The sequence below is a fragment of the Schistocerca gregaria genome, chromosome 8, assembly GCF_023897955.1.
Source record: "Schistocerca gregaria isolate iqSchGreg1 chromosome 8, iqSchGreg1.2, whole genome shotgun sequence".
NCBI lineage: Eukaryota > Metazoa > Arthropoda > Insecta > Orthoptera > Acrididae > Schistocerca > Schistocerca gregaria.
The window spans coordinates 308,348,462-308,492,640 of record NC_064927.1 but is presented as its reverse complement, the minus strand read 5'-3'; the positions used below and the strand labels follow the sequence as shown (position 1 = coordinate 308,492,640).

The following is a 144,179-nucleotide window of genomic DNA, read 5'->3' as shown; positions in this document are numbered from 1 at the left end:
CAGTCTTTAACACTGGTAGCATGCCGCGACACCGTGAACGTGAACCGTATGTGCAGTTGACGGACTTTGAGCGAGGGCGTATAGTGGGCATGCGGGAGGCCAGGTGGACGTACCGCCGAATTGCTCAACACGTGGGGCGTGAGGTCCCCACAGTACATCGATGTTGTCGCCAGTGGTCGGCGGAAGGTGCACGTGCCCATCGACCTGGGACCGGACCGCAGCGACGCACGGATGCACGCCAAGACCGTAGGATCCTACGCAGTGCCGTAGGGGACCGCACCGCCACTTCCCAGCAAATTAGGAACACTGTTGCTCCTGGGGTATCGGCGAGGACCATTCGCAACCGTCTCCAAGAAGCTGGGCTACGGTCCCGCACACCGTTAGGCCGTCTTCCGCTCACGCCACAACATCGTGCAGCCCGCCTCCAGTGGTGTCGCGACAGGCGTGAATGGAGGGACGAATGGAGACGTGTCGTCTTCAGCGATGAGAGTCGCTTCTGCCTTGGTGCCAATGATGGTCGTATGCGTGTTTGGCGCCGTGCAGGTGAGCGCCACAATCAGGACTGCATACGACCGAGGCACACAGGGCCAACACCCGGCATCATGGTGTGGGGAGCGATCTCCTACACTGGCCGTACACCTCTGGTGATCATCGAGGGGACACTGAATAGTGCACAGTACATCCAAACCATCATCGAACCCATCGTTCTACCATTCCTAGACCGGCAAGGGAACTTGCTGTTCCAACAGGACATTGCACGTCCGCATGTATCCCGTGCCACCCAACGTGCTCTAGAAGGTGTAAGTCAACTACCCTGGCCAGCAAGATCTCCGGATCTGTCCCCCATTCAGCATGTTTCGGACTGGATGAACCGTCGTCTCACGTGGTCTGCACGTCCAGCACGAACGCTGGTCCAACTGAGGCGCCAGGTGGAAATGGCATGGCAAGCCGTTCCACAGGACTACATCCAGCATCTCTACGATCGTCTTCATCGGAGAATAGTAGCCTGCATTGCTGCGAAAGGTGGATATACACTGTACTAGTGCCGACATTGTACATGCTCTGTTGCCTGTGTCTATGTGCTTGTGGTTCTGTCAGTGTGATCATGTGATGTATCTGACCCGAGGAATGTGTCAATAAAGTTTCCCCTTCCTGGGACAATGAATTCACGTTGTTCTTATTTCAATTTCCAGGAGTGTATTTTTGCCCATTAGCTTGTTATGTATTGTCATCCCCATATACTGTGGAGTTCGTGCATATAATTTCAAATGGTGTGTGGGTCACATAAAATTATTTTTATTTTTTGTGTTGTATGGGTGGTTAAAATGATTTTCCTCAAATAATTTTTGTCTGCTGTGTACAAAGATTATAATTTCATAAATGTATATGGAGGGAACTGTTAGAATAGAATATTTTTATTAGCCTTTCAGTATTTTTCATGCAGTTGGATTCATCAAAGTTTACAGAGGGTTTTAGTTTCAGTACGATATTCAAATAGTTACAGAAAGGGGAAAATAGGAACTAAGGACCTTTTCTTCCGCATTATGTAAAACAATTTTTTATACAATAATTAAACACACACATAAGAAAAGAATCAAAGTAAATAACTAGCTTATATAATATCAAAAATTTTCTCGATATCTTAGGTAAAACACTTATTTTGATGATTCCCCTGGGGGGTTACCCCAAAGCAATATTCCATATTGCAGTTGGTAATGAAGAAAACCGTAGTATGAGTGGAGTAGCAATTGCTTGCTCACACTGTTTCTTAATTTATACAATAAGAAAAGTACTCGTGCTAGTTTACTACATAGATAATTGGTGTGTCCTTCCCATGAGAGTTTTTGGTCTATGATTAGTCCAAGTAATTTCACTGTTTTGCTTTCATTTTTTGTTACTTTGAGATTAAATATTATTTCTTCTGTTTTTGTTTGATTTATGCACAGCTGGTTAGCCTGACACCAGTAATTAGCCATTTGCGTCACTTCTCTATTTTTGTCCAGTACACTCTGTAAGTTCTCTCCTGTACTTATTAATGTCATATCATCAGCATATAGTATGTTCTTACACAGTATGTAATTTGAGAAGTCATTAACATAGACAGTGAATAGAAAAGGTCCAAGAACAGAGCCTTGGGGTATTCCTCTTTCTGTAGGGAGTATTTCTGACCTCTGCTTATTTGCATATACAATTTGTAACCTATTGCTTAGATAAGATTTGAATAGACGGAGTGTATCATCTTCAGTGCCATAGTATTTTAACTTTTTGATGAGTACATCATGTGACACCGAGTCAGATGCTTTACTCAGGTCAATAAGTGTTCCAGACATTGATACCCTTTTTTCATACCCTTCATAAACATGGCTCACCAAAGCTTCTACTGCTTTTACAGTTGATAGGTGTGACCGGAAGCCAAACTGTTGTTCATTTAAAATTTTGTTGGTTTCAAAATACCTGTATAACTGCTTATGCACACAATTTCCTACTAACTTGGGTATGATTGGTACTATTGAAATGGGTCTGTAGTTATTTGGGCAGTTTCTTTCAACTTTTTTGTACACAAGCAATGTAACTGTGAGCTTTAGACAGTCAGGGAATATTCCTTCATCAAGTACTCTGTTTGATAGTGAGAGAAGTGGCATTTTAATTTCTTTTGCTATACATTTTATGATGAGATTACTGTGTCCATAATAGTCTTCTGTTTTGGAATTACTTAATTTGTTTATTGACTTATGAATATCATTTAATGTGATTCGGGTCCAAGTGAACTTCTCACTTCTTGTCTGTTTTGCACAAGTGAGCAATGCTTCTGCACCAGGCAGAAGTGATGGGTGGGGTGGTGACGCTATTTACAAAATATTCATTGAGAATATTGCATTCAGTAGGGGTACTCCTTTCTTGATTGGTATTATTAATTTCCCTTTTAATGACAGTCCAGGCAGCTTTACATTTATTTTTAGAATTTAAAATATATTCATCATTTGCAGAGCACTTAGCATTTTTTATTTCTAATCTGTAAAGGTTTCTCATTTTAGTGTAATTTTCCTTGTCCATATCACTGTTATGAGATTTGTCTTTCATAATCATCTGTAGTATTCTGAGTTTGTTAAGTTGTGGGGTGTACCACTTGTTAGCATTTTGTTGCTTATGAGTTTATACTACTCTGGTATATTACTCTGGTACCTTTTGGTTACCAAGGGGCATGTCATTTCAACTATATGCTTAATCTCTCTCAGGAAAATGGAAAACCAATTATTAATCATTTTCTTGTTATCCATTACATGAGTCCAATCCATTTCTTTTAACTGTTTTATCATTTTGTTTACATTGGATTCACCTAGAATTCTATATGTCACTTCTCTCTCTGTAGAACTGAAGGCTGACTTTTCTATTTGAAGCCATAACCCTGCGTGATCTGATATTCTTAATTCTATTACATCACATCGTATGGAGTTTCTTTGTACATTGCTAATTATGTTATCAAGGTACGCGTTCAGTCTTGTGGGTTTTTCATTGAGACAGTAATAGTTTTATGACTTCAGAGTGTTAGTCATATGAATTACATTTTTTCTCTTTGCCCTTATATCTATGTTAATATCACCTACAATTACAATTCTATGCTGTTTATATTTTGACAACAGCAATATTAAAGTACTAATTTTTTCTGTAAATACTATCTCATCAGAGCCTGGGATTCGATAGATTGAGACAATTATAGTTTTCTGTTCATGCATTACCACACCAGCTACTTCTATTGTAGCTTCAAGGCATATTCTACTAAGGTCTATAGCTGAGTAATACAATTCTAGGTTACTTTTGACATATATTGAGACCCCACCATTTGTAATACTTTTCCTGCAGTAGCTTGTAACTAACGAATATCCAAGAGGAACACACAAGTCTATTTCAGTGTCTTTCATCCAGTGTTCATTGATGGATGTGTGTGTGTGTGTGTGTGTGTGTGTGTGTGTGTGTGTGTGTGTGTGTGTGCGCGCGCGAGTATATACTTATCCTTTTTTCCCCCTAAGGTAAGTCTTTCCGCTCCCGGGATTGGAATGACTCCTTACCCTCTCCCTTAAAACCCACATCCTTTCGTCTTTCTCTCTCCTTCCTGAAGAAGCAACCATCGGTTGCAAAAGCTAGTAATTCTGTGTGTGTGTTTGTGTGTTTTGTTCATTGTGCCTGTCTGCTGGCGCTTTCCCGCTTAAGGTGTATAGAGTCATGCTCTGTGGGACTGAAGACAAGGCTGCTGCATGCTCGTATTTCATTTACAACTTTGTTTGTCTCCTAACACCAAAATGTTTTCCCATGGTAATTTAGATGCTCACCATGTTCAGTGTGCAAATTTCTTTCAAGTCTGCTAATATCCACTACATTGCATTTATCATAAATGGAACTTAGTGGTTTGATTTTAATATTTGTTTTACAAATCTCTTTGTTAACATATGAATAATAGATCAGGTCATGTCTATGAGGTATCGTCAGAAAAACAGTGTTTTCCATCGTTCTTACATCTAAAAAAATTTTCAAACCTGTTATACACTTTATGGCTTCATTATGTGCTACACCATTTCCAGCAGTCACACAAACAATAAAGTCACTGTCCCTTGTTGTATTCTTGTGTTCTGAGATGTCTTCAACAATATTTTCTGTCCTCACACCAGGTTTTACGATGCCAGTTGCACAGAAATCCATATTCACATCTTGTAGAATATTTGCTATCTTTCTTCTGTGGTTGTCTGCTAGAAAAAGCACATTGTGTTTCTTTGTTCGCTGTTTCTGGCTGTTGGTGATGTTTTTGCAGCTTCTTACAATGTTTTTATCTTCACATTGGGTGGCTTGTTCACTTTCAATATTTATGGAGTTGCTGCTGCTTTCTGATAACACACTGTACTTGTTTGTGTACATGAGATTAGGTTTATTCCATGTATTTCGTTGTGAGCAAGGCACTTTTTTAGTCACTTTGTTTGATATTACATGAGAAATTGGTTTCTAATTGTTTACACACTTTAGGCCACTGTCTTCACTTTGAAGGGCATTTGAGTTGGGCCTATTTACGCAGTTTTGACCATTACTTTCACTGGAATGTGTGGTTAAGTTGTTTATGCTCTTTTGGCGTTTATTGCTCACAACCAATGTTTTTAACTCACTGTTTTTCTTCTCACGTTTAGTGATATCTCGTCTCAGTACATCAGCAGCTAGCTGAAGACTTTTTATTCGTTTATTTAACTTTTCAATTTTGCCTTTACCGTTATTACAAACACTATTTTTTACAACATAGCTGTAGCTTTTGTCCCATTAATATTACTCACTTCTGCACTTGACGCGCTTTCCCTTAAATGTTGTACAGCTTCCCAGTCCATTGTAGTTTCTACCTCTTTCGTCAGGTGAACATGTAAGGCAGACTCGCATGCTTCACAAGAAAACTTAATTCGACCTTTCGAATTTCTCCCAAGACATATTTCACTGTTGTTTACACCAACACAATCACTGTGAAACTGTTTTCTACACCATAATCCACAGACCACGAATATTTCCATGTTTTTTTATTAATTTATAGCACTTAAGACACGATGTACTCTTGTCACTGGCCGCCATGATGGTTCCGAAATAATGGGTGACAAGATTCTGTTTGTTTCATTCATTTCATTTTATTATCTTCCTGTAAATCATTTACATGATGTAGGAATTGTCACAACAAAGTTATCGTACTAGTACAAGTACTACAGACATAATAATGGAATATCACTTTCAAGGCATTTTTTTTAAAGTACAAATTTAGACATATAAATTAAAATTTTTGGCAATAAGTTTACACTCAATCAAAATACTCATCTACGTCATAGAAAGGTGTGTCTGTGTATGTGCGGATGGATATGTGTGTGTGTGTGTGTGTGTGTGTGTGTGTGTGTGTGTGTGTGTGTGTGTACACCTGTCCTTTTTTCCCCCTAAGGTAAGTCTTTCCGCTCCCGGGATTGGAATGACTCCTTACCCTCTCCCTTAAAACCCACATCCTTCCGTCTTTCCCTCTCCTTCCCTCTTTCCTGAAGAAGCAACCATTGGTTGCGAAAGCTAGAAATTCTGTGTGTGTGTTTGTGTGTTTTATTTATTGTGCCTGTCTACTGGCACTTTCCCGCTTGGTAAGTCTTGGAACCCGTATGTGTTTGTTTTGACAAGTTCCTTAGGAAAACACATTTCAAAATTCAACATAAACAGCGAAGAAAAAAATTATATGCTGTGTTTGTGCTAGTTTGTAACAGTACTTCTGTTCATGATTGGTTAGTCAGTGTATTTATGAAGTGACTGCAACTATTTGTGGAGAAGGTTTTTTTGTACATTTGGTATGAACTATTTTTGGCCACAGAGGCTATGGGAAATTTAAGGATGAGTGCATTGTGATCAGATATTCCTAGGTCAACATTTATTACATCTATATCTATGGCATCTATATTTGTGAAGATATTATCTATGAGACTTTTTGAAGAGTTCGTTATTCTTGTAGGGTTAGTTATATGTGGATACAAATTGAAGCTTTGTAAAACATTCAGGAACTGATCTTTGGATGCACCTTCAGTCAATAAGTTGGCATTAAAATCTCCACGTATAATTATTGTTGATTTGTTATGATGTAATATTTTGAGCAATGCCTCTAACTTATTTCTAAAAATATCAGGATCACCACATGGTGATTTGTACACTGACATTATTATTAATTTACTCTTTTGCATATTCAACTGTATCGCTGCAGCCTCAAAATGCTTTTTCTTCACTGAAGGATTCAGTTACAGTCATATTTTTAACCTTTACTGCAGGTTTTACATAAATGCAAACACCACCATGTCTTGTTTCCTTCCTGCAATAATGACTTACAAATTTGTATGGGGAAATGCAAATATTTTGTAGTTTATAACTCATGCACCAATGTTCTTGAATGCAAATACAATCTATACTAGCTTCACTGGCTGCAATCTCAAGTTCTAATATTTTATTTTTAATGCATTGTATGTTAAGGCTCATTATTTTTAAATTATTTAAATTAGATTGAGAGGAGTTTGTACTTATGTTTCCCAATGTTACCGACTGTTCCTTGCTGAGGCTGGGTACCAAAAATCCTTAAGAATTACACATTTCCTGCTCCTTGTATTTCTTACCCCTGGACGTGCCACTATACTTGTTGTATCTGTAGTTGTAGCTGCTGTTTCAGTGGATGCTGGAGGTGTTTCTGAAGCTCATGAGTCAGTGGATGTTGGAGATGCTGCCAGTTTTGATGCTGAGTCCGTTTTTGTAACTGATGTTCCAATTGATACTGGAACTTTTGCTGAAACTGTATTTTCGTTTAAATCTTCAACTACAGTTGGCACTGACGTTACTGTGGATGTTGAAGCTGCGTATGAAGCTGATAAATGATGCTTCGATGGTGTTGATTTTTCTTCTGTTGATGATATCTGAGTGGCATATTGTACCACTGGTCTTGCCTCTGTTCTTCTGATTGATGGACTAGTCACAGATTCTGTACTTGATTTTGAACCTGCTGGGCAGGTGGTACATCTGCTGCTGGTGATAATGGTTCAGCTGTTTTTGATGATTTCGACACTACTGACAATTTGGCTGATGTGACTGCTGTACTGGACTACACTTCAGATTTTTTTACTTCTTCTAACGTCAATCTTCTGTTGCTACCAATGATTGTGGAACATTAGCTCTTCTTATTTCCACTAATGTTGATACTTTAATAAGGCCGTTTTCAGGCAGTGTAATAGTATTTCGTTCTACTTTAGAGTCTTTAATAGCATTCGATATTTCAGGACTCATGGCTTCTTTCCCTTTCATTTTTCTGTGAAGTCCATGTTCTGTAAAATGCTCTCTGGAACCACTATTTATCCTAACATATGTAGCATTAGGATAACCTCGACATATCTTAGCGAAAAGTCTGTTGGCGGTAATAATCTCAGTATTCACGCAAGAGTTTTCCATGAGATCATACCTATGAGGGATACTGACAACGAAAAATTTCACTTCAGGCGTTTTACAAATTACTTGCTTTAAAACTGTTGTAGCACGTCTAGTTTCATTGTAGTATACATCATTGGCGCCTCCAATTATCACACATGTGCTGCCATTCGTCATAGATTGATTACAGCTATTTAAAACTTCACATAGTGGCGCTCCTGGTTTGATTACGCCAGTTACCTTGAATCCTGTTTTCTTAGAACTCATAATTTCGGCTACACCTCTTCCATGTCTGTCTGCTAGAATAAGGATTTCATGTCTATTTTCCAACGTGTGTTTTTTGTTTTGTTTACAAATAGTAGGCCGATTTGTTTTGCTTCGTGAGTGCAATTTAGCATTGATCACTGTACTGTCCGTGTGGATGATGGTACTATTTGATTGTTCTTTTTCCTCCGTTATTTTCAAGCACACTAAACCTATTACTTAGTTTTAAAGTAAGTTCCGTTGTTTTTGTTTTTGGTCATATGCTGCTTATTTGACTGGTATTTGAGAACTCTTGTAGGCTAGATTTTGAGGAATTTCTCACACTTATTACCAAGTTTTCAAGCATTTTTGCGTATTTTATAATATAATCAAGTTCTTTCCTAAGTTCGTTCTCTACATTCACTTGCAAACCTGCCCTGTGCATTTCACTGGCATTGTTCCGCCCGTTGCATTCCATACCGCAGTCACACTTATTTAGAACTTCCGATTGTGAGAATCAATGGGTATGGCACCACTTATGATTGAATGTGCAAATTCTTAATCCATTTAACACAATTTTATGGCATATGGTACATTTCACGGACGAAATACGATCACAAATTACTGAGCGATTTGAAACTACGTGTATACTGGCTGCCATCTTTAAATAATGATGTTGTGCATTACACATCTACACATGTATCTTATAATTTTCTTTTTCAGTTTCAGTATTCGAGATACACTACTTGAATTTCCCCAGAAAATGATACCATACCTAATGACAGATTCAAAATAACTATGATATGCTATTTTTCGTGTACTCATGTAAGTAGAGTTTGATAGTATTTGCACTGTAAATGCAAAGCTGCTTAGTTTATCTGATAGGAACTCAATATGTGTATTCCAGTTTAAATTGTTGTCCACATTTAGTCCTAGGAATTTGACTGTGTTAACTTCTTCCATAGGATGATTGTGATGATGTATTTTAAGATCCACATATTTCAAATGTTTGGTTTTGAAATGTACCCTATTGGTTTTTGTAATGTTCAGTTTCAAGCCATTTAACTGGAACCAGTTTTCTAGAGTACCCATTGTGCTCACAATGGAGCTCTGAATTGTTTCTGCATCATCTTCAATTAAAACAGAAGTGTCACCTGCAAACAGAACTGACGAGAGGGTATCATCAGATCTTCAAATAGCCCATAGGCATCTGCCCTGCATTTAGTTCCAAAGAAAGGCTGAGCCTGATGCCCATGTGCCAATTGTCATGCACTGAATGCCCGAATCAAACCTGAGAGACTACAACTACGCACTTCATGGGGTGATAATATTCAGTGTGTTCGACTGCATGAAGATCTAAATCCAGATTCCTGTGGCAGCAGAGGATATACCGAAGACTGCAAGCATCATGCTATTAGGGTTATTTGAGAAAAAATTCATGACATTTTGACTATGCAATGCTGTGTAGACGTAGCAGCAATGTGTCAACCATTATGCATAGGCTGCCGTTTCGCTTTGTGTTCTTAGACAATGTGGTTGTGGTTCTGTCATCCAAGAACCAACACTGCCAACATCTCTGGGAGGCTTTCCGTCATTTAGAATGTTGCAGTGCGATTTTGAAAATGGTCAAATGCATGTTTGGACAGCCAGGAGTTTAATTTCTAGGAACTGGAAATTCTCTGCAGGCTCATTGGCACTGAATGGGATCATCAAAGCCATTTTGCAATTGCCTAGACTGATTACAATTAAAGAACTTGTGGGTACTTATATATGCTTACCCACCATAGCAATTTAAAAATCATTCATATTCTACACTTACACAATAAATTACATGTAATTTCAATGCAAAATACTGATCTTTTGAATTCAGCAATCTGTGGAAAATGATTGACTTCAAATTAAATATTTATTTAAAACATGAACTGCACTTCCCATTACAACCTTTATATTCATCTAAATTACTCTGTAGTGGTGTTACTACTCAGTTTAGTACTGTCTTGAAAAATATGTCATATGCAGCTGGTTGCAAAGAATTTCTCTGTTCTTGTTAACATCTTCTTTACTTATGTAGTGGATATATTGAGGCTGCCTTCCACTCTGTTGATAGTTTTTCTGTTTTCCAAAGTTTCTCAAAGATCAATTTTAGCTCATTTTTTATTTTGGTGGAGACCATTTCAAAAGTTCTGCTGTAATCATCTTCTCCACTAGCTTTATAAGGTTTTAATAACTTCTTCCAATTCCTTTGATAGATGGAAGTAAATTTCCTTCTGGATTTTCATAGGTGTTTCGAATATTTGAGTGTATGGATTAGCTCTGGACAATTAAGAAGCTGCTCAAAATATCTTTCAAGAATTCTGAAATTTTTAGCATTACGTAAGTCATGTAGGTGAGCCTCGTCCAATGCTCCACTGTTGTTAGATTTACATCTGCACTAAATCCACCTAACTCTTTAAATCTTACTTTCTTCTCCAAACATCTACTGGAAAAGTGCCTCTTTAGCACATTATCTGCAGAAAACACTTTCATATTATATTTCCTTGTACACTTGTTCCCTTTACCACCGTATAGCCTATAGCCTGTTTCTTAAAAAGGTAGTGATGAAAACTAAATCAAATGTATTATTTTTATGTATATAAGCTTAACTGTTATTTTTAAATTTTATAATTAATAGTTTAACATTGTGAGGAATAAAATATAATAATAAAGAAAATATTATTATTGGTGGGACTCAAATTCAAGTCCTCAAATTACCACTCCACACTTTTGACCACTTGATCACAGTGGAGTCATGGCAACAGACCTTTAAAAAACCCTCATACTCTATGCTTGTACAGTATGTTATATGCAATTCCTAAGAAAGATACTGACCTGGTGCTGTGAGCAATGTAGCATTTGTAGTGCCTGAAGGGATGATGTGATGTCAGAGCATGTGCAGTAGCTCCTCTGAGTTGATCATAGCGCAGCTGGCTATCATTTCGGCATTTGACACTGGTTTTCAGTTCTCACAGAAAGGGCACTAAAAACATGTTTTTGTTTATTTTATTTACATTGAGCAAGCAAACAAAGAGAAATGGTAATTTTAGTGCAATTTCCACCTTACATTCAAAGCGAAATGACGTCATTGTAGTGTGATATTTACAGAATGCTGTAGCACATTATAACTGGCTGCCACTGCTCGGGGGACAACAGAATTGCTGGTCATAGTGTCTGGGAGAGTGATGTTGTGGATATCACAAGAGCAGAAGCAGAGCATAGTGTATAGGCTCCAGGTCCTGATGAAGTGCCTTTTGAAGTACTAAAGTTGCCCAAGGATGAACAGTCTCTTTCCTTGTCAGTTGGTTTGTTCAACATACCTGTTGAGACAAAGTCATACCATTGAACTAGATGATAGCATGAGTGTACCACTTCCCAAAAAGTCCAATGGAAAGTGCTGCACTGTCTATAGCACAAATAGCTTAATGAGTCATGTACTCTTAAATACTGCATTAGAGAATATAACATACATCTGGAGACTCTCAGCTTGAATTCCAAATTGGTTTTGGGACTTGTGAGGCATTACTCAGTCTTAAGATACTGATTCAGCAGTGTCATGTTTGCATTGAAGCTTATGCTTGGTTCATCAATTATGAAAAAACCTTTTGACACTGTTCACATGACAAACTGATGCTTATCTTAGGTGAACTGGGGCTGTATGATTGAAAATCTCTAGAACAATCAAAGTGCTGGCTTGCATATTGCAGGTCAGCTATCAGAGGAAATATTCATTGTAAAGGAGTTCATAAGGGCTGCATACTCTCCCCATTAATTTTCACTATCTGTTCTGGAAAGATTTTCTTAGATGCTATTGATTGAAAACAACAAAGAATGATGGTTAATAGCGTTATCTTCAATAACATCAGATATGCCGATGACACTGTTTTATTTGCAATGAGACTGGAAGATCTGCAAGAACTACTAAACACTGTTACTGAAGAAGCAACACCGAAGGCCTACATTTAAGTGTCAAGCAGACAAAATGGATGGTTGCCAGCAGGAACCAAGATGAGATTCAGGACTCTGTGCACTCAGTAATGGTAAGATCAGAAAGGTTTCATCGTGTAATTATTTGGCTTGTCAAATCAACAGTAACTGGGGCTTCTTTCTAATAAATTTCCTGCAGAATAGAACAGGCCAGGACTTCTTTCCAGAAAACAAAGGAAGTTGCAACTACCTGAAATTTAAATTTTACGCTTAACACGCAGCTACTTCAATGCTATGTATTCAGTATCACTATGGAGTTGAGCAGTATTAGTTAAAACAAATTGGAGGCATTTGAAATGTGGGTTTATGAAGGACATTAAGGATACCATGGGCAGAAAAAGTGATAAATGTGGGAATATTGTGGCATATGATCAAAGATTCAGAAATTCTCAGTACCATCAAGAGAAGAAAACTTGAATGTTTTGCCCATGAAATGCATGATGACAAAATCATTTGTTGCAAGTATTACTTTAAAGGAAGATTGATGTTGTCTAGGATGTAGAGAATTATCCTACCTAAGAACTTAATTCAGTTGTTTATCTTGCACACAGAAACATTGTTCAGAAAAAACATGGACAAGCAGCAGATCATGCTACTTGTTGCCAATTTTGTTGGAAGACCAGACACTTAAAGAAGAAGATCAATAATTATGTGAAATACCAAAAATCAAATTTATGTTGCCACAGAAGTCATTGAAGTGAGAATCTGCAACTTGGGCCTTGCCCCATTAACCGAGTTAGCAGTGTAGTAATATAGATGAGGCGTCTGTGCAACAAATTATGATTGATTTAATAACTGGATAAGATATTACAATGTGAAAATGAATGAAGGTTATCTTAGATGAGATAGAGATTAGCTTGGGAGCAGGAACACAACTGTTGGATGCCAGAGACTTGAAAAAAGGTCACTTGGAATGATGAATACACACATTGGTACATGACCATACCTATGTACAAGTGCATTGAAACCCGGATGAGGCAATGTGTGCCTCTTGCTGATGGGCTAGATTTCAGGCAGATAGTGAATATAATGCTCATGTTGCAGAAGATGATTATTTACACAGGATGAAATGGGATGCCTGATATGTTTACCATCATTCATTTGAATGATACAGGAATATATTGTCTAGTCACATACATTTGTTTGTGCTCCTGCAACAGAGTACCACAAAGGTAATCAGTACCTCCAGCACAGATCAATGTACCACATCATCACTGTGGAATTGTCTTGTAATGATTTGAGTGAGAAAGTGCTTCTGACTCCCACCCCATTTCTACCCTCACCTTCTCGTCAGACCACAGGATATTTGTGATGCTATGGAGAAGAAACATGCATCCAACCAATCTCTGTATTTTTGTGAGTGAATGTTGAGAGGTAATGTATCAGAGTGGCTTTCTGTGTCTTGTGGAGCCCGTGCAATGTGCTGCTTTTGTCACAGTTTTGAATGGGAGTGCTGTACCCTACTAAGCAGCTATTTTTAATTAAGTTCGTTTCGAGTATAAATTCAGTTATGGACAATGGCTTAATTTTTGGATGCGGTGATTCTAACCAACTTTATTCTTACTCTGAAACACAGATGAAGAATTTGGTCAGATAGCAAAAACCCTATCTTCCCATCAAAATTATTTTGGAAGAATCCTGTTTTGCAGAGTATAAGTTTCTGGACATAAAGATAGAATGCTTTGACATGAATGTTACTACATACCTTATGTCAGAGTCAACCAGTGTACACTGCTCTAGGTGGAGTGAAAAATTCACTAATGTTCTCTCAGAGTGATGGAATTTGTTATCTTTGAGGGATGTTACTGAAGGCATTCATTTTTTATTTTTGCTTTAAAACCAATTTGGATTTATTACCAAGTCTCAGACATTGCTTAGGAGACCCATATTCCATTGTAACATAATTATTTTACCAATACCAGAAAAGGAAAGTTGCTACCCACTATATAGCGTAGATGCTGAGTCGCGATAGGCACAATAAAAAGATTCACGCAATGAAAGCTTTCCGCCATTAAGGCTTTTGTCAGCAGTAGACACACACACACACACACACACACACACACACACACACACACACACACACATAAACACAACTTCCACATTCATCTGCAGTCTCAAAGAGCTGAGACCACACTGTGAACAGCAGCACTAGTGCATGATGGTAGTGGCGACTGGGGGGGGGGGGGGGGGGGGGGGGGAGGGGGGGTAAGAAGGAGGCTAGGACGGGGAGGGATGGTATGGTGGGAGTGGCAGATAGCCAAGTGTTGCAGTTTAGACGGAGGGCAGGAGAGAAGGTGAGGCGGGGGGAGGGGATAAGTAGTGGAAAGGAGAGAAATAGAGAAATTAAAAGACTGTGTGTGGCAGTGAAATGATGGCTATGTAGTGCTGGAACGGGACCAGGGAGGGGCTGTATGGCTGAGGACAGTGACTAATGAAGGTTGAGGCCAGGAGGATTACGGGAACGTAGGATGTATTGCAGGGAAAGTTCCCACCTGCGCAATTCATAAAAGCTGGTGTTGATGTGAAGGATCCATATGGCACAGGCTGTGAAGCAGTCATTAAGATGAGGGAGCATGTTCAGCAACAGGGTGGTCCACTTGTTTCTTGGCCACAGCTTGTCGCTGGCCGTTCATGCAGACAGACAGCTTGTTGGTTGTGATGCCTACATTGAATGCAGCTCAGAGGTTGCAGGTTAGCTTGTAAATCACATGACTGGTTTCACAGGTAGCCCTGCCTTTGATGGGATAGGTGATGTTAGTGACCGGACTGGAGTAGGGGGTGGTAGGAAGATGTATGGGAGTGGTCTTGCATCTAGGTCTATTACAGGGGTATGAGCAATGAGGTAAGGGATTGGGAGCAGGGTTTTTGTAAGGATGGACAAGTATATTGTGTAGGTTTGGTGGACGGTGGAATACCATGGTAGGAGGGATGGGAAGGATAGTGGGCAGGACATTTCTCATTTCAGGGCACGACGAAAGGTAATCGAAACCCTGGCGAAGAATGTAATTCAGTTGCTCCAGTCCCGGATGGTACTGAGTTATGAGGGGAATACTCCTTTGTGGCTGGACTGTGGGACTTTGGGAGGTGGTGGGAGACTGGGAAGATAAGGCATGGGAGATTTGTTTTTGTACAAGGATGGGAGGATAATTACGGTCGATGAAGGCTTCAGTGAGACCCTCGGTATATTTTGAGTGGACCACCCTTACACAATGGCATGAAATGTAAGAGCACACAGAAACTGAAAGTAAGTGATAGGAATTTGGCTCTTCTGACATTTGATAAAATGTGCTGTCACAGCATTTGAGGTGCAATCATCACTTATATTTAATGTAAACTGCGACACTAGGACTGCCATTGTAACTATAGATCATCTGAATGGCAATGTGTGAGCAGAATCACTTTGATATTTGTTTTGTATATGTCATTTTATAATGTAAAGATTTATTATGTTGTTGTTGTGGTCTTCAGTCCTGAGACTGGTTTGATGCAGCTCTCCATGCTACTCTGTCCTGTGCAAGCTTCTTCATCTCCCAGTACCTACTGCAACCTACATCCTTCTGAATTTGCTTAGTGTATTCATCTCTTGGTCTCCCTCTACAATTTTTACCCTCCACACTGCCCTCCAATACTAAATTGGTGATCCCTTGATGCCTCAACACATGTCCTACCAACCGATCCCTTCTTCTAGTCAAGTTGCGCCACAAACTTCTCTTCTCCCCAATCCTATTCAATACTTCCTCATTAGTTATGTGATCTACCCATCTAATCTTCAGCATTCTCCTGTAGCACCACATTTCAAAAGCTTCTATTCTCTTCTTGTCCAAACTACTTATAATCCATGTTTCACTTCCATACATGGCTGCACTCCATACAAATACTTTCAGAAATGACTTTCTGACACTTAAATCTATACTCGATGTTAACAAATTTTTCTTCTTCAGAAACGCTTTCCTTGCCATTGCCAGTCTACATTTTATATCCTCTGTGCTTTGACCATCATCAGTTATTTTGCTCCCCAAATAGCAAAACCCCTTTACTACTGTGTCTCATTTGCTAATCTAATTCCCTCAGCATCACCCTACTTAATTCGACTACATTCCATTATCCTCATTTTGCTTTTGTTGATGTTCATCTTATATCCTCCTTTCAAGACACTGTCCAGTCCGTTCAGCTGCTCTTCCAAGTCCTTTGCTGTCTCTGACAGAATTACAATGTCATCGGCGAACCTCAAAGTTTTTATTTCTTGTCCATGGATTTTAATACCTACTCCGAATTTTTCACTGCTTACTCAGTATACAGATTGAATAACATCAGGGAGAGGCTACAACCCTGTCTCACTCCCTTCCCAACCACTGCTTCCCTTTCGTGTCCCTCAACTCTTATAACTGCCATCTGGTTTCTGTACTAATTGTAAATAGCCTTTCGCTCCCTGTGTTTTACCCCTGCCAACTTCAGAATTTGAAAGAGCGTATTCCAGTCAACATTGTCAAAAGCTTTCTCCAAGTCTACAAATGCTAGAAATGTAGGTTTGCCTTTTCTTAATTTAGCTTCTAAGATAAGTCGTAGGGTCAGTATTGCCTCATGTGTTCCAACATTTCGACAGAATCCAAACTCATCTTTCCCGAGGTCGGCTTCTACTAGTTTTTCCATTCTTCTGTAAAGAATCCGCATTAGTATTTGGCAGCTGTGACTTATTAAACTGATAGTTCGATAATTTTCACATTTGTCAACACCTGCTTTCTTTGGGATTGGAATTATTATATAAGCCACATTTCTATGAATAATTTATGTTACACATGTGATTTGTATTTGCTTCTTCTATGTGATCAGGCCCAGTGGACTGCATGCTTTTACAACTTTCCTCCTCCACAATATTCTGTCCATTGCTGCTTTCCACCATCTGTCCACATGCTTTGTTGAAATATTCATGGAGGCCATCCCTCCAACACTCATTGAATCTCCCTGGTGGTCTCTGTCGTGTAGGTGTGAAATCCAGGAGCTTCCGAGGCTATCTATGATCTTTGCTAAAATATTGAAATGTTTTGTCACCTGAATGATAGTAACAGATGCTACTTCTGTCCTACTCGATAGCTGAGAGACTGCACAGGTAAATACTTTGTGAAACAACTGTGTTCTCTTATTTTAAAATATGTATGCACAAACAGAACATGTAATCACATTTAATTATTTATTTCTCTTGAATATTGTTTTTACTTGTTTTGTATTTGTATACTAAAAATACAATTAGTTTACTTAGCTTAAGCTTGAAATACCAAGATTTTCACCTTCTGACCAAAATTAGTTAAGAACAGATAATACAAGTGGTGCAATATTTACTATGATGCAAGACTATTCACCTTTGAATTCTGTGAAAAGTTGATGAACTTGCAACCTTGTCTTACAGTCAAGTTTCACAGAAACTGTTTATGCCATTGGTACACTGATTATGTAATGTTATAATGCACACACAACAGAAAATTAATATTGTCTGTTCACAGCCACACTGTAGAATTGTTCACTCCATTACTCAAACAGGCTTTAGAAGTCTCATCCAGTCTCGGGCTGTACAAGTCTTTCAGGGGTGTGTGAAACGTAACAGCTAGCAGATTCCCACCCACTTTAAATTAAAAGTATGCATTGAGTCTTGTTATGATAATTCCAAACTGACAAGTATAATCCATAGAGCGTGTGAAATATTGTATCTGTGATATACACTATATGTATATTTCATGAATTTACAGTCACGAAGGCTATTTCAAGTTTACGTTGATCTGCTACCCGGTGGCACTGTAGTTTGCAATTGACACTGTCAAAATCAAATGTATTTTATTAATTTGCTGTGTTAAAAAGAGAAATGAATGACATTATTGTGAAATATATATGTATATAGGCCCTGCAAGGTCACTAATTTGCACCACTTTTTGAGAAATTTCAAAGTGGCCACCTTGCCAATGAGTTTAGTAAAATTAAGAGAACATTCGTCTTTGGAGGTGGCAGTGGAAGACTTTCTCTTTTATTTGGCGTGGAGGTATAATGGCAGTACATTGATATAATAGCTTTTCTTTGTTCCATTGTAACAACCTCAAGATGTGAATAAAACATTTTGGAAACTATAAAACTAATATTTGTAGCACAAGTTAATGGTACATAAGTAATTTCCTGGCCAGTGGCTGTACCACCAGAAAATGTCAGTTATCTTTTATACAGTAGCAGAAGCATATCAACTGTACAGCTCCAATGGTTCAAAAAGTGGGGAGGAATTTTTCAGTGATCCACTGCCCATGGGCTCAACTGTTGCAGGGCTGGGGGGAGTGGAACATCCAAACACCCCCCCCCCCCCCCCCCCCCCCGAGACTTCGATTTCTGATCTTATTTTATCTTTCATGAGCGCAGAGGATTGTACTTTCCTTCGGCCCGTAGCCTGTGGCTGCAGGTTCTTGTCTTGAGAGGAGGTACCTTGACAGGTGTGCTTATCTCTGCAGCATGTCTGGCTGCACTGATGATGTGTGAACATCCAGTGCTATAGGTCTAAGGGATGAGGGAGCTGATGTTCCCACTCCCAACTGCAGGGCATGCATTGGAATACAACCAGGGCCAGGAGGTATCATGCACGACACAGTCATTGTGTGAGGTGTGGACAGTGATACGACAGGCGCAAAATTGAAGACCATATTAGTCGGATGAAGTCTTTCAAACTTTTTCTTTGCATCTTGGTAAGACAGGCGGCCAAGCTTTTTATATTCTTCAATTTTCTTCTCTGTATTGAACACTCAGCATTGCAGTGAATGAGGAGGGTGTGGTTCTAGACAACTGACACATTGAGGGGGTTGGTCACAAGGGCTGTCCTCATGGGACGTCCATCCACATGCCCTACAGACACCCTCATTAGAACAGTGGTAGGGCATGTGCCTAGACCTTTGACACTTAAAGCATCTCATCAGAGGAGGGAAGTAAGGCCTGACAGCACACCTATAAACCATGATCTTAATCTTCTCAAGAAAAATTTTGCCCAATGTCCATTCAGTTGTCCTTGGGTCCTTTCTGGATGTGGCTAACAAAATTGACTTTGTGCTGCACCACATTAGTATGCAGCTCTTCATTTGTTTGTAGTGTTAGGTCCAGATGGAAGCTAACACTTTGAATTCTATTTGAGCTTGTAATGAGGAGAAATGATGACTGGTACATCTCCTAACTTGACGCAGGCCTGAGGTGCCCATGGTTAGTTGTTGTCTGATGTTTTGATCAGTAAAGATCCATTTCTCGATTGCCACAACCTCCCTAAACTGATTTTTAATATTCTCAAGGAAAAACATTGGCTTTGTTGTAGTGAAAGAGCTGCCATCAGTGCAGGAAGAAACCAAGAACTCAGCAAACTGTCCACTTCCATTTCTTTATCCCTGGCTCTGGCCTTGAGGCATTGCCAATGACAGAAATGGCATAGAATTGTAAACTTCTGTGTTAAAATCACCGTCCCTGGCTGATGAAACAGCTGTTTTGGCATAGACACCATTAAGTTTGATCCATTTCATTGCAGATCATCCTCCCCGATGCCACTCACTCTAATCAAAGACTCTCCCTGCTGGTGCCACCCCACCAAGGCAAAGGCCACCTGGCAAAGTAGCCATTGTTGGAGTCTCAGTACCTCAAAGTGGACAGGTTCCAACTCCTTGGGTGATATGGGAAGGTTACAGCTCAGACATCAGCAATGCGATCCCTGCATTGTCAGGGGGCTACCACCAAGAGGATACATGACAACTCCACCATGACGGACTGGCTACCACACTGGATTTCAGGTGCAGAGGTGGATCCACTTGATTGGTAAGTGCAAAAGATAACACTGCATGGTGGAAAGTTGATGCACCACAGTAAGGCATTCTTCCGCTAGTGCTGCACTTCAGTAAGATTTGGAAAGTGGAGGTCAAACCCAAAAAGAGAATAAGGATTTAAAAAGCCAAAAAAGATGAAAGAAAAAACACTAAAAAATTGGAAAGAGTGAAAACCTTCAAAAGTCTGAAGAAAGCCACAAGACCAAGGTAAAAAAACTTGACCCAATAAAAAGACTCCTATTAGTTACCTCCTACAACAGGCAAGGAAGGGTGTGGAGTGTGCGTCTTTACTAGCCCACAAAACCATTGAGGGGGGGGGGGGGCAGATTGCTGTCTCCATTTTAATCATTGGAATACAATTACACAGCCTTTTAACAGATGTCTGTGTATCAGCTTTACTTTCAAGTGCTTTCAGAAAATGCCTCCTATGCTCTTTGTAGTGATAAATACATTAGTACAAATAGGTAGTATTCTATCACTGTTATCCTTATTTTACCATAGCCACTAATTATGATGGTAAACAAATAAATGGTTAAGGGGGACACGATAGTAAAACCCCCTAAGATTGCAGAGCATTGGTTCTCTTTCACAGCCTATCCAAACTGCTGGATCTGGTTTCCTTTAAATTTCTTAATTCCATTTGCATCACAAGAGTCACACAATTTTGATGTGGCAAATGGCCCAGAGGTTTTCCTCTGATAACTGCTTCACCAAAACAGCAATCTGCCCCATCAGCATGTAGCAGATCTTGAGATTGAGGATTTTTGTAGAGATTTGTACCATCTGAGTGTTCTCATTGGTACACAATGACCCAAAGTAGTAAATTGTGGTGCTTTCTGCAGCATGCCTATAGATTAAGTGCCACTTTACACATTCTTTTTAGCACAGAACAAGAATCCACATAGTTGTACAAATGGCTTAAGCAAGCTACCCACAACCTACTGCAGAATTTTTCACTGATTTGAATGCAAGTGTATACCCATGCATGAAAGAATTTCCAATGACACATGAATGCTGATGACAAAACCGAAAGCACTCTCTCACAGGTGATGAGTCTGCAGCTGTGCAGTTGACAGTCCCTGCAGTCCACCGACTATGTGATTTCACGAAGAATGAAGTTAAAATATAGCAGCTTGGTGCAAAGAACATAAGAGTGCTTTAATTGAACAATATAATCTGAAGCCATCTCTTATTGACAACAGAAGTAAGGATTGTCACAATAAAAACAAAGGTGATACAGCTTTAAACATAATATACTATACATTAAGAATGCTGGCTGCAGACAACAGTGGAGGAAAATTAAAATAAAATAATAACTGCATTCACAGTAGTGCCAAAAATTACAAGTCATTGAGATCCCAGAGAAGTGATGCTGACTGTGAGGCTGTTTATGTACCAGAAGTATAGTTTTTTCACTGACTTCGATTCAGTGGTGGCATGGAATCAGAGTAGCCAATACCTTCTCTGAAGAAATAATTATTATTCTCACCACAGCATCCAGTTACTTTAGTTTATGTTGCTGGCTCCAGTTGGAATCAATAGTTATGTGCAGCAACCACAGAAATTAGGACTCCATAATTACGTGCAGTGACTGCAGAGAAAGCAGGAACTGCTGGTTCCCTTTTAGCACTTGACATGATGAAAGCTTGCTCTTTGTGCATAAAGTAGGGTCTACTAACTGCACTTTGTGCCATGTCTAAACACACGTGACTTTTCTCCTTTATTTTAGTGCATGTTTTGTTGCACTCTTTAAGAAATGAGTAAATGTGCACTAAGGTTATAGAGGCCTACTGGTGTCACTGAGTAGCCTCTACTTGCATTGCCCATAATCCCCAATATCATTTCAGCAGCTGAAGACTGGGTTGTTCGCCCTTTTAAACCAATCAGGATGCACATGTAGTTTCAGAAATACTGCCGACACAGAGAGGGTTATCATCCTTCAGATTTGAGGTGACAGCACTGGTAGTATCGTAGAATTCCCCTACCATGCGATGCTAGCTCATCAAACTGCGTATGTCTCACTCTTTATATCTCGCTTTCACTCACACACATGCATGCATGCATACACTCATTGTCTGAGATAGTCTGCTGTTAGCTTACGTTACACCAGGTGGATTAACAATTGCTTTCGCTAGCGCCAATGCAATTGTTAGCTGGTGGTGTGTGATTTTCTGCATACTAAACCAGATTTGTATGTTATTATTAGAGTTTTCAAAAATGGTTCAAATTGCTCTGAGAACTATGGGACTTAATATCTGACGTCATCAGTCCCCTAGAACTTAGAACTACTTAACCTAACTAACCTAAGGACATCACACACATCCATGCCCGAGGCAGGATTCGAACCTGTGGCCGTAGAGGTCGCATGGTTCCAGACTGAAGTGCCTAGAACCACTCAGCCACTATTAGTATTTTAATGTTTCAGATTACATTGGTAAAGTTAACTGTCTTTTGCAGTATCTTGGCTCTGTATGCTTTTCTGACATCCTAGGCAATGTGATGAGTAAGGCAACTTGGCCATGTGGTAGTTTAGGAATAGCGTGTATGTGTGTGTGTGTTTTTGGTCCCCAGCAGCTAATTAACCTGAAACTTGGGTAACTTTAAAAGATTTTACAAGTCTGTGACTCCCTTTGACATTCTAAGATGTTGGGATATTCTATTTGGTGGAACGTCTATTAAGGTAAGCTTCGTCAAATGTTGCAAAAGGGGGATTTTCACATTGTGTTGTGAGAGTGTGTTGAAGATATGTCCATGACACAACTGTGCAACATCCGCAGCAAGCTTGTTGTCTGCGCTAAGGATTTGTATTTGAAGTACAATTTTTGCAGGGCGACTAATACACAGCTCTAGCTCGTCTAATGTTGTCACTAAGAGACAGGCTTGCTGTAGGAATGGAAGTCTAGGCGTGGTGTCTCCAGCACTTTGGTAGTACAGGATGTTTAAAAAAACAACTGTGTCTTCTACGTGAATGAAGACTGACACTTTGTGTAAATTTTAACAAGGCGTTTACATTATGCCAGTTGTAAGTTGCCAGTTTATGTAACTGCTGGCAGGGGGTGTCCCTGCTGCAGCTAGTTTGCTGGCTTGTTCATTACCCACCATGCTTTGAACCGATATGAGGCAGCTCATCGACAAAAGCGTTTTGCATTCTCCATTTGAACAGGTGGGATTCAGTTACAACTGTGAGATACAATTTTCGACGAGAGGATGGCAATGTACCTCCTTGAACTCAAAGCGTTAGATGATACCATCAGAAGTTTCAGGTTATTCCTGTATGCTCGGTCAAGACATAGAGTGCGTTCAACACATTTTGCATATAGTCCAAGAAATCTACTCGTCATGCCAGCCGAGGGTTAGTTATTCTTCCTGTGTCTGACGTGTTTTGCGATGATGTTTATGTTCCAAACCATAGAGGACTAATTTGCTACAAATATGTAAATAAACAATATTTATTCTGGGTGTGGAGGTGCAAGATGACAATTTGTTTTAAGTTCCTGGCTTATTAAAACTGTGTGCCAGATCAGGACTTGAATCTAAGATGTTTAATTTTTTATCCCAAAACTCAGTCGTGACGAGGTCGGCAGCAGAGTGAAGTGGGCAGGGGACACAACCCAAGACCTGTCTGCAATGTCCCCCCCCCCCCCCCCCGGTCCCCCCCCCCCCCTCATCCATCGCCACGATGGGTATATATTACACCTTAAACAGTGCCATATATCTAGAGATCTGTGACTATTTCCATGCAGAGAATCTGCGTGCAGTATTCTAACAAGATGGAGCAACCGCTCACACATCCAACCAAAGCACAGTTCACTTCACCAAAGTATACCGTGCGACCAGCAGAGGCCTCTGGCTCCCAAGGTTCCTGGACTTAACATCGTGTGATTATTAAAAAGCAAAGTGTGTGCTGACAATCCTCGCACAATAGACGATCTTGAATGGAACATCACTAGAGAAATTAGCGACATAAAGCCTGCATAATTACAACATGTTGCTGGTAACATCATTATATGAAGTCAGCGATGCCTGGATGCCCATGGGCACTACTTCCAGCATATCTTATAACAGCTATTACACGAGAGCAGATTTTTGCATTAAGCTTTGTTACGTTACGCCAAGCTGTTTTGGAAGCCTGCAGCATAGTAGCATTTGGCGGCGGCCGACTTGTGGCCTGCCTTATGCGTCATAGCCACACCTGTCGCTAAAGCGGACCGTGAGATTGCTAACTGTGGCGCGTACTAAAATCACTTATTCACCCCACTTAAGAAACTAAATAACTATGTTAAATATTATCTGCTTTCAAAATTTGAAACCGCTACCTATAATAGTTTCGGAGATAATGAAAATTACTTAAAAAGTCTAAAAACCGACACTTAGGGAATTTAATTCAGTAAGGGACTATAATAATTTATCTTTTGGTATTATTTGAAAACATAAACAGTACTCTCAGTATGCAGAATTAATTAATTGAGATATTCACATTAAAACTCTAATTTTCATTTTAATAATATAAAATTATTATTTCTGTTTTATGTCATTGTGGGAATAAATGAGAGTGAGTGAGAGTGTGTATGTGGGACATACGTTAAATTTCAAGATTAATTTTATGTAATGCATTACGCAATGATAGCATGGGTAAGATGTTTGTACCCACATTGCTGAAGATGTATATCCAAGCGTACTTGTTTTTGTAAGAAGGTAGCCAGAATAGTTATTGGTAGAGTAATGTTTTCCTAAAGTTGGTTCAAGATTAGTTTTCGTTTGGTTTGGTTTGGTGGAACATTTTATGAATATTTGCAGCATAAAATGACGTAAATGCATCTGTGAATATTGATTGGAGTAAAACAGTTTATGCACGAATATGATCTTGAAAGATTGATCTGATTGGCTGTTCATTTGATCAACCAATCAGAGTGAAGTCTTCCCCGCACTCTATCAAGTACTACACTCCTGGAAATTGAAATAAGAACACCGTGAATTCATTGTCCCAGGAAGGGGAAACTTTATTGACACATTCCTGGGGTCAGATACATCACATGATCACACTGACAGAACCACAGGCACATAGACACAGGTAAACAGAGCATGCACAATGTCGGCACTAGTACAGTGTATATCCACCTTCCGCAGCAATGCAGGCTGCTATTCTCCCATGGAGACGATCGTAGAGATGCTGGATGTAGTCCTGTGGAACGGCTTGCCATGCCATTTCCACCTGGCGCCTCAGTTGGACCAGCGTTCGTGCTGGACGTGCAGACCGCGTGAGACGACGCTTCATCCAGTCCCAAACATGCTCAATGGGGGACAAATCCGGAGATCTTGCTGGCCAGGGTAGTTGACTTACACCTTCTAGAGCACGTTGGGTGGCACGGGATACATGCGGACGTGCATTGTCCTGTTGGAACAGCAAGGTCCCTTGCCGGTCTAGGAATGGTAGAACGATGGGTTAGATGACAGTTTGGATGTACCGTGCACTATTCAGTGTCCCCTCGACGATCACCAGAGGTGTACGGCCAGTGTAGGAGATCGTTCCCCACACCATGATGCCGGGTGTTGGCCCTGTGTGCCTCGGTCGTATGCAGTCCTGATTGTGGCGCTCACCTGCACGGCGCCAAACACGCATACGACCATCATTGGCACCAAGGCAGAAGCGACTCTCATCGCTGAAGACGACACGTCTCCATTCGTCCCTCCTTTCACGCCTGTCGCGACACCACGGGAGGCGGGCTGCACGATGTTGGGGCGTGAGCGGAAGACGGCCTAACGGTGTGCGAGACCGTAGCCCAGCTTCATGGAGACGGTTGCGAATGGTCCTCGCCGATAGCCCAGGAGCAACAGTGTCCCTAATTTGCTGGGAAGTGGCGGTGCGGTCCCCTACGGCACTGCGTAAGATCCTACGGTCTTGGCGTGCATCCGTGCGCCGCTGCGGTCCGGTCCCAGGTCGACGGCCACGTGCACCTTCCGCCGACCACTAGCGACAACATCGATGTACTGTGGAGACCTCACGCCCCACGTGTTGAGCAATTCGGAGGTACGTCCACCCGGCCTCCCGCATGCTCACTATACGCCCTCGCTCAAAGTCCGTCAACTGCACATACGGTTCACGTCCACGCTGTCGCGGCATGCTGCCAGTGTTAAAGACTGCGATGGAGCTCCGTATGCCACGGCAAACTGGCTGACACTGACGGCGGCGGTGCACAAATGCTGCGCAGCTAGCGCCATTCGACGGCCAACACCGCGGTTCCTGGCGTGTCAGCTCGTGCCGTGCGTGTGATCATTGCTTGTACAGCCCTCTCGCAGTGTCCGGAGCAAGTATGGTGGGTCTGACACACCGGTGTCAATGTGTTCTTTTTTCCATTTCCAGGAGTGTATATACGCAGTAAGCAGCGGCATTGAGAGAGTTGTGGACTAACTGGCAAACGAGAAGTTCATGTTAGACGTATCCGAAAAAATTATTTGTAAAATGAAGAAGTGACTGTTATTTCGTGTTCGGGTTATATCACCGTGAAAGCAGATGCATTTACGGACAGTTCTGTAAAGTGTGGAAGATTTTGGATTATTTGTTGTAGAGAAAACAGCGTGTGAAATTATCGGCCTTTGTGAAGAATTCTGCGTGGCGTGTTCAGTATGCATTTACAGAACAGTTTTTGGCGAGATCTTCCTTTGAAGAATCCACTGAAAAGGACCGAGTTTGAAACCCATTTCTTAGCAGATTATTGACTGTATTAATCTCGTAATATTTCGGGTTGGACTTAGTACATTTCTGGCTGTCTTGCGTAGGATATAAGCTGTATGAACTAGTAGTAGAGGTGCTGTCGACGTAAATGTGGGCTTGTTGACGCCATAACTAAAAGACAATAAAAAACATTAGTATCGGGAAGCGGACATTTTCAATAAAGGAAGGAAGCATCCACTTTCGCCCGTTATTACTAGAGATTTACAGGTCTATTTTGTTACCTGAGTTACACGGACTATTCAGTCGTAAGTATGGACAATGGTTTTCTTCAAGGCTGCTTTTAACATGTCTACATAGTAACTACGAATGCAGAGCAACGGATGGTGAACGAACGCTGTACGGAGGTAGGTGTACATTAATTTGCAGCTTGCTTCGCTCAGTGCTAGCGAACTTTCAAATGTTCAAATGTGTGTGTAATCTTATGGGGCTTAACTACTAAGGTCATCAGTCCCTAAGCTTACACACTACTTAACCTAAATTATCCTAAGGACAAACACACACACCCATGCCCGAGGGAAGACTCGAACCTCCGTCGGGACCAGCCGCACAGTCCATGACTGCAGCGCGTGAGACAGTTCGGGCCGCGCGGCTTCTTCTTCTTCTTCTTCTTCTTCGTCTTTTTTTTCCACCGTTACGCCGCAGGTCGGTGTATCAGGCGGTTCCTGGCGTTGGGAAAGGGGGGGGGGGAATAGATGAGGTCTGCGACATCAGGCCAGAGAAACACATAAACAAAAATTTAAACCCAGTCCACTGTGCAATTCCCCTTGCACACATTCAAGTCGCTGGCCTGGACATGTTGGTACACCGCACCTTACAGTACATCTGAGCTACTCGAGCACGACTCACGACCTGTCCTCACAGCTTTATTTCCGCCAATACCTCATCCCCTACCTTCCATACTTCACCGAAGTAATCCCACGAAACTTGCGGAACTATTTATTCTGGAAGAAATCTCAAAAGACAGTGGCTAAGACATGTCTCTGCAGTATTCTTTCTTCGAGGAGTGCTAGTCTCTCAAGTGTCATAGGAGAATTTCTGTGAAATTTGGAAGGTAGGAAACGAGATACAGACGGAAGTAAGCTCTGAGAAAGCGTCCTGAGTTGCGCTCGAGTAACTTAGTCGGTAGAGCACGGTTTCAAAAAAGGCTAAGATTCAGGGCTCGAGTTCCGGTCTGGCACACAGTTTTAACCTGCCAGGAACCTTCATGTAATTGCACACTCTGCTGCAGAGTGAAAATTCAGTCTGGAAATTTCTTTACGTATTTAGAGTTTAGTGAGGAGGCTACATTTCATTTATCATTAAATGGAAAACGGAAACGGTATAACGTAAGAATACAGGGAACATAACAGCCACGTACCATAGTCGAGCACGAGAGGACACTGAAACTTCCTGTGTTTTGTGCTGTTTGCGGGGCAAACGTTTACGAGGCATTCTTTTTTGCGGAAAAGACAGTTACAACTCGCTTTCCTGCATATGTTGGTGATCTGGCTTTTTCCAGAATTGCGAGAACACACTGAAAATTCAATTTTTCAACAGGAGGGAGCACTGGCTGCTACATGTTTGAGCATTTCCGAACAAAGAACTTCCCCAGTGTTGGATTGGCCATGAGGGCATATAAATCTCGAGTTTCACCATTGGGCACCAAGCTCCAGGATATCACAGTATCTGGAAGTTTTGGTTTGTGGAGCATTGTGAGTGATTTCATATACGTGCGTCCACTTTCAACAACTTTGGGTGAACTGCAATGCCGCACAGGAACATCAGTGAATACAGTGGCTCCAGGCATACTCACAGAAGTATGGGATAAGTCTGACGAGAGGGCGATTAACTAAAACTTTGGTCCTAAAAGAGTGACTGTGAAACGTACGTCTAGTGATACTGACATGCGTGTAAAAGACGTACCCTTATAAAATCGGATGGTTGTCTTGAAAATAAAAACTTTGTAGTCCTTTATATGTGGAAAATTCATCCCAAATTCCTGTCTTCATTCATATAGAAAATGTGGTGTTGAGAACTTCGATTAATCTTCTCGAGAAAGCATTCATATTTAGCGTCTTGAGACAGGGCTCGTGCCATTTGGCGCTATTTGCCAATGTCCAAGTTACGTGTTGTTTAAAAAATGGTAGAGCTTTAGGATAGGAAAGTCAGAATTTAATCTTCCGTCGACGGCTAAATCATTAGAGACAGGGCTCAGGCTTGGACTGGACAAGAGTGATGAAAGAAATAGGCAGCAGTGCCCTTTAAAGACGGACCATCCCGACATTAGGCTTAAGCAATTTAGAGAAATCACTGAAAATCTAAATCTAGATATCCATATGGAAATTTGAAAAGCTCCTCCCAGATGCGAGTGCACTGTTTTAACCAATGGGCTACTTCAATCGGGTACTCAAAGGAATGGCTGATTTAAATAATTAGAGCATTTGATAGTTACTTGTGATAGCATGGGGACCAGCTAATTCGTTTTTGCAAAGATGCTACTTGAAATACCGAACTACACTACTTGTCATTAAAATTCGATCCCTGCAAAACCCTACATTTCAGCAAGATAATGCACGACCGCGTGTTTCATGTCTTGTTGGGGCCTTTCTGAATACAGAAAATGTTCGACTGCTGCCCTGGCCAGCACATTCTCCAGATCTCTCACCAGTTGAAAACGTCTGGTCAGTGGTGGCCGAGCAACTGGCTCGTCACAATACGCCAGTCACTACTCTTGATGAACTGTGGTATCGTGTTGAAGCTACATGGGCAGCTGTACCTATACACGCCATCCAAGCTCTCTTTGACTCAATGCCCAGGCGTATCAAGGCCGTTGTTACGGCCAGAGGTGGTTGTTCTGGGTACTGATTTCTCAGGATCTATGCACCCAAATTGCGTGAAAATGTAATCACATGCCAGTTCTAGTATAATATATTTGTCTTCTTGGTGTAGCAATTTTAATGGCCAGTAGTGTAGATACTGTGTCAGTGCTGCTATTGTTAGTGAACTCGTTTTTCGAAGTCTTTACTACCTCACACCGTGACTTACTGGGAACCAGATCCGGAGTATGTTGTAAGAGATAATATAATGGCTAACAACATTGTTTTAATTTTCCTTCCCAGTGGAAAGTAAATCAGTCGAATCCCCGCCGCGGTTAATTTAGTCTGAACAAACCTAACTGTCTAATATACCATGAGACGAAAAATTCATCTAAAAAATATGACTTATGTTGCATTTACTATTATTGAATTTACGAAACTAAATTCGTAATTTGCGAAACAGAAACCGGCTAAATGTGCTGCCTGAATAAAACTTTATAAATAAGTCATGAATTATTTATATCTAATTTCCTTCAGAGAGAACATAAATTAAGAGCTCTTTAAATAATTGTGACGTCTTTGTTTTATCTAGCTACACGAAAAAATACATGGATAAAGTAATATATGCTATTAACTATTACGTTGCCTAAAGAAAAACATGGATCGTAATTAATTTTACTTCAGATGTATGTTACAAATGTTAAATGCTTATGCGCAACGTTTTATAAATTATTAACGCAACAGTTTTCAGTATAGTGTAGTGGCTGCAAAAAACATCTGTGCACATCCATGAGCATGAATTACAACAAAAATGAAAATAAAATCCTTGTTTCTCAATATTTCTCCTTTCTCAGTGAAAGTCCGTTCAGTTTAATGGTTCTTCTTCACCGACTGTTTGGTATACGAAGTTGAATAGGGTGTAGGCAGCTTTCAAGACCTGCAAGAGATGAGAAAGCACATATATAATTTATTATTGTTGTGACAGATGCATCGTCAGGGCATAAATTCCTAAAATAAACTGAAGAGAAAACGTTAGGACCACAGCCCATTGCGAATTGATGCTGCCTGGTGGCGTTCCAAGTACGTCACGTAGTGAGGAAAGTGTACAGCGTGTTAACAGTGCCATATTTATACAGGAGATAGTATTGTTCAAAACCGGAAGAAAAGTAAATGATATGTCGGGAAACCAGTAAGTACAGGATATTTTGTACTACTTTTGACCAATAACACCCTGTACGAAAATGTGACACTTTTTTAAACACCGACAAGTGGAGGAGAGACCAGTGGGGAATCAGTGTTGCGATGATACGGGTCTCTAATGGGGAAAACCACTGATTCTGACAAAGCGCACATTGTTAAGGCCTAGCGCCTGGGAACAAGCATGTGGGAAATGGCGAAGCTGTTGTGCTTACGCTCGTGAGCATCCATGGAAAGCGGTTGAAAGACAGTGAAACTACGAGCAGGTGGCAAGGTGTTGTACATCCATGCCTCAAAACAGAATGGGGTGGTTGGAGGCTTGTCCCCTCGGTAAAGCAGGATAGCCCACGATCCGGCTCATATACGATAGCAAAGTTACAATGGTGGTGCAGGCAAAAGCGTTACGGAGCACACCGTTCAGCGACCGCTATTGAAAAAGGCACTCCGGAGCACACGACAAACATGTGTTCCCATGTTGATCTAACTACGAGGGCAATCCCAAAAGTAAGGTCTCCTATTTTTTAATAAGTACGTAGACCTGTTTATTTCTACAATGGTTTACGTCAGTTACAGCTTGAACATTTAGCTATTTTTCGACATAATCAGCTGAATCGCTTTCCGGCCAAATGTTCTTTTAACCTAGGGAACAGGTGATAATCACTGGGCGCCAAGTCAGGACTATAGGGTGTGTGGGTGATATGTTCCACTGAAACTGTTGCAGGAGAGCAACGGTTTGCCAAGCGATGTGTGAGCGAGCATTGTCATGGAGAATGTGTACGTCCTTGCTCAGCATTCCTCTTCTCTGGTTCTGAATTGCCCGTTTGAGTTATTTTTTCAGAGTCTCACAGTACCTGTCAGCGTTAATTGTGGTCCGAGCGATTTAGCTCCGACTACGAGGTGAAAGAAGAGGTTCATAACTTTATGAACAGCATGGCGGCGAGTTGGTATGGCGTGGGCATACAAAAACTGCCATAGCGTCTGCAAAATGCATCGACAGAAATGGTGATTATGGCGAAAAGTAGCTAAATGTTCAAGCTGTAAACTGATGTAAACCATTGAAGAAATAAACAGGTCTATGTACTTATAAAAAAATAGGCGACCTTACTGTGGTGCACATAGTTCCGCGTAGTCAGCTCGTACACAACTTTCCCATTAGAGCGCGCCCCGCTAAGCACAACAGCGCAGGCGCAGCGCTCGTCCGTCTCCGCTCTACGAGATGGCGCTGCCATAAAGACGGACAAAATTCTGCTTCTGCCGATCCGCGTATTAATATGTAACGCAGCCAATGACATTGCTGCTAACGTAGAACCTTTTCTCCTCGCGGATCACACTCGCGCAGTGATACCTGAACGCGCGAGGTATTATAAGGAGTGTACAGACCTCCGATTAGTCAGTCTGCATTAGTCTATAGTCAAATTTCAGTCTGCACCTAATAAGATTATCATATTCCTGTACATAGCCACAAAGAGAAATGTATAGACACTTTGTCAAGCATCAGAGATATGTGAGAATAAGATTAACGTACCAAGACCAAAGGAACTTCAGATTGTCAATCGTAAACAGCATCCAGAATCAAGTTACGTAATGTCTATGATTTTTATTATTTTAATAAATGTGTGTGAAAATTAATCAAGTTCTGTTTAAAGTTGGTCACCGTCAATCTGCTACTCTAAGCGTGCAAGTGGCATTTCTATCGTCTGACCTAACACCACAATAAAACCACGAGACAAATTACTGACACTCGCATACATCGTTAGAGCGACAAGTCAAATAATCTGATGGTGTGTGTACCGAAGGTCTTACAGAACGCAAACCACACTTACTTTTGGGATTACCCTCGTACATCGTTAATTAGGATTGGAGAGAGCACTTTATTATAGAGATGAGGCCAGTTGGATTGCAGAGCGCACTTGATTATCGAATGAGGCCGTGGATCGATGGAAATGTGTCACCTGGTTGGTGAATCACGTTCTTTGTTGCAGCAGGTCGAAGGCATTACCCTGATTCGCCTTCATCCAGGCGAACAGATTCTCGAAACGTGCAGTTCGCCACGGACGCTGGCCGAAGTGTCTGTTTTATGCTACATCTACATCTTTATATACACCGCTAGCCACTAAGCGGTGTGTGGTGGAGGGCACAATTAGCACCAAAGACATATTTCAGCCCCCTCTGTTCCACCCTCGAATCGTACGAGGGAAAAACGACTGTCTGAACGCCTCAGTACGAGCTCTAGTTTCCCTTATCTTTGAATTGTGATCATTGCGCGATTTGAAAGTTGGTGGTAATAATATATGCTCTACATCCTCCGCGAAGATCGGATTTCGGAATTTAGTGAGCAGCCCCTTCCGTTTAGCGCGTCGTCTATCTGCAAGTGTATCCTACTTCAAACTTTCTATGAGATTTGTAACGGTCTCGCGATGGCTAAGTGTACCAGTCACGAATCTTGCTGCTCTTCTTTGGACCTTCTCAGTCTCTTGAATCAGACCCGACTGGTAAGGGTCCCATACAAACGAACAAGACTGGACAAACTATTGTAGGCAATTTCCTTTGTTGAAGGACTGCATCGCTTCAGGATTCTACCAATAAACCGCAATCTAGAGTTCCCCTTGCCCGTTTCTTGTGTAATCTGATCATTCCATTTGAGATCATTTCGAATAGTCACACCCAGATGTTACAGCGGTAAAGACGCCCCCAAAGACGGGGCATTTATTTTGTACTCGCACATCAACAGGGATTTTCGCCTTGTTATACGCAGTAGGTTACACTTATTAATATGTTATGGGGTGCATTCACCGGGGATGATGGCAGCTACAGACTACGTGAACATAAATGAGAGCATCTGATTTCATTCACGCTTGTTATCTTTCCCGACGACTGTGGTATCTTCCAACTGCATAACCGTCGGTGTTACAAGGCCAGAATCATATTATCGTCATTTGAGGGGCGTTATAGTCAACTTACGTTGACGCTTCACCATCAAATTGATCTGATTGAACCCAGAGCAAGACATTTGAGGTGTGATCTGGTGCCAGCACCGCAGCCACAAACCACCGGCCCGTAATTTACGGGAAAGGCGTGGTCTGTGCGTAGATACCGTGTACCACATACTTCCAGAAACTTAGCAAAGGTTTGTCCAATCCATGGCACGCAGAATCGCTGCTGTATTGCGTTCGAAAGGTGGATCAACACGCTATTAAGCAGGCGGTCGTAATTTTTTGTTTTATCAGTGTAAGTTTGATTCAAAACTGCGTATGAATGCAGACAGATTTACGCTGCGAATATCGGGCTGTTTTCTTTCTGGGACCTCAAATGCGTATCACGCAGACATCCAAAATTAATATAGCACATCGTAGAGCAATGTAGTCTTTTTCAATATACAGGGTGCACCCAAAGTCCGTTAGATCTGAAAATCCACAGATTCACGGATAGAGAGGTAAAACTCTACATACATGCCTCAAATGACGTGGTGTTCACCATTTAGTGCACTTTTATTGGTTCCAACACAACCCCGTGTCATGTGAAGCATTTGTGTCAATTTTTACGTGTCTACCGACATTATTCCGCGAAGTATTGGATTTTCACGGAGTTTTGGGTCACGCTATAGATGCTAGGCTGCAATACATTTGAAGGGAAAAGCAGGGTGTTGGAGCACCGGGTAGAAGTATTATCAATCTAATATCCCACGTGTGGCAGGATAAACTAATGACCCAGGCGGTTGAGATCTACACCAAGTTATTTGAACGCTATTTCGCCGTTCATGTTTCCCGTGTTTTTCCTAAACCGCTTGAGGTGATACCCGGGGTGATTACTTCTATCTCGCTGCAGTCAGTTTCCTCTCCCAAATTTGTTCAGTGGAGTCAGGGCTATATAGAAGAAACGGTATACTTTTTTCAGTCTTATTTCTCACGTCGTAATGGCATCTGCATTTCATTCACGAAAATGTCGAACACAGACATTACGGGTATGAGCATTTCACCAAGGGCGTCGACTTAATCAAGACGTTCGTGCCATATCACCAAATTTTTGTGTTGAGTTCTTAATGTCTCTAGTTATATCCACTGTAATCGACGCTGAGTGTTGCGAATAGTGTTTATGTTAAATAACCTAAAATCTCATCTCCGTAATGCTCTCGCGACAGCTAAACGATCCTGCGACAAAATGCGCCGCTCTTCACGGGACCGTCTATATCTCGTCTACTAATTTCTTTCAATTAATCCAGGCTGGCAATGATAACAAACCAGTTCTTTCGTGAACGAATTACATTACTCTATAATTCTCCCAATGAATCTAAGCCTGGCATCTGCTTTTTCTACAGTTAGTTTTATGTGGCAATTATACTTTATGTTACTTCTAGTTACTCCTAGGCATTTTACTATAGTTAATGTTTCCAATGAATTGTCGCCAATAGTGTAATATTGCAGCAGTGAACCTCTTAGCCTATTTAATACATCACATCTATGTACAATCTTAGACATAAAAACTGACCGCCCCTGACAACTCTAAGTGCGGCCATCTGCACAATCTGGCAACACTGTAAGATGCGGAAGTGTTAGTAGGAAGTGTTGTCTACTTCCGAGCTGATATGGATGGAGTGAGCCCGTGGTCTTTCGGTAATCGTCGTGCATTCTAAACTTAGAGTTGCATGTTCGCGTCCAACTGTATTTTGTTTTCCCACATTTCGGTCTAAAGTTATGAGTCTGATTGAACATCGAAGACAATTCGCTTAACATTCTACACACCCGCAATAACAAGTATTCCAGAAACAATTCCGCAGTACAGCTCGTGGCTGCGTCGCGATCATAACAGCTTACGCTCGAGCGTTTCCTCGCGCTGCAGCGGCTATCGGCCACCGACCAGACGCCACCTGCCGCCTGAAATCCGGCGCTGCCCATGTGGAGGCGGCGCCACGCTGTCAGTGTATGTATCAATGCCATTTTCAAATTTGAAGTTCTAGTTGTCATCCTGCAGTCAAGCATTGGATTTTGCATATTTGAAAATCATGCACTACAGTTAAGCATTGTAAAATTGAGTCGCAAAATTGAGTGGAAAACGGTGTAACATCTGCAACACAACGATTACTTTTGGTATAACAGATGGGTGAATGTAGAGGAGGCAGCTAGAAAGATTTGAACCGTGTGTGGAGCGGGTGCTTTTGGGAAAAATACGCCAGAAGAAGATATTCTTGTTTCAACAAAGATCATTCTGGCATGAATGATTCTCCACATTAAGGAAGTCTCGACTACTGATATATGTGACTGATTACCATTTTATCATCATGCGACATTTGCGTTCAACAGGCAAAGTACAGAAGTCTGGTGTAGGAGTACTGCATGCTCTAATTCTAAACAACGAAAATCAATGGAGTGGCTATTATTGAACGTCATCAGGTCGCTCATTGAGCATTCCTTTGCAGTACTGTTACTGGTGACGTGTTACGATCCCTTTATCGTTAACTTCCTATGAAGAAATGAAAGGTTGAGCCCCACCAAAAGACGTAGACTAGAGCAAAGAGTAGTGTGAACATAATATTTAACATCTGATAGCTCCAGAAGTGTGTTTTGGGCTACGAATTCTGCCCCAATGTGTGTGTGCAACACAGCTTGATTTGATGTCAACAACTGGGGCACCTTTCGGTCGCAGTATAAGAAAGTCGAGCAACAAAACTACATCACCTGTGCTACTGCATGATAACTCACTCTGTTGACTTGAGAAACAAAACTATCCAGGAGATTGATAGTAGAGTCGTCTCTCAGACACTTGTATTGTTAGGGAAGTCCTCTCTCAAGCACTTGTCCCTCTCGTCATATATTCGTAAAATATTACCTTTCCCGTTCTTGATTGATCAACCGTCAACGCAATTCATTTCTAGACGAAAATACTCTTAAAACTACTATGGTTTAATGACATCGTTAAAACATGTAGGTTTATACGGGCGTAGAATTTGTAAACAACTGTAGCATTGTCAGATTGTTTTCGGTATCGTGAAAGAAAATTCAGGTGCTGATTATTTTGTCTTTGATGAATTCTGTTGCGTTTAGTAAACTAATGGAAAATGCAAATAAAATATTCACTTTACTAATACAAATTAAATTCCGCTTACTACAGAAACATAACGACGGCAGTCTGTCTTAATAAAGCATTAAGTTCAAAAATGGTTCAAAAGGCTCTGAGCGCCACGGGACTTAACTTCTGAGGTCATCAGTCCCCTAGAACTTAGAACCAGTTAAACCTAACTAACATAAGGACATCACACACATACATGCCCGAGGCAGTATTCGAACCTGCAACCGTAGTCGACGCGCGGTTCCAGACTGTAGCGATGCATTTAAGTGTCTGTAAGACGTATGATCCTATTTTAACACGAATTAGTAGGATATTACCGACTTCTGTATTTACTTCATTTCCTATATCATTCGCAAGTATTATGAAAATGAGGCATTTCAACGATAAAAATATGTGTACAACAAAAAATATCTCGTCAGAAAATAAAAGTGGCATTATGAAATTGGCAGTACCGTAAGGTATACGCTCTGACAGTAAGGATTACTGAAAGTACCAAGACGAATTTTGATCGAGCTCTGTTTTACGATTCCCTTATTGCGTTTGTATCTACCTGCTTGTAGCTCTACTACAAAAGAATTATCTGGCTTTCAGCGAGTCTAGAAAGGCAAACGACAGCAGCTTGCACCTGGTAGCCAAGCATGTTACCTGAGGAATGGTATTTTCCTAAAGTGAGAAGACATCCTTTTGTGGTTGAATTGTTGGCAAATATCAGTCAGACGTGTGCCGTTGATCTAAGGGTTTCGGTGTGTTGAATTTGTACCAATGGTTTTTCTACAGGTTTTTTCTGTCCCAAATAGAGAGTTGAAGTCTCCCATTAGTATTTTCACGTCATCTTGGTGAATTTTTCTCATAGGATTTTCGAGTGTGTTCCTGAATTTTTCGACATTTTTTGTGTTTTTCTTATTTTCGATGTTGGTTAGGCCATGTGCATTGATGAGTGTATATTTTTTACTGGGGCTCTGAATGAGCATAGTCATAAGTCGATTGTTGATGGGTGCGATTTCTTTGACAGAGCTGATGATAGATCTGTGTTCGAGAAATGCCATGCCCAAGATTGGTACCCCTTTCGCTACCTTTTGTTGTATTTTGCTCTTGAAAATGCAATGGTTTCCGTAATGCAAGGTTTCACTGTCAGTTAATCGTGGTTCGTGAAGAGCAAGGATGAGAATTTTTTGTTGGTCGATTACCTTGTGAAATTATTTAGAATTCGTGCTTAGATCAATGTATCGATGTTAAGTTTTCTAATGCATGTTTTCTGCTTGTAGGGAAATTTACCAGAGATCTTCGATATTCTCTGACGTGTTAGCCTGGACTCCCCAGAATCCGAAAATCCAACTTCCGCCTGTCGACAGCCGGGTTGTGTACCACCTGGGGTAAAGTTGACTTTGCTTGCACAGTTCATGTTTGCTTGTGTTTCATTGGTTTGGCCTGGGTGATTCCATGACCGGGCAGGACCAGTGGGTATTGAAGCCTTTGGAAATAAATATCTTCAGCCGAGCTCATTGAGCTAACAGACGGTGACCAGAATAGCAGTGATTTTCACTCAGACGTGTCTGGATTTTGAGTTCAAGGGATTGAGTAGCCGTTCAGGATTGTGTTAGTATTTGGTTCATCTCAAGTATTTGATTTCCTCGGTACCACCCATATAGGGGAGGGTTTCATAGGATACCTATACTTAATTTCGTTGTGATCGTTTTCAATGACAGTACGGGAGGAGCAAACCCATCTGACTTGAAACATACTTTTCCAGCGGGATTTGAATCTTTGGCTACAGTTGCAGTAGCACGTCCAGTGAGATATCAAGAATGTGAGCAATCACTCATTGCTATTGTATAGGCTAGGCAGAAAGAAGCAGGTTTCCATCAAAGTAAACGACGAGAGACAATGTCGCTGTCACTTATTAAACAGGAATTGTTCATAAAATTACAACTATATCTAGTGAAATGAGTAGGTTGATGCAGCTCCAGTCTGGGAATATCACTGAGTTGCCAAACATTTTCCGAATATTTTGTGTGTCTGTTCTTTCGTACATTTCCGAAAGAACAGACACTACGAATCGATATAGACAGCCTTGTTAATCAATTAAAGATTGAAGGACAGATGTTCAGGCTGTCATGCGCATTAAAATAGAACAACGGCGTCAGATGAAAGCCTGTGCCTGACCAGGTTCGAACCCGGATTCGTAGTGTCTTTTCTTTCGGACATTCCCGAAAGAACAGACACCACACATATATCCATATGCAGGGGGTTAAGTTATATGGAATTTTTTCTGCAATTTGTCTATACCACCACCTCCTACAATATTTACTATTCCTCCTCAGACATCCTGTATAATTATTTGGGTATCGACGAGTCATCGAAAGTTTTCAGTGCTAGACGCACATCGTCCGAACCCTAGCGGGAATACAGTGTGGCCGCGAGCGAGTGGAATAATGGCTACGGGGGGGAGGGGGGTGGGGGGAGGCGGAGGGTACCGCGCCTGTGGTATGCGGCAAAGATGGGAATTCGCGTCTGACGAGGAGCGTGTGTAAATAGGTGCTGAAGAGAGGTTGGCTGCTGTGTCCCGACAGTGTCCACCGTCGGAGGTTCGAGTCCTCCCTCCGGCATGGGTGTGTGTGTTGTCAATGCGTAAGTCAAAGTTGGATTAAGCAGTGTGTAAGCTTAGGGATCGATGACCTAAGCAGCATGGTCTCATAAGTTCTTACAACGAATTTACAAAATTTTAAATCCAAAATACTGCATCTCGGTTCTTACAATAGTGCAATAGGTGCGCACTGGCTAGCTGTAATTGAAGAGAGACTCCAACTCGGATTGTGGTTAAGGTCATAAGAACTTAAATTGTGAATATATTTCTGAATGAATGTTTGTTATGTATTTTCACCCTTTTCACTGTTATAAGTTATGTTCTACAAGGAACGCACGCCATTGGAGGCGGTAATCTGTAATTTGTTTTACCTTAATTACTACTTCAATTTTGTTCCACAACTTAAAGGCATATATGAGTGCAAACATGGAATACATGGGAATAATGCAGCTGCTCAGTGACATATATGGAGGAGGCACTGAGGCCAGGCCTCGGATCTTCGATCCCTGCCCTCTTTGCCTCCGCCTACCTGGTGCTGAAAGTCTTCTCAAACATTAAAAGAAAATAATAGTGGAGTGATCAGCATTTCTGTCTAGCAAGCAGGAAGTCCAGGTTCGAAGCCCAGTCGGTCACAAATAATCATCTGCCGTCTTAGCTGTATTTCAACGCGCTGTGACAGTGTGGACGCCGGTCCTTCGATATTTAAGATGCAATGGTTATTTGAGGCAATAGAGGGGATTTGCGAACATTTGTCTTGCCATCAGTGTAACGGGACTTCAGCGGCATCCAACCGTTAGTGATTGCTTTGTGCCGGCGCTAACCCATGTCATATATATATGCGAATCAGATTGTAGTTTATATTTAGTCAAATAACGAATGGTCAGTATACAAGTATGCCGGCCGGGGTGGCCGAGCGGTTCTAGGCTCTATAGTCTGGAACCGCGCGACCGCTACGGTCTCAGGTTCGAATCCTGTTTCGGGCATTGATGTGTCTGATGTCATTAGGTTAGTTAGATTTAAGTAGTTCTAAGTTCTAGTGGACTGATGACCTCAGAAGTTAAGTCCCATAGTGCTCAGACCCATTTGAACCATTTATGAAGTATACAAGTATTTACGAACAGGAGAAGCAGAATTGCAGCGAACTGATCCCGTAACCAAGTGCAACATAGAGTAACTGTGTAACGAGTCATTCCAGCTGCATAGCTGAGGGTAATATTTGTTAAGCAATTCATTGCAGAATTTATATAATACCTGCACGATTATCTCTGTAGTCATACTGTATCATTAGCAGCCTACGAATGGAATACTAAGTTTGTTAAATCGGATTACTCAAGCTGAGGCCAAATAAAGAGAAGCGACGACGCCACAACACTATCTTTACTTAAGTAAGTAGTCAGCGCTAAATTATGCGTGCCACTATTAACGTTACTGTAAGCAGTTTGACAGATTAACATCACCACAATTACTGACAACCTGAGCCATATCATCACGCAGTTGTAACTCGCAGTGATTACAAGTTGCTGATGTTTGTCAAAATAGCGGAAAGCTCCTCTGAAGTTCCATTTGCGTTACGCCTAGGATGGAGAGAATCCTAAATAACAGTAATAGGTCTCAAGTTCTTGCAGTTTGATATTAATGCAGTTCCCGATAGTTTCACACTAACGGGTTCTTTTGGCTATCGGAATACTCATAAGGGAATTATAAAAGTGTAATTGCTAGAACGCTCAACTACCTTAATAACCCCTCATTCTGGATTGAATACGACTCGGAAAGCGACAATAATATGACGTTTCCAGCCATCTCCTGACGTCTTACTGAATGAAGTCTGAAGTGCACGCACAGTTGTGTTGCCTGCCCCATGGATTCTGTGCAGTGTTGTGGCATCTGGCAGTCATTGCTGAATACAGACATTTGCAAATATCCCCACTGCATTAGGGGAAATCGTCTTGGTTGCATTTTTTACATACCATAACTAGCACAACAACATAAGGCTTGTTCTGCATGGAAGGAGACAGACTGTTGGACAAAAGAATGGACAGCTCCCTGCTTTTTGCGTTTCCGACAGCGCCTACGATAAGAATCTGGTGTCTTATTATGCTTCACAACCTTAAACTGTTTATTTTTTTACTTCATACTAAAAAAAGTTATGATATGAGAAGAGGAAATGACTGATATGCTTCTCAGGAACTTTAGTTTTTCGTGTTTATTTTCTCACTTCATACTAATATAAGGGCGTTAATCTGAGAAGAGGAAATGAAATATACGCTTCCAAGACATAATATTTCCTTGTGTGCTGCAACTGCATACGTGAAAGCCCTGCAGTTAATTTTTGTATGTTGGAGAAATATTATTATCACCTCACATTCCTTTGTGAGAAGTTTCCTATTTTCTTGGGATTCACATAGAATGGACATTTCATCACTGGTTAATATTCTGATGACTAATGACATGATATCTGTTTCAATTACTCCATGGCACCTGTGAGTAGAGTCTCACGTTGGTTACTATAAAAACACGCAGGCAGTGATACCGCTCACTGCAGTCAGAGCCAAGGTGATTTCTTTCTGCTTATGGCGAAGCATCTGCTGCAGTGTCCACGCTCAGCCAACATAAACAAATCGCGGCGGCATTGGGCACTGCTAATCGCTGCACTAATAGCGAGCCTCGACGACAAGAGCGCACTGTCCTCTGATAAAGATACTATGGAGTTAATACAGGGTGTTTCAAAAATGACCGGTATATTGGAAACGGCAATACAAACTAAACGAGCAGCGATAGAAATACACCGTTTGTTGCAATATGCTTGGGACAACAGTACATTTTCAGGCAGACAAACTTTCGAAATTACAGTAGTTACAATTGTCAACAACAGATGGCGCTGCGGTCTGGGAAACTCTATAGTACGATATTTTCCACATATCCACCATGCGTAGCAATAATATGGCGTAGACTCTGAATGAAATTACCCGAAACCTTTGACAACGTGTCTGGCGGAATGGCTTCACATGCAGTAGAGATGTACTGCTTCAGCTGTTCAATTGTTTCTGGATTCTGGCGGTACACCTGGTCTTTCAAGTGTCCCCACAGAAAGAAGTCACAGGGGTTCATGTCTGGCGAATAGGGAGGCCAATCCACGCCGCCTCCTGTATGTTTCGGATAGCCCAAAGCAATCACACCATCATCGAAATATTCATTCAGGAAATTAAAGACATCGGCCGTGCGATGTGGCCGGGCACCATCTTGCATAAACCACGAGGTGTTTGCAGTGTCGTCTAAGGCAGTTTGTACCGCCACAAATTCACGAAGAATGTCCAGATAGCGTGATGCAGTAATCGTTTCGGATCTGAAAAATGGGCCAATGATTCCTTTGGAAGAAATGGCGGCCCAGACCAGTACTTTTTGAGGATGAAGGGACGATGGGACTGCAACATGGGGCTTTTCGGTTCCCCATATGCACCAGTTCTGTTTATTGACGAAGCCGTCCAGGTAAAAATAAGCTTCGTCAGTAAACCAAATGCTGCCCACATGCATATCGCCGTCATCAATCCTGTGCACTATATCGTTAGCGAATGTCTCTCGTGCAGCAATGGTAGCGGTGCTGAGGGGTTGCCGCGTTTGAATTTTGTATGGATAGAGGTGTAAACTCTGGCGCATGAGACGATACGTGGACGTTGGCGTCATTTGGACCGCAGCTGCAACACGGCGAACGGAAACCCGAGGCTGCTGTTGGATCACCTGCTGCACTAGCTGCGCGTTGCCCTCTGTGGTTGCCATACGCGGTCGCCCTACCTTTCCAGCACGTTCATCCGTCACATTCCCAGTCTGTTGAAATTTTTCAAACAGACCCTTTATTGTATCGCTTTTCGGTCCTTTGGTTACATTAAACCTCCGTTGAAAATTTCGTCTTGTTGCAACAACACTGTGTTCAAGGCGGTGGAATTCCAACACCAGAAAAATCCTCTGTTCTAAGGAATAAACCATGTTGTCCACAGCACACTTGCACGTTGTGAACAGCACACGCTTACAGCAGAAAGACGACGTACAGAATGGCGCACCCACAGACTGCGTTATCTTCTATATCTTTCACATCACTTGCAGCGCCATCTGTTGTTGAAAATTGTAACTACTGTAATTTCGAAAGTTTGTCCGCCTGAAAATCTACTGTAGTCCCAAGCATATTGCAACAAACGGTGTATTTCTATCGCTGCTCGTTTAGCTTTTATTGCCGTTTCAAATAAACCGGTATTTTTTGAAACACCCTGTACATCTTACTTAACGTAATATGCAGGTCGTGGGTTGGGTAAAAATTCAGTTTGTAATTTCCCATCGCATTGAAATACTTTACAGTCATATTTGATGTAATATTTATTGTTGGTTGTCTCTCTAATGTTAATAGTATTGATTCAGATTGTGCGTGAACACGAAAACATACACATACAAACAGTCATTGATTCCAGTGAGGGTGACAACTACTGTGTGTCGAACAACACATGCGCCAGTCAGTTTCTCAGTTGGCGTCGAGTGGATGAGATTTTTCAATTACCTTGCATTGCAAGAAATGTAAGGAGGAGACTGAAAGTAAATGGACTCTTTAGAGCTGCGACAAAGCGAAGCTTGACCGATTATCAGATAATTGTCCACATGGGTTTTGTGGACGAGAATACATTTACTAACCAACCCACCTACGATCATTACGTAAGATTTCACGAAGGCGTAGGGGCATTGATTTCATTAAGTCGTCGACACTGTAGCGTGATGGTTTACTTCCCATCATACGTTTTCTATTTCGTCCAAAGGTCGCTTGCAGTTGTAGGTCCACATGGCAATGACCTTGTTACCTCTGCCCACATATTCTCTATCTGGTTGATGTTCGGTGATGGTGGAACAAACGGCCACAGCTTTATGCTCTCATGGCCCTTAAACCAATCTCGCACTGCTCTTCTATGATGGTTGGGGCTCTGTTCCTGTAAATAAACTGTTATCTCGTTCGTTCATATATTTATACTTAAATAACATATTAGTAATAAGCACATTGTCTTCTTATTTTCCACAGTGTTTAAGAATTCAGGCCCTGTCATAAATAAGTGATCTAGATTCAACCGTCCGATTAAGAATGTGATTTACCCAGTCTATCAAATGATGAGAGTCGTATTCGGATATCCACATTAAGCCTGACTGGCTGAATCCGATTAGAACGATCTGATATCGAACTGAAATGACAGAAATCGGCTAAATTGGAACGTATGTATTGCAACAATGCTGCGCACATAAATTCCTATGATGGACAAACAGGTAGCAACTGCCTAAGAAAAAGTGGGAAATATGTCTACTAGCACCAATGTAACGTAATTATAACCCATATTTATGTGATGGAAATACTGAATCGAGCAATGCACTTCTATTGCAGTGGTGGGAAGATGCACCATATCGGATTTGCTGATGACATAATGACAATAATAATTATAAAAATGCCGTGGTGCCGATAGGGGAAACCCTCCCCCATATGGGTGGTACCGAGGAAATTAAATACTTGGGGTGAACCAAATACTAATACAATCCTGAATGTCTACTCAATCCGTTGAACACAAAATCCTCGCACGTCTGAGTGTAAATCACCGCTACTCTGGTCACCGTCTGTTACCTCAATGCGCTCAGCTGAAAATATTTGCTTCCAAAGGCTTCAATACCCTCTGGTCCTGTCCGGTCTTGGTATCACCCAAGCCAAACCAACGGAACACAAGCAAACATGAATTGTGCAAGCAAAGTCAACTTTACCCCAGGTGGTACACAACCCGGCTGTCGACAGGCGGCAGTTGGATTTTCGGATTCTGGGGAGTCCAGGCTAACACGTCAGAGAATATCGAAGATCTCTGGTAAATTTCCCTACAAGCAGAAAACATGCATTAGAAAACTTAACATCGATACATTAATCTAAGCACGAATTCTAAATAATTTCACAAGGTAATCGACCAACAAAAAATTCTCATCCTTGCTCTTCACGAACCACGACTAACTGACAGTGAAACCTTGCGTTACGGAAACCATTGCATTTTCAAGAGCAAAATACAACAAAAGGTAGCGAAATGCGTATCAATGTTTGGCATTGCTTTTCTCGAACACAGATCTATCATCAGCTCTGTCAAAGAAATCGCACCCATCAACAATCGACTTATGACTATGCTCATTCAGAGCCCCAGTAAAAAATATACACTCATCAATGCACATGGCCCAACCAACGTCGAACATAAGAAAAACACCAAAAATGTCGAAAAATTCTGGAACACACTCGAAAATCCTATGAGAAAAATTCACCAAGATGACGTGAAAATACTAATGGGAGACTTCAACTCTCTATTTGGGACAGAAAAAACCTGTAGATAAACCATTGGTACAAATTCAACACACCGAAACCCTTAGACCAACGGCACACGTCTGACTGATATTTGCCAACAATTCAACCACAAAAGGATGTCTTCTCACTTTAGGAAAATACCATTTCTCAGGTAACATGCTTCGCTACCAGGTGCAAGATGCTGTCGTTCGCCTTTCTAGACTCGCTGAAAGCCAGATAATTCTTTTGTAGTAGAGCTACAAGCAGGCAGATACAAACTCAATAAGGGATTCGTAAGACAGTGCTCGATCAAAATTCGTCTTGGTACTTTCAGTAATCCTTACTGTCAGAGTGTAAACCTTACGGAACTGCCAATTTCATAATGCCACTTTTATTTTCTGACGAGATATTTTTTGTTGTACACATATTTTTATCGTTGAAATGCCTCATTTTCATAATACTTGCGAATGATATAGGAAATGAAGTAAATACAGATCTTTTCTAAGTCAGAAGTCGGTAATATCGTACTAATTCTTGTTAAAATATGCTCAGTCGCCTTTCAGACACTTAATGCTTAATTAAGAAAGACTGCCGTCGTGATGTTTCTGTAGTAAGCTGAATTTAATTTGTATTAGTACAGTGAATATTTTAAATGCATTTCCCATTAGTTTACTAATCGCAACAGTAATCATCAAAGAGAAAATAATCAGCAGCTGAATTTTCTTTCACGGTATCTAAAACAATCTGACAATGCTACAGTTGTTTACAAATTCTACGCCCGTAGAAACCCATTGGTTCTAACGATGTTATTAAACCAGTGTATTTTTAAGAGTATTTTCGTCTAGAAATGATTTGCCTTGACGGTTGATCGATCAAGAGCGGGAAAGTTAAAATTTTACGAATAAATGACGAGAGGGACAAGTGCTTGAGAGAGGACTTCCCTAACAATACAAGTGTCTGAGAGACGACTCTACTATCAAACTCCTGGATAGTTTTGCTTCTCAAATCAACAGAGTGAGTTATCATGCAGTAGCACAGGTGATGTAGTTTTGTTGCTCGACTTTCTTATACTGCGACCGAAAGGTGTTCCAGTTGTTGACGTCAAATTCAAGCTGTGTTCCACACACTCCTGGGGGCAGAATTCGTAGCCCAAAACACACTTCTGGAGCTATCAGATGTTAAATATTATGTTCACACTACTCTTTGCTCTAGTCTACGTCTTTTGGTGGGGCTCCGCCTTTCATTTCTTCTTAGGAAATTAACGATAAAGGCATCGTAACACATCACCAGTAACAGGGAAAATAATCAGCAGCTGAATTTTCTTTCACGGTATCTAAAACAATCTGACAGTAACAGTACTGCAAAGGAATGTTCAATGAGCGACCTGATGACGTTCAATAATAATCACTCCATTGATTTTCGTTGTTTAGAAATAGAGCATGCAGTACTCCTACACCAGACTTCTGAACTTTGCCTGTTGAATGCAACAGTCGCATGATGGTAAAATAGTAATCTGTCACATATATCAGTTGTCGAGACTTCCTTAACGTGGAAAATCATTCATGCCAGAACGATCTTTGTTGAAACAAGAATATCTTCTTCTGGCGTATTTTTCCCAAAAGCACCCGCTCCACACACGGTTCAAATCTTTCTAGCTGCCTGCTCTACATTCACCCATCTGTTATACCAAAAGTAATCGTTGTGTTGCAGATATTACACCGTTTTCCACTTGCGACTCAATTTTACAATGCTTAACTGTAGTTCATGATTTTCAAATATGCAAAATCCAATGCTTGACTGCAGGATGACAACTAGAACTTCAAATTCGAAAATGGCATTGATACATACACTGACAGCGTGGTGCCGCCTTCACATGGGCGGCGCCGGATTTCAGGCGGCGGGTGGCGTCTGGCCGGTGGCCGGAAGCCGCTGCAGAGCGAGGAAACGCTGGAGCGTAAGCTGTTATGATCGCGACGCAGCCACGAGCTGTACTGCGGAATTGTTTCTGGAATACTTGTTATTGCGGGTGGGTAGAATGTTAAGTGAATTGTCTTCGATGTTCAATCAGACTCATAACTTTAGACCGAAATGTGGGAAAACAAAATACAGTTGGACGCGAACATGCGACTCCTAAGTTTAGAATGCACGACGATTACCGCAAGCCCGCATCTCGTGGTCGTGCGGTAGCGTTCTCGCTTCCCACGCCCGGGTTCCCGGGTTCGATTCCCGGCGGGGTCAGGGATTTTCTCTGCCTCGTGATGGCTGGGTGTTGTGTGCTGTCCTTAGGTTAGTTATGTTTAAGTAGTTCTAAGTTCTAGGGGACTGATGACCATAGCTGTTAAGTCCCATAGTGCTCATAGCCTTTTTTGATTACCGCAAGACCACGGGCTCACTCCATCCATACCAGCTCGGAAGTAGACAACACTTCCTCCTAACACTTCCGCACCTTACAGTGTTGCCAGATTGTGCAGATGTCAGGGGCGGTTAGTTTTATTGGCCACCTTAAGTGAACGACTCGGACTTAGCCTCTGTGGCGGCCGTCGGTCAGTTTTTATGTCTAAGACTGTACATTCAGTGTCAACTGTCAGTCCCTACACCAATCGTCTATCGTCTGCAGGTTTTCCTGCAATTTCCTACTGTCTTCTGGATTGGCAGTTTTCTTATCGACAACAGCATCGTCCACGAATAGCACCCGTTCTGATCTGACTGCATGCAATGATTCGATTGGGATGGGTGTCATAAATTCATTCTATTCCCTCCTGAGGCAAGCTGCCTCACAACTCTTGTAACTGGTCCTTGATATCCTGGATACTGGCTCCTGAGGCAAGCTGCCCCACAACTCTTGTAACTGGTCCTTGATATCCTGGATATTGGCTCTGGGTTGGGATGACATCCCATCTGGCCTCATAGATTTTCTATCGAGGTCAGATTTGGGGATCTTGGAGGCCACGAGAATACGTCAACACCATGAAGACAGTTCATAGAGTTAAAGCCCATGTGTGAACGATCACTGTCCTGCTGAAAAATGGTACCACAATCCTGTCGCTTGAGAGATAACACCCAAGCACACAGGATGTCCCTGATGTACCCTTTTACCGTCACCCTCAATCACTGCCAGGCGCGACCTGAAGCTATTCCCGACGGCTCCCCACACCATGTATTTGTGAATAAGACCACTGTGCTATCCGAAAACATTTGAAGAATGGGACCCCTTGCCACGGCGCTGCTTGCACGCTGGCTATGATCAGCCAGAACAGTGCAAAACCACGATTCATCCCTGAACACAATGTGACGCCATTCATCAGCTGTCCATGCTTTCTGGACATGACACCAGGTCATATACTGCAATTTGTGGTGTTAATGGCAGCCTGCACATGGGGCAGTAATTCTGTACACCAGTTGCAGCTAGACTCTGACAAATGGTGTGGGATGACATCGAATGATGCAAGATGTTTGTTATTTTTATGCTTGGTCCAAAATACGGTGATACTCCATTGCTGGTCAGACTTGTCCACGAGTATGCCTGTCATGTTCTTGTGCAGTCTGCAACAGGTTGTTGTCACATTGTCACACCAGAATTCCCCACAAATATGGGCACATCATGATTCAGACAGGTGGCCAAACATAGACCCACAGCAAGGCTCCTTCCACAGCAAGGCTGATCTTGATAATGTTGTGTCACACAAGTATGTGGCATCTGTGTGTCCTTTGCAGTAATAACCCAGCATCTGACGCTGTCCATTCCCTTTACATGCCCCTCCAGGCCTGGTTACAACACTAAAATCGAAAAAAATGCTAATGCAGTTTGGTAGCCATTCTACATGTCACAGAAAATTGTAATTCTTTAATGATTTACATACCACTGGTGGTGTGTACTTGTACGAAATTACAGTGACATACGACCATGTCTTCTCGGTGCTTCATTTATTTTCTCAGTTAATGTATTATATTCAGGGTATTGTTGTTCTGGCTGTAACTGAATAAATTTTTCGGGTGATGCAAATCGTGAGCATCTCACGTACGTGGTTGCCCAGAAAGTGACGTGCCGCATTTTTTCTTCAACAATTCTTTACTGAACAAAATGAGAAATACACAAACAAAAGAATGGTGTTTTATCTATACACACCATTTTTCCACGTAATCTCCATCCTGTTCTATGGCCTTCCTTCGGCGCGAAACAGGGGTGTGTATGCCCTGTCGGTACCAGTCTTTGTCCTGGTGGCGGAGCCAATACTTCACTGTGTGAATCACCTCCTTATCGTCCTCAAAATGTCTTCCACGAATGCCATCCTTTAATGGCTCAAACAAGTGGAAGTCCGAGGGGAATACGTGAAGGCTGTCGGGTGTGAGAACCGTGGATGGACCCCCAGACCACTGCAAATCGTGGAGCTCCGCCGAACTGCCTTCTTATGACCTTACCAAATGGTTCAAATGGCTCTTATGGGACTTAACATCTGAGGCCATCAATCCCCTAGAACTTAGAACTACTTAAACCTAACTAACCTAAGGACATCACACACATCCATGCCCGAGGCAGGACTCGAACCTGCGACTGTAGTGATCGCGCGGTTCAGGACTGATGCGCCTAGAACCGATCGGTCACAGCGCCTGGCTTATGACCTTAACCTCCGTGCCCAGTGACTAACTGTGCTTCTGCTGACGGCAGATGCACCATAGACTTTGCACAAGTGTTTGTGAGAGTTCCCCACAGTTTCTTTCTCTGCAGTAGAAATTCAATGACGGCACGTTGCTTGTAACGTACATCACCTACAAACGCCATTTTGAAACTGTCCTGCTGCTACGCTATCTTTCGGGAGTGACGGAAACTTGGCGCGCTCACTCAGGAGACTTCAGATTACACATACGTAACTTTTCGCATTCTTGGCGTTGTTTTCGGGTGAGAAAAAAAGTTGTTCATTATTTTCTGGGCAGCCCTCGTATAATTGGCTGTGAGAAAACTATCACTGCTTCAAGTTGATACCACAACACCGTAGTGATCGCCTTTGGTTTTTTGTTGTCCTACTGTAGGCCAACTATACTAGGAACTGAGCTATTTTGAAACTGAAGAACAATTTGATCGAAATAAAAGGTTTTCACCGCATAAATAATGTTTTCTCGCTTTCTTTTCGGTCGTTGTACTGACCTCGATAAAATTATTCTGCAGATGTCTTGTATAGAGTCTTCTGCCATTGCACAATTTCGACGAATTCAGATTACGCAGGAAAACGACCAATCCATCAACCTTCACTTTGAGATCGTAGAACGGTAGTCACGGTACATTTAATGAATTCAGAAATACGGTTGGTAAGTTTACACTTTGGTTTTCATTATGACGGTGTTGATCGAAATTTATATTTCTTTTCCATCAGGAGTAAGGTCTTGTGTAATCTTGTGGATGTCGTTCGACTATTCCATGTTTCTTCTCCAGAATTTCTCGTTGGTAAGGCCATTCAGAATCGATGTAACTTTCGATGAATCCAGTTAGAATCTGCAGATAAATTGTTCAGGTTTTTTTGGCGTTGTTGGACAAATCATTCGTCAATACGATTTGACCGAGATTTTTGTATCGGGTAAGTGCCCTGTCCTTCCTGTAGGAATTTTCCGACAAATGATTGGGCTGCTTTCTCTCTCGAGATTTCCATTCTCATATTTCTTGTTAGTTTCATTTTTTCACGTACTACCAGATAGTCGAGTATTCTAAGCACGAATTTATATCGCCGCTGCCGTCGGACTTGGAATGACAGGTACCGCTTGACGAAAATCACTCGATAATGTTAAGGAGGCACGTGCAACTAGACTCGCGTCGTCTCGTCAAATAGTAGATGTACCTTACAAAAGGTGGGGTAGATGACTTTATTTTTTTGACTCGTTCATATGGTTGGAAAGATTGGAAAATCAAGTTTTGTCAACAAAATCTCGGTTCCCTGTGCTCCTCGCACTTTGACGGGTTTTTCTTTTTAGAAGAGCACTAAATTCTCATCATATCTGATTACTACAACTTTTTTCTGCATCCAAGACGAAAGACGGACAGTTCGTCAAAAATATCACTTTTCAAAATTTTGAGGAAAATGGCAAAAAACCTAGTTTTTGAGCACTTTTATTTCATACGATATTATGTATTGGAATTCAACATTTCACTTTGTCATATTTAATTACTCCCCATGTAATCGAATAATTACTGGGCAGCCATCTAATGATTCCTACATCACTAGTCGATGTTTAGCGCCAGGGTATTTCAGGCCTGACTCATGCACATTTCTAATACTACATCATTACTCATTATGTTATGTGTATGAAATAAGCAGCGACAGAAAACTCAACTATAATTAGCTGAATAGGGCAACCCAAAATATGCACTAAATAAAACGTAGTTAGCTTTATTATAATTAAAAAGAGGTTAGCGTTTAGTAACACTTATTATTATCACTTCTGAATGCGTAATACGTCTGTCAGAGTATTGGACACTTAGGCACACACGAGTTGGATCTGTGAGACACTTCCGACGTTTTGATGCCTCAGGTTCCTCGGTGTCACCAAAATTCCTTGCGTAATAGAATTAAGGTCAGCAAATCGAGTCGGTCCCAGAGCGATCTTTCCTTCTTACAGTGAGTCAGCCTCTTCCAGTTCATTAATTTAGACGTCTATCTCCTCATTAATTTCCATAAAATACACTTATTCGTCACTTTCTTCATAAAAGTTCTTGCACGTTTTCAAGGGTGACACCACTGCATTTGTCGCAAATGGAAGAACGTTTCAAACCCACTTTCCTGCAGGTGCACGCTCCTCCACAACTCAGCTCACGTGAACAGGAAACAGCATGAAGAACTGACTTAATGTGCTGGCCCTTGGCTCATTGCAACAGGCCTTGGACTGCATTTACTGTGAGTCGCAGCCCTGTATCTCAGGAAGTTTCCAGTTTTCCATACAACTTTGGACTTGCTGGTAGCTCCATAACGAGTGAATTTGCGCAACAACTTGTTGATGGCAGTCTTGAATGATAAAGTTTGCTTTTTGCGTCAGAATCTCTGATGCAACTACAAAATCACACGTAGAATGTACTCAGAGCTCTTTGTGCTGCATTGCTGCCCTTTGCATGGGTACCAATATGGCCAAGCGGTTCTAGGCGCTTCAGTCTGGAACCGCTCGACCGCTACGGTCGCAGGTTCGAATCCTGCCTCGGGCATGGATGTGTGTGTGATATCCTTAGGTTAGTTAGGTTTAAGTAGCTCTGAGTTCTAGGGGTCTAATGACCTCAGATGTTAAGTTGTTGTTGTTGTTCTTGGGGAAGGAGACCAGACAGCGAGGTCATCGGTCTCATCGGATTAGGGAAGCACGGAGAAGGACGTCGGCCGTGCCCTTTGAAAGGAACCATCCCGGCATTTGATTTAGGGAAATCACGGAAAACCTAAATCAGGATGGCTGGAGACGGGATTGAACCGTCGTCCTCCCGAATGCGAGTCCAGTGTGCTAACCACTGCGTCACCTCGCTCGGTCTGCAGGGTATAAAAATTCAGGTGTGCTCGTGGTGCTTTATACTCAGATGTGATGCGATCATGTACAATGTCGTTTAACGTCAAACTTAGAGAACAGATTTTGAAACAGTCCATCATTCCAGCACATAGTGCAAATCGTAGATCAGTATGATTCAGATGCCGTGTCGGCCAATAAACTTGAGCAGCCACCAATTTGTCAGGTCGAGTAGTCCCTTGTTCTTGACCAGCCCAATCGGCAGCAACAGTTCGCATGTGCATGTACGATCCATATGTTTGCAACGGAACCAACATAAGAATTCTGCCTACTCAGGCAATTCTCATCATAAGCCCCATGTAATCAATGCAGTGGATTCAAAGCCTGCTGGAAGCATTAGCGAACAGTTTCTTCAGTGCTACGCCAGTCCAACAAACTTTTTGTTCATTTGCATATTAGTGGAAAACGTGTGAAATTTTAGTTAGACACTGGTGCCTCTGTTACATTGCTGAATCTCAACACATGCAAGGGGAAAGAAACTACAGCCGTAATTTTTCCCGAGGGCATGCAGCTTTACTGTATGGAGTAGCATGGAGAGCTGGATCAAACCAGTCTCTGGACTGAAGAACAACAACGACATGAACTGTTAGGCGCCCCAATGGTATGCACCTGACGATTTATTATGGACAAGACATTCCCGTTCTCGGAAAATATACTTCGCCTACCCTGTATCACATGCATACGCGAACTGTACCATTCACTGTGCCCCAATCACACGATTGTGAGAACATATTTGGCCTTGATTCGTGTGATTTGTTTGGCTTTCAGATTCAGGATATGTGTTGTCAGTTTCTGCATTCAGTGCAAAAGACAGTGCAGCTAACTTGCTGAAAGAATTCCCTCAACTCTTTTCTGAAGGTTTAGGCAAAGCTAAAATTTTTGTTGCACATATTACTATGAAAAACAATGCAAAGCTGAAATTTTGCCAGGCCAGAACTATTACGAGACCAAGTAATTGCTCAACTTTAAGAACTGCAAGATAGCGGAGCCATTGCGCCCATAGAGCCTGCTCCACCACAAAAATTCTCTGCTTAGCCTAAGTCGCAATCACCATGGCAACATGTACACATAGACTTTGTAGGACCTATTGGTACACTCTTTGGTTGATTGTGGTAGACACTTACAGCAGTTTTCCTTTTGCTGTGCCAGTGAACTCGACAACTTCACGTAGCACAGTTCAGGCATTGTCCTCTATATTTTGCCTCGAAGGGTTTGCCTGAAGTCGGAGTGTCGGACAACGGCCCTCATTTCACGTCAAATCAATTTGAAACATTCTGTGATCGCAGTGGGATACAGCATCTAAATAGTGCACCGTTCCATCCAAAATCAAACGGCGAAGCGGAACGTTTTGTCAGAACCTTCAAGCAGCAGATGGCCAAACTTCGCTCCGCATACGCCAGGAATCAAGCACTGCAACTGTTTCTCGCTTCCTATCGTTCGTCTCCACAAGATGGACCATCGCCCGTGAAATTGCTTCACGACCGCCGCCATCGGTCACTGCTCCACCCTCCTCAGCATACGGCGTCAAGGTATGGTGGACGATGCGTCTGTGAAAGGTGAGTGGGAAAATTATACTATGTTTTTATGATAAGCACCCGGAATTTTATGGACAGAGATACCGAACTACGAGAACGCCCATTCGCTTTACCACTGCGTTTCGTAATGCCATCGCCAGCGAACTTTAGGAGCAAATAAACTGGTCTGTGGAAGTGCCGCTAACAAGACTTTGTTATGGCCAACACGGACAATACTCTTATGCGAATGAACTTTGATGGCATTGATGTTCGGGTGGCGGAACTGTTGTCTTTAGCGTTGATTGTGGTAGACACTTACAGCAGTTTTCCTTTTGCTGTGCCAGTGAACTCGACAACTTCACGTAGCACAGTTCAGGCATTGTCCTCTATATTTTGCCTCGAAGGGTTTGCCTGAAGTCGGAGTGTCGGACAACGGCCCTCATTTCACGTCAAATCAATTTGAAACATTCTGTGATCGCAGTGGGATACAGCATCTAAATAGTGCACCGTTCCATCCAAAATCAAACGGCGAAGCGGAACGTTTTGTCAGAACCTTCAAGCAGCAGATGGCCAAACTTCGCTCCGCATACGCCAGGAATCAAGCACTGCAACTGTTTCTCGCTTCCTATCGTTCGTCTCCACAAGATGGACCATCGCCCGTGAAATTGCTTCACGACCGCCGCCATCGGTCACTGCTCCACCCTCCTCAGCATACGGCGTCAAGGTATGGTGGACGATGCGTCTGTGAAAGGTGAGCGGGAAAATTATACTATGTTTTTATGATAAGCACCCGGAATTTTATGGACAGAGATACCGAACTACGAGAACGCCCATTCGCTTTACCACTGCGTTTCGTAATGCCATCGCCAGCGAACTTTAGGAGCAAATAAACTGGTCTGTGGAAGTGCCGCTAACAAGACTTTGTTATGGCCAACACGGACAATACTCTTATGCGAATGAACTTTGATGGCATTGATGTTCGGGTGGCGGAACTGTTGTCTTTAGCGTTCTATCAAACCATGAAAGTGGAGACTTTAATGAAATGTGTAGTGTATCTGACTTTCAATGACGTTACAAAAGTTTGAACTGCGAGAACAGAATGGACATTGTTTATGGTGTGCATCACGTAAAAGAACAATTCAATGAAGTGTACATTTGTGGCTACGGCTATATTAATGTGACGAACTGTGTAGTTATGGATGAAAGCGCCATGGACAGTGCACAAAGTGTATAAACGAACGCTGTTTACGTAACGTGTTTTGCAAGAAGGGACAGGTCAACAACGGTCACATATCAGCGTCTTGTGGTTTGTTAAGCGATACTGGGATACTGATATAAATGTACAAAAACTTTGTTCAGGTTTCGCCGGAGAAGATTAACAAGCAGAACTGCCTGTATCCTGTATCACAGCATCGTAACCTGCCGACGTACTGCCCAGCGCGACGCTTCGTATGCAACGAAAAGTTATTTCGCCGAACGCTATCCCTTAATCTAAAAACTTTCTTTCTCTATTAGAATTAGTAGTATTATGGACTCTATTCAGATCAGTTCTTTGCCTGTTTATGTTTGCTTTCTGCTATCGAAAATAAAAGTACCATTAGTGAACTAATAGTTACACGGTAGTCATTGTCGAGACACCAGTAAATATAAACTTCTTCTTCTCAGGAGAACTAGTTCTCTGTGCATGTGAAAATTATTGCAGCCGCATTGTTTTGGGTGATTTTATGGATTGTGTCGAGTACAGCAATGTGATAGTGGCTAATAAAAATATTTTTTTGCGAAATCGGCTGTGCGCGTAAATTAAGGCGACCGCCATAATTGCCTGAGATCCGACCAATGACATAAAAGCTGCTACTTCACCACTGGTGCATTTCCTGCCGTGGGCGTGAATCATATATGTCAGCTGTCAAAACACGCGGGGAATGTTTACACGGTATTAAAAGCTTTCATATTGTATTTCTACGAGCCGGAGTATTCAGAGATGCTGGTTATACTCAATAATGGATAGGTATATGGTGAATATCCCCAGTGTTCATGTAATTATTAACAGTGTGGTATGCGAATCACGTAATTTGTCACCTTTTCTAAATTCTGTCACAAATTGTCTTTGATGTTTTTCAAGTTTCCGAAGGTATATACACAGTTTCGTTGACTCAGGTTATTTTCAGAGCAGTTCCTCGTAAAGATTCGGTTTTTCAGTTCATAAATAAAGCGTAATTAAGACCAATTGAGGAGTATAACAAATAGTTTGTTTATCCAACTACAGTGACTTCACAGCTCACATTCTGATAATTATTTTTCCATTGGGGTGAGGCCACCAGAATGGCCGGACGCGGAATGGAACCGTCGTGACCCTGAATACGAATCCAGTGTGCTAACCACTGCGCCATGGTGCTAAGGCGGACAGACTGCTTGCATTGTGCAAATAGCACTTAGAGTATATATATCTATGGAGTGAGCATAGTCTACTAACAAGGGAACCTCCCCATCGCACCCCCCCCCCCCCCTCAAATTTAGTTATAAGTTGGCCCAGTGGATAGGCCTTGAAAAACTGAACACAGATCAATCGAGAAAACAGGAAGAAGTTGTGTGGAGCTATGAAAAAAATAAGCAAAATATACAAACTGGGTAGTCCATGGGCAAGATACGCAACTTCAAGGAGCGTGTAAGCTTAGGAGTGCCGTAGTCCCGTGGTTATCATGAGCAGCTGTGTAACGAGAGGTTCTTGGTTCAACTCTTCCCTCGAGTAAAAAGTTTAATTTTTTATTTTCAGAGAATTATCAAAGTTCAGGCACTTCGCTCTCCAAAATTCCAGGACATGTTCAGATTTACTTGGACATATGCAGGATTTGACGGTCTACATACGGAAAAATTTGAAAACGGTAAAAAGATATGTTTTGACAGAGCACAGGGAAAACTGTGCGACTGTGAAACTGTTGCTCTCATTTGTTAAAGTTTATGTGACAAACTCTTACGTTTTCATCACTTTTTTGGGAGAGATTATCACATCCACAAGAAAACCTAAATCGGGCTAGGTAGAAGAATCTCTTTACCCATTCGCCAGGTGTACAAGTTAGGTGGGTCGACAACACATTCCTGTCATGTCGTCACCAGTGTCGTATAGAATATATCAGACGTGTTTTCCTGTGGAGGAATCGGTTGACCTATGACCTTGCAATCAAATGTTTTCGGTACCCATTGCCACGTCCTTTTGTCTACTAATCGCACGGTTTTGCGGTGTGGTCACAAAACACAAACACTACACTTATTACAATGAACAGAGATGTCAATGAACGAACGGATAGATCATGTTGTTGTTGTTGTGTTCTTCAGTCATGAGACTGGTTTGATGCAGCTCTCCATGCTACACAATCCTGTGAAAGTTTCTTCATCTCCCAGTACTTATTGCAACCTACATCCTTCTGAATCTGTTTAGTGTATTCATCTCTTGGTCTCCCTCTACGATTCTTACTCTCTACACTTCCCTCCAATACTAAACTTGTGATCCCTTGATGCCTCAGAACATTTCCTACCAACCGAACCATTCTTCTAGTCAAGTTGTGCCACAAACTTCTCTTCTCCCCAATCCTATACAATACCTTCTCATTAGTTATATGGTCTACCCATCTACCCGTCAGTAGTTCTAATGGAATGTTTTCTACTCCCGGGGCAGATCATAACTTTGCGAAAAGAAACTTTTCACGCGAGGGAAGACTTGAACCTAGGATCTCTCGCTTTGCAGCTGCTCACGATAACCACGGGACCACGGCGCTCCGCAGCTTACACCCTCCTTGATGTTGCTTATCTTGCCCATGGGCTACTCAGTTTGTACATTTTGCTTATTTTTTTCATAGTTCCACACAACTTTTTCTTGTTTTCTCCACTGATCTGTGTTCAGTTTTTCAAGGCCTATCCACTGGGCCAACTTATAACTAAATCTGGGGGGGTTCCCTTGTAAGCATTTTCTCAACATCATGCCCTACTAGTCACGTGATTTTGGAACAAAGTTAATTGTCTACAATTTGTGGTAGTAACGAAATTTGAATATCGCACTATTCGCCTTGTTTTATGTACATTTCTGCACTTTTGAGTTTTAGTAACAACTATGGTACTGTATTGTCGTTGCTACGGATGTAAATAGAAGTATGTGAAACGAGGACCAGTTCCTTTTCACAGGTTTGTATGACAAATGTATCACTGTAAATGTCACATTGAGCCGGCCGGGGTGGTCGAGCGGTTAAAGGCGCTACAGTCTGGAACCACGCGACCGCTTCGGTTGCAGGTTCGAACCCTGCCTCGGGCATGGATGTGTGTGATGTTCTTAGGTTAGTTAGGTTGAAGTAGTTCTAAGTTCTAGGGGGCTGATACCCTCAGAAGCTAAGTCCCATAGTGCTCAGAGTCATTTGAGCCATTTGTCATATTGATATGAGGCACTTGGTACGTTGAAAAATATCGAGGCATGTTATTATAAAGCCTTGTATTGTAGAGACAATTTATGCGATTTTACGACCATGTGGTTTGGAGACAAGTGCTAATACTAGACAAATTTGGAAGCATGTTTGAGGAATCCCAGTCAGTATGAAGGTAATGTAAATATGCAAATATTTATACATGACAGCCTGATAAATTCCTCCAATTTATGCAGGTTCTGAAATCGTTGTGTGTACCTAAAGGGTGACAATTATTGAACTATATCAAATAAAATCGTCGTGATTTCTGAACGGTTTGCGTTAGAACGTTCAAACTCCACGGCTGGCAGCGGGGCATGATGGGAATTAGCATTCGCATGCGCGGTTTGCTTTAGTTTAGCGACGAAGCAAGACGGAACTCGATCCCATCGAAGCAGGAGATGTTTGATGACCTGGAGAAGCACTCTGAGGACCGCATTCTGGTACCCAGAGGCCACTGGCACTGGCCTCGATTGGCCGTCATATTCCCCGGATCTGAACACATGCTACTCCTTTCTGCGGGGCTATCTTAAAGACAAGGTGTGCAGCAATAACCCGAAAACCACTGCTTAGCTGGAAACAGCCATTCAGGAAGTCATCGACAGCACCGATGTTCCGATACTTCAGCGGGTTATTCAGAATTTCGCTATTCGTCTGCGCGACATCTTCGCCAATGATGGCAGGCATATCGAACAAGTCATAACCTAAATTCGAATATCTGTAGTGACGTTTACAGGCTGAGTTAAGTGTGCACGCCGCAGTTTGTAACTAATTTTCGTTTTTTCATGTAGTTGAATAATTGTCGACTTGTAAGTATTTCTGCATGAGATAGCTTCGTATACAGTGTCATTGTAACGTAATGAATTAGAACAGACTCGACAATATGAATCACTGCAATAGAAAACGTGTAAAAAAGTACTGACGGCTGTCAGTTCTTTTATTACTTCAAAATTCGACCATTGATCTTGTATTTTTAATTTTTTGTGTATAGCGCATGGTTTTACTTTTTTGAAGAGATGGCACAAAAATGTTGTAGTGCAAATTGCTTACCATATTTACTGTAACAATTTCGTACTTGTAAATGCATTGTCTTTTCGTGATACTTTGGCGTCGTCTGCATTGTCATTGTATAGTAATTAGAACAGATATTCGACGATATGAATAAGTAACACAGAAAACGTAAAAAATATTGTTGGCTGTTACTTCTTATTCCGTTACCGAAAAATCGCAAATAAAGTGGAATCTGAGCTATGATACAGTGCCAAAATGCGCAATACCATTTCTCTTCACATCTTTAAGGCTTCAGTTCCTTGTGTCAAATTGTTAAAATGTCTGTAAAACGCGTATGCACTGTTTCACGGTACTTCTGAAGTTGATCTATCCGTAGCAACGAAGTAATAACAATCAAAATTCGCTAAGGGCTATACGGTTCCAAAATCACGTGGCTTATGCTGCAGCAGATGTTGCGGACGGAATTCTCGCTCTGCACATCCGAATGCTCACTCCACAGATATTTATACTTTGTAGTTCAAATGTGTGTGAAATCTTATGGGACTTAACTGCTAAGGTCATCAGTCCCTAATCTTACACACTACTTAGCCTAAATTATCCTAACGACAAATACACACACACCCATGCCCGAGGAAGGACTCGAACCTCCGCCGGAACCAGCCGCACAGTCCATGACTGCAGCGTCTTAGGCTGGCCGCAGTGGTCGAGCGGTTCTAGGCGCTACAGTCTGGAGCCGCGCGACCGCTACGGTCGCAGGTTAGAATCCTGCCTTGGGCATGGATGTGTGAGATGTCCTTAGGTTAGTTAGGTTTAAGTAGTTCTAAGTTCTAGGGGACTGGTGACCTCAGAAGTTAAGTCCCATAGTGCTCAGAGCCATATGAACCATTTTTTGCGGCGCCTTAGACCTCTCGGCTAATCCCGCGCGGCCATACTTTGTAGTATGACACTCTGTGTGTTTGTTAAGTATGAATTTGTTGTTGTAGTTAAGTTTGAATTATGTTTCGTTGTTGTACTTGCCGAAAAGGATCCACTTCTCTTGGTCCTTTTTTAAAATTTACTTTCTGAACTGGAAAGAGACTCCTATCATATCATTACGTAGCATCTAACTTACTAAATATATTACTATCAACTACATTTGGTATTTCGCTTCCGGCTTGTGGTTGACCAACAGGCGAACACGCTACGTAATTTTGTCCATTCGTGAAACACATTACTTTTTAAATTCTCTCGGCAACGATGGAATATTTGTCCTTGTATTGTATTGACAGGCATAATGTACAGTAATCTTGTATGAAATTGGAACCTTTCAAAGCTGAATGATAAGTTAGCTAAAATGAGTGATATCCCCGGTATGAATAACTGACTTGTCTTTTTCTTTTTCGGTTAATCTTCCCGGTTCTGTGATGGTATTTCGGAATTTTGTGCGAGAGCATACAGCGAAGTGTGAACGAAATCAGAAATCATTTTGGCAAATATACGCTTTCGTCTCGGTTCAGCATTGTATGAATGGATTTAAATTTTTTCCTCTGGTATCATATTCAGTATTCGCTGATTTGTTTGTTAAACTATGTCTTTTGTTTTGGTTTCTAAAACCATTCATTCACACAATCGTTCTTCTTTTACGTAGTTTCTACAAGCGGATACCCTTTTTTCGATATGTTGTACTTGAATCTTTTCTATTCCAGAACATTCGACAACAATTGAGAATATTCGTAGAAGCTCGAGAAAATTATAGAACACACTCGAATTCTTCCGTTGCAAAGTACACTGCTTAACAAAGAAAAGTGAAACACTCAGAAAAGGAGAAGGGAACGAAGAGGCCATATGAGATGTTATTTCAAAGATTACAAGACAGTCAGATTTAAAAGAACTTGGCCATAGACCCACTAATCAGTATGACGTTGCACTCCCCCTGGGATGAATACATGCACTGATTTCGGATGGGAAGTCACTGCCTTCTCTTTTGAGGCAAGCTGGCCCGAAACTGTTGAAACTGGTTCTTCAATATCCCGGATACTGGCACTGCGGCGGAGTTGAGGTCCAAGCTAGTCCCAACTACACTGAAGCGCCGAATAAACTGGTACAGGCATGCGTTTTCAAATACAGAGAAATGTAAAGATGCTGAATACGGCGCTGCGTTAGGCGACGCCTATACAGGGTGAAAAGTATTTAAACCGACAAACTCTGGAAAGTTGTAGGGGACATCAAAACAAATGTTTTTCCCTAATGTCACTTTTTCCTATGAGGATTATTTAAACCGGTGGAGGCCGTATTACAATCTTCAGTTGTAAGCAACTGGTGTCCACCAGTGTAGTAGTGCATTGTCTCTGGTCTCTGTTTACTAATGGAGTGATACACCTGGAGTGAGTACACTGATACGGTTCGTGCGTACTACGTGGTGCACCACAACGGACGAGCTACAGAGCGAGCTTATCAACAACAATATCCTAACCGCCGTATCCCGCATCATTCGACCTTTGCTGCAGTATACCAACGTCTACGTGAGACCGGGCCATTTATAAGATTACCTGGACAGGGACGCAGGCGCACGGTAAGAACGCTGCAATTTGAGGAAGCTGTCTTGCAGCACGTGGAGCGGGAGATCCTTCAATCAGCACTCGTGCAATTGCACGTAACATGGGGACGAATCAGACGAATGTAAGAACAGTCCTTCGAGAGCAATTGTTGCGTCCATTTCACTTACAGCGTGTCCAATCCTCCATAGCACAGTTTTCGCAGTGGTACCTGGAACAGTGTGAAATGCATCTTACATTTCCATCCTCTGTGTTGTTTACCGATGATGGAGTGATGGAGTCTGCAACATGCACAATGATCATGTTTGGAGTGAGGATAAACCACATGCCACGGTTATTAGCGCTCATCAAGTGCTGTTCTTCGTTAATGTGTGGGTCGGTGTTGTTGGGAACTGTTTAATTGGGCCGTATCTGATACCTAGGCCATTAAATGGCGGGCACTATTAGCATTTTCTCGCCAGAGCTTTGCCACAATTGCTGGAAGACGTTCCGCTCTCTACAAGACGACGCATGTGGTTCCAACATGACGGGGCGCCGGCACATTTTAGTCGTCGTTTGCGTCGATTCCTGGACCGACGGTTCCCAGAAACGTGGATTGGCAGAGGTGGTCCTGCACCATGGCCTGCTCGATTTCCAGATATGTCCCCTCTGGACTTTTTTGTGTGGGGAAAGATGCGCAACCTTGTTTACGCAACTCCTGTTGCATCAGAAGAGGATCTGGTTGCCCGGATTGTAGCAGCAGCAGAAACAATTCAGGATACTCCTGGGGTTTCTACCAGTGTCAGACATAACATGATCGACGGTGTAACCTTTGTTTACGTGTCAATGGAGGCATTTTTTAAAATCTACTATAATTGAAATTGGGTTGTGTTAATGTGTTGTCTCTTTGTCATAAAAAATGGGGAAGTGTTTGTTGGTTTAATTAGTCTGCCGCCAGAGAAATCTTCCTCTACCGTTTTAAATACTCCCCATAGGAAAAAATGACATTAGGGAAAAAATATTTGTTTTGATGTCCCCGACAATCTCCAGAGTTTGTCGGTTTAAATACTTTTCACCCTGTATAAGACAAAAAGTGTCTGCCGCAATTGTTAGATCGGTTACTGCTGCTACAATGGCAGGCTATCAGGATATAAGTGAATTTGAACATGGTGTTGTAGTCGGCGCACAAGCGATGAAACAAAGCATCTCCAAGGCAGGGGTGAAGCGGGGATTTTCCCGTACGACCATCTCACGAGTGTACCGTGAATATCAGGAATCCAGTAAAACATCAAATCCCCGGCATCGCTGCGGCAGGAAAGAGTGTGCAAGAACGGGACCAACGACGACTGTTGAGAATCGTTCAACGTGACAGAAGTGCAACCTTTCCGCGAATTGCTGCAGATTTCAATGCTGGAACATCAACAAGTGTCATTCAAAGAAACATTATGGATATTACCTTTCCGAAACGAAAGCCCAGTTGTCTAGCCTTGATGGCTGCACGACACAAAGCTTTTTTACCCCGCCTGGGCTCGTCAACACTGACGTTGGACTGTTGATGACTGCAAATATGTTGCTTGGTCGGACGAGTCTCGTTTCAGATTGCATCGAGCGTACGGTCGTGTGCGGGTATGGAGACAACCCCATGAATCCATGGACCCTTCATGTCAGCAGGTGACTGTTCAAGCTGGTGTAGAATCTGTAATGGTGTGGGGCGTGTGCAACTGGAGTGATATGGGACCCCTGGTGCGTCTAGATACGACTCTGACAGGTGACATATACGTAAGCATCCTGTATGATTATCTGCATCCAATCATGTCCATTGTGCGTTCGGACGGACTTGGGTAGTTCCAGTAGGACATTGTGACACACCACACGTCCAAAATTGCTACGGAGTGGCTCCAGGAACAATCTTCTGAGTTTAAACATTTCCCCTGGCCGCCAAACTTCCCAGCATATCTGGTACACTTTGCAATGTACTGTTCAGAAGAGATCTCGACCACCTCGTACTCTTACGGATTTATGGTCAGCCCTGTCGGATTCATAGTGACAGTTCACTTCAGCACTGCTTCAGACATTACCACGTCGTGTTGTGGCACTTCTGCGTGCTCGCTGGGCCCTTTGCGGTATTAGGCAGATGTACCAGTTTCTTTGGCTCTTCAATGTATGTTCTACCAAGGACTTGTCTGGGAATCTTGCTAGCAAAGAGAGTTCCTCAACAACACACAAAAAGTTCTTCTTAGAGATATGTGTCACCTGTGGATCATCATTGTCCCATTGAAAAATGGAACCACAACACTCTCGTATGAGAGTTAACACGTGAGGACGCAGTAAGTCCGTGACGTACCGGTGTGCCGTCATAGTTCCCTTAGTCACTACCAGCCGTCACCTGAAATCGTACCTGATGACTCTCCTCACGATGGCGCTGGGAGTAACACCGTTGCGCCTCTCCAAACATTGAAAGTATGGGACCTCTCCAGAGTTCCCCGCAGTACTTGCTGACCATGGCCATCCAGTGTAGTGTAGTACCACAGTTCTTCTCTGAACACGATGTGACGCCATTCATCAGCAATCCATGCTTCCCAGTCACAGCACCACTCTAGATGCAGTGGTTTGTATTGTGGTGTTGATGGCAGCCGACACATCTGACGCTTATTTCCTAGTCTGGCTGTTGCTAATCTGCAACCGATGATGCTTAGCCTTGTTCTCGGATGGCAGGCGCACATGTTTAGAGGTTACGATGTGCGTGGTACTATATGGGGATACCCCTTGTGGTGTCAGATGTAGTTGACCAGAATATTGACGTTGAGTATGCCTGCTCTTTCTCATGCTGTTCAGCAGTGGGCCACTGTCACGTACGAATGCCCCACAAATCTGGATACTGTATGTTTCGACCAGCTGGCCAAATGGAGATACACAGTGAGCCCACTTTCACTCTCTCACAGGTGCTGATAACGCTGTCTCACACGAGTATGGGGCATCTCCGTGTCCTTCACAGTCATTTCTCAACATCTGACTCTGTTTGCACCCCTTATATTAAACCCTACGAGGCCCGTAACAACATTAAAGACGACCAACATTAACGCACTATATTGGTCGTTCTACCTGTCACAAATGAGTGCATCATTTATTTACCCGCCGATGGTGTGAATGTGAACGAAGCTACACTGACATCCAACCATGTCTTCTGGGCGCTTCACTTTTTTTCATCAGGCATACATCGATGTGAAAGAGACAGTTGATGTCCCAGTGACCACCACGATGTGAAGACGACCGCTTCAAAAAACAGTTATTATCACCACGGTCACAACAGTTACCACCACAGAACCACTGTAGTGCACAAGATGGAAACGAAGGATAGCAGTGGACACAAAAACCAATGATTGGTGGTGGCTGGTTTTGTAGGTATCGTGAACCTCACCCACAAACACTTTATGTTAGGTATACACAGGGTGCCACATTTATCTCTGCCGCCCCAAATAACTTGCTGTCTACAAGTAAGTAAAAAATATACCAGGGGGTCATGAACTCATATGGTTAGCTTTCTTGTAACTTTGTTCTTTACGAAGATATGAACAGTAGCACTTCTGTTTTAAGTGACAGCTCATGTTTTTTACTCGGTAATCCACTTGGTCTGCTCGAGAGCTGTTCACAGAAGTATCACATGGTACAACTCACATAAGCATGACGTTATTGCAAACTTAATACAAAACTGACTAGAACGCTTTGCAGGAGTAGATTACTGTTTAACGTCTCATCAACAAGGAGGTCATTACAGACGAAGCACAAGCTCTTTCAGAGGAACCATCTCGACAGTTGCCTGAAGCGCTTTAGGAAATCACGGAAAACTCGGACCCGGGTTTGAAACGTCGTCCTCCGAATGCATATCCTGTGTGTTAACCACTGCGCCACCTCTCATTGCAGGTACTCGGCCTAACGTAACTCTTCCACTTGCTGGAGCTGACAGTAAACACATGGAAACAAGGAAAAAGGACACAGGTTATTCAGTTAGCGATCTTCAGTTGAAGGTTTACAGTGTACACCGACGAAGAGAACGTACAAATGCGACTCATCTATGGAGAAAGGAAGTTACCAGAACAGTAACTGCAATAATGTTTTCTCATTTACAAGACTGGCACATGTAGTAAAGTAAAAATGATTTGAAATTATCGTATGACATTGTTGGCCGGGATGCTCCATCGGGGAAGTTCGGCAGCCGAGTGCAAGTCTTACTTCAGTGGACGCCACATTAGGCACATGCGTGCAGGGGATGAGGATGAAATGATGATAAGGACAACACAACACCCAGTCCACGAGAAAATTTCCATCCTCAGCGGGAATCAAACCCAGGCCCACTGCATGGGAGGCAAGCACGTTAGCACAATGCTAAGCAGACGGACTGTAGTAATGTACTTCAGTACCTTCAAACGAAATTTTGTGTGCAGTAACTGCAGTCCTTGACTGAGAACTGTATCATCATCACTTTTCTTTTAATGAGGCTAAAGGCAGGCTTAACGCTACTCAGGTAGAGGAACTCTACAAGAGAGCGATATCCTGACAAGAACCGACCTCCCGACAGATGGTTTCTTGTCCTGTTGTGGCGCTTCAGGAAACGGTAAGTTTCAGCCCCAATCAACGTAATCTGAGAAACACAGACGAAGCCGCTGAAGTTACTATTCCCGCTTCTGTTTCAATGATTCCTCATGTAAGCTCACATCACCTTGAACAGGTATTTGGCATTCCTAAAACCTATGTACATCGCATTCTAATACATCACCAGTTCCACCCTTATAAAGTACATTTATCTCAGTTTATCAGTGGACACAGTAGCCAACCAGAAATTTTCCTCCCATGTTCTTTTCACTGGTGAATATTCATTCTTAGACGAAGAACAGATAAATAGCAATAACACACATAATTAATCCAGCGAAAACCCACGATTGTTTAGAGAGGTGTAACTCCAACGTGTGGCTAGATTTTGAGGAGAGAAGGTGGGATACCGAATAAAAATCTAGGGCATTATTTAAAAAATACGGATTGCTGTTTATATCATCATAACCAACAAAGCTACAAGAAAGGCAGTCATGGTGTTTAGTGTCCCCTGGTAGGTAGCAGGTAAGCAACATCTGCTTGATACCTTTTTTTTATTTTTTTGATGTGGACAAAAAGCTATTTTGGTACATCAAGATGGGACAGCATATATAGAGTACATGTCTAGTATTATTGTAAACTATCTTGGCGCCCGCTGATTCGCACACGTCTAGGTAGCAATTACAACAAAAATAATTTTATAAACATATATTAGACCACTCAGAAATGAATGCGTTAAAGAACTGTTGCTTTTTCTATGCCAATTTGTCGTGGTGACTGTTAAATGGCTTTCTTTGACTTAGTTCACGAACTGCAACACCTTCTAAACGTTTCACGGTAATTAAGGCCGTAGAAGCATGGTCTTTGCCGAATGTACTTTTGACCAAAACGTGATTCTGGTAGCTGGAATAGGAGTTTCTTTTTTTTTAATTCCTGCCTTTTGGTTTCCTGTGGCAACACTTCAATAGAAACTTTCGTCCCCTAATACACATTTATAACAGAGAGGTCTCATACCATTTTTCATTGATTTAGCTTTAAAACTTATTCCGTATAACAATATACTTTTTAAAAAAAATTTCATCTACTATTTCACCCCCCTCCAGAGGTTGAATTTCCAAAAACAGTGAAACACTTACTCGTATTTTTTATGTTTAACTGTGAAGAAACATTCGATTTCTCATATATTTAGATTCAAAAATGCTTTCATAATGAAATATTTCCATAAACACTTTCACCCCGTTAATGACTGATTTCCGAAAACGTTGAAACGCGTATTTTACTTATTTCTAACCGAGAAGACAAATATAAATTTTCATAGATTCAGCTTTAAAAATGTTTTCGTTCCCTATTTCGCATTTTTGGGCATTCAACTAGAGGAAGTTGAATGCCCAACGAAACTGGAACACTTATCTTTTACATCTGACCGAACATTCAAATACCAATTTCAATACATGCTGCATTAAAGTGCTTTATTAGTTTTTTAATAGTAATTTATTTTAAAAAACTAAGTTTTTCCTTCAGTAAGAATTGTTGTTGTGGTCTTCAGTCCAGAGACTGGTTTCATGCAGCTCTCCATGCTACTCTGCCCTGTGTAAGCTTCTTCATCTCCCAGCACCTATTGCAACCTATATCCTTCTGAATCTGTTTAGTGTACTCATCTCTTGGTCTCCCTCTACGATTTTTACCCTCCACGCTGGCCTCCAACACTAAATTGGTGATCCCTTGATGCTTCAGAATATGCCCTACCAACCTATCCCTTCTTCTAGTCAAGTTGTTCCACAAATTTCTCTTCTCTCCAATTCTATTGAATACCTGCTCGTTAGTTATGTGATCTGCCCATCTAATCTTCAGCATTCTTCTGTAGCACCACATTTCGAAAGCTTCTATTCTCTTCTTGTCTAAATTATTTATCGCCCACGTTTCACTTCCATACATGGCTACACTCCATACAAATGCTATCAAAAACGACTTCCTGACATTTAAATCTATACTCGATGTTAACATATTTCTCTTCTTCAGAAACGCTTTCCTTGCAGTCGCCAGTCTACATTTTATATCCTCTCTACTTCGACCATCATCAGTTATTTTGCTCCCCAAGTAGCAAAACTCACTTACTACTTTAAGGGTCTCATTTCCTAATCCAATTCCCACAGCATCGCTCGATTTAATTAGACTACATTCCATTATCCTCGTTTTGTTTTTGTTGATGTTCATCTTATGTCCTCCTTTCAAGACACTGCGCATTCCGTTCAGCTGCTCTTCCAGGTCCTTTGCTGTCTCTGACAGAATTACATTGTCATCTGCGAACCTCAAAGTTTTATATCTTCTCCATGGATTTTGATTTCTACTACGAATTTTTCTTTTGTTTCCTTTACTGCTTGCTCAATATACAGATTGAACAACATCAGGGATAGGCAACACCTCTGTCTCACTCCCCTCCCAATCACTGCTTCCTTTTCAAGCCCCTCGACTCTTATAACTGCCATCTGGTTCCTGTACAAATTGCAAATAGCCTTTTGCTCCCTGTATTTTACTCCTGCCACCTTCAGAATTTGAAAGAGAGTATTCCAGTCAACATTGTCAAAAGCTTTCTCTAAGTCTACAAATGCTAGATAGGTAGGTTTGCCTTTTCTAAATCTATTTTCTAAGATACGTCGTAGGGTCTGTACTGTCTCACGTGTTCCAACATTTCTACGGAATCTAAACTGATCTTCCCCGAGGCCGGCTTCTACCAGTGATAATTATCACAAGTTAAATATTTACGTGGTTGAATTACGTGCCCAAATGAACTTTGCTGCTGAAACAATAAACGGTTCACGAGTGGCGACGTAGCTCGGCTATGGGGACAGTGGCGCCCACCTGGAGCAGCGTCTCCCTGGACAACGAGTAGAGGCCGCAGACGCGGATGACGAGCGCCTGCGAGGAGCGGACGCAGAAGACGATCAGCAGCCGGCGGAAGCGGCCGTCTGCGGCCGGCCAGTCGCAGCTGAACGCCGACGCGGGCAGCCGCTCGCTCTGAAGCAAACGCGGTACCAGGTAACACACGCAACAGCTCAGCCACTCACACATGAGTCACCACATATTTTGTCAAACCTGCAAGATTGTCATGTGTTTGGTACAGCATCTTACTACATTTACAATTACATCTTAATAGTCGTGGCGGAGGGTACTATGCACTGTGTCACCTAATCGTTCTCCTGCTCCAGCCGCGAATGCTCCTCGGGAGAAAGGACGGTGACATTCGAATACCAAAGTTCCAACAAAACTAAAAGATTATACAGTGTGTAAAACCGAAGAGGAAAAGAAACTGATACACTTGACTGGTATCGTTTAGGGCCCCCGTGAGCAAACAGAAGTGCCTTAACACGACGTGGCATAGACTCGATTAATGTCTGAAGTAGTGCTGGAGGGAACTGACACCATGAATCCTTCAGGTCTGTCCACAAATCCCTAAGAGTACGAATCGGTGGTCAACAGAAGTGTATAAATTCAGAAGAGTGTTCGAGGCTCATTGTTTTCACCAATAATCATTAAAACTTGTTTGTTGTTAATAATGAATTTGGTAAAAGTTTACCATATTTTGTACTGTGTGCCATCGGGTTCCCCTAAACGGCAGGCAGCACCGCATATCAGCCACGCTATGAGGGAAACAAACCAACAGCCAAACAGGCGAAGACATCAGGTAAACACGCCGAAGATTCCAGTCGATTAATAGGAACCTTTCCTTGCAGAGGTCGCCGCGACATATCCGGCCACGGATTCATACGCCGTGTTTCTATTAGCTCCAGCTCACTAGATAGGCCAAGCCGGTCGACGGCAGACCAGACTTCGTCCGCGGCTAATTTCAACCGCTACAGCAGATTGTCCGAGAAGATATCACCGAAGCCGCTGTAGTGCATCTCCGTTCGAAATACCAGCCGACCGAGAGGAACCACATTTCTGGCTAGATCGACGGACGTCTACATCTATTGTACAGCCAGCTATTGTATTGTAGAAGAAGTTACCTCCAATAAACTGTTGGAGAATACAACATATTTGTTATTTGATTTCTTTTCTGGAATTCTTGTTTTCGGTTCCCAATTAGTTTTCACTTAATTAAATTTTTAATAATAAATGAGTAGAGTATTTCAATTGACTGGTAAGTCATCTGTTCTCAAAAGAAAATTTACTGTACCCATATGGGACAGCTATAGCAACGTTGCATTAGTCGGTTTTTATTAAACTTTTTTAACTCTAAACATCACACTGAAAAATAATAAACTTTACTGCAAATGAGAAACAATAGAGATCCCAACAGGTCAGTTTAATTTGGGAAACTTGGAAAAATTTATTCATTCGAAAAAGCCTAATATTCACAGGAAAGCAGACGAAATTTTAAATAGAGTTGTCACTGCGAGTGACGTAAAATTTTTTATGCATATAAAGGGCAGTATTGGTTGTGTACTAGGATTTAATAATCAAATTATTGAAGCTAATGAAAAGACTGTTGCTTAAGATGTTCCTAAAATTATTCCATTCGAATTAATAAATATAAATTTTAATTTGGTTTATGGGGTGAAACTTCCTGGCAGATTAAAACTGTGTGCCCGACCGAGACTCGATTTCGGGACCTTTGCCTTTCGCGGGCAGGTGCTCTACCATCTGAGCTACTGAAGCACGACTCACGCCCCGTACTCACAGCTTTACTTCTGCCAGTATCCGTCTCCTACCTTCCAAACTTTACAGAAGCTCTCCTGCCAACCTTGCAGAACTAGCACTCCTGAAAGAAAGGATATTGCGGAGACATGGCTTAGCCACAGCCTGGGGGATGTTTCCAGAATGAGATTTTCACTCTGCAGCGGAGTGTGCGCTGATATGAAACTTCCTGGCAGATTAAAACTGTGTGCCCGACCGAGACTCGAACTCGAACCGAGATTATGAAGAAACAATGTGGGAACAGTAATTTTTACATGGTCGTCAAGTGTTGGACATTCTATTCTTTGTTGGGCAAACCGTACCCAAGCTTTGAGTTGAAGATGTGACAACACTTCCAAAAGAAGGAAAAATTGTCGTAGAATCGATGGAAATTCGTGTTTCTGTGGTTAAATTTGAACCAGGATACTTGTTGAATTAGAGTAAGATAGACTTAAAAATTCGAAAATTCCCATAACTTTCTTTGAACTATAAACTCTAGAGATTGCTGGATTGGATGAAAAGAGAAATTTTGAGTTAGGTATTACAAATTTCTATTACTATGCAGAATTTGATACACCTTATTTCAACTTAATTGTTTTCCAGACTAAAAGGAAAAATAATCATTTAGTTGACTCTTCCTTATTCGATCATGTTAAATTACAGAATATCTGTGTTAAAAAAGGGAGAAATGAAGTTTTTCCTCAAGAAATGTGGAATCTAGATCCACCAAATAATTATCTAAAAGCGTATGACGCTTTCCTAGATTTTAACAGAACTACGCAATTGAATGGCGCTGTTAATGCGAGTCCGTTCAATTTTATTGAAAATTATCCTAATATGTCATAAATATGTATAGGAGAACGAATGTGTTAGCTACACAGAAAACTACAAGCCCCTTTCAATGACAAAATTCCGAACGATACAATTGCATATTTAGTAAAGTATGGTAAAAAACTTTTGACATACGATTCACAACAGAATTATGGCTGAAAATTTTTAATATTATTATTTTTTATCCTATATAAATGGGTACTCTACTGAAGAAACTAAGTAATGCAAGCAATTCTAATTTGTTTAAAAAATTAGTGAGCTAGAAGTAAATGAGTTGTATTACATTACTGATTGTGAACGTTTAAAAACTAGATATGGAGAGAAAATTTGTATCGAGCTCGATAATAAATTTAAAATTATTTTGCCAAGAAGGTTTAATAAAATAATAACTGACTGGGGCTTTCAATTTTTTAAAGATGGATATATTAAACTAAAATATAAAGGAATGAAAAAAAATTGTATCGAGCTCAATAACAAATTTAAAATTATTTTGCCAAGAAGGTTTAATAAAATAATAACTGAATGGGACTTTCAATTTTTTAAAGATGGTTATATTAAACTAAAATATAAAGGAATGAAGAAAACTAAATATATTGATAACGAATTTCACGATCTGGGGTTTGTTGTATGATTTTGTTATTGATTTAATTTTTTATATTCTATTTTGCGGGTGGCCGGGTTTGCTCGCTAAATAGCCTCTGCAAAAAGTGTTTAAAAGTACACCAAATGTACCCAATTACTACAGTCGTACGTAAAAATCCCCACTTCATTGCTATCTTGGAGGTGCTGTATCTCATCGCTCGTGCCTCGACTACAACACCACGTTCAAACCCACTGAAATCATGGTAGCCTGCCATTGTAGCAGCAGTAACCGATCTAAAAGCTGCGCCAGATACTCGTATAGGCGTTGCCGACCTCAGCGACATATTCTGACTGTTTACATATCTCTGTATTTGAATACGCATGCCTATACCAGTTTCTTCAGCCCTTCAGTGTAAAACAAACGTTATTGACATTCAGCATCTTTATTCTTCATGTCCACACGTTTATTTCTCAACAAGCAACGCTGGCAACGAGAACATTTCTCCCAACAGGAGATTTGTTTGTTGATACTGTTACTGTGGAATGTTTGACTTTGTTGACAGAGCCCCATTCTCATCTTGCTTGCACCACTTCATCATTATCAAAGTGAAGTCCTCGAAGGTTTTCTTTAAGTTTGAGAAAGAGATGAAAATCGGACTAGGCTAAGTCAGGACAATATAGAGGATGATCGGTGACAGTGAACCTAAGGCGTGGGATTGTTGCGGACGTCGCAGCGCTCGTTTGTGGTCTCAAACTGTCATGCTGAAGTAGAGGGGGCTCCATGTATGGATGAACTCTTCGAGTTCGTGCTTTCTGTTTTCTGAGTGTCTCGCAGTACCTTGTGGAGTGTAGTTGGTGCCTTTAGGCATGAATTCCAAATAAACAGCACCTTGAATATCTAAGAACACTATGAGCACGAATTTGGCTGCTGATGACATGGTCTTGAACTTTCTTGGTGTCGGTAACTCTTTGTGGCGGAACTCCGTTAATGCTTTCTTTTTCGGGATGAAAATGGTGAACCCAGTTTTCAACACCCGTCACAATATTCTTAAGGAACCCATCACTCTAAGGCTCGTAACACAAAAGGAATTGTTGACAGACGTCCAGCCTCCTCTGTTTCATGTAAGGAGTGAGCATTCGAGGTACCAACTGTGGACACAGTTTTCTGTGTCTGAGTTCTGCAATGATGGCCTGTGTACGCTCACGTGATATGTCACATTTGCTTGAGAGCTGTATCTGCGCTATCTGTCGGTTTTCACAGTGGAACCTCGTTTGTCTGGAACAGATCGAACCGTAGGTCATTCGGATCATCGAAAATCTGGATAATACGAAAATTCAGAAACATTATAATAACACTGGTTAAATACCATAAACACAGACTCTGTATTTGTTTTCAGATAAATAAACAAATTAGGCATTACTTTCACTCAGATTTTGATACGATATCGAAAAATCACGGCGATATTTATACACTGAAACAATCAAGTTTCTTTTCAGCCCGATTCGTGTGTCGTCTATGTGCACTACTGTCGGGCAGGCGTATCGTCAGCTTGTTGTTGTTGCTTTTGCCTGGCATTCCAAATAAACTACTATTTTGTCCAGCTGCGTTGCTGCCTCTATGTGTGTCACAATGTCTTCAGACAGAAAGCTATCCCCGTCAGTCACTGACTACTGACCTATTTCATGTCGATCTTTCCATGTACCCCTGGCTGGCTAGTAAGTTAGGATCACCAATAGAGAGCTTCTTGTTTAAATGTATCGAGTTTTCCCGCAATATCTGGCCCAAATTCGGCATGCCATTCTCGCTATTTGCACTAAACCACACGAAAATTACTCCATCTAGAAACTCATTCTTTGTTTTTTTGGTCGTCCTGCGACTGCGTAACGTCTAAACTGTCCTTTTTTACTATTTTGAAACAAAGCTCTCAAGTTTTGTTCCATTAGTTCCAAATCATACACCTTTAAGGATCAAACTCTAAATGCGGCAACAATGTTTCTCATCAGATGTTCTTTAATCATCATATGCAGTACATCTAACTTTTTGTCCACGGTCATCTCTTTGAAGGCCACGCGGTTCTGGGCGCTTCAGTCCGGAACCACGCGACTGCTACGGTCGCAGGTTAGAATCCTGCCTCGAGCATGGATGTGTGTGATGTCCTTAGGTTAGTTTGGTTTAATTAGTTCTAAGTTCTAGGGGACCGATGACCTCAGATGTTAAGTCCCATAGTGCTCAGAGCCATTTTTGAACATCTATTTGATGTTATTTACCACTACCAAAAAACGGGAGCATTTCTATGCAACTCAATATTAGCGAATTAACAGACACCTAAACTATACTAAGTGATTAAAAGTATCCGGAAACCTGGCTGAAAATGACTTAAAAGTTCGTGGTGCCTCCATCGGTAATGCTGGAATTCAATATGGTGTTGGCCCACCCTTAGCCTTGATGACAGCTTCCACTTTCGCAGCCATACGTTCAGTCAGGTGTTGGAAGGTTTCTTGGGAAAAGAAAGCCCATTCTCCACGGAGTGTTGCACTGAGGAGAGGTATCGATGTCGGTTGGTGAGGCCTGGCACACCCCAAAGGTATTCTATGGGATTCAGGTAAGGACTCTGTGCAAGGCAGTTCATTACAGGGATGTTACTGTCGTGCAGCCACTCCGCCACAGGACATGCATTATGAACAGGTGCTCGATCGTTTTGAAGGATCCAATCGCCATCCCGGAATCGCTCTTCAACAGTGGGAAGCAAGAAGGTGCTTAAAACATAAATGTAGGCCTGTGCTGTGATAGTGCTGCACAAAATAACAAGGGGTGCAAGCCCCCTCCATGAATAAACGACCACACCATAACACCATCGCCTCCGAATTTTGCTGTTGGCACTATACACCCTGGCAGATGACGTTCACCGGGCATTCGCCAACCCACACTATGCCATCGGATCGCCAGATTGTGTACCATGGTTCGTCACACCACACAACGTTTTTTCACTGTTCAATCGTCCAATGTGTACGCTCTTTACACCAAGCGAGGCGTCGTTTGACATTTACCGGCGTGATGTGTGGCTTATGAGTAGCCGCTCGACCATGAAGTACAAGTTTTCTCACCTTCCGCCTAACTGTCGTAGCACTTGCTGTGGATGCAGTTTGGAATTCCTGTGTGATGGTCTGGATAGATGTCTGCGGTCTCTATCAGACAACAGACGAGTTCGGTCCTTACGCTTTTGGGCTGTACGTGTCCTTCACGTTTCCATTTCACTATCACATCGGAAACAGTGGACCTAGGGATGTTTAGGAGCCTGGAAATCTCGCTTACAGACGTATGACAGAAGTGACACCCAATCACCTGACCATGTTTGAAGTCTGTGAGTTCCGCGGAGCGCCCCATTCTGCATTTTCACAATGACTAATGGCTACTGAGGTCGCTGCTATGGAGTACATCTACTTCTACATCTACATGATTACTATGTTATTCACAACGAAGTGCCTGGCAGAAGGTTCAATGAACCACTTTCATGCGTTTCTCTACCGTTCCAGTCTCGAACGGCGCGCGGGAACAGCGAGCCGCCGGCCCATGGTGGCCGAGCGGTTCTAGGCGCTACAGCCTGGAACCGTGCGACCGCTACGGTCGCAGGTTCGAATCCTGCCTCGGGCATGGATGTGTGTGGTGTCCTTAGGTTAGTTAGGTGTAAGTAGTTCTAAGTTCAAGGGGACTGATCACCTCAGCAGTTAAGTCTCATAGTGCTCAGAGTCATTTGAACCATATTGAACAACGGGCCCTGATTTCTCTGGTTACCTGCAGTGTCACTTAAACATCGATGGTTGAAACATCCGATATTATCAATAATATTTTTAAAAAATTACGATGTTTCGATTAACTATCGATAGCGTCGAGCAGGTATTTGAAATGAAAAATACCTTTCTAAGGATTTTTATATCTTAAAATACAACAACAGAAAATATGCAAATTTTGTTTAATAAAAGGTCAGGTATTTAAATTCTTTTCCTTCAGTCTGTTGTTTGAAATACGGCATTAAAAGATACCCTCAAGGTGTTTAAATTCCTTCCTTTAGTCTGTTGTGTTTCTAAGTAATTGTTTATACTGCCATAGAGAAAAACCTCTCTGCAGCAACTGAAGTCGCTGGACACCGCAGAAATGTAAAGGCCATTACACGTAACATACTATTACATTTTGTACAATATTCTAATACAAAAGCATGCTTGTCTATTATAAGTTTTTCAAAATCTTGATGCAGGTCAGTTATGGATCACTGACTGGTGAAACGACTTCGAAGTTACGCTGTTGCTAATTGGGCAAAAAAAGTATATCATCCGGTTTAAAACTGTTAGACGTATCATTAAACGTATAATCACAGCTAATGGACGGTTTTGTTTCAGGTATTATTCTTGTAGTTATGCGATGATAGCAGGATACTCTTTGTGAAGTATTCTTGCAGCGTTCTCTGCCTCTTGAAATATCGTAAACAAGTTTTTAAACCTAGGATCTAGTAATGTCACAAGCATATTAACAGTCAATTTGTTAAATTGTTTCACTCTTTCATTGACTGATTTAATCAAGGAATCCAGAACACTTCGTCCTTCATTAGTTGTTAAGGTGCTTTACGAGTCTGAAAACTTTGCATAAATACCTCGTATAATAGATAATTAAAGATGTGGTGATGTATGACTTCCCTGAGATCGTTGCTGTTGCTATTTCGAAAGGTTGTAGAAGATATATTATCTATTGTGCAGCTAAGTAATTTTCTGCTGTGAGGGTAGGTAGTGTTTTTGAACTTCCATTTATGCCAATCTCAAGCTTACTTCATACTTTCAAAATTCTTTTGGGTGTGTGGAATGAGCTGTTCCATCCAGCCGGCCCCTCTTTAATCAGTCTCAGTTCTTTTTTGTTTGCTCTTTTTGAACATTGCGCAGTATGTCACTGGCTAGTGTAGAGTTAGAAAAGGAAGGCACAATAGCCTTTGTTTTCAATAAAATTTTGAAAAATGTTTCTGCTTTGAAACAATTTTGTACTGTTTAGTTGATGCAGTGGGCTATTCAGGGTGAATGTCGAATTGTTAAGATTTAGGCAGGTTCTTCGTAACTGGAGCATTGCCTGTAACCCACTACTACTGTCTTATTGTATTCTAATAAGATTTGTTGACGTGCTGAAAAAAATGCAACGTTAACGTAACCTGCCAATATATCCGAAATTTTGCACAATATTGTCAAAAAAATTCCTATTTTCAACGTTTTGTTGCCTGAAAAATTACTTTCACATATAAAAAAGTAATTCTCATAAAAATTGGGCCAATATATTACTTGTCGATGTTACGTTGAGCTTCAGCGTCTTAGTAGCACGGGAAAAGCAGGAAGAGGACGAAGAAGAAGAAGGAAAGATGAAGGTACTATAAGGAATAGGGATGCGAGAGGCAAAGTGTTCATTGGTCTGCCACCCAATGCTGCTACCTTAGGCGTGCAAGCTTGCTGAAGAACTGCCGCAGATACTGTATATACTGCACATGGTAATAACAAGATTGAAACTGCATTGAAGAGATCAAGGATGGCTTCTTCACTCATTATAATTTTTCTCAATTGAGTTGACACTCAGTACAAAACAAAAGGGCCATCACTCTACTGCAGTGCTACAGCTGCTACATCGCTGAGAAAAAAATGTTCAAATGTGTGTGAAATCTTATGGGACTTAACTGCCAAGCTCATCAGCCCCTAAGTTTACACACTACTTAAAATAAATTATCCCTAGGACGAACACACACACCCATGCCCGAGGGAGGACTCGAACCTCCGCCGGGACCAGCCGCACAGCCCATGACTGCAGCGTCGCAGACCAACATCGCTGAGACCGGCAGCACTTGTGATCTTAGTGCAGTCGGCATTAAGTGTGTAGCTTGTAGAAGATTCGTTGGGTGTTTCGCCCTTCGTCGGGGGAAGCGCACGAAGCGATATAAAGAGCACAATATGGTATTAATGAAGTATAAGGAAAGCGGCGAGGGACAGCATACCATCATATCAATATATTTCTATAATATACCCGGGCCGCTTAAGTTGCACTTGACAGAAACTTATAGATGGCGTTTCGTCGGCTTCACTGTAGTGGCGATACAACAGCTTCCATTAGACAATAGCTGAGAGTTTTCCACTACCACTGGAAAGTTCCGATTACGTTACTAAGGAATATATTTACAACTTGCTATGGTTAGTCTCTTTTGGCAAATCTACGCATTAATATAGATACTGTTCTATAAGCGCCGAAAGTTTTGATTTTGTTCCAAATCGCTAACACAATGGAAGTACTTCCGCAAAGCCGGCCGTGGTGGCCGAGCGGTTCTCGGCGCTACAATCTGGAACCGCGTGACCGCTACGGTCGCAGGTTCGAATCCTGCCTCGGGCATGGATGTGTGTGATGTCCTTAGATTAGTTAGGTTTAAGTAGTTCTAAGTTCTTGGGGACTGATGACCTCAGCAGTTAAGTCCCATAGTGCTCAGAGCCATTTGAACCATTTAAACTTCCGCAAGAATCGCCACAAAAGCAAGTTGTTTACGTACTCGGAAGACAGCAACATAGTAATTGTAATGCTACTGCCAGCTGAGTTAGCTGTGCTGTATTAATTTTGGTTCAGACGGTGTTGGGGTTCGCGTTCGTTTCTCACTTGCTAGTCTGCTATTGCACAAACTCTCATATGAAAACTTAGGTCGCGGAAGTAACAATGTTTTGAGGAAGCTCATCATAGAGACATCTATGTTCAAATGTGTTGTATATTTGTAGTAATGAATAAGAAAATATATTAAGCTTGTTGTAACGCAATTATTCAATTATTTGTTACGGTTGGTAGTGTCCGTAAACAGAACACAAATGACACGATGGCTTCAGATTTCTATCCATAAGAGGGGTGAGGGGGAGTGAGTCGGGGAGGGGAGTGACGAAACTGCCAACAAATACCTTACAAGTTACGCATACTTGACTTACACCGACATGTATCGGTCACAAGGACGAAACGAAACTTAGCATGGCACTGATGAGTTAAAGAAAGAAACATTTTAAAAAACGTTACTTACATCTGCCTAGATTCTGCGTTGTGATGACCCGAATCTTTTGTCAGTTTTAACATGGGCGAACCTAATTTTTCGTTTATAATAAAGCGAGAAGTCAGTGGCAGTATGCCTTCATTCGCGTTGCTTTACCACATGTCCGTTTGTCACACTAAAAAATTACATTTTCTAAGGGCTTTCTCTAATTTATCTCTTCCTATATTTTTGAGATCAGTAAACATATAAGTGTGGTTTTATCTGGCAACTCATATCTGCTGTCTAAGGCATAAACAAACTTCTAACACGTCGGCCTCCGTTGCAAATAGATACCAATTTTTACCTAGGTTTCAGCCAAAATAATTTAGCCTTCTTCAGAAGCTGTTGAAACTAAACTATTGCATGCCAAAGTTCGGCTAGGTCAAGTATAAAATTCAGTACCGTAGTATCCAGTCATAAAACTACATTACTTAGCTGAGGAGAAACAGCAGGCGCCACTGGGCGTACGAGGTCGGTCGTTCCGGCGCAGCCCTCCCGGCCTACCGGCCTCGTAGCCGCAGTGGCGCCTGGGGTTGGGTTGTTGTGGAAGGAGACCAGGCAGCGAGGTCATCGGTCTCATCGGGTTAGGGAAGGACGGGGAAAGAAGTCGGCCGTGCCCTTTCAAAGGAACCAGCCTGGCATTTGCGTGGAGTGATTTAGGGAAATCACTAAATCAGGATGGCCGGACGGGGCATTGAACCGTCGTCCTCCCGAATGCGAGTCCAGTGTCTAACCACTGGGCCACCTCGCTCGGTAGTGGGGGTTGCTGTTTATCTTCAGCTAAGTAATGTAGTTTTATGACTGGGTACTACTGTGCTATAGTTTCATACTTGACATGGCCAAACTTCGGCATGCAATAGCTTAGTGTCAATAGCTTCTGAAGAAGGTCGAATTATTTTGGCTGAAACCTAGGTAAAAATTGGTTTCTATTTGCAACTGAGGCTGACATGTTATATGTTTAATTTTCACAGTTCCTGACGGGGATGCAATATGTTAAAAATTCTTAAACCATTAGCAACTTTTTTCTAGTTCTGTACAGCAACATATTGATATCAGTAATTTGTGCCTAAAGAGAATCAAGTTCTTTTCTTACATTTAACTGGCATCGTACAACTGACTTGTGTTAAAATATTTTTTATAGAGCTTCTCGATTCTATTGGTTGCACCTCTTGCATTTGTTCTAGCTCACAAGGTGATCCCTCACCTTTCAATTGTATTACTAATTCCTAGTTCCTAGCGAGCCGTAGTGGCCGAGCGGTTCTAGGCGCTACAGTCTGGAACCGCGCGACCGCTACGGTCCTAGGTTCGAATCCTGCCTTGGGCATTGATGTGTGTGATGTCCTTAGGTTAGTTAGGTTTAAGTAGTTCTAAGTTCTAGAGGACTGATGACCTCAGAAATTAAGTCCCATAGTGCTCAGAGCCATTTAAACCATTTGAACCTAGTGCCTAGTTATTTATCATGCTTTCTTTTTAGTGGTCTCTTAAATTACTCCTATTTCCGACCATGTTTGTAATCTTCAATGCAGATGGTAGACTTTACGAACTGACTACTATCCTCCACTTCCTTCAAAAAATTCCACGCCGATGATTAATTTTTACAATTAATTTTCAAAACAATAATAAAAACTCTATTTACGCACCTCTTACATAAACAAAATAATCTTGGAAGGGCGGATTTTACTCAGCCAACAGAGACTAGCGGTATTGTGCGAAAAGTACTGATAGTTTCTTGTCGGCACCATTCGGAACACTTCTTCGCTACTTTGCTGTTTGTCTCACTGCTGCAAACAACATCGATTCAACAGTTGTGGTACTATAGTTGTTGGAGAATAATCCCGTTGTTGTCTGCCATTTAAATAACGAATTGAGTGACGAAGAAGCCACTCTTGGCTCATTGAGGTCACCTCCTACGATACCCCGTAGAGCGAGAAGCTTTAGACGCAGAATTCTTCCTCGTGACGCAGGATACAGGATGATGATGTAACCTCGAAAAAATAAACAAAATGATGGTGATCCTATTCACCCGGTGCACAAGTTTCAAACAAGGGGTTTCAGCATTAACGGGCAAGAGCTTAAGAAATATCTACAGGACACTGAGTTTTGCAAAAACATTCCTGAACATTCGCTGTTAACTCTTGGCAAGAAGATATTAGTTTTGTCTCACATCCAGTGAAACATTTACATTTCGTCCGAATTCCTTATGAATATGCACTGCAATACTGCGAAAGCAGATAGCATGTAAATACAGCTGTATATTTTAAGATTATGTCCAGCCACCATCAAATAAAAAAGTTTGACATTTGACGGGTTGTACTTTTGCTATATTAAGTTTTGCGTGAGCTTGTGTGTACTTGCAGGGACAAGCTCCGCTAATCGACCGCAACACGGGCTACCAAGATATGAATGATATTTATGCTTCTGCAAAATCAGAAGTGACGCAGAGGCATTAGGATTGCGTCAGTGTTTTCGAATCGCTTTACGCATTAACATGTTCAACTAAAAACACTTGTAAGTACAATGAGGACTCAGAAAAAAGGAGGACAGTAGCAGCTGAGTTTAATTAATAACGCTAAACAAATCTTTAAAATTTTTCTACTAACAGCGTTGTATTGCAACACCCTTATTTACAATTGTGTTCCTTGCTACAGGTAAGCAAGCTCATACATACATTTGAAGATGAAAATCTGTGTAATGCACATTCATGAATCCATGTTATTTGCGTGTGTAGTTTTTACGATAAGCATCTGATCGGTACGAGATGTGCACGACCGTGTGTTGTCATCACTGGAAGACAAAAAAAAAAAAAAATCCCCTCTTTCAGGAACCCTCCCCCACAGCGACCAATCTGTTACCAACATAGTCTATAAACAATTTAGACTGGTTAAGGTGCCACCATATTTGTTGTTGATTAAATACCTCCATACAAGCTACTTTCCCTCTGCACGGCAAACGCATGGAGGTAATATGAACCCACAATTTTTCAGGCGCCAGTTCAGAAAGAATTACATTATAAACGATAGGTCTATCGATAGTTAAACCAGACTACCGATGGAGACGATAGTGCATACGCTATCGATTAATCGGTAGTTTATCGATGTTTAAGTAGCATTAGTTACCTGGCAGTGGGTGGCAGCACAATGCACCTTATATAAAAAGCGTAGGTTTTTGGGGGTGTCCGGACATTTCCTAAACACATAGTGTATGTTCCGTATATGGCGGTTGGCTAAATTTAAATTTAATGATCGACGTCGTCGACTGTTGTTGCTATTACTTCCGGGGCATCAAATAATGTGCAATTGCTGTACTAAAAAAATAAAAGCCGGATGAGGAGATCCGGATTTATGAGGACCGAATGCACGAGGTTGCACTGCGTTTGTTTTACTTTAGGCTATTCCATCAAGTTACAGTCCCAGCAGCGCGTCTCTCAATTTGTTCGGTGTCTGTCGTCATGCCTACTTGAAAAGTACACTAACAGTGGAGCAGTATTGCTCCACCTGTTTGAGTCAAGAGTTATTGATACTATATTCCCGTATGCAATTCCCCTTACAGACGAACTGCAGTCCATCAGAACCTTTCCAGTAAAACTAGGCCTTCTATCCGCCTTCCATTATACTGATTTTCTTATTTTTCCCATTTCATATAGCGTATATTTTTTACGGTACACTGATCCGTAGCCGACGTCGCTGACGCACATTTTTACTGTGGCGCTCGACGCGGAGGTAAGCGTGTTCGAATGCCGGTCGTCGAAAATTTTCCCTGCCAGTATTTGGCCGCAACGGGAGAACAGGTGGTAATGTAAAGTTTCTGATCACCAGTCTTTTCGCTAATACTCCTGGATTAAATTTCAAACCTGTCCACGGCGAAGTGAGAGCATCTGACACTCTTGATGATGATCTGTCCTTCAGATGGGGACGTTAAGCTCGGTGGCTGCATCGGTGTTATTCAAGAGGAGTGCCCACCTGCTGGTACCGAGTTTCACCCTCTCGCTTCCTTCACCCATAACAACACAAATCCGCCAATACACTCTAAAACATTCGTCGCAGCCATCGACACGATACAGATACCCATTTGACACTGAATAACATGTCGAAGGAAGGCAACAGCAAACCATCTCCACGAGAGGTTTGTCTAGAATAGCAATGCACGATTCCTGCATTTGATACCCTACGCTCATTCCCCGAGTACGAAACTTCTTTGGCTTCTACGGAAAGACGTGCTCAGCGTGTTCACCATTAATTTTGTAATCAGATACTATTTGAATCTTTCCGTTTGTTCTAGGCATTAGGGGCCTAGTTTAAGCATGCCCTCACATCTATCGTAGAATTCCGTTAAATGTTTTTATCTAGCAACCGTATCACGAAATTCCAGAGGAACTAAACGAACTGTCTCAATATATCTGCCTTGTTTCATCTTTCATCAAACAAATGTCCTTTTCAGAGAATACTGCATTTATACTATGCTCATAATACTGTCCACACAGGCATAACTTTTAATTGAAAACAACCGCAACAGAAAAACTTCTGTCCGTCACCTTCATAAGGCGTAGAACTTTACACAGGTGATCAATAACGTTATATAAGAGGATAGAGATTTTATTCCTGCAAGAGAGGCCACTTTCAGACTTTAAGAGCCAGAGTTCGGTTTAGATTTAAATACCATGCTGCTAGCAACAAGACTCATGCAAAATGACAAGTAGAATAGAATGTTCATAGACATTAGAACCTTTCGGGAAAGAAACATGAATTACAAAGAACGATGATGGCACGATGACAGTGCAGTATGAATACACGTGTCAGTAAGTGAGATCGTTCACATAAGCTTCACTTACGTTGTTACATATCAGCCTAGTTAGAACATAACTCTCACAACCGCCACCAACAAACTGAGCAAACGGCGTTACCCACGCAGTTCAGCAGTGCAGATCAAAAGCATGTACTAGATGAATAACGAGCCCAGACCTTTCTCCAGTTGTCTCACGGCAATGAGCACTCGAATATCTGTGCGTTAGTAAGCATTAAGGGATGAAACAGTACGGTTCGTTTTAGGCATCGCACGGCTGTAGCAGATTTCGTATGCTCCGCACTGACCTGTGTAGTGATCCTTTGCCCCAACAGACACAAAATCGCCGTCTGGTAAGCATAGAGGGTCGACCCCAGCACCATCTTTGTCATCCCAACAGGCTCAATATCTTCCTGCAGCAACTGAAACAATCACCGCATGTTGCTATTTTATCTGAAAAGAATAAAATTGGTTTCTAACACCAGACTTTAAAACTATACATTTCGGTACTCAGTACATGTGTTATGATTTACAAATTGCTCATCAAATTAGCTCGTACGTTAAGCATCCCGTCATCAAAGAATGGCTTGGAAGTGCAACGACGCCGTATACTTGTCTTTGTGATTAGAGTATGAAGAAAAGTTTCACATTTGTTCTTATCTGATGTAGTTTTGAGGAGTTTTTCAGTAAATAAACCAAGAAGACATTTAACTGTCTTTGTCATTACGTTAATATTACAACTGTACCACATACGAGTGTTACCTCATCATCAAGGTCACTTTTTGAATTATAAAACATTTTCTGTATAAATTATTTTAAAATGTATTGTTTCATTGAAAGACTGGCACAAAGATGTTACTCTGATGCAGTCCCAAACAATACCCGAAGTGAATGAAACTGTATAATTTACGTGTGCTAATTTTTTACGTTTCATTTCGTAAAGGTATTTCAATCCATGACTAATCACAACGTTTATATTTTTAAGACATTTATATTAACTCGTTCATACAATGAATCTTTCTTCTTTCCATGGGGAAACCCTTTTCTAATTGTTGAAGTGCAACAAAAATTTACTTCATCATGTAAGAAGGTTTATATGCTATAGAGTGATGTTAATGATGTAGATAGAAAGAGCTATCTCAGGCTGCGAGAATAAGCAGGAAAGCATGATATATTGGTAGACATAAAAGGACGTGGCGTCAGATCAAATTTGCTTTACTATTCAACTACGTACACTGATCAGCTAGAACATCATGACCACCTACCTACCACCAGTATGTCCACCTTCGGCACGGATAATAGCGGCGACCCGGTCGTTGCAGTGACGCAGTAAGGCCTTGGTAGGTCGCTGGAGGAAGTTGGTACTACCTCTGCACACACAAGTCACCTAATTCCAGTAAATTTTGGGGAGGTGGCTGACTAGCTCTATCACATCCCAGATGTGTTCGATCAGATTCAGATCTGGCCAGTTGAGGGATCAGCACATCAATTGGAACTTGCTACTGTGTTCCTCGAATCACTCCATCATACTCCTGGCCTTCTGACATAGCGCATTATCTTGTTGAAAAATGCCACTGCCGTCGGGAAACATGATCATCATGAAGTGGCGTACGTGGTCTGCAAGCAGTTTACGATACTCCATGGCCATCATAGTGCCTTGCAAGAGCTCCGCTGGAACCATGGATGCCGACGTGAATTTTCCCCAGAGCATAATGGAGCCGTCGCCAGCTTGTGTCCGTCCCTCAATACAGGTGTCAGGGACCTATTCCCCTGGAAGACAACCGATTCGCGTCCTCCCATAGCCATTATGAAGAAATATCGGGATTCAGCAGACCATGCAACGTTCTGCCATTGCGCCAATTTCTAGTGCCGATGGTCACGCGCCCATTTCAATCGTAGTTGCCGATGTCATGGTGTTAACATTGGCACATGCTTGGGTAGTCGGCTGCTAAGGCCCATTGTTAGGAGTTTTTGGTGCACTGTGTGTTCAGACACTTTTTACTCGGCCCAGCATTAAAGTCTGATGCTAGTTCCGCCACAGTTCGCCGCCTGGCCTATTTTACTAGTCTGTCCAGCCTATGACGTCTGACATCTGTAATGAGGCGTAGCCATCCAACCTCACGGCACCTGGACGCGGCTCAAAATGGTTCAAATGGCTCTAAGCACTATGGGACGTAACATCTGAGGTCATCAGTCCCCTAGATGTAGAACTACGTAAACCTAACTAACCTAAGGACATGACACACATCCATGCCTGAGGTAGGATTCGAACCCGCGACCGTAGCAGCCGCGCGGTTCCGGACTGAAGCACCTAAAACTGCTCGGTCACCGCGGCCGGCCTGGACATGGTTTCACCTTGTTTTCGCCACGTGTTGAAGACACCACCACGGCGCTCCTCGAACACTCAAGTCGTGCAGTTTCCGAAATGCTAGTGTCGAGTCTACGGGCCATCACAATCTGCTCTCGGTCAAACTCAGGTGCACCTTCCCCATTCTGCACTCAGACAGCACGCTTACTGTTCCTACATGCACTGTGCGTGTGTCTGACTAGCAGTCATTCCTAGCCAGGTGACACTGCTGTCGCCTGGATCGATCTATATCGATAGCAGGTCGGTGGTTGGAACAGACGGCTCTTCTAAGCCAAAACGAGACCCATTCTGATATATCTTCTTGAGATCTATCGTCCTAAATTCAGCATCATAAATTAATTTCATGGGTTTTTGGGCTTGCAACCAAGTGAGATCGATATCTTGACACGACATTTCTGGACACAACCAATCAACCATCTGTTGGTGAGTCTTATACTGAAAATGGCTGGTGCAAATTAGTGACTTCGTACTGAAACAATGGTGATGTGATTGAATTGTGAGCCCACGAAGTTAAATTTTAGTGCTCAAAATTAAAAAAAATTAGCTGCCACTGGACTAGTTTTTACGTGTCATTTTTCTACTTTCTGATACATATGTACGTACGATGGATCATTTTAATCCATAATGGGGAATAACTCGGGATGGAGATGAGACATTGCAAAACGGTTCAGATAAAGGTTGCAGATGGCAAAGAAGATCACACATTGCTGCTAATAGGCGTGACCTTAACCGTGATTTTCAAGGTGATTTCTAGGTTGAAATGATTTCTTAAATGGGAACCGTAATATTTGATTCAAGATCTGGAAAGACCAGAAATGCCACAATAACATTTAAAGGCAGGGACGTATTTATTTTGGCCAATAAATACGTTAATTAAAACTTTCTAAATCCGATGAAACAAAACTTCATCTTCCATTGACGTTCGAAAATTACATTTAAAATCATGATTATTGGTAATGATACGTGACATTTATGCCCCTTCCAATCTGCATCTAACATTATATTTTGCTGAATCCCTCCTCTACTTCGAGTTAATCTCTACGAGAACTAAAAACATATTTGCTTATTTGTCCTTCATTGGACCTTGCCATGACCTTGAATAATGTACGTTATATATAAAATTTGTCGCTCTTTTCAAATCTTAAATAAAATGTTGAGGTTCCCATTTTGAAAAAAATCACTTTAACCTCCAAATCACCTTGAAAAATCAAGTTTAAGGTCACGGCCACTAGTAGTAATGCGTGACCCTTTTTTGCCACCTATGACTTTTATCTAAAACATTTTGCAATATTTCATCATCCCGATAAATTCCCCATTATGTATTAAAAGTCTGATTCTCCAGTCTCACATTCTACAGACTGAGCGTTTCTTTTGTTTAGAGATGCAGATGAATTTTAAACTACCTGTCCGTCTTTCTAAGCGCACAAAGAGCAATTCAGTTACGACTCAGGTGAAAGTAACTGCGACAGGATCTTATAACACAAATCGCCGAATAAGCCAACGGATATTTAATTAGAACTGCCAATGTTTTTGGCCCTGGATCTGCTTCTGACTGCGTGCTTAGACAACTTCTCCCCGACAGGAAACGTAAACTTGAGCATTCTTTTCTACCAGGTCCAAAGTTTTACTAGGATCTATATTTTCCTTAAATATATTTTAAATTAATCAAAAACTGCACTCCGTGTCATTTTTCAAACCGATTAGCACTGTCATTACTATTACACAATTAAACTCAATCTACTATTAATAACAGAGAATTGATAGAACATATTTTAAATATATTCTGAAATTTTTCATTACACATGTAACGTCCTTGTCTTTTTCGTACCCATCCTTTTAAATATTCAATCAGTTTTCAACATTATCTTCAGTAAATGAGCTGGGATAGCGCAACATAAGATTCTTACATCAGTCAGCGGCCGGCCGCGGTGGTCTCGCGGTTCTAGGCGCGCAGTCCGGAACCGTGTGACTGCTACGGTCGCAGGTTCGAATCCTGCATGGATGTGCGTGATGTCCTTAGGTTAGTTAGGTTTAAGTAGTTCTAAGTTCTAGGGGACTAATGACCACAGCAGTTGAGTCCCATAGTGCTCAGAGCCATTTGAACCATCAGTCAGCAAATTATACGGAACAACAACTGGCTCTTTACATAGTTTATTGAACAGCAGCAATGGTGTCACAATGCTTCTTGCTGGCCAGTTCATTGTCGACCTTCTGTTGCCACACACGCAGATATGGCCTGGTGTTTCACTACCAAGCGCTTCCGACCACTACATGGCGTCGTAACAGTTGGTTCTCGAACAGTTTAGAACAAATTAATATATGGTTTATGCCTCATATGCGGCTTATTCTTGTTGCTCTGGAATTTTTATTTTAACTTTCTTCTAGCTCTAATGTAAATTAGAGGAGCAAGATAACCATATGAACAGTCGAAATAGGCGGACCGTTGCAAGACTAAATTTAATAGTAGTTCGGTTTTCTCTTACCCTAATAACTTTTAGAAATTTCGAAGGTATGCTATCTATGTCTTCTGCCTTACTTGGTCCAAAGTTAAATTCTGTTAAACTCTGGCTCCCTACATATTCTACATCTTCATCAGACAAGTGCTCCCACTCGTAGAGCTCTTCAGTGTGCTCTTTTTGACTATCCGCTCTCACAGGTATCTGGCCTGACAGGACTTGAAGTGCACTGGAGGTAACATTGTTTATACGCTGTGTAATAATTATTACTTAGGTGGAATTAATATGGTTAATGTACATTCAAATAGCAAATTACCCTGATTTTTAAAAAACAGACTCAGTCAAAGCCATCGAGCACTACCCACTGTAACACTATAAAATTTTTATTGACCGCCGATTTAAGGCACTCTAAAACAGTGCACAGATAGACTCATTCTACACTCCTGGAAATTGAAATAAGAACACCGTGAATTCATTGTCCCAGGAAGGGGAAACTTTATTGACACATTCCTGGGGTCAGATACATCACATGATCACACTGACAGAGCCACAGGCACATAGACACAGGCAACAGAGCATGCACAATGTCGGCACTAGTACAGTGTATATCCACCTTTCGCAGCAATGCAGGTTGCTATTCTCCCATGGAGACGATCGTAGAGATGCTGGATGTAGTCCTGTGGAACGGCTTGCCATGCCATTTCCACCTGGCGCCTTAGTTGGACCAGCGTTCGTGCTGGACGTGCAGACCGCGTGAGACGACGCTTCATCTAGTCCCAAACATGCTCAATGGGGGACAGATCCGGAGATCTTGCTGGCCAGGGTAGTTGACTTACACCTTCTAGAGCACGTTGGGTGGCACGGGATACATGCGGACGTGCATTGTCCTGTTGGAATAGCAAGTTCCCTTGTCGGTCTAGGAATGGTAGAACGATGGGTTCGATGACGGTTTGGATGTACCGTGCACTATTCAGTGTCCCCTCGACGATCACCAGAGGTGTACGGCCAGTGTAGGAGATCGCTCCCCACACCATGATGCCGGATGTTGGCCCTGTGTGCCTCGGTCGTATGCAGTCCTGATTGTGGCGCTCACCTGCACGACGCCAAACACGCATACGACCATCATTGGCACCAAGGCAGAAGCGACTCTCATCTCTGAAGACGACACGTCTCCATTCGTCCCTCCATTCACGCCTGTCGCGACACCACTGGAGGCGGGCTGCACGATGTTGGGGCGTGAGCGGAAGACGGCCTAACGGTGTGCGGGACCGTAGCCCAGCTTCATGGAGACGGTTGCGAATGGTCCTCGCCGATACCCCAGGAGCAACAGTGTCCCTAATTTGCTGGGAAGTGGCGGTGCGGTCCCCTACGGCACTGCGTAGGATCCTACAGTCTTGGCGTGCATCCGTGCGTCGCTGCGGTCCGGTCCCAGGTCGACGGCCACGTGCACCTTCCGCCGACCAGTGGCGACAACATCGATGTACTGTGGAGACCTCACGCCCCACGTGTTGAGCAATTCGGCGGTACGTCCACCCGGCCTCCCGCAAGCCCACTATACGCCCTCGCTCAAAGTCCGTCAACTGCACATAGGGTTCACGTCCACACTGTCGCGGCATGCTACCAGTGTTAAAGACTGCGATGGAGCTCCGTATGCCACGGCAAACTGGCTGACACTGACGGCGGCGGTGCACAAATGCTGCGCAGCTAGCGCCATTCGACGGCCAACACCGCGGTTCCTGGTGTGTCCGCTGTGCCGTGCGTGTGATCATTGCTTGTACAGCCCTCTCGCAGTGTCCGGAGCAAGTATGGTGGGTCTGACACACCGGTGTCAATGTGTTCTTTTTTCCATTTTCAGGAGTGTAGTACAAAGGCAGAATGTACCCATCTCAGGAGTGGACTACATTTTTAATTTTATCTTTTATTTTTCATTTTGGTGGAGCAACTGTGATCATTTATGGAGTGGCTGTAAGCTTTTCTGGCTGTCAGGAACATCTGTCTGGATCAAGTTTCATACTTAGCGCTGTCGGGAAAGCATTATCAGAACCTGACTGCATGAATGATCTGAGTCCGATAGCGAACAGCCACCTTCTACTTCCTCTTCTGTCTTCAGCCTCCTTCGGAGAGGGGTTACAGTTATGGTTCTGTGTGCAGGCGCATTAGTTTTGCTTGCAACTCGTCTGGAGACTAACTGATCCTATAGAACATTCTCGTCACGATCTTGTAATGTTTTCTGCTTTAGTAGAACTGTGGTCTTTTTCGTGGGTGCCCTCCACCCAAGTGCAACCTCTGCTGCCTCTGTGTAGTAAACAGGTACAGAAAAATTTACACTAAAATCTGTATTCTTCTTGACTAAGCAAACGATGTTGAGGAGATAGTAGTCTATCTTGACCTCTAAATATGAAATTCTTCTCTCTGCAGTCAGTTTCTGCATTTCGACGTAACGAGGGTACTCCCTACTCAGAACAGTTCACTCACACGGAAGGTGCAATTTGATGTGTAGGCTGCCCGCGTCTACCACAGGCAAGCAGGAGTCGAATGGCCGAAGTACAAAAGAGGGTTGTTTGTAAACCTGCTAAAACCCCCTTTGGGGGATGGGGGAGTATATTTACTGAAAATTCACTAGCCCAACCGGGGATAAATTACAGAAATCCGTGCTTTTTGACCTCAAAAGAGTTGTTATTCACTTCCTGGCCAAGAAATGTTCTCCTGGCAAACATATTTCACGTGCACCTCTGATTGTGTTGCAATATCTAATCCTTCTATACTTACTGCCACTGTCGCTACGATGTGGAAGCAAATGGAGATGGTGTTGCAGATGAGTAACACCGATATCCCGCGGCTGAGAAGCATCTGCAGTAGGTGCATGTAACTGGAAGCAAACCAAAACCACACGCCTGTCATTCTCATTGACGTCAGGATGTGGATGCTCTTAACATTTGTTTATCAAATCACAAAAACTGTTTGATGGACTAAACATATATAATCTATTTATCCATACGGGCTACATAAATCCTCATGTTCAGTTAGTTCCTGTATCATTTACCTGTCCTATTTCTGTCCACCGAAAAGAATGTAAACCCTTCTTAAAACAGTAGAGATTCATAAAATAATAACAAGACAGATTGTATTGTCAGTGATTTTTGTAAAAATCAAGTGCGATCCATAATTTTAGAAGTATATTGCATTCGCAATATCAAATATTTTCACTACCGTTTTCGGATACCGACTAGTCATCATGACATATGAAAGATACATACTACATCAGAAATACCCTGAACCGCCATAGAAACTGGTATAGGCATGCATATTCAAATGCAGAGATATGTAAACAGGCAGAATACGGCGCTGAGGTCGGCAACGTCTATGTAAGACAAATGTCTGGCGCAGTTGTTAGATCGGTTACAGCTGCTATAATGGCAGGTTATCAAGATTCAAGCGAGTTTGAGCGTGATGTAATAGCCGGCGCACGAGCGATGGGACACAGCATCTCCGAGGTAGCGATAAAGTGGGGATTTTCCCGTACGACCGTTTCATGAGTGAACTGTGAACATCAGGAATCCGGTAAAACATCAAATCTCGGACATCGCTGCTGCGGGAAAAATATCCTGCGAGAACGGGACCAACGGTGACTGAAGAGAATCGTTCAACGTGACAGAAGTGCTACCCTTGGGGTAAATTGCTGCAGATTTCCATGCTGGGCCATGAATAGTCAGCGTACGAACCATTCAACGAAACATTATCGATATGGACCTTTGGAGCCAAAGGCCCACTCGTGTAACCTTGATGCCTGCACGACACAAAGCTTTACGACTGGCCTGGGCCCGTCAACAGCGACATGGGACTGTTGATGCCTGGAAACGTGTTGCCTGGTCGGACGAGTCTCGTTTCAAATTCTATCGATCGAATGGACGTGTACGGGTATGGAGACAACCTCATGAATCCATGGACTCTGCATGTCAGCAGGGGACTGTTCAAGCTGATGGAGGCTCGGTAATAGTGTGGGTTGTGTGCAATTGGAGTGATATGGGACCCCTAATACGTTTAGATACGACTCTGACAGGTAACACGTACGTAAACATCCGTCTGATCACCTACATCCATTCATCTCCATTGTGCAATCCGACGGACTTTGGCAATTCCAGCAGGACAATGCGACACCGCGCATGTCCAGAATTGTTACAGAGTGGCTCCAGGAACACTCTCAGAGTGTCTTCAGGAACACTCTCTTAGTTTAAACACTTCCGCTGGCCACCATACTCCCCAGAAATGAACGTTATTGAGCATATCTGCTTTGCCGTGCAAGTGCTGTGCAGAAAAGGCCTCCACCTCCTCGTAGTCTTACGGATTTAATGACAGCCCTGCAGCATTCATGTTATCAGTTCGCTTTAGCGCTACTTCAGACATTAGTCGAGTCCATGCCGTCTTGTTGCGTCACTTCTGTGTTTTCGCGAGCGCCCTATACGATATTAGGCTTTGACTCTTCTGTGTAGAAACCACAATTTAGATTCATGGTTAAGAACAAGCGTAAAAACTGAATGTAACAAGTATACATTATCTATAAATATAGTTTTTGTATTTACTTTTTGTCTTCACTATCCGCTCGGATAGTCGTTAGTGGTGAAGCGCCGCTTCTGGAACGGGGATATGCGTCGCTCCCGATCGAATGCACCAGTCGGATTAACAACGAGGGTCGGTTTGCGGCCAGCCTGGGTGTGATTTTTAGGTTGTTTACCACATCCCACTAAGTGATACTCGGATGCTACCCAAGTCTCGCCTTTGTTATACGATTCGGAAACGTTTAGAAAGCTATCGCTGACTTCCACATGAATACACTGCATGCAGGTAAGTGTGGTACACGTATTCCTTCCCCGAAGGTTAACAGGGTGAGGACAGGAAGGCCACCTGGCCACATCTTAAACTATCCCTGTTAACGAAGCAAGTTAATAACCTTGCAGACCCTGCGACGATGTACGGCAAAATCACAAGCAAAAGAAGGAGATATTTAGTCCAAAATAATGTCATTAGTTGCGAACAAATAAAACTGTTTACAGCTTAAGTGACGTATGCTTACAAGGCTGAGAAACGACTAATGTTGTTTTGCCATAAAGAATGTTATATTCAGGTATTGTTCATAGAAGCATCATCAAGAAAACGTATTTTCAGGTAAAAATCGCAACAAAGGAACATGTTACATTTTAGGTGTTTTTCCAAAGACAGCATTTTTCTCTAATAGTTAATGTTAAGAGGTATTGTCTTACTAGAAGGCAATATTGAATCAGGAACAAACAATGCGAGTCCTTGGAAATGGTCTTTATTTTGTGCAAAGAAAATGTATATAGAGGCGTGCTGAGATAAAATGAACGACCCTGCATTCCACATTTCTCTGATTTTCTCGTAATTTTTCTTAACTGTCAAGTCTTCAGAATGAGATTTTCAATCTGCAGCGGAGTTTGCGCTGATATGGAACTTCCTGGCAGATTAAAACTGTGTGCCGGACCGAGACTCGAACTCTGAACCTTTGCCTTTCGTGGGCAAGTGCTTACCAACTGAGCTACTCAAGAACGACTCACGACCCGTCCTCATAGCTTTAATTCCGCCAGTACCTGGTCTCCTACCTTCCAAACTTCACAGAAGCTCTCCTGCGAACCTTGCAGAACTAGCACTCCTGAAAGAAAGGATATTTGCGGAGACATGGCTTTGCCACAGCCTGGAGGATGTTTCCAGGACGAGATTTTCACTCTGCAGCGGAGTATGCGCTGATATGACACTTCCTGGCAGGTTAAAACTGTGTGCCCGACTGAGCCTCGAACTCGGAACCCTTGCCTTTCGCGGGCAAGTGCTCTACCAACTGAGGTACCCAAGCACGACTCAAGTCTTCAGTTTTTCAACATTTGATTCATACAATGCAATCTTGATTTGCCCGTCCAGTTATCCCACTGTTCTTGTGTTTAATAGTCTCCGTGTCTCAGTAAACAATCCATATTTATACTTAAGAGATGTACAGACTTCCATTATAATTGGTTTATGGCAGAAGCTCGTTTTCTATCTTTTCTTTGTCACTTCAATTGATTATTTTGCAGCTCCAAAGAATTCGTTCTCCTTTCCTCTCCAGGACCTAAGTCAAGATTTATCTAATTAGAGTAATGGGGGAAGTGTAAACCAATTTGAAGCCATCTGAATACATTATCTGTGACCAGTCACTAATACAAGTCACAACCGTCAAATGTCTATGAGTATTTAGCCAGAAAGATTTAAGGTGGAACAACCGGGCGGGTGCAGACGAGATTGATATCTATCGAATGAATCCTGGGGAAAATTAATTTTACAATGAAGGAAGTCCGTCACAAAGCATTCATACGATGTGTTCTTGAAATCTAAGCATCGATGTGAGACCGTTACTCGGTTGAACTAACGAAAGACAGAAAAGATTCAAAGAAAAGATATGCAGTCAGTACCGGTTGTTTGAGTCTTCGCGAGGGTGTCATAGAAATGCTCAACCAATTGCAAATGTAGACGCTATAAAAAAAGAAGCTGTGCTTAGTAATGACTGTCATTATAAAAATTTCAGAAACCCACATTCCATACGTATTAGTAGACACAATATTTTCCTCACATTATGTGATGGGTACCATCAGTCTTCCTAATGTGAGGGGTACCATCAGTCTTTCTTCCAAAGCAACGGACGTGAGTGGAAGTGGAAAGGAGGAAAAATGATCCTGACATGTAGTCATGTGAAGCTGGCACCAGATTTGGTAGATATGCTATAGTTACAGAGTTATGTACAAAATTTGAATAACTCTGCAGAATTTCGAGAAGAAAGCAATAGTATCTGGGAAATTTCAGTCTTGTAAAAATGTTGTGTTCCAGTTTGCAGAAAAAATTATGATCACAATTCTGAATAGCTCTCCAAGTGTTTTACACAAAACCTTAATGATACTTTTTGTGGTGATAGTATTTTATCAAATAATTGTGTGAATAGGGACTCATTTTCCCTACTGATGAAGTTGGCACCCGACTGTCGAGAAATATGAATTTCTTGCAGAGTTCTTGATAAAAATGTTCGCCTCCGTAGCTAATTGGTCATTTCTTTCAGAGTTCTTGATAGAAATGTTCGCCTCCGTAGCTAACTGGTCATTTCTTTCAGAGTTCTTGATAGAAATGTTCGCCTCCGTTGCTAATTGGTCAGCTCGGCTGAGTGCCGCGCGGAGAACCTGGCTTCGATTCCCGGTATTGGCAAGGATTGGTGGTGGGACAGGTACGGGTACACCCAGCCTTGAAAGGCCAATTGAGGAGCTGCACGACCGATTAGTAGCGGTTCCAAGGTCAAAAGACCGGGAGAGCGGTGTGCAGCCCACATGCCCTTTCATACCGCATCCGATGACGCCATGGCAGAGGAGGACACAATTGGCCCGCCAGGAAGCTGCACAAACTTTACGTAGTCCTGTAGAATATCGCGCAAAACATTATGATCACAATTCTGATTACTTCTCCAAGAGTACTACAGAAAACCCTAAAGTCATTTTTTGTGCGCCTATTAGTTTGTGAGACAATTTTTGTGGGTGTTATGGTTCATAAACAACTGTTGTTACACTAGAGCGCCGACCGCTCAAGAGCGTGAATTGAACGAGCATAACCCTACTGTTCAAACGAATGGTTCAAATGGCTCTGAGCACTATGCGACTTAACATCTGTGGTCATCAGTCGCCTAGAACTTATAACTAATTAAACCTAACTAACCTAAGGACATCACACACATCCATGACCGAGGCAGGATTCGAACCTGCGACCGTAGCAATCGCGCGGTTCCGGACTGTGCGCCTAGAACCGCGAGACCACCGCGGCCGGCTGTGTTCAAACGAACTAGAGCTGTTGAAAAAATATCGATATAACGATATTCGATGCTTGTCTCACAAGAAATTGATATACATCGGCAATAATTCTTCCAACTATACATCGATATCAAAATGGCAATATCGAGTGACGATAGTTTTACTTTGTTTTACATTTTTTTACAATTTTAGGTAAATATTTGAAGTTGTTCTTTTGAAATTGTAGTAGAATATAATTTTACTTTCGCTTTGTGCTTAGTGCAGTGTGCAGTGTGAATGAAATAAGATTCCCGATCTGAAGAAATAAAATAGCACACCAGTTACGTTAAAAAACGATTTTTAAAGGAACTAGTGGGCTATTTCTTCACATCGTCATTCTTCAAAAACAGTTGTTGAAAATGATGACCAAAAAATTTAAATGAGAAGATTGGTCTTTGCAGTGGACGGAGACGTGTGAGGGAAAATGCTCACGTAATCGTCACTCGGCGCTATCAACAGAAACTGCAACGTTAAAGTTCATGATCCAGTTTTGACACTACAACTGCATGTCGCTGGCGTTGGCAGTAATGAAAAAAACAGAGAAGTCAACATGAAGCGTTACGGACAAATCCGATATGTGGCGACACCGAATGAAGGACTTATCGGACATGTTTTATTGTGTCACTTAGATTTAGTTAGTTACCACTGCTAGCAATGTGGTTATCGCTAAGCGTGAATGTGCATCGTTTTCCTTCAAATTTTTGCTCGAAGAGGGGTACGTAGGCTGCTAGCTTGTTGATGTGAAAAATATTTAGTAGTAAATCGATCATTATACGTACAGCTCTAAACCCGGCAGCATATTTACAATGTACAGCCGATACTTTATAGGAGCTACGGCGATATTTTTTCCGTCGATATACCGATACTTTCATTCGGTACATCGAGCGCATATAATAAAATTTCTTTAAAATCGATGTAACGGATTCCCGTTATTTTTAAAAATATTGGCAGTCCTTAAGCGAGCTTGGTTAGTACTGTTGCATGTACTCCTTACTTCTTTCGCAGATAACGTGTTCTTTCTTGTCTGATTGTTACCTACTTCTTTATGAAGAAGCTTTAAAGACATGTCAGCCAAATTTTCTGCTTTTCATCTCACAGAATTCCATGTTCAATAAACATTCTTCAGATGGTGTGTGGTAATGATCATCTTCCAAACGAGAAAATATGTTTTCGCAACCTCCAGTAAAGAAATTGAAAGCGCACCGCGAATTCTCATCACACAATCTCTATAGTACTCCAGATGCTAGAATACTTCTCATTCCAAATCACTAAAAACGCTGCAAAATTAACCTCTGCCACAATTTTGTGAAAGTGTGTCCCTCGTTAGTGCCGGCCGCGGTGGTCTCGCGGTTCTAGGCGCGCAGTCGGGAACCGTGCGGCTGCTACGGTCGCAGGTTCGAATCCTGCCTCGGGCATGGATGTGTGTGATGTCCTTAGGTTAGTTAGGTTTAAGTAGTTCTAAGTTCTAGGGGACTGATGACCACAGCAGTTGAGTCCCATAGTGCTCAGAGCCTTTTGAACCATTTTTTAACCTCGTTAGTGTAAATATATCCTCGTTCCTCCCTGCTGCGTCCAAGAATTTCAGAGTTTCCGAAGTATTATCCAATTATCCTTCCTGCACCCGCGACAAAGGCCGGCTGGCCGCCGCTGTATTGTGCTTCCGCGCTCAGGTGTCCAGACCGTCCATCTTGACACTTCCTGTGTGGAGCAAGACCAACACACCTGTGCGAACTTTTCCAACCAGGGCTTGAGCTACGCCTGCCGTTTCGTTTCCACTGGTATTTCAATCTCTACCAGTATTGACAATCATTCATTACGCCACTTTGATAATAAAGACACTACGTCACCTTTCATGCAATAAGCGTTAACAACTATTTACAAGGTGTACGTGACAATGTCAGTCCTCTTTAAATATACATATATACGATATACAACCTATCAAATGATACCTAATTGCGGTTGTAAATAACGGCAAAGTATGTAGATGAGTGCTTGTAAGGTGCGAAATTATAGCCACCTTACACATGTTGCCTGGTCTGACGAGTCTCGTTTCAAACTTAATCGAGCGGATGGACGTGTAGGGAAAGAGACAACCTCATGAATCCATGGACCCTGCATGTCAGCAGGGGACTGTTCAAGGTGCTGGATGCTCTGTAAGGGCGTGGGGCGCGTGCACTTGGAGTGATATGGGATTCCTGATACTTCTATATACGACTCTGACAGGTGACATATACGTACACATAAGTAAGCATCCTATCTGATCACTTCCATCCATTCATGTCCATTATGCATTCCAACGGACATGGACAATTCCAGCTGGACAATGCGACATCCTACACGTCCAGAATTGCTACAGTGTGGTTCCACGAACACTCTTCTGATTTTAGACACTTCTGCTGGCAACCAAACGCCCCAGACATGAACATTATTCACCGTATTTGGGATGTGTTGCTACGTGTTGTTCAGAAGAAATCTCAACCCCTTCATACTCTTACCGATTTGTGGATAGCCGTGCAGGATTCGTGGTGTCAGTTCCCTCCAGCACTACTTCAGACATTATGATATTAGAACTATATATTAATACCTTCAGCTGCTGACGGGCGTTGATATATATCAAAGTGGACGGGAGAAAATGTGTACCCCGACTGGGACTCGAATCCGGTATCTCCTGCTTACATGGCAGACGTTCTATCCATCTGACCCACCGAGGGCACAGAGGATAGTGCGACTGCAGGGACTATCTTGCGCATTACTCCCGAGGCCTACATTATCACCTTATATGTCCACACAGTACATTCGTAGTTTCCCTACCCAACACACTCATTACTCGTGGAAGACATTATTACCAAGTCCCGAAAGAACAGACACAATATCCATATAAGTATATAGTTCTGGCAATACTGGCCATAACCTTCTTCTTCTGTGCGGATGTACACGTATTACCCGAACTCTTACTAGGTAAGAATGTCTTCCACGAGGAGTGTGCTCCCTGCCGCCATTGGATAAGCAGCTGCCAGCAGCAAGTCGTATACTTTTAGCTTACTTATTTGTTGCATAGTTTAATTCTTAATTTCTTTGCGTGTTTTTGGGTACATGCATTGTTTAATTTACAAATTTCGGGCGTATTATAGTATTTGAGTGTTGTAGCATCGCGTTTTAGTACCTGAATAGTGTAAAATTGCGTAGTCTCCTTCTGCCGCCGAGCAGTGTGTCAGCAGTGCGCAAGTAGCAGCAATACAGCATTTACTAGGCAATCTTGTATTTTAATAACCGTTTAAATTTTATGTCTAACTGTTTGTGCTGTCTGTATATTAGTTCAGAAGTTCTTTGCACAACAGTATTTAGCATGGATAGGGACTACGACTGCTGTGTTCGGATATGGGCTGAGTTGGCATCCCTTCGCTCCCAGCTTCAGGCAGTGTTGGCTTCAGTCACAAAGCTTGAAGCTGTTACCAATGGGCATCACCGCGAGGGTCCGGACGGGGGTTTGTCGGGGACGGCCAGCTCGTCCCACGCACCCCCCGATCAGACTACGGCTGTGGCTGCCCGGGATACTGCCCGCATTGAGGCTGACCCGTCACCTGTGGTAGAGTGGGAGGTCGTCTCGAGGTGTGGCAGGGGGCGAAAGACATTCCGGAGGGCTGAACGGAAGGCCTCTCCAGTTTGTCTGACGAACTGGTTTCAGGCTCTGTCTCTGGCTGATACTGATCTTCGGCCGGACATGGTTGCTTGTCCTGTTCCAGAGGTTGTCCCTCAGTCTGCAAGATCCGGGCGGTCGTAGAGGGTGGGCTTACTGGTAGTTGGGAGCTCCAACGTCAGGCGTGTAATGGGACCCCTTAGGGATATGGCTGCAAGGGAGGGGAAGGAAACCAATGTACACTCCGTGTGCATGCCAGGGGGAGTCATTCCAGATGTGGAAAGGGTACTTCCGGATGCCATGAAGGGTACAGGGTGCACCCATCTGCAGGTGGTTGACCATGTCGGCACCAATGATGTGTGTCGCTATGGATCGGAGGAAATCCTCTCTGGCTTCCGGCGGCTATCTGATTTGGTGAAGACTGCCAGTCTTGCTAGTGGGATGAAAGCAGAGCTCACCATCTGCAGCATCGTCGACAGGACTGACTGCGGACCTTTGGTACAGAGCCGAGTGGAGGGTCTGAATCAGAGGCTGAGACGGTTCTGCGACCGTGTGAGCTGCAGATTCCTCCACTTGCGCCATAGGGTGGTGGGGTTTCGGGTTCCGCTGGATAGGTCAGGAGTCCACTACACACAGCAGGCGGCTACACGGGTAGCAGGGATTATGTGGCGTGGACTGGGCAGTTTTTTAGGTTAGATGGCCTCGGGCAAGTACAGAAAGGGCAACAGCCTTAAAGGGGGCGGGGCAAAGTCAGGACATGCGGGGACAAAGCAGCAATCGGTATTGTAATTGTTAACTGTCGAAGCTGCGTTGGTAAAGTACCGGAACTTCAAGCGCTGATAGAAATCGTTATAGGTACGGAAAGCTGGCTGAAACCAGAGATAAATTCTGCCAAAATTTTTACAAAGGCACAGACGGTGTTTAGAAAGGATAGATTGCATGCAACCGATGGTGGCGTGTTTGGCGCTGTTAGTAGTAGTTTATCCTGTAGTGAAGTAGAAGTGGATAGTTCTTGTGAATTATTATGGGTGGAGGTAATATTCAACAACCGAGCTAGGTTAATAATTGGCTCCTTTTACCGACCTCCCAACTCAGCCTCATTAGTGGCAGAACAACTGAGAGAAAATCTGGAATACATTTCACATAAATTTCCTCAGCATGTTATAGTCTTAGGTGCAGATTTCAATTTACCAGATATAGACCGGGACACTCAGATGTTTAGGACGGGTGGTAGGGACAGGGCATCGAGTGACGTCATACTGAGTGCACTATCCGAAAATTACCTCGAGTAATTAAACAGAGAACCGACTCGTGGAGATAACATTTTGGACCTACTCAGAACAAACAGACCCGAACTTTTCGTCTCTGTAAGCGCAGAACAGGGAATCAGTGATCATAAGGCCGTTGCAGCATCCCTCAATATGGAAGTAAATAGGAATATTAAAAAGGGAGGAAGGTTTACGTGTTTAGCAAGAGTAATAGGAGGCAGATTTCAGACTACCTAACAGATCAAAAGGAAAATTTCTGTTCCGACGCTGACAATGTTGAGTGTTTATGGAAAAAGTTCAAGGCAAGCGTAAAATGCGCTTTAGATAGGTACGTGACGAGTAAAACTGTGAAGGACGGGAAAAACCCACCGTGGTTCAACAACAAAGTTAGGAAACTACTGCGAAAGCAAAGAGAGCTTCACTGCAAGTTTAAACGCAGCCAAAACCTCTCAGACAAACAGAAGCTAAACGATGTCAAAGTTAGCGTAAGGAGGGCTATGCGTCAACCGTTCAGTGAATTCGAAAGTAAAAACCTATGTACAGACTTGACAGAAAATCCTAGGAAGTTCTGGTCGTACTTTAAATCAGTAAGTGGATCCGGATATCCAGACACTTGGATGATGATGGCATTGAAACAGAGGATGACACGGTTAATGCTGAAACACTAAATAACTTTTTCCAAAGCTGTTTCACAGAGGAAGACCGCACTGCAGTTCCTTTTCTAAATCCTCGCGCAAACGAAAAAATGGCTGACATCGAAATCAGTGTCCAAGGAATAGAAAAGCAACTGAAATCACTCAACAGAGGAAAGTCCACTGGACCAGACGGGATACCAATTCGATGTCTCTAGAGGAACAGAATGTTCCAAATGATTGGAAAAGAGCACAGGTAGTTCCAGTTTTTAAGGAGGGTCATCGATCAGTTGCGCAAAACTATAGGCCGATATCTCTGACATCGATCTGTTGTAGAATTTTAGAACATGTTTTTTGCTCGCGTGTCATGCCATTTCTGGAAACCCAGAAACTACTCTGTAGGAATCAACATGGATTCCGGAAACAGCGATCGTGTGAGACCCAACTCGCTTTATTTGTTCATGAGACCCAGAAAATATTAGATACAGACTGCCAGGTACGCGTTCGATACAGTTCCGCACTGTCGCCTGATAAACAAAGTAAGAGCCTACGGAATATCAGACCAGCTGTGTGGCTGGATTGAAGAGTTTTTAGCAAACAGAACACAGCATGTTGTTCTCAATGGAGAGACGTCTAGATACGTTAAAGTAACCTCTGGCGTGCCACAGGGGAGTGTTATGGGACCATTGCTTTTCACAATATACATAAATTACCTAGTAGATAGTGTCGGAAGTTCCATGCGGCTTTTCGCGGATGATGGTGTAGTATTCAGAGAAGTTGCAACATTAGGAAATTGCAGCGAAATGCAGGAAGATCTGCAGCGGATAGGCACTTGGTGCAGGGATTGGCAACTGGCCCTCAACATAGACAAATGCAAAGTATTGCCGATACATAGAAAGAAGTATCCTTTATTGGATGATTATATGATAGCAGAACAAACACTGATAGCAGTTACTTCTGTAAAATATCTGGGAGTATGCGTACGGAACGATTTGAAGTGAAATGATCATATAAAATTAATTGTTGGTAAGGCGGGTGCCAGGTTGAGATTCATTGGGAGAGTTCTTAGAAAATGTAGTCCTTCAACAAAGGGGTGGCTTAGAAAACACTAGTTCGACCTATACTTGAGTATTGCTCATCAGTGTGGGATCCGTACCAAGTCGGGTTGAAAGAGGAGATAGAGAAGATCCAAAGAAGAGCGGCCCGTTTCGTCACAGGGTTATTTGGTAAGCGTGGTAGCGTTACGGAGATGTTCAGCAAACTCAAGTGGCAGACTCAGCAAGAGAGGCGCTCTGCATCGCTGTGTAGCTTGCTGTCCTAGTTTCGAGAGGGTGCGTTTCTGGATGAGGTATCGAATGTATTGCTTCCCCCTACTTATACCTCCCGAGGAGATCACGAATGTAAAATTAGAGAGATTCGAGCGCGCACGGAGGCTTTCTGGCAGTCGTTCTTCCCGCGGACCATAAGCGACTGGAACAGGAAAGGGAGGTAATGACAGTGGCACGTAAAGTGCCCTCCGCCGCGCACCGTTGGGTGGCTTGCGGAGTATAAATGTAGATGTAGAGGAATGAGTGTATTGGGTAGGGTCAAATGGTTCAAATGGCTCCGAGCACTAAGGGACTTAACATCTATGGTCATCAGTCCCCTAGAACTTAGAACTACTTAAACCTAACTAGCCTAAGGACATCACACAACACCCAGTCATCACGAGGCAGAGAAAATCCCTGACCCCGCCGGGAATCGAACCCGGGAACCCGGGAGCGGGAAGCGAGAACGCTACCGCACGACCACGAGCTGCGGACCGGGTTGGGTCACTACGAATGAAGTGTGTGGACATATAAGGTGAGAATGTAGGTCTCGCGGGAGCCGTTATCGAGATAGTCCCTGCAGTCGCACCACTCTCTGTGCCCTCAGTGGCTCAGATGGATAAAGTGTCTGTCACGTAAGCAGGAGATCCCAGGTTCGAGTACCGGTCGCGGCACCTATTTTCACCTGTCACTATTGACATATATCAACGCCCGTCAGCAGCTGAAGGTATTATTATATTATTTTAATTTAGTTATAGACGGCTGCCGGTCATCAATCCATGTGAGTATATGCTTCAGACATTAGTCGGGCCCATGCCATGTCGTACTGCGGCACTTCTCCGTGCTCCCAGGGGCCCTACACGAAATTAGGCAGGTGTACCAGTTTCTTTGGCTATTCTGTATACATGGAAGGAGACTCACTTTATTATGATCTGATGGTGATTTATGTTCTCCACGAGGCTGCGGAACATCTCATCGTGTGAATACAGAGGACTTCGGGCCTCAGCCTCAGCTGCGCCGGCAGATTTTCCTTCAGAGTGGTACGACGCTTTTGCTGGAGGAGTGTCCTTGTGGCAGGCGGTGGGCTCGGCACTCGGGGCCCTGTCCGAGCCGACGCCACAGAGCCTGTCGTTGAGGACGGCCAGCTCGGCGGCGGCCTGCAGCATCAGCGCCAGCATGGCGCAGTCCAGCAGCACCGACGTCTCCGAGCAGATCCAGCAGCACGGCACCTGCACGCCCAGCAGGATCTCGTACGTCGGCGAGGACTGCGTGTCCAACGGCAGCCACAGCGGCATCATGAAGCCCCGCTTCACCGGGCGTCCGTCTGCCCGCGCCGAGGCGATGGCGCCGGCTACGATAGGAGCGACGGTCCACATGGCCGAGTTCATCCTGTACGACACCTGCAATGCGGTACACCAGGACAATAACGCTCCAAGTTTATGGTGATAAAACGTATCGCGCATTGGTACTATAATCGAAATCTGGCCTGTGAGGTTAGTTTAGGTTATTCGTAATTGTGTCCAAGTTGTTGTAGCCATAAAGTTTGTGCGTCACCTTTACTCGTTGCAAGTTTTCAGCACCTATCTGCTCTAAGGTTATCGCTGAAAATTGAGGTAGCTGTGTGTCCTACGATAGGGACGCTTGTATTGGACTCCGCTAATCGACGACATCTTCAGAAAAAAGGAAATTCAAAGGAACCGAACAAAAGTTCGATAGTTACCTATTATCCATCTTTGAGCATAAGCAGCTATACAAAAAATACACAGCTTCTGTAAAGGAACTGCACAAACACTTCAAGTAAAGGCTCTGAGCACTATGGGACTTAACTTCTGAGGTCATCAGTCCCCTAGAACTTAAAACTACTCAAACCTAACTAACCTAAGGACATCACGCACATCCGTGCCCGTGGCAGGATTCAAACCTGCGACTGCAGTAGTCTCGCAGTTCCAGACTGTAGCGCCTAGAACCGCTCGGCCACTCCGGCCGGCACTTCAAGTAGTAGAGAGGTGTAGATAGTACTGCCAGTACTAATTATGGAGACACGAGGCGCCAAAATGAAATTTCTACAGCACTGCAATCGACGATCACAGGTTCGGAGCACCTATGACTGACACCTATTAAAAAATCCAGTTTTATAGGCTAGAATCTCTCTTTTCACTTTTCCCTCATATAGGGCAGGCGGCCAATTCCACGTGAGGCATTTATGAGAGTATTCCGGTGAAAATTGGACGTCTATGATTCTACTGTTGTAAGGTGTCAGGCAAATCCAACACCTTCCATGAAAACCCTGACATGATAGCAAATCTGGCAGTATGTCACATAGCTCCGAATAAATCCTGACATTAAATTAACCAAAGTAATATGATCAACGAGTGAGCAAATAGAATACCACAGACTAACACAAGAACGCCTAAATGCATGTCATACCTTCCCACCGTGAAAGAGACGCAGTTCCGAGGGGAGAAACGAGAACAGAAGCCGAGAGCAGAGTCGTGTGAGCGAGAAGTCCCTACAATAAGCGACAGACACCCACGTCGTCAGCCGTCCGCAAAGACAGAGCCCTCCAGCCCATGTTAAAAGATAGAGCCCTCCAGAAGAATAGTATTGATCTTACGATAACACTAAAAGGGCCACACCAGCTGCAGGTTTTAGCGTAAGACTATACGCGTCTCTGTTGCGTTGCAAGCATTAAGAACATTGCCACACCACGAAAAGTATAACGTTTCCCATTGAATAGACAGAATTTTTGTAGGCGGAGATTAAAGTTAACACTGAGATCTGATTGGTCAGTTGAAAACACGGCCAGATACCTTTTTTTAAAACCAATTTCGGTAAATTATAGTAAGGAGAAGTTAGGAGAGGAGAGTTGCTTCCGAGACGGCGAGGTGAGCGGAGCTGTGCCGCCCGCTGGCCCCTGACGCTGCCTTAACACCGACAAGGTAATGATCGCACGCGATGCCGCATTTTTGAGCGCATAAGGCTTCACTCAGAACTGCAGAAGTCTCATCTGTTACACACCCTTTTTACGTAATACTAGTATCGATCGTCAATTAAATGTCATGGTGTTCACATTTGCTACTTGAAGTAAAAATCTGAAATGCGATGATTTTTCTGTTATATAATTATTGAGAAGCCACATCAGCCACTTTAATTTACGACAAGTTATATAAGTAATTAAAGATAATTAAGGGTCACAGTTGACCATTTTGATAGTTTTCTCTTTTAAGAAACTTAACTTAAATCTAGATTATAGATGTGATATGGCATAGGTCATCCTTCGATCCATTGTAGAACTTGGAAACCCATTCAGGGAATATTCGTTCACATTTTTGTAGAACGCAGTTGGTTTTTATCATCCTGTATTAAAATATTTCCTTTTATCAATAGTGCAATTTATAAACAATGTTTTGTGAGTAGAATAAAATTTCCAATGGTAAACTTAACTGCTTTTTCGACGTTATTTTACCAGCTAACTAAAAATAGGAAAGCCTTGAACCCCTTCCACTAAATTTAGTTAGTATTAAGATTCTTTTACAGGGAATGCAGTGGAGCTGACGCTGAAATCGTTAAGTATTTGATTATATCATCGCTAGTCTCACTGAACTCTTCTGAACTCTACATGTCATGTGTGGTCTGGCGTCTCCTTACCAGCAACAGGTCCCTGGTTCAAACTAGTCAATTCCCTAAAAAACAAGCTCAGAGCGTCGTTGCGCAAAAGTGGTAGGGAGACACGACTTAGAACAAACAGACACCACGCAGAATGTTAGGCTGTGTACGTACACAAACTCTGTGTCTGAGATATTATTGTCGCGAGTAGTGGCGAACGAAGAGTTGTCGAAGGGAGTCGGAAGTGGTCGGACGCAGGTCGTGGTGGAGAAAGGCGCGCGACATGAGAGGTCGCAGCCTGCCGTGATCTTGCTAGTAGTGTCAGAGGAGACTTTGGTATTAATTGAGGATTTTTGGTAAATTGCCTTTTTGCTGCACTTAGTTGTTGGTTGCTTACGCACTGGAGGAATTTCGTCAGTTTTGTGTATAGATATACTCAGAGTAATATTCGTATCTTTGTTGTGATCAGAAACGTGTTTATTGAGTATAGATATTGTGGATCTGTGTAAAGTCTGCCAGTGTTTAAATCACCGGTTTTCTAAAAAAAGTAAATTAAAAGTTTTTATTGCTTTCTCTCATTTTTCTTTGCATCGTTTAAGGTTAATTGACTAAACCCCTCTGATCTTTCGGTTTCTATGTATGAAAGTATGGCAGTAATTGTTGCAGTTTGTCCATGCATTGCATTCTGTATGGATTGAAGTATTGGGTTTTGAAATATTTTAGCATGTTGCTGATCACACAGTCGCAGCGGCAAGACGAGGCAAGTTATCTGTTGCGTACAGGAACATTGCACAGCAGTTGTAAGAAGACGTTAGAGGATATTTCAAATCTCGTCTGCCCCCGATAGCTGAGTGGTCAGCGTGATGGGGGCCCGGGTTTGATTCCCGGCTGGGTCGGGGATTTTCTCCCCTGAGGGACTGGGTGTTGTGTTGTCCTCATCATCATTTCATCCCCATCCGGAGCGCTGGTCGCCCATGTGGCGTCGAATGTAATAAGAGCTGCACCAAGGAGGCCGGACCTGCCCCGCTTGGGGCCTCCCGGCCAATGACGCCAAGCGCTCATTTCCATTTCAATCTCGCACTCAGATAGTTGAGAAACGATTTCTTTATAATTCGTGGGAGGAGTAATTAATATTCTGTACCTGTTTCTTTCTGTTCTGAGTCAGAATTACAATATTGTCACACACATTTCCGTACCCTCTAAAAATAATTACGAACGGGTTTCAACGGAAATATCCGCAGTGTGCTCGTTGCTCTTGTCCCTTCGTGTGTCGCTACGCAGGAGGTTTCTTTGCGTTATTTTGTATAAATAATATTAACAACTGTAGACTGTGCGGCGCTTGGTATGGGCGGCACTGACTGCTGTTACTTCTCGTTTGCCGAAAAGGGTACCCCGTGCTTGAGTGCCGATGCTCAGCTTTCCCAAGCCTAGAAGACTGTTGGCGTATGAATTCGCACGAGTGGTAGCCAGCAACCACGTGTGACAGCCCACGTTAGACAACTGCGTCACTGGAAACTTCATCGTTACCTACATACGCCCGTCATTTAAGGTAACAATTGTCTTCAGCATCCCTAACCGGGAGACTAGGACGTGGCACGAAATTGTACTCGGTGAGACTTAAATTTCCTTTTCTACTATTTGTTCATCCGTATCACTTTGCGATTCTGGTTTCGCCCCCGTCCCGACCCTCGCATCGACCCTCCCCCAAAATATGTTCAAGACTATTCCTGTGCCGACTGGAATACCTGCCGGGATACTCTCACTACCCGGATCGATAGCCGCCCCCTCGTCTATCACCAGCCTGATGACGTTACCCGCGCCGCCTCCTTCCTCGAGTAGACTTTGTCTGAGGCCGTGGAGGCCCACATCCCTACCGTCGCCATCCACCCGCACTGTCCCACTTTACCGCCACAGGCCGTCCTCCGCCTCCGTGAATCCCGCCGTCTCTACCGTGCCTTCCTTCACACGCGTGACGGGGACACACTACGACACCACCGCCAGCTCCAACGACACATCTGAAACTTGCTCGAGGCCAAGAAACGCTGGGACTGGCAACAGACATGCACTTGTCTTAATGCTACCCTACCTATCAACTCGTCTAAGTACTGGTCAGCCTTCCACCGCCTTCCGGATCTAACCCCCCCCTTACTACCCTCTCCTTCATGATGACCACCCCTTTCCTGATAACCTTAGTAAGGCCAACCACTTTGCTTCTTACCTCTCTGATGTCTTTACCCTCCCTGACGATCCCCAGTTCGATTATTCCCTCTTCCCTGTTGTCTGCCATTGAACTGACACCTCTGCCCCTCCACTCGCTCATGACTTTCAGTACTTGGACAACATTACACACACCGAACTCAATACAATGCCCCGATCACTGTTCAAGATATCATCTCTACACTTGGCATGAAATACACCGCTCCCGGTCACGGCTGTGTTACCTATCACCATCTCTGTGAAGCTCCCACCTCCTTCCCCTCCACCCTTGGCCAGACTTTATAATCTGGTCTTGTCCACTGGCTTCTACCCCGAGCTGTGGAAAACCTACAGGATCCTGATGTTCCTCAAACCCGACAAACCGTCATCCGCTGTCTCCTCCTACCGTCCCATCAACCTTACCTCAGTCTTCAGCAAGGTCCTGGAATCCATCCTCACCTGATGCATCCACCAGCATCGCCTCCTTCCTGCTACCCAATTTGGCTTTCGGCCATCCTTCTCTGCCGATGACCTTCTCCTCCACCTCATTCACCTCCTCTCTGAACAACTTAACTCCCGTCGTTCTGCCGTCTTCGTCTCCCTCGACCTTGAACGTGCCTACGACCGTGTATGGCATTCCGGTCTTCTTTTCAAAATCCAAACCTTCGCCCTTCCTATTAACTATGTCCGTCTGATCTCCTTTCTTTTCCACCGTCCTTCTTATGTCACCATCCATAACACGGATTCACACACCTTCTATCCTCCGTCGGTGTAACCCAAGATTCCGTCCTCTCCCCTCTTCTGTACCTTCTATATACGGCGGACATGCCGCCGTCTTCACCGCCCCCCCCCCCCATCCACCTTCTCCAGTACGCCGATGACACTGCCTTCCTTGCTTTCGCCCCCACCCTGCAACGCTCCCTGCACCTTCTCCAATCCCATATTGACTGGTTCACCACTTCGTGTGTAACCAGTGGGTGCTCAAGGTCAATTCTTCCAAAACCCAGGCAATCATTGTAGGCAAAACCACCCCTCCTTCCGCCTCCTTGATTTTTATATCACCATCTACGGCCGTCCCATTCACCTCACCCCAACCCTCAAGTACCTTGGTGTCAGCCCTGACCGTCGCCTTTCGTGGAACCCACATCGCCCATCTCCGGACAATCCAAGCCAAGGCACTTTCCTGACTCCGCCTCTTCAAACTCCTTTCTGGACCCCTCCACCATCCTCCACGCTTATAAATCCCTCATCAGCCCCATCCTCTGCTATGCCCATCCTGCCTGGATCTCCGCCTCTCCCATCTACTCTAAGTCCCTCCAAATCCTTGAATGCCACATGCTCCGCCACACCTATCGCATCCATCTCTCATCCCTCATGGGGATCCTATACGACTTGATTCCCTCCCCAAACCTTCTCCTTTTCCTTGAACGAACACGGCTCCTTTACACCTCCCGCAAGCTCAATCCCCCACACCCTCTTGTCTCTCCCATCCTCGCCTATTCCCGCCTGCTGCCGCACCTGTATTCTTGTATCCCATCTGCTCTCCAACTTCACACCCTCCATACCCTTTCCCAAAGTGGCTTCTGCCAACTACCCCTCCCTGATGATGTCCTTATCCCGTCCATCTACCCCTCCTACCAGATCTGACTCTCCCCTCCCATTCCCCCCTTTTTCCCCCAGGGCTCCCTCTCTCCCTCCTCACCTTCTTTTTCCCTCCTCCTCTCTCCCACGTCTCCGGTTTCCATCCCTCTCCCTGGGCTTCCAACTCCCCGTCTCTCCTCCCCCCACTCTCCCTTCTTTCTCGAACTGGCTCCACCCCCCTTTCCCACCCTCCTACCTCTCCCTTTCACCTGGAGGCAGGCCTCCCCCCTTCGTCAGTGTGAGTGCTTTGCCAATGATCATCGCCAGTGTTTTCCGTGCATCAGTGTCTCTCTGTTTGTGTACAGTACCTTCGTCAGTGTTTTCTACTACGTTCGTGTCTCCACCTGGACGTCTTCATCTGTTTTCAACTGGTGCCACCCTTCATTACAGTGTCTTCCGTCGAACGACTTCTAATTTCTTGTGCAGTGTTCATCTTGTGTTTACCATGTTTTTTATGTTTTCTACACTTCCGTGTATTTATGTTGTGTCTTTTGGCCGAAGAGCGGCGTATGTAGGCCGCTGCCGGCCCGCCTCAGCTGATGCATGAAATCACAACAAAGGAAAAAAAATACAGTGATTACTGTACGTCTCAGCACCAATCGACTAGAGGTCTCTCCCTCTTGTTTTCGTGTGTTGCCTCTCTTGTTGTACACAGACTGCCTGGGACCACTCTCCTATGCTTTGTGTCTGTGCCTGTTTATCTATGTAGTTTGCATGTGACATCGAGTCTGTCTTCTGTGCGTGTACATGATCTCCTTGCGTGTCACCGTTTCCTTATCGCCGTTGCCATCGCTGTCGTTTTCAGCTGTCTTTCCAGCGTCGCATGAGCCTCTTTCGCCGCCATCGCCATCGTGGTCGCCGTCATCGTCATAGCCTCCGCCATCGCCGCATTCTACTCGCTGCCGCCGACTCCGCCTCCGTCTTGGTCTTCACCGCCGCGGCCGCTGGTATCCTTATTTACTGTCATCACGTGACAACGGACATCACTTCTGTCATCCCTCACCATCCCGGCGATGCTCTACCGCCGGTAATTATAATCGAACCTTTGTCTCGTGCTTCTCTCGATCCACAAAAAGGCATTCCAGCCATCTCCGTCATTTACGTCACCCTCCTTCTGCCTTCACCTTCACTACATGGATCGCTACCTTTGGTCCACCATCATAAGTCCACCCGCCCACTCCCACAGTTTCTACCCACCTGCAGTCACTACAGCTGCAGCTGACTACAGTCTTCTCCCTGCAAAACCTTCCCTATCTTCCACTTTTTCATTTGCATATCCTCCAGTCCTAACCTTCCCCCACACTCACCACTACCCCTGCGACAACTACACGAATTGCATCTCACCACATCACCATCTCTATGTCAGACGCCACAACACCTTGCACCAGCACCTGCTTGCCTCCAGCCACTTGGGAGGACATGCTCTGTGCGATATTCTACCCTCTCCAATTACTCAACCCCTCCTCCATCCTGTAGTCACCAAAACCTTCAGAAGCGACTCAATGGAGACACCACACCCAGATCTACCACCAGAAAACCTCAAACCAACCCTGACCCCACTGAACTCATGAACACTTCTCTCTCCCCCACACTCTCTCACCTGCTGTGCACTCCTTCCTCCTGTCGCACCATGACCCACAATTCCTATCACTAAACCAGAAAGTATGTCCCTCATATGCCTATCACACGAACTATTCCCTGAAAAGAGTCGTTCCTCCTCAAATTGAAGAAACTTCCACACAGACCTTCTGCTCAAACTCCCCCATGTTACCTTTGTTCCTCATGCCACTCTCACTCCCTTCACCACCAACCCCCCCGCTCTCCCAACCTATCCAAACAACCCCATCCTCCTCACCATCCTCCTACCCTAACTGTCATGATCACGAAGCTTGGCCTGAGATCACAGCAGAAGAGATGGTTACAGAACTCAATTTCACAGCCTGTTGCATCTATAATGACTTTGGTCTCACCTGCCTCATGTGAGTATTCACAGAACATATTCCCACCATTCATTGCTTCCTCATGGAGGGGGCGCTCATCTACATCGGTTGTCACAAGGTCGAATCCTCCAAATCTCGCCCTCCCCTCCCCCCCCCCCCCCTCCCACACACAAAATCCTACAGATACCAAATATGCCTTCTATATAACGATCTCCTTACCGCTGATTATAAGAAATCCTCCCACCTGCCCTAACTGCAAGCAATGTCACTTACTTAAGCAATGTCCCAACCTAGGTCCTACATACCCCACTTGCAATAGATGCAATGACGCTAATCCTACCAACTCCATCAAGTGCAAGGTCAAACCCCTACCCATTAAACCTGAATTAACTGTGCCTGCCCACCCTATAGACCACATGATCCATCCCAACAATTCCCTCTGCCAACCCCCAACTGCTGAAAACATCATCTGTTTCCTTACCATCGCTCTCGAAAATGTCTTCCCCTTTCAATAAGCCCACACTACTTCAGCAGATCTACCTTTCTGTCTGCTCAGCATTTCACCTGAACTCCCACGCCACATACTCGTGAAACTAGTTACACTTTTTTCCCACTTGTCTCGATACCCTTGTGTGGTGTCACCGCCAGACACCACACTTGCTAGGTGGTAGCCTTTAAATAGGCCGCGGTCCGGTAGTATACGTCGGACCCTCTTGTCGCCACTATCAATTGATTGCAGACCGAGCGCCGCCACACGGAAGGTCTAGAGAGACTTCCTAGCACTCGCCCCAGTTGTACAGCTGACTTTGCTAGCGATGGTTCACTGACTTCTACGCTCTCATTTGCCGAGACGATAGTTAGCATAGCCTTCAGCTACGTTATTTGCTACGACCTAGCAAGGCGCCAGTATCCGTACTATTGATATTGTGAATCATGTACCATAAAGAGCGACGTTCTCCATTAATGGATTAAAGTTAAGTATTCCACCAGCTACGTCCGTTTTTCAAATTCTAATTCACTTGTCATGTTCCAGACCTCACGCCAGCCTGCGTGAGCTGAGACGCGTGCATTTCGGCCTCCTTTAACCATACGGTTAGCTCTCCTGCCAACCACAACACCTTGCACAAAACTCTCCATCCTAACCCTGCAATCTGCTTCCTAACGTGTCATCAAAGCATGACATCACTGCAGCTTTCCTATACAGTAACATCCGCTCTGTACCCACCAACAAGTCCTTTTTTATGCGAACCGTGCCCCAATACAACATCGATACCTCCACCCTCAATGAAATGTTCCTCAAACCACACCATACCATCTGTACCTCTCCCTATGTCCTCCGCCATATTGATAGTCCACTCCACCTGGCCAGAGGTGGAGTAGCAGTTGACCATTGCTGGAACATCCCTGCTCAGCTACAGTCCTTACTCAACAGTCCCACCATATACCTTACCTCAGTGTCTTCTTCAAAATCCTCATTCATACCTGTGCTGCCATCTACATCTGACCTAACAAACCCACCCTATGATTTTGTCACCCACATCAACCATACCTTTTCCAGCTATATTATTGCTGTGGACCTCAACATGAACGCCAGTGGTGGTGTCATTTACCAAATACCTCCAAGGCAATGTTGTCTGCATCTGAAAAACATTCCTGACCTGGAAATAACACCACCCTCAATGTCTCCTAACTTACTTGCACGCCTCACTGTAAAAGCCATTGATCCAATTGAAAGTGACCACCTACCTGTCCTCCTCACCATATCCTGCACACTACCCTGTCCCCATGCAGCCCATCCCAATCTCTGTCCAAAATTTATCCACGGCTATGCTTGTGCCAACTGGAGTGCCTTCCAGATTGGAAGTCAACCCCTAACCTTCTAGCAACCTGATGATATCCCCAAAACTACAGCCTTCCGGCAACACACCTCAGACGTTATCTATGTATAGATCCCTACTGTGGCCATGTACTCACATGCCCTACTCTCCCATGACAACCTGTACTCATTTTCACTGAATCCTATCGCTTATATCGCTCCTTCTTCCGAACTTGTGACCAAAATACACTCACACACCATAACGCATACAGCGACACATTTGAAATTTACTCACTGCCAAAAAACGGTGGGACTGGCACTATACATGCACCAGACTCGATGCTACACTCACAGTTAACTCTTCCAAGGACTGGAAAGCATTCCACTGATGTACTGGCACCTATCCCATCACTCACTATCCGATCCTTTTCACCAACCTTCCCTTACCTGACGACCTGAGCAAAGCCAGTCACTTTGCATCTTATCTCTGCGACATATTCTCCATCCTTGACGACCCTCACTTTGACTATTCTCAATTCCCTAATATCCATGAATGCGCAAATACCACAGTCCCACTCCTGGCCTCCAGCTTCTGGAACTTGAACAACATACCAGAAACAGTATTAAACACCGCAATCACAGCATAGGACATAAAACAAATACTTCACCGACAATGCAACAAATCTTATGTTCTTGACCATATTACCTGTCACCACCCCAAAGATGCCCTATCTCCTTTGTTATTTTCTTGTGACCCTGTATACCACTATCCTTTCCACAGGCTACTATCCTGACCTGTGTAAAACCTTCAAAGTCCTACTTTTCCTCAAAGCAAACGAACCCCCACTGTTACTTCTTTGTACCACCCCATCTGCCTCACCTCATTGTTTAGCAAGGTCTTTGAATCTATCCTCTCCCGTCGCATCCATCATCGTCTGCACCAGCACGATCTGCTCCTGTTACCCAGTGCGGCTTCTGTCCCTCCTCTGCTGATGATCAACTCCTGAACCTCACTCATCTCCATTCCCAACAGCTCAGCAACCGTAAAACTGCCGTATTTGTCTCCCTTGACCTAGAGAAAGTATAAAACTGCATAAGACATTCTTGTCTCTTTTTCAGTCTCCAGACTTACGCACTTCTAATCAACTATTTCCACCTAATTGAATCCTTCCTCTCCCATCGCCCATCCTACGTCACTGTTAATGACAAAAGGTCCCGTAACCTCCACTCCACTGTAGGTGAGCTCCAAGGTTCCATTATCTCCCCGTTCCTTTATCTCTTATACACTGATGATATCCCCAAACCATCTACTCCCATCCACCTCCTTCACTATGCTGATGACACCTCTTTCCTTGCCCTCTGTTCTACACTCCAGAAATCTCAATGATCCCTCTAAATCAACCTCAATCAGTTTACCTCCTGGTGCAACCAGTGTCTCCTAAAGATTAACCCCTCCAATACCCAGACAATAATTATAAGATGCACTACACGCATATTCCGTCTCCATGACTTCTACCTCCCCATTTACAATGTCCCATGCAGCTAACACACTAAAATTCCTTGGACTGACCTTCGACTGGCAACTAACATGGAAAGCTTACCTACTAACCATCCAACAGAAAGCCCACAATAGACTAAAATTACTAACTGGCTGAACAGGGGGCTATTCCCTCCACACATGCAAATCCCTGATCCATCCCATCTTTTGCCATCCATATGTTGCTTGGATATCCACCGCTCCTAAGTTCTGTAAGTCCCTCCAGATCCTTGAATGCCTTGTTCCCCGCCTCGCTTTCCACATCCACTTACCTTCCCCTACAAGGATCCCGTACCAATTTGTCAAATTCCCACCTCTGTTCATTCATACTGATCGCCTCCGAATAATCTACACCATCCATGAACTCGACTCCAACAATCCTATTGTGCCTCTTCTCCTTTCCAATCCGAGTGTGCTGCCATGCCTAGACCTACATATTCCACCAACCCTTCACCTACACATCCTCGAAGTCCTCTCTGGAAAAAATTTTAACCGCCCCTCTCTCCTGGACTGTGAACTCTACGCCACGCATACCCGACCTAGCAACACTTACTCCACCCTAACCTATCAACCCCACCAAAGGTTCCTCTCCTCCCACACCTCCTCCTTTTCCCCTTCCCTATCGCTCCCACCCTATTTTCCTTTCCTTCCTATATATCGCAATAACAGTTACCCATGTCACCTTGTCCCTCACAGTCACCCCTCTCTCGTCATCATCTCTTACCAGTCCTTAGTCCTCAGTCCTCATAACCACCACTCTCCTATCTCTTTCCATACCGATCCTTCCTTTAATCTACAATTTTCCATCGCAGGGCAGATCCTTTTCCAATGTTGGTGAAAGTGCACGGTGTTCCGTTTTTAGGTTGACTGGTTGGTTAATTGGTTGGTTGGTTGATTTGGGGAAGGAAATCAAACAGCGAGATCATCGGTCCACTCGGATTAGGGAAGGATGGGGAATGAAGTCGGCCATGCCCTTTTAAAGGAACCATCCCGTCATCGGACTGAAGCGATTAAGGGAGATCACGGAAAACCTAAATCAGGATGGCCGGACGCAGGTTTGAACCGTCGTCCTCTCGAGTGCGAGTCCAGTGCGCTAGCGACTGTGCCACCTCGCTCGGTCCCATTTTTAATGGTCATTGTATCTTCTGTCGTGTAGCACGTTTTTCAAGCGCTTTTTTAGTGTTTCTCAAGTAGTTTTAACTGTGCTGTCTGTCCACATTTTTGTCACTGTTTTTAAACAGTTCGTTAAGACAGCATTATATTATTTATGCATCTCCCATTCATATCACCTTTTTAAATAATCTATATTCTTAGTAAAAATGTCTCCTTGTATTTTAGTTTTAGCGTCTAAGGTTGAGACTAATGACTACTGGCTGAAGAGCGGGCTATTTGTACGGCTGCCAGCCCACCCTCGTAACCCCACCTCCCCGCACCCCTCCTACATGGGGCTTGGGGGAGCGGATGAAATTGCAATAAAGAAAAAAAATACTGTAAAACATCAAAGCAAAGCAGGCACTGGGTGCAAAGTCTGGCTGCCCATTGATTACGTTTGCTGGCTCTTGTTTTCTGGCTTCGTAAATTTCAGACTCTTCCAGTAAATCGAGAGTATGGCGTTTTGCGCTCTGTGGAGAATACGCATACTTTTCTACTGTTCTCTATGGTATGGTCAGTAAAATGCAATCCAAAGACCGTAAATGCTGTTTAAAACGTACATTAAAAGAGCTGCCGGTTTGGCCGATCCAATCCTTATCGCAGTTATTACATGCGCTCTTGTGTACACCACAGCCATTAAATGTCGTGTGCACTTCTCAACTTACGTTTTACGCGAACTTTTAAAGTGTTGTTAACTTGAAAACCACATCTAACTTTAGATTTTCTGAAACATGTATCTATTTGCTGGGACATATGCCGTGAAACTGCATTGAGATGGTCTTCATTCTTCCTTTATTATTGCTGTTCTCTGGCTGAGTGTGCATTTGCCTACTATTTGCTTTTTATTTCTTTAGTCTATTGTACGGGCGCATAACACCATTTACAGAAAAACCATTGTCTATTGCACTCAGCTTTAAAATACTGGGTCCTTTGCGTATTCCATAGACGGACAAAGGTAAACGAAAGAACCGGTGAATCATGGAGGTGAAGAAGGCTTTTTTTATATCGTTGGAGATAGCCTGTCTCATTCTTTCACACCACGAAGCACCACAAAGACCTAAAGAACTCAATCCGAAACATTGACGCAAATTTTTGGTGATCAAGAACAGTAACCCATCACATATTTCTTTGTGCCTTGCCAATGAAACTGGAGTATACGATCAGAGCGCCCCCTATACCTGGACCATGTTGACGACATGTGACACGACACTGAAACTATCACAATCGAATAGGTATACAGAGAATAGAAAAAATGCTCGTGGGCCCTCTACTGATGTAGTTTGTCTCGCTCTGTTATAAGCTTGGCGCTGAAACACACAAGGTAGTTTGTGTTACGTAATCATTACTGTGAGGCTTTACTGCTGTGCCATGTGACTCTGTAACAAGCCGGATGTTGGCACTAGGTCGGATTAAAGGAAAATATCGAAACAATTCAGACCCGGACTACTAGATTTGGTACCGGTAGATTCGAACAACACGCAAGTATGACGAAGTTGCCTCGGGAACTGAAATGTGAATCCCTGGAGGGGAGGCGACGTGCTTTTCGAGGAACACTATTGAGAAAATTTAGAGAACTTGGATTTAAATCTGACTGCAGAATGAGTCTACTGCCGTCAACGTATTTTTCGTGTAATGATCGAGAAGATAAGACAGAAGAAGTAAGGGCTCCTACGGAGTCATATACACAGCCATTTTTCCCTCGCTCTATTTGCGAGAGGAACAGGAAAGGAAATGACTAATAGTGGTACAGGATGCCCTTCGCCACGCACCGTACGGTGGATTGCGGAGTATCTGTAGGGGTAGACGTATTCTCCAATATATTTTCACTCCTTATCTCGTTTTTTTTTTTTACAGTAATGACTTGCATTCTGTTTTGCTGTCCTTTTTTTAGTTCTGCTGGTGAACGCGGTCAACATTATTACTAATTTTTTTCCATCAAGACTATTTCAGTAAAAACATTTGTGAGTTTTAAATGACATATGCCACAAACAGTGCATGCAGTATGTAGTAAATAGTAAAACGAACCACTTTTACTTTCATAATTGCTCGTTACGAAGCACGGATATAATGCCGGCCGGCACTACGGGATGAAGTTCCTGCCTCTGCCTTCTGTTTTCCCCACAGCATTGTATTTGCTAGGCGACTGTGCCGATCTTGCTTCCTCCATTCCCTGCAAGCAATCGACAAAAGTCTAGCAAATTGTACAGCAAGCTTCAAAGTGCTTGAGTATCTTTTCTGTAGCTCCATTGCTGTCCACCATGATTGCGTTGTTCCGGAAGTGGAAACATAGGTGACACAAGGAAGAGATACTACGGTGGCTATGAATATCCCTAGGTGCTAGTCCTTTTCACTCTGATTTTTCTTTCTAGACAATGCTGACTTACGTTGTATTCTCTAAATATTTGGCGTATTGGGTGATGGAAAATATATAAGAAAATCATTCACTAAAAATTTAATGGAAAAGCATCTAATAAAATCGTGTGGGTCAGAGTTTATTTTAGTTTATTTGTTCTCTAACTTAGTAACATATCTGATATTACGAGGAACAGTAACAGATATTTACTAGGAATGCTAGAAGAATGTTACACCATTTACGTCTCATGTTCTACATCATAAAAATCTATTAATCACAAAGATATGGTGCAGACTACTTCACTTTTTGTGAAATAGTTTGAAACAATCATTTCCCTCTAAAAGATAAAAGTACTGGTTTCACTTTATGCACCTCCTGCAGTGCTCATGTTGACACACCTGTAACATAATGTCTTCTGCTGTGGGGCTGCAGATCGTACCAGCGTATCGCTGGACTAGCCTGATTTTGAATGAAATTTGTACTTACTTTTTGGCTCAACGTCAACACTGATGAAAACACTTTCTGGTCTTTTGTCTGGCGATTTCTGTGGCACAGTGGGAAATCTCTGCGCTTCAGGAACTTCTTCGGCGAAAAGATCATCATGTAATGCTTTGCCTACTTGAGGATTATTTGACGAAGAAGGCAAAAATGTATGTGACAAAACGTCTTTCAAATCAGAATCTTCTAAGAGAGAACTAATATGTAATCTGTTAAATCTACATACAACCATGTTAATGAGTATCAAAGCCTTCCGGCCGTGGTAGCTGAGTGTGCACCGCGACAGAATGTCATACCTCACGGCCCGGGTTGAATGCCCGGCTGGGTCGGAGATTTTCTCCGCTCAGGGACTAGGTGTTGTGTTGTCCTTATCATTATCATTTCATCCCCATCGACACGCAAGTCGCCGACATGGCGTCAACTTGAAAGGCTTGCGCCAGGCGAACGGTCTACCTGACGGGAGGCTCTAGCCACACGGCATTTCCATTACCCATAAAAACTACACAAAAAGCAGCGATATAGAGAGAGAGCACACAACTTTGCCCACCAGCACAATCGTGCTAGTACATACCTCACGAAAAACTGCTAAGCTTAGACGTGAGATTACTGATAATTGTCGACTGTATAACATTATTTGTTACTTTCGAAACAACAATTCCCCGCAGATCTACATCTATCCACCACAAGCCATCTCACGGTGTGTGGCGGAAGTTACTTTGTGTACCAGTCTGCCTTCCACTTTTCCTGCTCCAGTCACGTACGGTTTGCCGGAAGATTTGCAGGTAAACCTCCACGTGCGCTCGAATCTCTCCGATATAAGCGTCATGGTCTTTTCGCGATATGTAAGTAGGTGCAAGAGACCATAACGTGATGCTGAACGGCTCTCTTGCAGAATCTACCACTGGAGTTAGTTCGCTAGTTACGTGTTCCATTGATCACTCTCACGGTGACCGTTATACTGCGGAACGAGTCAAATTGGCTCAGCATCTTCGAGACGCGTTCGCGCTTACTAAATGAACCGGTAACGAAACGGCGTGCTCTTCTATCTCGTATGGATTCCAGAATGACGAGAAATATGCAAGTATTGGTTGAACGAATATTTTGTAAGTTACTTCGTCTGTAGATCGACAACGTGTCCTGAGGATTTTTCCAACGAATCTCTGTCTGGCATCTACATTCCCCGCAATTAATTTGATGTGGCCGGCCGGTGTGTCCGAGCGGTTCTAGGCGCTTCAGTCTGGAATCGCGCGACCGCTACGGTAGCAGGTTCAAATCATGCCTTGCGCATGGATGTGTGTGATGTCCTTAGGTTAGTTAGGTTTAAGTAGTTCTAAGTTCTAGGGGACTGATGACCTCAGATGTTAAGTCCCATAGTGCTCAGAGCTATTTGAACCAATTTGATGTGGCCGTTCCGTTTTAAATTTTCCGTACGCCTACTTCTAGATATTTTATGTAACTGTGACCAGTGTTTGTCCTTTAATTGCGTTATTACACAATTAACGGTCTCTCTCTCTCTCTCTCTCTCTCTCTCTCTCTCTCTCTCTCTCTCTCTCTCTACGTATTCGCAGTGCGTTACATCTGTTTATGCAGAGGGTCAATTTCCACTCTGTTAACCAAGCGTCGATCATCTACAGATCTTCCTGCATTTCGTTATCGTTTTCTAGCATTGTGATTTCTCTATATACACCAGCATCATTCTATAAAAGCCTCGTTGAACTTCTGTCGTTATCTACTGAGTTATTTACATGTATTTTGAAAAGTAATTGTGCTATAAGAGTTGCTTGGGGCACACCCAAAGTTACAAGGGCCGGTCAAATGAAAATTAGAGAGATGGGAAATGTAATTGGTCTGTTTATTATTTCAAAAGTAATCGCCATACCTGTTAATAATTTATCCTATTGCTGTACAAGACTGCCAGTGCCTTCCTGGAAAAATGTCTGAGGTTGCCTACGAAACCATGATTATACCCAGGTGTGCACCTCTTCGTCCGAAGCAAATTGACGGCCACGACTATCTTCCTTCTATCTATCTATATCCGAATCCCGCTCCAGCTGCTGCCGGGTCTGGGTGCTGAGGAGTCCTCTCCATTTGGCTCGGTCTTCCCACCACTTTTCTTCCTCCACTTGCTGCCAGGTCACACCTCTCCTTTCAACAGATATTCTCACTCCCATTTTCCATCGTTTTATTGGGCGCCCTCGAGGTCTTTTCCCATCCATCTTTAGTTCTTCCATAATTTTGGGGAGTCTCTACCCATGCATCCTCTTAGCATGCCAATACCATATTAATCTCTTTCTTTCAATTTCTTCTCTCATACTTTCTTGTTTGAGGTCCTTTATAATCTCTACATTCCTTACTCTGTCCATCCTTGTTTTTCCCTTAACTGCTCTGAGAAATTTCATTTCCCCTGCTTGCAGTCTGCTCCAGTCCCTTTCTGTCATTGTCCATGTTTCTCCAACATAGGTGACAATAGGGATGTAATACTTCTTATACATAAGGAGTTTTGCTCTTTCTGAAACCTCATTATTCCAAATCAGATGTTTTATTGTTTGGTAGAAATTGCCTCCGTTCTGTAACCTCCTATTAATTTCGTTAGTTATTCTTCCATCCCTAGGTATTTCACTCCCTAAATAAGTGAAACTTTCTACCACTTTGAGGGGTTCTCCATTCAAGGTAATATTTCCATTGATTCCTTTCTCTCTTCCAAATACCTTCACTCTTATCTTTATTTATTTTTAATCCATACCTTTTCATTATTTCCATCCACGCATCAACCTGTAACTGTACATCTACCTCTTTATCACCCCATATTACCATATCATCTGCAAAAATCATCTTTTTGTCTTTTTCGTTTACTATATCTTTAACTGCCCTATTCATTCCCTCCATCACAACATTAAAAAGCACAGGGGATAGAATACTTCCTTGCTTAAGTCCTTGTCTTATTTCGAAGTATTCAGAGTTCCCCAATGGTGTTCTAATTCTACAATTGCGGCCTCTGTGCATTGTCTTTATAACATTAATGTATCCATCTTCTATATCTATCTTCTTCAGTTCTTCCCAGAGTCTTTCCCTGTCAACTGAGTCATATGCCTTTTCTATGTCTATAAAAACCATTATCACCCTTTTGTTATACTCCCAACTTTTTTCCATCAGTTGGGAGTATAACAAAAGTATCTTCCTTCAGGGCTCCAAAAATGTGGAAATCGTATGGGGAGAGATCGGGACTGTATGGAGGATGTGTAAGGACTTCTCAACGAAACTTCGGCAGCGTAGTCGAAAAAATCTTGGCAACACGTGGACGGGCACTGTCCTACGACGGAATGATGCCGTCCGTCAACTTTTATGTGCGTTTCGACTTCGCACGCTTCAGATTTCGCAAACTATCCAGATACCGCCACGGACGAAGAGATGCACACCTGGATACAATCATGTTTCTATAGGAAACCGCAAACATTTTTCCATGAAGGCATTGGAACAGCCTGCCTCACAGTGGGGTTAACGTATGAACAATTATGCCGTTTGCTTTTCAGATCACAAACACTTTACTTACTTTTTTCGATCAGATTCGTTATCATTTGAGTGCCTCTTATACTTTTACGTCTGAAGACTTCTCTTCGTTCAGAATGACTTGCTGTGTTCTGTTTGTTAGAAACTCTTCAATGCACTCACACAATTGGTCTGATACTAGGTGCGCTTGAAATTTGTTCATCAGGCGACAGCGACGAACAGTATCGAACGTCTTCCGGAAGTCAAGAAGGATGGCATTTAGCTCGGCGCTTGCATCTGCTGCTTTCTGGCTCTCGTGGACGAACGGAGCGAGCTGGGTTGCATGTTGTTTCCGGAATACATGTTGATTCCTACAGAGGAGATTTGTGGTAATACGTAAGAACAAAAGATGTTCCAGAATTCGATGGCAGGCCGCCATCAGCCTTTCGTGCGTTTGTTCGACTAGCCTTTTTGACAACGGGAATTACCTGTCCTTTTTTCCAATCAGTTGGAGCCCTTCGCTCCGCAAGAGACCTACGGTACACTGCTGCTAGAAAAGGAGAAAGTTCTTTCGGATACTCTGTGCAGAATCGAATTAGTGTCTTATCAGGTTCAGTGGCCTTTCCTCTGTTGACCCATTTCGGTTTCTTTTCTGCCCCTTTGGGGCTTCGTCGTTCGTGTGGCGATTTAAAGGAGGAACTATAATGCAGTCTTCCCCCGTGAAACACTTTGGAAAGTAGTTCAGCCTTTTCATTTACATCTACATTTATACTCTGCATGCCACCCAACGGTGTCCGGCGGAGGGCACTTTACGTACCACTGTCATTACCTCCCTTTCCTGTTCCAGTCGCGTATGGTTCGCGGGAAGAACGACTGCCGGAAAGCCTCCGTGCGCGCCCGAATCTCTCTAATTTTACATTCGTGATCTCCTCGGGAGGTATAAGTAGGGGGAAGCAATATACTCGATACCCCATCCAGAAACGCACCCTCTCGAAACCTGGACAGCAAGCTACACCGCGATGCAGAGCGCCTCTCTTGCAGTGTCTGTCACTTGAGTTTGCTAAACATCTCCGTAACGCTATCACGCTTACCAAATAACCCTGTGACGAAATGCACCGCTCTTCTTTCGATCTTCTCTATCTCCTCTGTGAACTCGACCTGGTACGGATCCCACACTAATGAGCAATACTCAAATATATGTCGAACGAATGTTTTGTAAGCCACCTGCTTTGTTGATGGACTACATTTTCTAAGGACTCTCCCAATGAATCTCAACCTGGCACCCACCTTACCAACAATTAATTTTATATGATCATTCCACTTCAAATTGTTCCGTCATCATCGCTGACACAGCTCAGTTTAATTTAATTACGAGCTTCTAACCTGATAACGGCGTGGATACTTTCGCCTTTACGAAACTCGATTACAGATTCTGTGATCTACTGGCGCTGAGTGGTAGTAAACAAGAGAAGCAAATAGCGCTGAACGAGCGCAGTCGTTGTAGGTCAGTTGCAAGCAACTGTGAGTCATCCTGGACGAAAGAAAGTAAAATCCGAATACGCATAATTGTTTTGGTTAGGATGAAACGGGGTACAAGACATTTCCGAGAAAAGAAAATGTTGCCAGGTGTCAGGAAAGTCAAAGAGATGCAGCAGCTGCACGGCTCCTTCACAGCCGCACTGGCGGGTGTAACCAGCTCAGTCCCAGAGCTGCTCCTGCAGGAGAGAGGAATACCTCCAGGAAGCGATGCAGCCTGAGGGCCATGTGGTGGTGGTGGTCGCGGCGACCCTCGGAGTCGGGGAAGCGCCTGCGAGCCTCGGCCAGCAGCTGCAGCATCCGCGACAGCCGGGCGCCTTCCAGCGGGAAAGACACCACCTGCACAGCCGAGGGCGCCCACTCAGCGCGTCGCGGGCCAACACCTTAACGCGTTAGCATGCGTTTACATCAGCAGTGTGACATTTCTCGATGGAACGTCAAGTCTGATGAACACTTAAACGCAGGGCTGTATTTGGGATTAGTAAAAACCGGAGAAACAGAGTTAGAGTTTAACCTCCCATCGACACCGAGGTCATTAGAGACGAAGCACAAACTCGGAGATCAGGGAAGGATGGAGAAGGATATTGGCCGTAACCTCTTTGCGAGGGAACCATCCCAGAATTTGCCGAAGCGATTTAGTGAAGTCATGGCAAATCTGAATTTAGATGGCCAGTTGGTGATTTGAACCGTCGTACTGCTTTAGGCGAGTTAAATGTCCACTGTGCCACCTCGGTCGGTTTTAGGAACTATAGGCAGGTAGGCTGAACTTGTCGTGCGGGCCTAGTAGGAGAGCGTTTGTGATAATTGACCCGTAAAAACAGCATTTCACAGAAGGCTTCGAGTTAAAAGCCTATAACGCAACATTTGATGTGTATTATTAAATTACATAAAACACGATGAGATTGCATAAATATAAGATGACGTAAAAGAAATTATTCAGATAATTAAGAGAGACCCAAAATTTAACTGTGGTGGAGGGCTGAAATTCGATTTTGGGAAAAGGAAGAAAAGGAGAAACAGTAAGTGAATATGGACCGAGGGAAAGAAATCAAAGAGGAAGTTTCCAAGTATAATTTTGTACAGAGCAGAGTTTAATCATTGCTAACGCTTGGTTTAAGAATCCTGAAAGGAGGTATACTTGGAGGAGAACTGGAGACACATCAAGGTTTCTTATTGATTGTGTAGTGGTAAGATAGTATTTAGGAATCAGATTTTAAATTTTAAGACATTTCCCGGGACAGATGTGGACTCTGAACACTATGTATTGGTTATGAACTGTAAATTAAAACTGACGAAATTGCAAAAAGTTAGCAAATTATGGAGATGGGACTTGGATAAGTTGAAAGAACCAGAGATGGTTGCGAGTTTCAGAGGAAGCATTAGGCAGCGATTGACAGGAGCAGAGGAAAGGAATACAGTAGAACACGAGTGGGTAGTTTTAAGAGATGAAATAGTGAAGGCAGTAGAGGATCAAATAAGTAAAAAGACAAGGCCTAGTAGAAATCCTTATAACACAGGAGGTATTCAATTTAAATAATGAAAGGACAGCCGCGCAAAGAGCCCTCGCGGTTTGAGGCGCCCTGTCACGGACTGCGCGGTCCCTCCCGCCGGAGGTTCGAGTCCTCCCTCGAACATGAGTGTGAGTTGTTCTTAGCATAAGTTAGTATAAGTAGTGTGTAAGTCTAGGAACCGATGACCTCAGCAGTTTGGTCCCTTAGGAATTCACACACATTTGAACATGAAAGGGGAAAATATAAAAATGCAGTAAATGAGGCAGGTGGAAGGGAATTCAAGGGTCTATAGAATGGTACTGACAGGAAGTGCAAAACGACAAGGCAGCATTATAGGAGTGAATGAGGACGTAGACGAAGGGACGTTTGACACTGCGAGAAGAATTTGACAGAGCACCGATAGGCCCCAGGAGTGGAAGATACAACTACTGATAGCTTTGGGAGAGCCAACCATGACGAAACTTTTCCATCTGGTGTGCAAGATGTAGGAGACAGGCGAAACATCCTCAGACTATAAGAAGAATATAAAAATTCCAATTCCAAAGAAAGCAAGTGCTGACAGGCGTGAATATTACTGAACTTTCAGTTTAATAAGTTATAGTTGCAAAATGACAATACTAATTCTTTACAGAAAGCAAAAACTGATAGAAGCAGACTTTGGAGAAGAGCGGTTCGAATTCTGGAGAAATGTAGAAACAGGCGACACAATATGGCCGGACTACTTCTCTATAATGGTTAAGGAAAGGTAAACGTACGTTTATAGCATTTGAGCCTCAGAGAAAGCTTTTGGCAACGTTGACTGTAATACTCTGTTCGAAATTCTAAAATCAGCAGGGGTAAAATATAGGCAGTGAAAGGCTATTTACAACTTGTACAGAAACCAGACGACAGTTATAAGAATCGAAGAACATGAAAGGGAACTAGTAGCTGAGAAGGGAGCGAGACATGGTTGTAAAAAAAAAAAAAATGTGGTTCAAATGGCTCTGAGCAATATGGGACTTTACATCGGAGGTCATCAGTCCCCTAGAACTTAGAACTACTTAAACCTAACTAAACTAAGGACATCACACGCATCCAAGCCCGAGGCAGTGTTCGAACCTGCGACCGTGGCGGTCGCGCGGTTCCAGACTGTAGCGCCTAGAACCGCTCGGCCACCTCGGCCGGCACATGGTTGTAGCCATCGCCGATGTTATTCAGACTGTATATTAAACACGCAGTAAAGGAAACCAAAGAAAAACTTGGAGTAGGAATTAAAGGCCAGGTAACAGGTATAAAAACTTTGATGTTTGCCGATGATATTGTAATTCAGTCAAAAGCAGCAAAGGACGTGGGGGAGCAATTGAACGGAATGGATACTGTCTTGAAATGAGGATATAAAATGAATATTAACAAGAGCAAAACAATTATAATGGAATGTTCTCTAATTCAATTAGGTGATGCTGAGGGAATTAGATTAGGAAACGAGGCACTTCAAGTAATAGATAAGTTTTGCTATTTGGACACCATAATAACTGATGACGGCCGAAATAGACAGGATATAAAACGTAGAGTAGTAATGGGAAGGAAAGCGTTTCTGAAGAAGAGATATTTGTTGACATCAAATATAGATTTAACTTTGTTTTACGAGGGTCGGAGCTTTAGTAGTGGCAACTATTTATTTACAGCTTGCACAAAATAGACAAGTGTTTCAAAGTTTTACTGACCTCCAAAGTAGTCACCAGCATTGTGTAAAACGCGTTGCCAGCGATGTGGAAGTCGCAGGATACTCTTAGCAGTGCCAGTTGCGTTAACAGTTCGAGCGACGCGGTCTATTACCCGACGAATTTTTAGCCGTGAAGTGTTTCCTTCAGTTTAGAAATCGAGTTGAACCCACGAGGGCTTAAGTCAGGGGACTGCAGTAGATAGTGTAGCACTTAGCAGCCCCATCAGTCAAACAAATCAGTGACAGCTTGCACTGTATGTGCTTGAGCATTGTCCTGCAAAATGATGGTCAGGTCCTGCAGAATGTGTCATCACTTCTTTCTCTGCTGTTCATTTTTGGAACACAAAATAATTGATATATTCCATGGTGGGAAATTATTTGACACTGCAGTTTCGCGTCATTGGACAGAAGTAAATATTATTTTTCCTGATCGGTTTTCGCTGCAGTGCTGGCGCAGACAGGGGAGTCGAATGCAGAAACGCATGATCGTGAACACTCTGGAATTGGTCGTCTTAGAGGCGGATTCACGTATCGGTTCGTGAGGTGACTGTCATTCTGGCGTACTGCGATGGGACAACGTCCCGCTGACTTAGCGCGGTCCGCAGATTCCTGCTTGGTGCAGATCTGGTGCTGACCCATTCTTCACCTCCATTGAGATGACAAGAGATTGGTGAGCATATTGTGCAACTCCGCTTCGTTATGGGGGACTTTACAACTTTATAAGAGTACATCGACGCCACAGTGCCATTAGATTGCAGTTAAGAAGATAGGTTCTCTTCACTTTAGTTCGGACAACCAACCACTGCATAATAATATTCAGATTCGTGGGGTTTATTTACAACATTGGAGGAATGTGCAGCTTGAATAGCGTATTTCCATGGTGTTAAGTGATCAACATTGGGTTATAAGGGGTATTCCGGAATCTAGGTAGTCTATGACTCTGGTAACGATTTCTAAGTTTACACATGCGGGATATTGCGTGATGTCTGGTTTGGGTGATTTACGTTTATCATTTTTTTATCAGAAGTATTAAGTCTTTCACTCATTTCGTGACATTTGTCTGCAGATATGTGAGTGAAAAGGAAAGAGAAATCATATATATGAAAACAGGCAGAATACGGCGTTACGGTCGGCAGCCCCCATGTAAGACAGGAAGTGTCTGACACAGTTGTTAGATCGGTTACCACTGCTACAAGGCAGGTTATCCAGATTTAAATGAGTCTGAATGTAGTGTTATTGTCGGCGCACGAGCGATTGCACACTGCATCTCCGAGGTAACGATGAAGTTAGGACTTTCCTGTTCGACCATTTCACGACCGTAGTGTGAATATCAGTAATCGGGTAAAACATCAAATCTTCGAGATCGTTGCTGCCGGAAAAAGATCCTGCAACAACGGGATCGACGACGGCTGAAGAGAATCGTTCAACGTGTCAGGAGTGCAATGCTTCCACAAATTGCTGCTGATTTCAATGTTGGGCCATCAGCAAGTGTCAGCGTGCGAACGTTTCAACGAAACATCATCGATATGGGCTTTCAGAGCCAAAGGTCTACTGGTATACCCTTTATGACTGCACGACACAAAATTTTACGCCTCGCCTGGACCCATCAACACTGACACTGGACTGTTGATGATAGGATACGTGTTGCCTGATCGGAAGAGTCTCGTTTCAAATTGTATCGTGCGGATGGACATGTGCGGGTATGGAGAATACCTCATTAATCCATGGACCCTGCATCTAAGCAGAGGACTGTTCCAGCTGGTGGAGGCTATGTAATGGTGTTGGGAGTGTGCAGTTGGAGTGATATGGGACCCCTTATATGTCTAGATACGACTCTGACAGATGACACATACGTAAGCATCCTTTCTGATCACCTGCATCCATTCATGTCCATTGTGCATTCTGACGGACTTTGGCAATTACAGCAGGACAATGCGACGCCCCAAAGGTCCAGAACTGCTACAGAGTGGCTCCAGGAACACTATTCTGTATTTTAACACTTCCGCTGGCCACCAGCTTCCCTAGTCATGAAAATTATCGAGTATATCTGGCATACCTTGCAACGTGCTGTTCAGCAAAGATCTCCATTCAGTCGTACTCTTACGGATTTATGGACAGCCTTGCAGGATTCATGGTGTCATTTCCCTCTAGCACTACTTCAGACATTAGTCAAGTCCATGCCACGTCGTGTTGCGGCACTTATGCGTTCTTGCGGGTGCCCTACACTACATTAAGCAGGTGTACCAGTTTCATTACTCTGCAATTCACATTTAAGTGCTTGGCAGAGGGTTCATCGAACCACAATCATATTATCTCTCTACCATTCCACTCCCGAACAGCGCGCGGAAAAAACGAACACCTAAACCTTTCTGTTCGAGCTCTGATTTCTCTTATTTTATTTTGATGATCATTCCTACCTATGAAGGGTGGGTTCAACAAAATATTTTCGCATTCGGAAGAGAAAGTTGGTGACTAAAATTTCGTAAATAGATCTCGCCGCGACGAAATTCGTCTTTGATTTAATGACTTCCATCCCAACTTGCATATCATATCTTCCACACTCTCTCCCCTTTAACGTGATAATACAAAATGAGCTGCCCTTTTCTGCACCCTTTCGATGTCCCCCGTCAATCCCACCTGGTAAGGATCCCACACCACGCAGCAACATTCTAACAGAGGAACAACGAGTGTAGTGTAAGCTGTCTTTTTAGTGGACTTGTTGCATCTTCTAAGTGTTCTGCCAATGAAACGCAACCTTTGGCTCGCCTTCCCCACAATATTATCTGTGTGGTCTTTCCAACTGAAGTTGTTCGTAATTTTGACACCCAGGTACTTAGTTCAATTGACAGCCTTGAGAATTGTACTATTTATAGAGTAATCTAATTCCAACGTTATTTAGCGTCAACTGCCACCTGCCACACCATACAGCAATCTTTTCTAAATCGCTTTACAACTGATACTGGTCTTCGGATGACCTTACTAGACGGTAAATTTCAGCATCATCTGCGAACAACCTAAGAGAACTGCTCAGACTGTCACCCAGGTCATTTATATAGATCAGGAACCGCAGAGGTCCCAGGACGCTTCCCTGGGGAACACCCGATATCACTTCAGTTTTACTCGATGATTTGCCGTCTATTACTACGAACTGCGACCTTCCTGACAGGAAATCACGAATCCAGTCGCACAACTGAGACGATACCCCATAGGCCCGCAGCTTGATAAGAAGTCGCTTGTGAGGAACGGTGCCAAAAGCTTTCCGGAAATCTAGAAGTACGTAATCAACTTGAGATCCCTGTCGATAGCGGCCATTTCTTCGTGCGAATAAAGACCTAGCTGTGTTGCACAAGAACGATGTTTTCTGAAACCATGCTGATTACGTGTCAATAGATCATTCCCTAATGGTGATTCATAATGTTTGAAAAGAGTATATGCTCCAAAACCCTTTGTCTCTTCAGTGTGCTTTCTTGTCGATGCATTACTTGACGCTCAGAGTAAGAACACGTGCATCAGAGTATGCAGGAGCCAATGCAAAATTTTGCTTCAGAAGTTAGTGACGTGCTCCAGGTAGCAGTGCTCCAGCGGCTGACCTTTGCCGTGAGACCGATGACGGTGAGTGAGTTGTAGGCGGTGAAGGAGAGCTGCGGCAGGTCCGACGGCGTGTCCATGATGAGGCTGCCGTTGTTGGTCAGCAGCAGGAAGACGTGGGCGGCCAGCACACAGCACAGCGCCAACAGCTGCGGGAGCCGCCGGTCCTCGGACGGGGACCAGAGACCCAGAAGCCGCAGGCCCCGCTGGACGGCGCTCAGTGGCCACACTGCGTCCTTCTGGCTGCACTCCATCTGGCAGCGTCTCTGGGAACATGCGTAGCTGAGCGCAGGGAGCGGGGTGGCGTGTGGGCAGGATGGGAAGGAGGTTCACGTCAGAGACGACCGAAACTCATATATACACCCTAAGATAAAGAAACGACGCACCATGAAGGGATTTTCCAAATGGGACGGAATTTGGTAGATGTGATGTATATGTACAGACAAACAAACGATTACAGTTTCAAAAGAACTGGATGATTTAGTTAAGAGAAAGAGCTTCACAAGTTGAGCAAGTCAATAACGCTTTCGTCCCCCTCCAGCCCTTACGCGAGCAGTTATTCGGCTCATTACTGACTTACAGCAATGTTAGATGTCCTCCAGAGAAGGTGAACATTAATAAAACTGACAAACTGCAGGGACAGATATAGACTCATGAGCGGAAACGGAGGAAAAACTGTTCTGTGAACATGTGTCTGGAAATGGACAGTGTGTGAGCAATAACAACAAATAATCCCAGAACACAAAACAGACCTGCATTGCATCCATGTCACAACAGATGTTCAAAGAGGCCTCCGTTGGATAGTAATTGCTCTGTCGTTAAGCTGGCGCCAGCACACCAAGCGACATAGAGGTCACAAGAAGATTGACTGAGGCCAATGACAGACTTGCTGGAAACATGCCGCCAACGCCCTTTCGGCCACCAGTATATGGGGTCGCCGTCGCGGACCGGAGGGCCACTTAGTCCATTTAGTTCCAGTTAGCTCAAAATAGTTCGAGTCTGTACGTCGTGTCAGTTCTAGCATGTCACTGAGACGGAGCTGCAGTCACAGCCTCTAGCATAGAATCAGACAGCCTGTAGTGAACATGATACTATATAGTCCACTTTAGCCTCACTGCTATTTCTATGGAGCGGACTTTGTACTTCATCAGCAGTGAGGCTAAAGTAGACTATATAGGAGAGCTTTTACCACAACACACGGAATCTTAAGTTAAGTAGCTTGTAAGTAGGCTGTTTAGGTTTTTATGTTGGTAACGTCACCTAGCGCTCTGTATGAAGATCACTGGCTGTTCTGTGTGCAGTCTGTGGCTGGTTGGCATTGTTGGAATATTCGCCATTGTAGTGTTGAGCAGTTGGATGTGAACAATGCGTAGCGTAGGGTTGCGCAATTGGAGGTGAGCCGTCAGCAGTGGTGGATGTGGGGGGAGAGAGATAGCGGAATTTTGAGAGCGGATGATCTGGACGTGTGTCCATCAGAGACAGTCATCATCATCATCATTTAAGACTCAATATGCCTTTCAACATTCAGTCTGGAGCATAGCCCCTTATAAAATTCCTCCATGTTCCTCTATTCAGTGCTAACATTGGTGCCTCTTCTGATGTTAAACCTGTTACTTCAAAATCATTCTTAATCGAATCCAGGTACCTTCTCCTTGGTCTGCCCCGACTCCTCCTACCCTCTACTGCTGAACCCATGAGTCTCTTGGGTAACCTTGCTTCTCGCATGCGTGTAACATGACCCCACCATCTAAGCCTGTTTGCCCTGACTGCTACATCTATAGAGTTCATTCCCAGTTTTTCTTTGATTTCCTCATTGTGGACACCCTCCTGCCATTGTTCCCATCTACTAGTACCTGCAATCATCCTAGCTACTTTCATATCCGTAACCTCAACCTTGTTGATAAGGTAACCTGAATCCACCCAGCTTTCGCTCCCATACAACAAAGTTGGTCGAAAGATTGAACGGTGCACAGATAACTTAGTCTTGGTACTGACTTCCTTCTTGCAGAAGAGAGTAGATCGTAGATGAGCGCTCACTGCATTGGCTTTGCTACACCTTGCTTCCAGTTCTTTCACTATGTTGCCATCCTGTGAGAATATGCATCCTAAGTACTTGAAACCGTCCACCTGTTCTAACTTTGTTCCTCCTATTTGGCACTCAATCCGTTTATATTTCTTTCCCACTGACATTACTTTCGTTTTGGAGATGCTAATCTTCATACCATAGTCCTTACATTTCTGATCTAGTTCTGAAATATTACTTTGCAAACTTTCAATCGAATCTGCCATCACAACTAAGTCATCCGCATTTGCAAGACTGCTTGTGTTCACATATCTTAATCTCACCCAGCCAGTCTATTGTCTTCAACATATGATCCATAAATAATATGAACAATAAAGGAGACAGGTTGCAGCCTTGTCTTACCCCTGAAACTACTCTGAACCATGAACTCAATTTACCGTCAACTCTAACTGCTGCCTGACTACCCATGTAAAGACCTTTAATGGCTTGCAAAAGTTTGCTTCCTATTCCATAATCTCGTAGAAGTTATTGTCTGTTCTACGAAGTTATCAGAGACAGTAAATTTGTAATATTGGATATCATGAACTGATATATATATGATGACTTTGGAACATTCTTAAGGTAAATACCATTTGTCCTCTATCAAAATCTTTCATTTGCTGACTATGCCTATCAGTAGTTAGTGCTTTCAGTAGTTAGAATCTTCTATTTAGCTGGCAGTAGTGGCGCTCGCCGTATTGCACTAGTTCGAGGAACGAAGATTTTTGTGAGGTAAGTGATTCATGAAAGGTATAGGTTATTTTTAGTCAGGGCCATTCTTTTGTAGGGATTTTTGAAAGTCAGATTTCGTTGCGCTAAAACTGTTGTGTGTCAGTTTAATGTTGATCAGAATACGTAAAGAGCGAAATGCCTGAGTACGTTCAGTTCTGCTCAGCTGTTTGAAAATCAAATAATGTAAGAGATTTATCAGCACAGTAATTCATTAATACTTCAAAGATATGAAACCTCCCCTTTGACCCATGATCACATAAATCCCTTGAAATGTGTGATGTGGTCGGTGTCTGTGAGTGTACTTGTTTTGGTATCGACGTGCTGCGTCTTGACCGTTTATACACTCCTGGAAATTGAAATAAGAACACCGTGAATTCATTGTCCCAGGAAGGGGAAACTTTATTGACACATTCCTGGGGTCAGATACATCACATGATCACACTGACAGAACCACAGGCACATAGACACAGGCAACAGAGCATGCACAATGTCGGCACTAGTACAGTGTATATCCACCCTTCGCAGCAATGCAGGCTGCTATTCTCCCATGGAGACGATCGTAGACATGCTGGATGTAGTCCTGTGGAACGGCTTGCCATGCCATTTCCACCTGGCGCCTCAGTTGGACCAGCGTTCGTGCTGGACGTGCAGACCGCGTGAGACGACGCTTCATCCAGTCCCAAACATGCTCAATGGAGGACAGATCCGGAGATCTTGCTGGCCAGGGTAGTTGACTTACACCTTCTAGAGCACGTTGGGTGGCACGGGATACATGCGGACGTGCATTATCCTGTTGGAACAGCAAGTTCCCTTGCCGGTCTAGGAAAGGTAGAACGATGGGTTCGATGACGGTTTGGATGTACCGTGCACTATTCAGTGTCCCCTCGACGATCACCAGAGGTGTACGGCCAGTGTACGAGATCGCTTCCCACACCATGATGCCGGGTGTTGGCCCTGTGTGCCTCGGTCGTATGCAGTCCTGATTGTGGCGCTCACCTGCACGGCGCCAAACACGCATACGACCATCATTGGCACCAAGGCAGAAGCGACTCTCATCGCTGAAGATGACACGTCTCCATTCGTCCCTCCATTCACGCCTGTCGCGACACCGCTGGAGGCGGGCTGCACGATGTTGGGGCGTGAGCGGAAGACGGCCTAACGGTGTGCGGGACCGTAGCCCAGCTTCATGGAGACGGTTGCGAATAGTCCTCGCCGATACCCCAGGAGCAACAGTGTCCCTAATTTGCTGGGAAGTGGCGGTGCGGTCCCCTACGGCAATGCGTAGGATCCTACGGTCTTGGCGTGCATCCGTGCGTCGCTGCGGTCCGGTCCCAGGTCGACGGGCACGTGCACCTTCCGCCGACCACTGGCGACAACATCGATGTACTGTGGAGACCTCACGCCCCACGTGTTGAGCAATTCGGCGGTACGTCCACCCGGCCTCCCGCATGCCCACTATACGCCCTCGCTCAAAGTCCGTCAACTGCACATACGGTTCACGTCCACGCTGTCGCGGCATGCTACCAGTGTTAAAGACTGCGGTGGAGCTCCGTATGCCACGGCAAACTAGCTGACACTGACGGCGGCGGTGCACAAATGCTGCGCAGCTAGCGCCATTCGACGGCCAACACCGCGGTTCCTGGTGTGTCCGCTGTGCCGTGCGTGTGATCATTGCTTGTACAGCCCTCTCGCAGTGTCCGGAGCAAGTACGGTGGGTCTGACACACCGGTGTCAATGTGTTCTTTTTTCCATTTCCAGGAGTGTATGTGCTTGGCCGAACACAAACACCATCTTGGCTTGTTCCCGACATGAATGCCGGACCATTCTGCTGCTTACACTATACTGAGTCAATCACACAGACTGCAGCACACAAAGAACCCAAAGCACGTGGTCAGAGGAACTTTATTTCGTTAGTGCCATCTACCGTGACAACTATGCATTTCCTGACACATGTTCACAGGACCTTTTATCCTCCATTTCCAGTCAGCAGGAGTCCATTCCTGCAGTTTGTCGGTTTTATTAACGTTCATGCACGTATGTGTGTCTGTGTTTGTACATTTCTGAAAAAGAGCGGACGGCTTTCCCACCGTTCGTTTCAGGAGAATGCAAAAAAATCGTCCAAACTCCTGCGGGAATCAGAATTTGCGAGTAATGAGATATGAGATTAATGAACAGAGGACGCCACGTAGCAGCGTGTGACCAGTCGGTCAGGAACTTTATCCTGATGACCGAAGCGGTTAAGGCAAATGCTCCTAAGAAGCAATAAATCCGCGTCCAAATCTCGATGTGCCACAAATTTTTCACGTTTGCCATTGCATTACCACAACGCCCTGTGCGGATAGCCTTCGCGATTTGTCACGCATCCTTTCCCTTTTCTTTCCCTTCCTACATTTCGTGTTTTCATATATGTACCAGCCTCATCACCACGAGTGATGTTTGATCTATCGGACGTCCCCGATAGAACAGACACCACTCGCATAGACATACATTTAACGATTATTTTGATATTTCTAATGCAATGTGTGTACTGTTTGTGAAGAACTATCGAAACCGGCGATACTTCGAAGTTGCAAAATAATGTAGCCTATGGGAATTGTATATATTTCTTAGTCTCCCTCTCTCCCTTCTCTGTTTCCATCTCCTCCTGCCCATTTTCTATGTCCATCTCATCCTCTTCTCCCCTCTTAGACCATTAAACCATCTTCTCCTTCTCTGTCTCACCGTCCATCTCCTCCTGCCTCCCCCCCCCCCCCCTAATCTCTCTCCAACTCAAGCTCACTCGTTTCTCTGTCCATCTCCTTGTACCCTCTCTCTCTACGACCTTAAGCCTTGTTTATTGTTATCACAAATTAAATTCTGATTGAGAAATAAAATCACTTAAAATGAATGGGTAACTCAGAAGCGACCATTAGTGTAAGAGGTGAAGCAAAGATGTCTCCATCTGTTGGGTATCTGAAGCCAATAGCTCCAGTGACTATTTCTCATATTTTTAATCTGTGACTGGGTAGGATTACGAAGTTTCGGATGATACGTATTCCATAGTAGTATTCTAGTCATACGTCGATAAGCCATAAATACAACTTACCTATTTCATCTTAAAACTGACCGTCAGGAAGAAAATATAACAGCACATTGTTCAGTATACGGTTTTTGTACAAAATTGTATATAAAGAGAAAAAATATTTGTGTAAGAAAGAATCTGTCTAATGATTTAAATGCGCTGCCATGTGTAAGTTAAAACGAAACCCCACATATTCATAGCACAGCATTTTTGTTCTCGCAGTCGGTTTTAACAGAAAGTCTGTACATTGTTGTATAAAAAATGTATCTTCTAATATACTTGTTATGTCTAATCCGAATTTCATTCGAGCACCGTGTGAAAATTTCAGATAAATAGGTTAAGAACTTTCGATGTATTTGCAAACAATGTTTCTGCTTTACGTATTACATACATATTTATGTTTCATATAAAAATATGTAGCCTGTGTCCTTCCGAAAATTTATTAGAGTATCGCGTAAAAATGTGAAGTAACTCGAACAAGAACTTTTTGAGCTTTTTGATAACAAATGTGTATTATACACTGCCAGAAAAAAATCAGTACACACTTCTGCAGGTCTCCAGTTCACTCGAGATTTATTATTGAACAGCGCATATGTAGTACATGAAATGATTACATTTTCACATCAATAGCACAAGCGGCTATGAGGTACCAGATATAGTTCGACACATGCTGCAACACACATATTAAGTACGTGGCATAGCGTCAACGAGCAGCAATGCAGGCGCTGACTGTGGCACCCAGTCGACCGTACAGATGGCGAATACTGTCCTGGCCGACGTTATGCCATGACCGGTCGACCTGTTCACGTAGTTCTGTAAATGTTGTTGGTTGGCGAGTCGCGCGAATCACTTCTCGACCCAACATACCCCACACGCGGTCGACTGGAGCTAATTCCGGAGACGGTGCTGGCCAGGGAAGCTGATGCCCGTCTTGCAGCGCACTTTGATTTTCACAGCAGTGTGTGGGCTAGCATTATCCTGGTAGAGCAACACATCGGCATCCTGTTGCATACGGCAGAAAAATGGGTCTAACAACATTCATCACGTACTGAGCGCTGGTTAGCGTCACCTCTAGAAACTCCAAAGGTGTAGGGGTGCTATACACTATGTGTTCAAAAGTATCTATTCACCCGCAAAAACATACGTTTTTCATATTAGGTGCAATGTGCTGCCACCTACTACCAGGTACTCCACATCAGCGACCTCAGTAGTCATTAGACATCGTGAGATAATACACTCCTGGAAATTGAAATAAGAACACCGTGAATTCATTGTCCCAGGAAGGGGAAAATTTATTGACACATTCCTGGGGTCAGATACATCACATGATCACACTGACAGAACCACAGGCACATAGACACAGGCAACAGAGCATGCACAATGTCGGCACTAGTACAGTGTATATCCACCTTTCGCAGCAATGCAGGCTGCTATTCTCCCATGGAGACGATCGTAGAGATGCTGGATATAGTCCTGTGGAACGGCTTGCCATGCCATTTCCACCTGGCGCCTCAGTTGGACCAGCGTTCGTGCTGGACGTGCAGACCGCGTGAGACGATGCTTTATCCAGTCCCAAACATGCTCAATGGGGGACAGATACGGAAATCTTGCTGGCCAGGGTAGTTGACTTACACCTTCTAGAGCACGTTGGGTGGCACGGGATACATGCGGACGTGCATTGTCCTGTTGGAACAGCAAGTTCCCTTGCCGGTCTAGGAATGGCAGAACGATGGGTTCGATGACGGTTTGGATGTACCGTGCACTATTCAGTGTCCCCTCGACGATCACCAGAGGTGTACGGCCAGTGTAGGAGATCGCTCCCCACACCATGATGCCGGGTGTTGGCCCTGTGTGCCTCGGTCGTATGCAGTCCTGATTGTGGCGCTCACCTGCACGGCGCCAAACGCGCATACGACCATCATTGGCACCAAGGGAGAAGCGACTCTCATCGCTGAAGACAACACGTCTCCATTCGTCCCTCCATTGACGCCTGTCGCGACACCACTGGAGGCGGGCTGCACGATGTTGTGGCGTGAGCGGAAGACGGCCTAACGGTGTGCGGGACCGTAGCCCAGCTTCATGGAGACGGTTGCGAATAGTCCTCGCCGATACCCCAGGAGCAACAGTGTCCCTAATTTGCTGGGAAGTGGCGGTGCGGTCCCCTACGGCACTGCGTAGGATCCTACGGTCTTAGCGTGCATCCGTGCGTCGCTGCGGTCCGGTCCCAGGTCGACGGGCACGTGCACCTTCCGCCGACCACTGGCGACAACATCGATGTACTGTGGAGACCTCACGCCCCACGTGTTGAGCAATTCGGCGGTACGTCCACCCGGCCTCCCGCATGCCCACTATACGGCCTCGCTCAAAGTCCGTCAACTGCACGTACGGTTCACGTCCACGCTGTCGCGGCATGCTACCAGTGTTAAAAGACTGCGATGGAGCTCCGTATGCCACGGCAAACTGGCTGACACTGACGGCGGCGGTGCACAAATGCTGCGCAGCTAGCGCCATTCGACAGCCAACACCGCGGTTCCTGGTGTGTCCGCTGTGCCGTGCGTGTTATCACTGCTTGTACAGCCCTCTCGCAGTGTCCGGAGCAAGTATGGTGGGTCTGACACACCGGTTTTAATGTGTTCTTTTTTCCATTTCCGGGAATGTAGAATCGGGCGCTCCGAGGAACTCACGGACTTCGAACGCGATCAGGTGACTGGGTGTCACTTGTGTTATATCTCTGTACGCGAGATTTGCACACTCCTAAACATCCCTAGGTCCACTGCTTCCGATGTAATAGTCAAGGGGAAACGTGAAGGAACACGTACTGCATAAAAGCCTGCAGTCCAACCTCGTCTGAAGACTGACAGAGACCGCCGGAGTTGAAGACGCTCATAGTGTGTAATAGGCAGACATCTATCCAGACAATCACACATGAATTCCAAACTGTACCAGGATCTATTGCAAGTACTATGGCAGTTAGGCGGGAGGTAAGAAATCTTGGCATGTCGTTGTGGCCGAGCGGTTCTAGGCGCTTCGTCCGGAACCGAGCTGCTGCTACGGTCGCAGGTTCGAATCCTGCCTCGGAAATAGATGTGTGTGACGTCCTTAGGTTAGTTAGGTTTAAGTAGTTCTAAGATCTAGGGGACTGATGACTCAGATGCTAAGTCCCATAGTGCTTAGAACCATTTTTTAGAAAACTTGGATTTCATGGTCGAGCGGTTGCTCATAAGCCACACATCACGCTGGTAAATGCCAAACGATGCCTCGCTTGGTGTAAGGAGCGTAAACATTGGATGATTGAACAGCGGGAAAACATTGTGCGGAGTGACGAATCAGGGTACACAATGTGGCGATCTGATGGCAGGGTGTGGGTATGGTGAATGCCCGGTGAACGTCATCTGCCAGCGTGTGCAGTGCCAACAGTAAAATTAGGAGGCGTTGGAGTTACGGTGTGGTCGTGTTTTTTAATGGAGGGGTTTGCACCCCTTGTTGTTTTGCGCAGCACTATCACAGCACAGGCCTACATTGATGTTTTAAGCACCTTCTTGCTTCTCACTGTTGAAGAGCAATTCGGGGATGGCGATTACGTCTTTCAACACGATCGAGCAACTGTTCATACTGCGCGGCCTGTGGCAGAGTGGTTACACGACAATAGCGTCCCTGTAATGGACTGGACTGCACAGAGTCCTGACCTGAATCCTGTAGAACGCCTTTGGATTGTTTGGGAACGCCGACTTCGTGCCAGGCCTCACCGACCGACATCGATACCTCTCCTCAGTGCAGCACTCCGTGAAGAATGGTCTGCCATTCCCCAAGAAACTTTCCAGCACCTGACTGAACGTATGCCTGCTAGAGTGCTTCAAATGGCTCTGAGCACTAACAGACTTAACTTCTGAGGTCATCAGCCCCCTAGGGCTTGGAACTAATTAAACCTAACTAACTTAAGGACATCACACACATCCATGCCCGGGGCAGGATTCGAACCTGCGGCTGTAGCGGTCACGCGGTTCCAGACTGTAGCGCCTAGAACCGCTCGGCCACCCCGGCCGGCTGCTAGAGTGGAAGCTGTCATGAAGGCTAAGGGTGGGCCAACACCATATTGTATTCCAGCGTTACCGCTGGAGGGCACCAGAACTTGTAAGTCATTTTGAGCCACGTGTCTGGAAAATTTTGATGACATAGTGTAGCTTATCTCACCCAGATCATGAGGCCTGTGGTTACGTCTCCGTCGTACATGCAAACGAACATCATTTGCGGGCAGGCAGAATCTGCTTTCATCACTGAAGACCGCGGTGCATCATTCAATCTTCCAAGTGATTCTCTGACGGACCCAGCTGCTCTCGCTATGTGTCTGATTTTAGCTTTAAAATCTTTGAGCTTTGCTTACGATGCAGTGTCTATGATAGTAGTTCTCTCGGTAAAGGTGTCTGGTCATTGATAGTAAAACTTTTTGCTCGATTTTTGCCAGAAGCTTTTTCCGCCTAGCGTTCTGTTCTACTATTGACTGAAGCCTAGGCTTTACATGGCGAATCCACCATGTCAGAGCGTCGGGATGGCGGTGTCTCTCATCTAAATCTACTTGGCTACCATGCAAATCATACTCAAGTGCCTGACAGAGGAACTACCTTCACAATAATTCACTATTTTTCCGTGCGAGCTCTGATTTGCCTTATTTTTTTTACGACGATAGTTTCTCCCTATGTAGGTCGGTGTCAACAAAATATTTTCGCATTCGGAGGAGAAAGTTGGTGATTGACATTTCCTGAGAAGACGCCGTCGCAATGAGAAACGCCTTTGTTTTAGCGATGTCCACTTCACATCCTGTATCGTGTCCGTGACACTCTCCCGCCTCTTTCTCTTTGAACTTTCTCGACGTACTCCATTAATACTATCTGGTATGCATCCCACATCGCGTAGCAGTGCTCGAAAAGAGAACGGAAAAGCT

The 144,179-nt window shown here is 43.5% G+C and overlaps 1 protein-coding gene across 1 annotated transcript; it reads right to left on the bottom strand.

The window, feature by feature from the left end:
- Positions 1 to 30,432: 30,432 nt before the first annotated feature.
- Positions 30,433 to 133,639, bottom strand: LOC126285162 (odorant receptor 59a-like). Its single transcript, XM_049984473.1, has 7 exons — positions 133,388 to 133,639; positions 126,783 to 126,923; positions 105,745 to 106,223; positions 92,881 to 92,980; positions 85,596 to 85,709; positions 70,202 to 70,357; positions 30,433 to 30,504 (listed from the first exon to the last, which is right to left on the bottom strand). The coding sequence occupies exons 1-7, from the start codon at positions 133,637 to 133,639 to the stop codon at positions 30,433 to 30,435; spliced, it is 1,314 nt and encodes a 437-aa protein (XP_049840430.1).
- Positions 133,640 to 144,179: the final 10,540 nt, after the last annotated feature.

What these genes read in the sequence shown, in the direction of transcription:
- LOC126285162 (XM_049984473.1), bottom strand. Translation starts at nt 133,639, where the DNA reads ATGGAGTGCAGCCAGAAGGACGCAGTGTGGCCACTGAGCGCCGTCCAG. An exon ending in TCATCGGTCTCACGGCAAAG is followed by an intron (nt 126,924 to 133,387) that starts GTCAGCCGCTGG and finishes TCGGCTGTGCAG; the next exon opens with GTGGTGTCTTTCCCGCTGGA. An exon ending in CACCATCAGATCATAATAAA is followed by an intron (nt 92,981 to 105,744) that starts GTGAGTCTCCTT and finishes GTTTGCTTCCAG; the next exon opens with TTACATGCACCTACTGCAGA.